The sequence below is a fragment of the Triturus cristatus genome, chromosome 2_1, assembly GCF_964204655.1.
Source record: "Triturus cristatus chromosome 2_1, aTriCri1.1, whole genome shotgun sequence".
Classification (NCBI taxonomy): Eukaryota; Metazoa; Chordata; class Amphibia; order Caudata; family Salamandridae; genus Triturus; species Triturus cristatus.
This window is the reverse complement of record NC_140581.1, coordinates 1,096,213,192-1,096,357,370: the sequence shown is the minus strand read 5'-3', so window position 1 is coordinate 1,096,357,370 and position 144,179 is coordinate 1,096,213,192. Positions and strand designations below refer to the sequence as shown.

Here is a 144,179-nt window from a genome sequence, read left to right as displayed (position 1 = left end):
TTGTCCATCGACTCCTATTGGGGGTTAGATTTAGTCAATGCCCTTAGAGGCTCTGAGATGGTTGCCAGTATTAGCACAAACCATCCATGCCCTAGGAAGCTTCAAACTTCAGTGGCATTACAGGGGTCAGGGGCTTTCTTGATGGCTTCTGCCTTGCAGGGATCTACTCGTAATCCCTTCTAAGAAAAGGTATATCCAAAGAAATAAATTATATCCTTGAAAAAAGAGATTTTTTTCTGATGTAATATTAGGCCATGCTCAGCTAATCTGGTTAGTTTAGCTCTCATTTGGCACAAGTGGTTCTCTAAGGTGGTTCAATAAATCAGGATATCATCGCGGATGGTAAATAGCCCCTCAAGTCCAGAGAGGGTCTCCTTAATAGCGTTCTGAAAGACCTCAGCTCCTGATGATATTCTGAAATTTAACGAACAATATTGTCTCAGCCTCAGTGAGTAGAGAATGTTGTGGTTTTACCTACTCTCTGGATCCAGCATCAGCTCGTGGTACACTGCATTAAGGTCCAACTTGGTGAGCTTTTGCTCTCCATTCAATTTAGCTACTATGTCATCCATCATGGGTGTTATGTGCTGTTCTCTTCGGACTGGCTGATTGGAAAGTCTCATGTAAATGGACTGATTAAGGGGTCCCAGCTGTTTTGGTTTAGACATAATTACCATTGGGGTCACTCAAGGGGTTGGACCTGACACTTTCCTTTTCACCCCATTTGCTCCTATTGCTTGAATCTATCTTCCACCAGCGGTCTGAAGTGGAATGGCACTGTGCGCCTGTGCCAGAGAGCCATAGACCGGATTACCTTATCGATGTGGAGCTGGATCAGACTACTCTCAAGGGACTCCATTCCTTTAAACAGTTGTGAGAAATCTATGAGCATTTAATTTGTCTGGCTGTTCTGTGTACTCCTCGCAAAAAAAAACAACTTTAGGTGCTCCGCAGTGCGACAACTGAGAAGTATCCTCTTCTCCTCCTTGGTAACATGGAACTTGGCCTGCTTCTCAAGATTCCTGATGCGGATTGTTATCTCCATGACTCCAACAATCTACAGCAGCTGTTGGCCTCCATAATAATATATTCAGATGCAGGTCAATTGAGGTCAGAGACTTGCAGTCAGGTACTGTTTGATGTCCATTACGTTTACAGATGCACCCATGTCTAGGAGGACAGCTACCTGTTGGCCTGCAATCTGAATTGAGCATGTGGGCTGTGGCGTGTACCCCTTTAGCTTTGTCCTACATACATGATCAGTAAGCCCTTCTTGTCCTCCTCTTCATATATGTTGAGCTTCTCACTTGATTGGGTAGGAGAGCCCTTGTCACCCTAGAGTCTTCCAACTGCCTTCTCCTCCTTGACAATCCTGTTAGTGTGGTTGGGTTTTCCACACCTCAAGCAGGCGTTGCCCTGTGTAGGGCATTTGTCCATTGCATGGGGTTTTAGCTTGCAATTTCTGTACCAGGACGAGGTATCAGTCGGTGCTCTTTGTGCAAGGGTCCATGCACTACTTTTTTGGATAGCCTCAAATGTTTGTTCCTTCTCTCCTATGTTCTTGGGAGTGCTTGCCTGAGCGCCTCCTTTGGCTGGGGCCACTTTCTTCTCCTTTGCACAGCTCTTTGAGAGCTCAGGAGACCAGGCTAGGATGAGGATGTCCTCAAGGCTTATGTCTGCTTGTTGTAGTAGAATGGGGCGCTGCAGCACCACTGACTAACACCCTTTGATGAGTTTTACCCTCACTTCCTTGACCCAATCATCTTCAGTACAGGTGCTGGCAAATTCTCGTAGATGTGCACAGCACCAGTCCATCATTTTTTTCTTCTTTCTTCCTGGCCTGGCACAGTTAGTACCGTTCAAAATCCGGGTTGAGTTGGGGGCAAAATGCGCATTGACAGCCACAATTGTTGCATCAGTCACGCTCACACCCTGTTTGGGAGGGTTTTGAAAAGCTAGTATATCGTGTCTCCAGATATGTGAACAGAAATGATCTCTAGACAGTGTTGTTCGTTTCACCTGTGGCCTTTAAGTAATTGTTCAGCTAACTCACCAGGTTTTCTATCTGGGTGCAGCGGTAGCCGGGTCTGCCAATTCACTTAAGGGTGGAGGCATGAACATTAGTGGTCCCAGGCGGAAGTGCTGGAGCTTGTGCTTGAGGTGCAGGTAGATCATCTACGATGTTTCCTGTGCAATGGTGCCCTTGAGGTAGGTGTTATGCTCCACTGCGCGTCTGTGTGCCTTTGGTGAGTTCGTTATGGTAATTTCCCCCTTCTGTTTCTTTAGTTGTCCCACTTGCACCCCCATCTTTAACTGTTCTTGATGTACTGGGGGCTTTACATATTGTACTGTGCAATTTCTCTCACTTGCACTTAAGAGGACACTGCTCTCGACCGTGTCCTCTGTATATGTCCACATTTTCAGGAACTGTGTGTTGCTCAGGTACATATGCCCCACAGCTGCCGCCTCTGTATCACCCCTTTTAGCATGCAATAACGAGGAGCAGCTGCCAGAGAGGCACACCAAATTCTCTCTCTTCTCTGAAGGCAGTTCAGCCGTTGAGCTGGTCTGGGGCCCACCCTGCTGTCGCTGCTCTTCACCACCGCACCACAACAGAACCAGCTGCCTTTGGCCTCCACATACCAGTCGGGAGGATGGGGGAAGTGTAGCAGCATGCTGTTGGCCTCTGCGTGGCTGCGGTCATACAGTTCATCTCTTCCCTCTGCACTTGATTCTCTGACCCTCAGCTTTAATGAGAGGCCATGTTGGTGTTTCACTGCATGGGGATACCTCATGTTGCCAATCTTAAACAAGTGCTGCATGAGGAGTTGTTCTACACATTGATGGCAGAGTAGGAGTGATCACCAGTGGTCTCCTTCCTGTTTATTTAATGTTTCAACCACGCCCGGCCCATGGGGTGCACAGTGTGTGCACACAAATCAGAGGAAGAGCAGGGTTGTTCACTATAAATGATTCCAGTCCTGAACCTTTCACCTGCAGATCATAGATTTCAGATGTGTTAGAATAAGTAGCTCATATGAAGCAACACACAATTATAATACCCAGAATGTATTAGCCTATCACAGTGGTTCTTAACCTTTTGACTTCTGGGACCACCAATGAATAACTACTGGACACCAGGGGCCCCCATCTAAATAATTTCTAAGATTTGTACCTCAAAACAATATATAAAACTACAGAAACAAGTATAGATTAAACACACATAAATGATTAAATATTTTAATACACACATGATAGATACAACAAATCTAATTTAGAATTTTGATAGGAAGGTTGCTGCATTTAAAATGTAGGATTTATTTTTAAAAGATAAAGTGATATGACAGACTCTAGCATATTGCTTTGTCTTTATTGCCCCTAATGTACTCTCTTTGTGTTAGGGTGTACTAGTGTTTGATTGAGGTCAACAGTTGTCCATACTACCGTTTGCTGCACTCGAGCTGTCTTCATGAATCCAGCTAAGGATACCAACTCAAATTTTTACTTCCAATTTTAAATTCCTTCACATTTAGAGAATTCTTTTAAATTTTCTTTTACATTTCATCTTTTTTGAATGTATATACTTTATTAATCTGCTAATATTGATTATTTTGTGGTCCACAGACCCCCGGTTAAGAAAAGAACCACTAGCTCAAGGATACTCAAAGTACTGCATGACAGGCTGCATTTGGCCCTCCTGACCTTTAATTGCGGCTCCCTGGTGAACTGCAGCACTGGGCTTCTGTTCACTTGACAGAGCAGGAACATTAAGAAAGCTTTGAAACAAATGGGCATACTTTATTTACATGTTAACTAAAGTAACTGTAAAGTAGAAAAGAAGGTGTCCTAGACAACGTATCTTTACACCCTTAGTTTTAAAGACATCTTGCACTAAACATGTAAAAACATGATAAACTCTTTGCAAACCTTTAAAAAATGTATTTTGTTAACATGCATGAGCGTTTTACCTTAGTAAATCAGATTATATCACTGCATTGTGAGGCATTTATTAGCAGTGATAGTTTTCAGATATGATCTCAGAAACCTTCATGCTGCCCCCATTCTGAAAATGATGCCATAGTGAACCAAGAGGCAAGTCATTTGTCAAGTGCACCTTGTTTGTAGACTTGGTTGTTATATAATTGGAACAACATTATAGTATAATAAATAAAGCACAAGAGAAGGTTTTGTACAGCATACATTTAGAAGTCGAATATTTTACGGGGCTCTTATATGTGGTTAAGAAGAAATTGATGGCAAAGTGAAATTAACCAACTGCCTGGGATCACGCAATTTCGTCATGTGGGTGAAAAAGGGGAAAATGTGATGCATTATTTAAAGACCCACCTGAGGCCTGAGACCCCCATTCAAATCTTTCAGGTTAGATATAGTTTTAGGCCCCTGTAAGTAACAAGGGCCTGTACAGAGCAGCAGCGACGTGATGAAACACAATGGTGCCGATCACGATCCGGTAAAAAATATCCCCGTGCGACTCGTATCCGGTCTTTTTACCGTACGAATCGTACAAGTGCCGTACGAACTGGCAATCACGATTCGCATGGTAAAAAGTCCATACGAACCGCATTCGGAATATTTCCCCACACGTCCTCGGGTCGGAAAATGTGTCCGACACGTCCTCGTACGATTCACCGTACAAACGTGAAAGGTGAAGTCCGACCGGGGAATCACGATCCATCCCGGGCGTCCGAATGCACAACCGTATGGTGAAAAGACCGTCCGCACCGAACTCCCATAACGACCATGGAGACGTCCAAACAGGTGCCCGGTACGTGCCGTACCCCCCCCCCAGCCCCCGTAGGTACGCGCCGACCCCCCCCCCCAGCCCCCGTAGGTACGCGCCGACCCCCCCCCCAGCCCCCGTAGGTACGCGCCGACCCCCCCTGTGTGTACACCCTTGTATGCGCCGAACCCCCCCCAGCCCCCGTAGGTACGCGCCGACCCCCCCCCCAGCCCCCGTAGGTACGCGCCGACCCCCCCCCCGCCCCCGTAGGTACGCGCCGAACCCCCCCCAGCCCCCGTAGGTACGCGCCGACCCCCCCTGTGTGTACACCCTTGTATGCGTCGAACCCCCCGTGTATGTAAGGTGCGTACCCCCCCGTGTACGTTCGAGTCGAACCCCCCGTGTACGTTCGAGTCGAACCCCCCCGTGTACGTTCGAGTCGTACCCCCACCCGTGTATGTACGGTGCGTACCCCCCCGTGTACGTTCGAGTCGAACCCCCCGTGTACGTTCGAGTCGAACCCCCCGTGTACGCTCGAGTCGAACCCCCCGTGTACGTTCGAGTCGTACCCCCACCCGTGTATGTACGGTGCGTACCCCCAGCGCTACGCTGGGTGGGGGTACGACTCGAACGTACACGGGGGTTCGACTCGAACGTACACGGGGGGTACGCACCGTACATACACGGGGGGTTCGGCGCGTACAAGGGTGTACACACAGGGGGGGTCGGCGCGTACCTACGGGGGCTGGGGGGGGGTCGGCGCGTACCTACGGGGGCTGGGGGGGGGGTCGGCGCGTACCTACGGGGGCTGGGGGGGGGTCGGCGCGTACCTACGGGGGCTGGGGGGGGGTCGGCGCGTACCTACGGGGGCTGGGGGGGGGTACGGTGCGTACCGGGCAACCTACTCTGGTCGATTCGCGCCGTACTTCGCTTTTGCGGCACTTTTTGGGTGCCGTGAAAATATTGCCGTCCGGACTGCTGTCGGTTCGAATCGTAATTCCTGGGTCGTGAAACGCTGCCTGACAGCGTCCCGACGTCACGTCGCAGCATTCCCGGGTCACATTCGTATGTATATTTTCGTCGGTCGGTGTTTTGTACGATTCGTACGGAAATGGTGTTTCCGTGCGAATCGTAATTCCATGTTTGTAAAGTTTTACGACCGGGTACGAGTCGGACGGGGAAAACGCTCCGACCGACGGTTCGTACCAGGTTTTTACCGGATCGTGATCGGCACCAATATGTCCTGCAGAAATAAGATAGGTCACATCACACGTCAAAGATCGGGAAATTTCTTGTGGTTAGTTAGCTGAACTGCTGCCCGAAAATAGGTCATATTTCCATCAGTCTCCGGAAACTTGACAGAACATCAGTGGTCAGTGCAGATATCACAAAAATTGGTCACCACAATCTTCATCTGCTAGAGGGACCAGCCAAAATGCACCAATCATGTACGAGCTCACTTCTCCTCTGTGCTCTGCAGTCTCTCACACCACTTGTCTTGACACGTACAAAGTATATAACAAGCCTGGCCTGAAAATATGCACAGGAAGAAATACCAGGTGCACATCCTGCCTTAGCACATATGCTGAGGAAATGTGCACACTTGTACCAAGATCACACCTAGATAGCTGGTCACTTGCTGCTGCAGAAACCACAGCTTCACACCTAATCGGCTAGATGGCTTGGTGAAGGAAACCAATTGCAAAAGGATAGGCGGCTCGGGTCAATCACTATTTAGTAAGACATAACCAACGTGCTGTGTAGTCAGATAAATATATCTTTGATACAGTGTTAATTCCAAGAACCCAAACCCACACGGGGGTTTCCAGCTAATCAGGTGAGGCTAGGGCCCACTACATCTACTGATGTTATTTTGTATATCCTGTGTGAGAATTGCTGACGTAAAAGATAAACTTGCAACATTTCCCTTTGTGGTTTTATGGGTTAAATATCGCTGCATGTTAGCAGCACCTCGGAACTAACCCTGGACGTAGTTTGCGTAGTTGTGCTACGCGAAGTTGTTGAAGCGCTACATGAGCTACGCGAGCGTGTGCAGTTGTTTGTCGTGTCCGTTCGCGATGTGTTTTTCTTGTTTGGGAACTGTTGTGCTTTGCGTGCTCGGGGGATAGTATCTCTCGAACTTGCCCATGTGGTCACCTATGGGCGCAGCCATCTTGTTTTTCAATTGTCCCGCCCGTTCGCGATGCCTTATTTCCTGTTCCGGGTTGCGTATAGCGTGTTCGCGATGCGCATTTCATGTTCGGGAACGCGTTTTACTTGTTCCCGATGCTTTTTGCGTGCTCGGGGGAAAATATAGCGCAAACCTACCGACGCGGTCGCGATGGGCGCGGACATCTTGTTTTTCACTCTATGCTATGGTTCCGGGCCTGCTTTTCTATCCTCTCTCAATCTTTGCAATCCTTCGTTTTTTACACTGTTTTTCTGATTTCTTTTATTTATTATCTATCTCTCTCTGTCCCTAAGTCTATATTTTGCTGTTTTTTTTTACTTTTCTACTGTTTTATATTACTTCCTTCTTTAATCTCCTACTTCTTCCCCTAACTTGATTTTTTCCTTCTAACTTTTCTTTTCCGCCTCCCACGCACCCCAGAACCATGGCTAAGGGTAGCAGCACTACTCACTCCAAGGGCAAGGCGCCTGCGCCTAAGAGCCACCTGCCTTGCGGCAGACTGCGCCCTGCAGGGGTGCAGGCCCGGCAGCTTTTGTGTGAGGTGGAGGTGGCCGCTCGTTTCTGTGTGTGCAGCGCCACCTCCCCTTGACCTTGGCAGCAGGCGGCAGGCCAGGCTCTGGGTACACTACCAAGGAGAGTCACCGCCGGTGGGCGAAGGTGCGCCGGGCAGTGTTTCGCTGCTTAGGGGTCCGGCGCACCCATAACCAGCTGGCCCACCGGTGGTCGGACATCCTGGACCGGGATCAGGACTGTTGGACCTGCTAGGTGTCGAGGTCGTGCGGCTTGGAGTGTAGCTAATATATAGTAGTATAAGTATTGTGTATAATTTTTTTACGAATAACAAGAATACTGCTGCTTACATTGCAGGTAAATTATGTTTCAAAATCTTCTGTGATTGTAGGACACAGGTGCTCGGCTTCTCTTACTTGTTTGCAACATTGCGCTTGCTTGGGCTGATTATTATGTAAGAGTTTACTTTAGAGAACTTAAGTTAGGTAATGCTATTGCTAGAGACACTCTCTAGTCCTTCCTTTGTCCTCCTGTCAAATAGTGGTGGATGGATTGATACTAGGTTTAGTTAGTATTAGTTGATAATTTTTTAGCGGTCTGCGTGACGCATCCTCCGTCACTAGGTACTGCTTACCCCAGTCCTTAGTAGAACCTTTTGTAGTTTGTTTAGTGAATGGTAGGCTTAGTAATGTCAGTCAGTAGCAGAACATCAGACGCAACGAACCAACAATTTGGTGTATGCACAAATGTGTGCCTGTGCATGTGTCCTCCATCTCATCTATGCATTTTTGAGGGCTAAAAAAATGGAAATGCAGACTTAGTGAACAATTGGCCTGTCTGGAATAGGTGGGCTAGGTCAGGTGGTACTTAGACTTAGTTAGTATTCTGGAGTCAGAATGGAACACTGGATTAGTGTTCATAAATAAGTAGACGGTCCATGAATCCCGCAAGCCAGTAGTCGATCTGATTAGATAGGTCAATTTTATTGCAATTGTTGTTTCCTAAAATGTTTTTTGAGCATTTTTAAAAATATTTTATTTGCTTCACAATCACAGCAATCATTAATGTTTATCTCTTTCTTTATTATATCTTACATGAGCAGCACACAGGGGCAAGAAGACGGGGTCCGAGTCGGCTGGACAACCAGAGGACTGCTCCTCTACCGAGGGCCCTGCTGCTGGCCCCAGTAAGTCTGCCAGTGGTTATTATTAACAATTATATTTCTCTAAATGTTACTGCATCTTATTTTTTCCGAACTATTAATTCTGGTACCACTTCCTAATTCTATTTTTTTTAAAAGCTTCTTTGATTTTCTTGACTATCTGTTGCTAAATTCTGGTTATCCCTGCCTCTACGTTCTAACTGCCTCTGCTATGACTTTCTGTACTACTACTATTAGTCTGTCTGTAGCTAAGCTTGCCCAGTTGGCCACTCTTTATTTAAGGTTTTGAATAAAACTCAGATTGACCAATAGCTCTAGCCACTGAGTCCAGTCCTTTGGGCTGTCCTCTTCTAGTCTTCTTAATCTTGAGGCTTTGACAATTCCCACCAACAAAATGCCCAACCAGATATTTGACTATTTTTTTACTACTACTGTTGTGGGGATTCTGCACAGCTACATACAGAACTATGCACAAGAAAATAGGATATTGGTGATGGGAGGTTGGACCTTCCTCACACCTCATTCAGAACCCACAATCCCCTGACCGACTAGCTATAGTGTCTCATTAGGTTCCCGAACCCCCACCCGAAGATACCCAATGATTACACAACCCAGAACATAACACCCTTGTGCTCACTCACTCTTGTAAGTCCACCACCACACCAAATACCACAGAGTCTATGTGTAAGTTCAATAGGTTTATTTTCAACTAACAAGCTCTGTACGTTGTTCTATAAAATTCAGGGTACTACAGCCAGCTCCAACAGCAAAATAAATAAGATTAAAACAATAAACATTGTTACAAGTGCATGATAGAAGACAAAAAATCTGTGTGAATTCTGGGAGACCCCTCACCGTAGAATGTAGAAGTACTGGTTACATGCATCATAAGCTCTGCAAATCTCTGGTTCGTAGAAGGGAATCTTCCGCCTGTTATGAGAAAAATGGTGCGCGTTAGATAGTATAATGAAAGCATTTCTCAGTCATGCCAAGAAGTGTAACATGTACTTGTTATGGCTAAGCAATACGGACTAACAGAACTCCAGAACAAAGTGGCTTGTTTTTCGACCTCTTGTACGCAACGCTCAGACAGTAGCTGTATGAGCTCAAGTGGGCTCAAAGGCATCCACTGCACAACAAGCTGTGAGGTAACATGCGCAAAAGACATGAAGCTAAAATGGTTGCATGGCTCAGGCTAACTTTGCAAAGAGTAGAGTAGACTATAATGACCCTAGGGACCATAACACTACTACTGACTCTGCTCTAGTACCCGATTTGGACTAGTGATGTATGTTGTATATGTATGTATTAACTTTTTTTCCAATCTTGCTAGTGAAAATGAATAAATAGGGGTAGGTGTACAGGCATCTAAAAATGTGTAATGTTTTTTCTAGGCGTACTACCGACCACCCGTGCCGGCGGGGCCAGCGGCGATGCGGCCATTCCGGAGGGGGCAGGACATGCGGCAGCGGCACCTGCAGGAGCTACTACAGGGGGTGAGCCAGCAGCAGCGGGCGGTGGTAAGTTATATTCCTTACTTATTGACATTACACTAGCGGGAAGGGTGCTCTGTACACTCACTGTACTGTTGAGACTTAGTAAGTATGAGTTGTAGTGAACATTAGACAACGGTTGAAGAAGAAACCCTTTACTTAGCAATGGCATTAGCAATAGCATTAGCAGCGTGAGTTGAGTAACCAATGGCCTTTTCTATCTGACTCCAACTCAGCTGTGAAAGTTTTATGGAGAAGACTAAAAGTCAGATCAGATGACCTTGATGGATGTGTAGAACAAAAAAGGGAAGGAAGGGTGAAAGGAGGAAGGACGGGCGAGATGTAATATGACTGGCAGAGATGGATACGTTGGAAGCATGCATAGGTGGCTGATAGGAATCAGATGCATGGGTTGTTAAAGGATGGTTGGAAGGTAAAAGAAGATGCCTGCCTGGGTGGGAGACACAGGGGTGTTTGGGTCAAACTCAAAGCCAAGGCAAGCAAGGAAGGAGTGGACGCATGGGTGGTTGTTGGTGAAACAAACTAAGGTTTGTTGAGAGATTAAGAAGAGTGATAGACATTTACTTTGAATGGATGGATGCATGGATGTATTCATCATAGACAGCATAAGTGGAGACTGTCACTGGATGCAGAGTCTTAGTTTGAAGAGAACGTAAAAGAAACCGCGCCAGAGTAGCAAAGCGGAGGGGAATATAATAACTTGTATTTTCAGAATACAATTGACTCACAGTAGTTTGCAAGCACATCATATATATATATTGGGTATAGTTATCAACCGCTGTCCTCCGACTCCGAGGACCACTCCCTACCTATGTTAATTTATTTTTGACTGTGTCTGCCAGCCTGCAATGGGTGGCCTATCTGTTGCTTACACAATCAATCAAAACAAAGTACCTTATGCAGTAGCGGTCGGTGGTGGGAGTGCTGCCGGGCGGTGATGTGGGGAGGGGGAGGGGAAGGGTGGGGGGTAGTAAACTATGGATTACGGCCAAATACAGGTAAGTAAACATAAAAATAAATAAAACGAATTTCATTTTGTGCACTGCACCGCCAAATGCAATGCAGTGCATGCAACGAAGTTCGTTTTATTTATTTATATGTTTACTTACCTGTAATCAACCGTAATCCATAGTTTACTACCCCCCACCTGGCCCCTCCCCACGTCACCGCCCGGCAGCACTCCCACCACCGACCGCTACTGACCTTATGCCGTCATCCCATATATAAGCAATGATCATTGGATCAGATATATAATCTGCCTTTTTGTAGTAGCCAGGGCAGGGAGAAAGTTAAATTGAGCAATTGGCCTTCATTTAACAGAGAGAGTATGGCCAGTGTCACCCGTAATAGAAAAATATGAGCTTCTCCACCTGCAGACAGTAGTAGTAAATAAAACTAACGTGCGTCTGCGTCATGACTCATATGTTTGTTTTGGGTGCAAGCTTAGCTGACTGAGCTGACATGCTGGCTACAACAAGGTTATGTAATTTCACTAAACTAGAGATAAGAAGAAGACTGGTGTACTGTGTACTGGAGTCCATAGTGCTAGTATAATGCCTGAAACTCCCACAAATGTTAGAGGCCGAGGAAGTGGGAGGATAGATACTTACCACAAATGTTATGTACTGTGCTTACTAGTGCTACTGTGCCACTATGTGTTGAATTAATTTTGTGTTACTGTTTTGCTAAGAGTATCGTTTACAATATTCTTTTTCTTTCTTGATATAGATCCTCCTTTCCAAGAAAGACCAACATGGAAGGAGTTGGTAGCCAGGGCCCGGCGCCGGAAACTGGAGGCCATCTGCGAAGAGTACCGGCGGTTGGTGGCTCAGGCGGAGGAAAAGGAGGCAGCTGCAGCCTCCTCCAATGCCCCGAGCCCCAGCCAGGCCCCGCCTCCAGTGGTACGGCGCCGTCAGGCAGCCACCCGCCGCCGCACTTCTTTAACATCTAGCACTGCTGCCCCCCACCCTGGATGCAACTGCAGGGCATTTCGCCACCAGATGCTCCTCCGGATGGCACGCCTAGAGGAGCACCTAGAGGAGCGGGTCAAGATCCCCGTGGACAAACACCTTAAAGCCCGCCGAATTTAGGACCCCGTTGGAATGCCCCTTTTTTATTCCTTATGTTGGTGGGTGGGAATTGGGCGTTAGGGTTTATGGACATTGTTTGGACTTTTTCGTTTTGGACATTGGTTGGGGTTAAGGAGAGGGGTGGGTAAGGTCACAGTGGGATAGTTTATTTTTGTTATGGTAATAAATTATAATTTATATTTATACTTAACATACGATGTTAATGTTTTGTGGGGGGGGTTACTGTTTTACGAATTTACGTCACATGGTTTCCTTGCTGCTGCAGGGCCGCAGCCAGTGTTTGATTTAAAATATCTGCCGATTTTGTAACACGCAAACAGATAGATGCGGTACCCCTCACTGAGTTATTTGTCCTACTAGTACTGTCAGTCTCTCCTCCTAGTCCATTATACCTCCCACCAAACTTATCTTACCTGTGATTGATGATGATTAAGTTCGGCACAGCGATGGGTGCATGGTTTCCCAAGAAAATGGAGAAGATGCCATGGTTGTGGTGGTAGTAGTAGACACTGGCAGTAGCATTTGCAAAAAAAACAAAAAGAGACAGTCACTTGCCTGAGAGAGACTGTGGGAGGAGTAGTAGAAAGAAGTAAAGTACAGTACAGAAGACAACTGCCAAACAAACAATATTGAAACTGCTAAAGTAAAATAAAACATAATGGTGGCGGGGACAGCCTAGTACAAAAAGTTACAAACTGTAGTTGTGTCGAGTGAGTCACTTAACACAATCAGAATTTGTAACCTTTACTGCTGTGTAGTAGGATGTTGATGATGAATCCAATCAATGCCGGCAATTAATTATGATGTATTAGGTCCCTTTGGAAAAACAATTGGCTTGCACATAGACTGAGCATGGGTAGGCAAGCAGAAGAAGATCCTCGCCCTGCCTTGAAATTGAATTAGTGTTGCTTTCACCACATCAGCCCCAGCAAGCGTGTGATCAATTGTTGGTGTACATTTAATGTAGTCACATCATACCTCAATATAAATCACACAGCCCGGGGGAAGAGGGTTAGAGTTTGATGAATGGATGGGAAGGGGGGTTTGGGGAAAGGTTTGACAAAGAAAAACAGTACGCATGGGCACAACAAAAGCAAAACATAATCTTGGCAGACGACCATGATCTTATCCAATAAATCTATAAAGGAAGAAAAAGGAAATGCATGCATGATGATGAAGATAACTTGATGGTTAATGAGTAGTACTTACTAACTACTACTACACAATTAGACAGTACAGGGCAGCAGTATATTAATATGCAATTTGCCTTGCCTGTATGCCCTCAGAGAGACCCAAATTACATGTTGTACCTGGCTTACTTTTAAGGATAGCAAAGAAAATTAAAAAATAGTTGTAGGGATCAATTGGCAAACAAACAACAACACAACACACAGTTGTAATGATTGAAGAGAAAAAAGGAATCAAATTAATTAAAAGACGAATGATGAATGATACTAAAGTTACTGTATTATCCTGGTCAAATTGTGGAGTTGCATCTCGTCATTCCTCTTGGTCCTCCCTTCCATGGATGCTCCGCACATCAATCTTGGGTGCCACTGCCTGCCTGATGCGGATTAGTAAGGTAAGTGTGAGTTGTTTCTCCCAGTAAATCACAGGGTAAAGGCCGGCCTGTAAGTGTAGATGGAAAAACAAAAGGGGTATTGAAAAATCAATAAATAAAAACAAAGCATCAATTACGGTGGAGTGCGTGCAAGAAGAGAAGAGAGAACAATTTCAGACTGAGGTGGCTTGGATACATCGTGTCTATTCTGTTTACAGCATTAAGCTACAACAGGAGTCAGGACAGAACAGGCCCACGGCACCGGGCCGTGACCCAAACTCCATTTACCTTAAATTTTGACAGAGCCAGACAAAAGGCATATACAGCAACCTAACATTTTAAAAATTAAGGGACTAAATCAATGCGTCGCTGTCAGTCATACCACTACACTCGACTCCACCACTACACGGACATGTAGCCAAGGTCTGCTGTGGTTCTTGTTGAATTGTTGTGTTTACCTTTTATGCCACTTCATGAAACGCAGTTATTCCATCATTCATCTCCGATCCAACTGACTGACTGCGTGCAAAGATAGTATGGTTATCATCATGGTGTGATACGTGTTGTCCAACTCAGTCTGTAGTGACTCCGTTTAAGTCCATATTCCATACTAAAAAATTGCAACGGATATTGGCCTGCACCTGCTATAGTAGGAGTACAATTTGGTTATTAAACAACAAGAAGGGAAACATTGACTGTTACTTTAGTCACTTTTACTTTGTAGATTAACTAGTAGAGTTCGACTTCATGCACAACATCAACACAACAAACAACAGCAATCGCTCAGTCAGCAAGCATCCAATGCATGCCATCATTACCTGTCTTGCTCTTCTCGTTGGCTGTCAGATCAGATGCCTAGTTCTGACAGGTGTGTGTTTTTTTAACGAGGCAGTGGCCTCATTATTACTCCACATTTATTTTGAGTGTTGTTAGTCGCAGTTTCGGTTTTCTTCTTTTTCATCTGTGGCACTTTGTCACAGTTGAAGTTGGTTCACATGGTCAGAGCTGTGATGGGAAGCGGCTTGGGTAGCGGTCACTTGGTCAATTGAGTTTGCAGAAATGTCAGCAAGTTTCTTCGAAGAGTCTTGTCTTTCTCTGCCAAGTACCTTCTGTCCTGACAGTGATGAGCTTTGGATGCCTGCCGAGGCTGTAGCCTTCTGACAGTGATGAGTTTCGACTTGGAAATAAAACGGAGGATAGCTATAGTCACGTTTCAAACGCACTGCCCTCAGGCTCTGAAGTAGAACTTGACTCTGGATGCTCTGTAGTACTTGTTCTGGCCTGGGGCGGGGGCCTCTAATTACCAGCAGTTCGTTTTCAAAGTCAATGGCTTGCTCAGCTATCAAAGTTTCTTACTTGGCAACATCCACTTCTGAAAAAGGAATTACTGCCTTAATGTTCAGAAATACTTTGTACCGTGGATCCAAAATTGTGGCAGTAATGTAATGTGGATGTGACACAATGTTATTTTGAATCCTTGTATTTTCGGATAAGCGAACGGCTAAGGAGTCTGCCAAATGATATGCTCTTGTTTGTCATCCACACCTGCGTACATTTCAGACACCTCATTCAGCTGTTGCTCTAGCATGTGCAACAATGGGATAGCTTGGCCCATAGTACAGTCCTCCCTGCTGACTTCACTTGTGTAGACCTCAAAAGGAAGTAGCATCTCTGTCAGGCATTTAACAAGGTCCCACTGGCCCATCTCAACGGTCATGCCTCTCGCAGTAGGAACCCCTAATCTTTGCATGACATAAGCATTGAGTGGTATGTACTGCTCAAACAGACGATCAAACATGTAATAATTTGAGTTCCAATGTGTTGGCACCTCCTGGATGAGTGCTTTGACTGGCATTTTATGCTCACGTTGAATGACCCTCAGCTGCTTCCGGGCTTTAAAAGAATGGCTGAAATGTGTGCATATTCTTCTGCAGGTGGCCAGTAAGTTGCTGACTTTGTATTCATTTTTCAGAAAGTCTTGAACAACAATGTTAATGCAGTGTGCCAAACACGGGACCCTGAAATAGCCACCATCTTTCATGACCCTAACTACATTACTGTCATTGTTTGTGGATACAAAACCAATGTTAAGCCCTCTTGGGCGCAGCCACTCAAAGACCTTGCTGTTAAACTCATCCAAAGTGTTTGCAGCAGTATGAGATTTCTCCATGGCAAACATGGCTACAGTTGCATGTTTGCGAGTGGCATGAAAAATCTCAGCAGCGTCAACACCAGCAGATATCTGTTCTCTAACCCCCACAAAAGAGATCCAGTGTGCAGTGATGCACATGTAATCAGTGTCTTGACAACTGGTCCACATGTCTGTTGTCAGGTGGATACTCTGGACAGCACTCTACTTCAAGGCTTTTCCAAGCAATTCCAGCACGTCGTGATGTAGTGCTGGAACAGCATCTCTGGCAATATTGTAGTGGCTGGGAACCTGCCATTTTGGGCAGATGTCTGTCACAAATTCCAGTAAACCCACCCCTTCAACAAAAGAAAAAGGGAGAGGGTCCAGTGCTAACATTTTAGCCAGCTTCGCATTGTACAAACGTGCTATTGGGTGGTTGCGTTCGTACTGCCCCTCCCCCCTAAACATGCTGATAATGGTAGGCTACATGGTTTTCTTTTCTCTTAGGCTCAACTACGCACTTTTTTTCATTGCGGTATTCCTTGCTGTCTCAGGCTGACTCTTACTCTTGTGCCACTGAGATGTTGCTGAAGATGTGGGCGACGATAACACTGCACTGCTGGGGACAGGGCTACTTTGTGTACCACTACCAGAGAGAATGTCTCCCTGTCCTTCCTCTTCCACCGTGATCATATCTTCTTCTTCTACTCGTTTATCCCCACCAACACCAATGGTTGCAGTTTTTATGCCGCGAAGGTGGTCTTCCCAGTCGATCAAGTGGTGTTTTTCAGATGGGTTATTTGGCCTCCGGTACCATAGTTTGTACCAAGCTTACCCCGACTAACAAAGGTTTTACAAATGGAGCATATAGCAATGTTCTCCTCCTTTTCGCTAACCGCAAAGAAGTCCCAAACTGGGGAGCTTAACTTTTGCCTCCTGCAGGAGGTGCCACTTCCAATGCCGGATGAACTGGAGGGTGTGCGTTGAATTTGACTCTGTGCTGTACCACTACCTACCTCTACTGAGGTGGTGGTTGTGCTGGATGTAGGTCGCTGCCGGGCTTTTGTTAATGCAAATATGGAAGCTGTAGGTCGTGTTGGTGTTACCTGTATTGGAGGTATGCGTGCTACATCCTTCGCTGCAATTTTAGAGAGGGTAATAATGTTTGTCTCCATCTCCTCGGGCCGAGAGTGATGTTCGTGATCACTGGCTCATCATCATCCTGCTGTTCTACATCACCCTCCATAAGTGTCTCCCTCTCAGACTCAGTTTGGGCTTCCAAGTGGCATCTAGATCATCAGAAGGGGGGCTTGGCGAAGAACTTGATGGACTTACCCTCCTTTTCCTTGCTGGGGATTTAGAAGACAATGGATCTTCTGAATGAGTGGCTTCCTCTTCTCTGCATGAGGCTCAATTTCCTGAACTGCCCCTACTTCAGGAGGAACAACAACTACTATTGTGGGCGGTAGTTGCGGCTGTTGTTGTTGACCACTTATCTGCTGTGTTTCCTCCTGCGTTGATTGGGTACTACTTTGAGATAGCGATAAGTTTAGCTCAGGCTCAGCATCACTGGTTTCCACCGTTAGGCTGGCTACCTCTTCCAATTGGGCCTGGGTTGGTGGGTTGGGCCCACTGAGGTGGAAGTGCTGCCTCCAGCTTGCCCCCGGACACCGCTGCTGCAGGCGTCATTTTTGGTTTCCCAAAAAAGGTTTTGGGCGGCACACCAGACTTAAGTGTCGCTTACTTCTTCTGTTCCTTCTTCTCAATAGCAAGTTTCTTGGTACTGGAGGACCTGGTACCTGCTTTCTTTGGGGCCATCTTCCTCAGATGTCAGCAGCACTCAGTTGCACAAGTTACAGAGATGTCAGGTCACTCACACGTCACATCGTGTATAGCAGCAACACGTCTGTCTGGTAGCGCAACGGGCAATGAGGACACACCTCCTCCTCAGTCTTTGTGCACCTAAAAGCAAAAAAGCCAGAAGAACATCAGTCAAACGATAGTACAATCAAACTAATATAATATATAACTTCTTAGTATGTGGTGGTCACAATTATTTAATTTTAGTAACTCAGTGAACAACAACAGTGCAGCCATTTATGAGACTTTGACAACAAGGCCAGGGTTTTCCTGGTGTACTGTGTACACTCAGGAAGAATAAGAATAGCAAAGAACAAAAACAAAAATGTAGTGGAGCCTGTTTAGCCTAAATTTGTGCATCACGTGGGATGGATGCAGCATCAGGGAGCTGCAGCTGGCAATGGGGATGGATTTGGAAGCAGTAAGGCAAGAGGAACAATGGAAAGACACGCAGGCCTATGTGGCAAAAACAGCACACTACTGACAACCACCACAAAATGGCCCCAGCCACATGGTCACACACAGGCACAAGGCACGGCAAATAATGAACTCAAGCAGACCTATATGGCCAGACAAAGGATGCCTGATAAACAACACAGCTTTAATGCAAAAACGAAAATCCACATGGCTAAAATCAGGTTGGAAAGTTACACAACAACCACAACAACACATACACATGCAAAAAAGGCATTTATTTAACACACCCAAAAAGTGAAATATACCCCAGAAAAAACCCCACATTTTGCAATTCAATCCAATGCCATCCATGCCCTAAATGAAATTCAACAGACACCACAGAAACAGTTGTTTCATGCACCCATGAGTACCTCTGGGCCTACTGGCTAAAAAGGCCTAACACACACCCAAAAAGTGAACCCCCCCAAAAAAACACATTTTACAATTCAATCCAATGACGTCCATGCCCTAAATGATGTTTAAATTCAACAGACAACACAAAAACAGTTGTTTCATGCACCCATGATGATTGATGAGTACCTCTGGGCCTACTGGCAGACTAGGCCACAAGCTTGGAGGCCTATGGCAAAAGCACAGTGGCTGGTCCCACAAAATGGCCACCACCACATGGCCAGGCCACCCACAACAACAAGAAAAGGAAGACAAGACAGACAATGCAGGCCTATGGCAAAAGCACAATGCCTGGCTTCACAAAATGGCCGCCACCCACATGGTCAGGCCATCCACAATAACAAGAAAGTGAAGACAAAGGACAGGACCAGGAAGTTCGAGACTCTGGGAAAAAAATTGCAAAAAAAGAACAAGCATTGGCATAGCCAATAGGTCTCACCTTTGGGACCTTATAAGTGTTTAGCCATGCAACAGTTGCATAACTAAATACTTATAAGGTCCCAAAAGCGAGACCTATTGGCTATGCCAAGTGGCCGCGAAAGTGAAAGTAATTGCGGTCAAAGCGCTGCACGCGCACCCGCGCACATGCACTGTAGCTCTAGGCTGGCCTGGTAGCACTTTTTGGAGCCCTCTCAAAAAGTCTCGCCAGACCAGCGCATGCGCTGGGTCAGGTGAGACCTAAAAAGGGATGGTGTGTACCTTTACTATATACAGTCAGTAGTAATCATAGTATAGGGAATTACTGTTCTGGCTTCTAAATGTCCAAGACCAGTAGCTGGACCTTTGATGTCCACGTTGGTGCTAGTACACAATAGAGAAGAAAGGAATTATGTTATAGTGACTAATTTATGGTGGTTTATCCATAGGTCACTTGTTTTAATTGTAATTAAGACCGGAGGTTTTAAGGACATATATACCTGTGTGGCAGTTTAGTAAGGACCATGCCAGTGTTTATGTGAACTCCATTTCATCAAATGGTTTCAATCTGTAAAGAAAAGTAATTTCATATTTTATCTAAGCAATGTTTGGAGCAAAATGTTAGGCTATTAATCATGTCCTACTTGTCAAGAGAATGTACTTACATATTGTTCAGTCACCAATTTTCTTTGTGTCTACGTAGCAATTTATATTGAAAGGCTGGTTTCCGGTTCTGAAGTTTGAGGGTATATTAAACTGCAAGATTAAATTCAAAGTTGGTTTGAAAAAAATGGAAGGGAACATATGAAGAGGCCCCTATTTATTAAATGGTTTAGTGCATATGTACTTACTTGGAGTTTATTTAAAGAAGATATGTAGTGTGATGACAAGATGTTGACTCAACGAAAACTCAAATTCGTGATTCCACATAAGAGAAGAGTATCCTGAAATATTAAAATAAATTGGTGCCCTGTTAGATGTCTGATATATTTGTTGGAGAGGAGTTTATAGGAGTTTATAATTCCTAATATTATTCTAACGTGGCAATATGATCAATCATGCTGTCATTAGATATAATCATGCTCAATCACTTATGTTGTTTGTGCTGTTGGGTCCCACCGACATCGGATCTATTTTTAAAGAAAGCCAGTTTAACAGGCGTCCATAGATGCCGGACGCCGATAACTATGGACATATATATGCTCATGGGGCTCTAAGTCCTACATAGATAGTAATTATGCCGAGTGCCAATGTTGAGATGGTTGTATGGCGACCTGAATAATATATAAAGGGCTCCAATATATAATTTGTACGGTGGTCGGATGTATCTTAAATCAAATCAATGGGTAAACTTGCATAAAGCAGTAAACCTACTGATGTTATGCACATTAACTATGCCTGGCACAAATGACATTTTGAGAGGATCTAATAATACCCGGCGTTGATGATGTTTAAAAGGAATCCAAATCCTATGTCACGTTTTAATAATCCTGTCTTTATTGAATTTAGCGTGCAAATTTGCACAAAACAAATACGATGCTGGCAATGCACGCGTGCGTTTAAACTGCCGCTTTTAGTGTGTTGCAGGTAAGATTTATAGCAAGTTCTGACTCAATGAGAGTACTTACTGGTCTCGACAATATAGCGATTCCCTCAGTAGTGTGTTCGGTTAGCGAAGAAGATGGACTATGGTGAACTCGTCTATTTTATGTGTTTCCGTTGTTAAATGCTTCGCGTCTGACGTCCCTCTAGTGAGAAGACATTGCAAGATTATACTACGCGTCACTTTGGGGAATTCATAGACATAGAAGAATGATTGGGAGAAATAATTAAAGACTACCAGATTTTGCAATGCATGTGGCTGAGTGATACATGTATATCATCCAGTGTTTTACCACAATATCTTTCTGAGTGTCATGGCCATCAGTGGCTCAGCAGACACAAAGCGGAGTCACGTGTGGATGACGAGGTGCTAACAACACACGTTAACCAAATGTCCAGGACTTAGTGCCTAGAACTACAAGAGACACTGGTGATTGTTGTTAAAGGATAGGTACCAGCAGCTTTTCACTAATTGTAAACCCCCAAGCCAAAGACATGAACTCGGCACCCACCTAGAAGGCATCATATCAACAACTGAGCACTTTACTGGCCAGTGCACGAATTGCAACGTAGAGCCTAGAAGCTAGAGCACTAGAAACAGTGTGCCTGCATGTCGCGGCCCCAATCGCACAGGGTTACCCTCATGCAAACAGCAACGAACATCAACAAGCAAGAGGACGCAGATTGAGAACAGGCAGTTTAAAGAGAAGAAAAAAACAAAAATACAGGAGAAAAAAGAAGGAGAGGAGAACGCGGAGAAGGAGGAAGAGGAGTAGTGAATCAAATAATTAAATTGAGAAAGTGACGAATAGAAGAGAATTTAAGAGCGAAAAAGATATTTCGCAAACGCTTTCACTTTCGCACGGCGGACACGAGGGAGCGCCCGCCGCGCGAAACTGAAAGCAAATTTGTCACGGCGAGACGCAGTGGAGCGTGGCGCGCACGCTTGGCGGGGGCGGGGGAGCGCATTCCAGGCAGGGGAGCGGACCCTTTGAAGTATGATGCCGAGGGCGCCAGTGGGCTGAAGCGCTTCCCCAAACGGATTGCATGGCGGCACGATGCACGTGATTGTGCGCATGCTCGCCATGCAATCCACTTTTGGGAGCACTTTGAAATGCCCCTTACTAGAGTCTCGCATAGCGATTGCGTAAACGCAATAGCTAGGCGAGACCTAAAAATGACTCCTTGCTCAAAAAACTACAGCCAAATGACAACCTGAGGAGTTTTTTTTGCAAAATTAACAAAATCATCATTTTTAGGTCTCGCCTTGCTATCGCGTAAGCGATAGCAAAGCGAGACTATAGAAAACGGGTAAGAAAAGTGCTCCCAAAAAGCGTATTGCATGGCTAGCACGCGCACAATCACGCGCATCGTGCAGCCATGCAATTCGCTTTTTAGGAGCACTTCAAAGGGTCCGCTCCCCCGCCCCCAAGCGTGCGCGCGCCACGCTCCGCCGAGCTTGTCTTTTTTTTTTTTAACTTAAAGTGCAAGGCGCACATGCGGCCAATGCTTGTTATTGTTGCCTCGAAAACTTCAGGACTGATAAGAAACAGGTGTTTTTGTTCTAAACACGGCTCCCGCTCCCCCCACCCCCAAGCTGAGCATGGGCCGGTGTTGCACAGAATTTAGACTGCGCGTGTGGGTGGGCGCGGTTTGGTCTCAGGTGTAGGTAATTGAAAGCCTTAAGTGCTGTGGGGGCTGGGGCCGCAACGGACGATGTGTTATAAACACCGGGTTTGCTCAATTCTGTCTTTTCTGACACCATCTCTCAGATCTCGGTCGCCCCACGGAGCTCCGCAGAGAAAGGTACCGTGTCTAGATTTCCTTTACAAGCACTTGTCCGCACTCTCATTAGCCATAAGGATTGCTGGGGCTGTCTGTCTGTATGCCGAGCAGACACACAGCCAGTGACGCGCTTTGCTCGCATAGTGTACCCCACGGTGCTCGCTCCCCGTTCACGCGCTGCAAGCTTCTTGCACCTCGGTTCCTTCGGACCCTCGCGTGAAATTATCAGGCCCCCCAAGGTATTCACAGCGTCTCCAAATCTACCGAGTTCACCCGTGCCACATTTGAAGAGCTCGCCCAGTCCGTGTGCCGTTTGTTTTTGATCTCTGGTTTGTTTAGTTGTGGTGTTAAATGGCAAAAAAAACACTGCTTTGTGTATGCGCAGTATATTTTTATCAGTAAAAGCAGCGGTCTAAGAGCATTAAAAAGAAAATCTGAGAACCGTGATGCTGCATGCAAGGGGGCGGGGTCAGTGTGTTTGGGGAAAGTCACAGGTTTGGCTAAAACAACCAAAATATTCTATAAATGTTCTTTGTCTTTCACCGTCGGGTAGCTACGTATAAAATATGGCGCAGCTTAAATAAAACAAAATAAACTCAAAATTATGTTTCTCAGTGGGAAATGCACAATAGTACATCAAGAAACCTCTATTAATTAGTGCACTGCAGAGGTCTGTGTGTAACCAGAAAGCCACAGAATTAAAATCTTGGTTGGTGCAATGGATAAGTTACTCATGTATTTTTAGTGCTACGAGGTCCCATCCTGTGACAGAAAGCACTCTGTATATAGAAGTCAAACGTGCATTACACATAGTACAAGATAGACCGCTACAAAATGCGCTAAAAAAAGTTTAAAATAAAATGGTGCTTCTAAAATAAAGGGGCCGATTTACAAGGAACTCTCGCATCTGCATAGATGCGTCCGTTTCATTGCACCGGCGCCAAATGTCCTTGCGCCACCATGGATGCGCTGTATTTACAATACAGTGCCCCCTGGTGCAAGGATTAACAGAAGCGTCAGAAGTTCTGATGCATCTGGTGGCCCAAAAGTGACTTATTACTGAAGTTGCTCATGAAAGTGACGCAACTCCAGCACTGCGCCACAACCGATAGGTGAGTCCCATACAAAAAGCCCTCATTCCTTGCGCCTGTTCTTGGCAGGCGTAGGGATTTTGACGCAGTGAAGGTATAGAGTGAAGCAGTGAAATGTTGTTAATTTCACTGCATTAGTTCTACATGGCTTTTTTTCATGGGAACACCTAGCCTGCATAAATTATACTTGGCGCAGGTATAACGTGACACAGGGCTTTATAAGGTCACCCGTCTCTACATGTGCCAAGTTGTATATTGGCCGAATAGTTTGCGCCGCAGTTGCATTAAAAAAAGTGATGCAATGCCGGCGCAAAGGGCTTGTAAATCTGCCCCATAGATTTCAGTAATACCCGGCCTGATTCAGTGGTTGCCTCTCGGTGAAACATCTGGTCTAATGTGACCATCACTTTACAATTGGGAATTGCGGAGGAAGTAAACCATCTCTAAACCAAAGATAAATAATGGGAGCATAGATCTTATTACAGATCTATTTCTGTGTGTGAAAACTGTACAATGTGGTTGTACGTTATTTTATGGATCTAAATGTACTATTTTTGTTATTGTTATATGGTTGCATCAGATTCCGAGGTCTTTAAAGTCCAAAATTCACAAACAGCCGCCACCAGTGGTAAAGCCGGACCTTTGTCCACTGTGATGCCAAGTCTGCTGCTAATTTTCTGGTCTGTGAGGTAATACCCCGTGGGGTGTACCTGAGGGGATCAGATTCGACAATGACAAACAAACTCGTGTCAGCTTACCACCCTCAAAGCATTGACAGAGTGGAGTGTCACACCAGCTTCCTAAAAACAAAATAAGTAAACTCTATATAACATTAGAAAAGAAATGGTTGTACTGTCTGTTTACTTGTTTCAGCTAACATAAGCTTCAAAGTTCGTCGCTAAACAGAGTACAGGTGTAGCTGACATGAGCGTCAACGCCCCTCCAGTTGACACCCCTCCACTTTATGACCAATAGACACCCTTGCCAATGGGAACTCTAATTTACATCTGGAACTTTTGTTCACCAGTGGAGAGATCCTAAGTCCCAAGGACCCGTCCCTGTCAAAGACAGCACAGTTACTGCAGTGAAAAATACATGCTTACAAGTCATGGATCTATCCAACATCTGCCAGGCCCTACCTGTGCCATCCATCCCTTCGGACACCGAGCAAAAAAGGAGGGAGAACAGGAGAAGAAACCGTTGTAAAGCCTCCCTCTGTCACCCCAACAAGAGACAATACGCATTTCAAGTTATGTATTTCATTTTTGTTTTTCCTCCTTGGTGTACTAATGCTTTTTGTCCTTCTGTATTTCTATTTCTTTTATCCTACATCAACTATTATACGCACGCACAGAGCCACTGATAATGATACTGACCTTCACGCTCTACACACTGCTTGTTTGAGAATATGTGGTACCAGCACATGTATTGTATTGGCAAATCCACGTCTAACACCAGCTGTTATGCATACTCTCTCACCCCCAATGCCTCCATAGTAGACAAATTGAATTACCCTAAAGAGGTATCCCCAAACATTACACAATGTCTCTTGCACCTTTTATACGTAGACTAAGAGCACAGCAGCAACCAACATGTTAGTCCCATTACTGCGTGAGTTAATACAACTAGATTTGATAGCATCTCTGAAGTACCAAAGATCCCGACAGGTAGACGAGAGATAAGAGATCAGACATCAAGAATGAAGAAAGCAGGTCATAAGAGAGATTGGCCAAAGAGGGAAAAGGGGATATTAGGCTGGGACATCTTAGTGAGTACTCACCCGCTACCAGAATGTAATAACTGGAAGGCAAAGCCCCTACTCCATGATTGCGCGGGCAGGCCAGGACTTAGCATCAAAGGATCAGAATTTGGTTAGGAAAAGCGCTAACGATGTAAAGGGACAGAGTAGTGAGTATGAGGAGATCCCCCTAGAAGAGGGGAGGTTAGGAGAGGTATTTAAAAAAATAAACTAGAGGAAGGAATGATACAGGGATTGGGATGCATTATATAAAGACCCACATGGATCTGAGGCCTGAGACCCCCATGAGAATCTTTCAGGTTAGAGATAGTTTTTGACCCCTTTACGTAACACAGGCCCATACACAGAGGCAGTCACATTATGAAACACAATGTTTCAGTTGAAATAAGATAGGTCACATCACACATTAAAGTTCAGGAAGTTTCTAGTGATTAATTAGCAGAGCTGCTGCCCCAAAATAGGTCATATTTCCCGTCAGTCCCTGGAAACTTGACAGAACATCGGTGGTTAGTGCAGATTTCACAAAAATAGGTCACCACAATCTCCATCTGCTAGAGGGACCAGCTGAGATGCACCAATCATGTAAGAGCTATGTTCGCCTCTGTGCTTTGCTGTCCCTCAAAACACCTGTCTTAGCACATATGCAAAAGGATATGGCAAGCCTGGCCCAAACACATACACACAAAGAAATACCAGGTGCACATCCTGCCTTAGAACATATGCTGACAAGATGTGCATGCTTCTGCCGAGATCACACCTAAAGGTTAGAGACCTGGTCACTTGCTTCTGCAGATACCACAGCTTCATACCTAAACGGCTAGATAGCTTGGTGAAAGAAACCACATGCAAAAGGCCAGGCGGCTTGGGCCAATCACCATTTAGCAAGACAACCATGCGAAGTGCAGTTAGATAAATATATCTTTGATACTGCATTAATTCCAAGAACTCAAACCCACACGGGGGTTTCATGCTCATCAGGTGAGGCTTGGCCAACCTACAAGTGCTTTTGATTCTACGAAATTGCGACATCTACTGATGTTATTTTGTATACCCTGTGTGAGCACTGCTGACGATGAACTTTTAACATTTCCTTCTGTGGTTTTATGGCTTAAATATCGCTGCATGTTAGCAGCACCTCAGAACATCAGCTTTTCTTCTGTAACTAGAGGACTGATCTTCCACAGCTGTTGCAATTGATTTAACTCATATTACTTTGTCAACTCGGCTCTTCCTGTTTGTGCAACAGATTTTCTACCAACATAGGAAAGCCAGTACTGATACAAGATTTTCTGGTTTCACATTTTGCAATTCAGTCACCAGGTGAGTATCTATTTCCCTCTCATGTTTTACATTAGAAGTTAATGCTTTGACTGTCATTCTTGGTGCATGAAAATAGAGTTGGTAGCAGGCAGAAGTCACGTGAAGGCTAGTTTATTATCCACACCATGCATCTGCTTTGCGTTCCCCTACACACACCTTTCATCAACCCAATCCTCGAATTGCTGGCATCGGTGCAGGCCTCGGACCAGGGCCGGCTTTAGCACTGGTGGCGCCCATTGCGACAATGTTTTTTGGCGCCCCCAATGACCACCTCAGTCACGGATACCCTCACTACCACACTTTAACAGTCTCCATAACCTCTCTCTCAGATGCATTTTATTAATTTTATACAGTCACCCATAAAAGTGAAGGGTGTCAAAGCATTTTAGATAACACACACATTACACAGAGACAATCAATCGTAGGTCTGTAAATCAGTGTATAGTAAATGTTGCAGAGTACTTGGTCTGGAGAAGCACAAAGTCTGAAATTAAAATGTAACACAATGGATTGGGGCTCTCTTTAATAGCAAGAACCGTTTGTACCCTAAATAAACCCTTTTTGCAACATTACAATAATGAAAGTCTGGGGAAAAAATCCATAGCTCTAATTTATACCTTGAAGTCTGCACGCAGTTCTTTAATGACAGTTAATAGCTAACTGTAAACTGAAACTAACAAAAGGAAGTCTCTGACAAAAGTAGTAACCCACTGACCTGCTTACATTATATTCAATTTGTTATCTGCATGGTACATGTTATTTGCAGCAGGCATATTAACCCTCTGCGCTACCTTCAAAACTTCCAGGAGTCAAAACTTATACTAAGACAAAAAACTCCGATCTTGCCTGGAAGAACATTAATCACTGGAGTTTTCTTGACATTTTAATTGTTGACTGAAAATTGCTTGAGGCCAGGAACGCGGCAGCAGGTGCTTTTAAGCAAACAGGCGCCCCCATGTGAAGTCAGCATGCGGTGCGGCACCGGTCGCACCGCGCTGAAGCCGGCCCTGCCTCGGACATGCCACACAGACAGTACTGTTAGCGAGTTTCCATGCACTAACCCAGGGGGTCTCCAACCTTTTCAGTATTGAGAGCTACTCATGTTCAATGAAACGCATAAACAGCTACTAATGTTATTAGTGCTGAATAATTTCAAATGTTTTTATGTATCATACTTCAACCTAGCTAAAACGTTCGACCTGCACTAGCCTATCCCACAAAGTTCAAGACTGAAGACAGTGTCCGAAGAGAACAGGTGGGGTGGTGGGCACCCACGTTCTAGGTTTACTTTTAACTATTAATTTTAAGAAAGAGAAACACATTGAGATTTCTCTACCATTTGTAACCGACCACGACCACCGTAACACATCCCTCGTTACAACTCAATGGACAAATGACGTATATACTACTCGCCGCAAATCCTCCCATTAAACAGTTCGGCCAGTGTTTGAGTGAACGGTTACTGCCACCTAGTGGCAGAATATAAAAATGCAGGTTTCTAAGCCACAGAGTAGCATTCCCATTGCTTAATAGAAAATGCACTATGATCTGCAACATGTAAAAAAACTTAGAGCCCGTTCAGCATGAAATGAGCGGCTAAATGAGCTGTATACAAATCAACGCAACTCTCAGCTATAGCACCCGTTCCGCCTAGAAAGTGAATAGGAGGAGCTGAGCTGCTGTCCTCGAGCATCTGACGTGACAAACGGAAACTCGAGAACGTCACGTCCGGTTCCGGAAAAAGGGACGTACAGAATGGCGGCGCCGGCAGACATCGCTGAAGGGAAGCGTGAAGGGTGCGAGCACTATAGGCGAGGCTGCCTACTGAAAGTGAGTTCCCGCACGTGCTACCAACTCCTTTTGCGAGGTGGTAACAATGCGTCCTTCATTGTACACAGAACAAGATGGCAATATTTTAAACGTCAGTTTAAGAATGACCCAGTTTCGTGCTGCCTGACTTTAGCATGGCCGCCATCAACTTGAATATGGATAAGGGATAGGTTAATGGTAACGGGCGCCCCCTTATGACGAGCTCTTGTTCCAGCACAGTACGTAACTGGTATTAGTTAATCCTCAGACAAGCACAAGGTATTTCTCCGTTATTTAAGTGATTCGAGGCGAGCCGTAACTGGGTAAACGGCTTTGAAAATACCGTTTTTTAAATCTTAAATAACGTGACCTTTTGTATGCAGAGAAGATCTCGGTGCCTTCAGACGCTCCTTAGTGCCTTCATCAGCATCTCAAAGAGCAGTGTAAAATGATCTGGAAAAAGCAATGGTTTGCGAAGCGCTGCGGCGTCGCTTTGGTCGCTCAGTGCGTGTGGTGTGCAACACGCGTAAAACAGCACACACCCACACCAGTGCTCATGTGGGTGCCTACTGCCCCCTAGTGGGCACCAGTGTTGCCAGATTTTTAGACCCGTCCCAAGCCCAAAGCAGCTCAAATATAAGCCCAAACTAAGCCCAACCAGACCAGTTCAGCCCAAAAACCAGCCCAAACTCGCAACTCTCACATTATGCAGAAATAGTAATCAAAAACCACTTGAAGGATAAATCTAAATTCTATTCATTTTACAGATAGTGGAAGGGGGTTAACTGGACACCTGTGTTAATGCTACTCATCTTCATGACCCGTCACCACTGAGACATTGCAACTTGTAACAAGCACTGCTAAAGCTACAATAGTAGTAAACACAGAGATTGAGAAAGGCAGAAATAGTATTATGTGCTAATTACTGCTCCCTCTAATTTGTATTTTAAGCAACTCCCAAAGGTAATGCCTAGTAGCCCCCGTTTACCCCATCGCCCTGAAGTCCCGTCCCTCCTTCCCGAATGGAGTCAGACAACCTCCACTTCTATTTCATCCACAGCATATTTGTCATCATTTGGAAACAAATAAGAGGGAGATTCAGAGACAAACCCATGTTAAAATAATTACTCCTTTAACTTGTATTTTGTTTGGGGGGTACTTTAAGAGGTAATTATGTTAAATAGTACACTTTTTAGCTTCCAAAATGTGCAGTCTTCTGCCTAAATTGGATAATAGTACCACCTATGGGAGAGGATGTGGCGCTACGGCCACAGCCATGTGTTGGAGGCTAAACGAAATTTTCTTTAAGAACACAGGCTCGCAAAATTCAATAGGTAATTCAATCCAACAAAGGACAACATCCAAAACACTGAGAGCTGTTATACATACGTTTATTTTTAGCAATTTTTTGCAATATTCATAGGACAGAACAAGGTTGCTCCAAGAGGAAACGTGCATCAAGGAAAGGTGATTGAAAAGTGCGTGAATAGGACAAGGAATGAAAGATACATAGTAGTAGGAGTATTTAATCAATTACAGGCAATGTGGATCGGTTGTAATTCACCGTCCAGAAGCCAAATAACCTGGTCACATTCATTGGATACAAAATTAGTATAGTTCAGAAAATGACCCCATTGGTGGTCTTGCACGAGAGACTGAAAATGTGTCCCAGGTAGTAAAGGGTGGGCGTCGACGTTTCGACCCGTCTTGATGGCCTTGGGGGATTTTAAGCCATGGCCTTGCGGGTCTTCATCAGGACCAATAAGGGGGCAACCTGACTGGAAGGTGATCTTAACTGAACCACCTAGTGGGACACATTTTCAGTCTCTCGTGCAAGACCACCAATGGGGTCATTTTCTGAACTATACTAATTTTGTATCCAATGAATGTGACCAGGTTATTTGGCTTCTGGACGGTGAATTACAACCGATCCACATTGCCTGTAATTGATTAAATACTCCTACTACTATGTATCTTTCATTCCTTGTCCTATTCACGCACTTTTCAATCACCTTTCCTTGATGCACGTTTCCTCTTGGAGCAACCTTGTTCTGTCCTATGAATATTGCAAAAAATTGCTAAAAATAAACGTATGTATAACAGCTCTCAGTGTTTTGGATGTTGTCCTTTGTTGGATTGAATTACCTATTGAATTTTGCGAGCCTGTGTTCTTAAAGAAAATTTCGTTTAGGCTCATGATTAGCTAATTTATTGACTAAGCAAAATATATGTCTCAGACTTATTAATCACTGGATAAGGACCACTGTTTTTGGTACCATTAATCCACCCAGGTCCTTCTTCCTTGGGTTACCCCATTTTTGTAATGGCCATGTGTTGGAGGCAGCAGCAGTGTGCGCTTCCCTCACACAGAACAGGTAACACACAGACAGTAGCACAGCAACCTTCACTTATTTATTTGAGATTATTATATAGCAATAGCTAGATCCAAAGTTATAAGAACACTTTACAATAGCGTTCACATGAAAGATAACACGTCTATACAAAACATCTGATTCAGAGTGCTTTACTTATCATATAGCACTCGTTCCTACTCTTACTATAAATGAACTTTCTTCAATTTGTGCTTGCTTCTACATACTGCGGCCAGGTCCCACGAGTCAACGGCCACAGCAGCACAGGGCTGCACCATCAGGCCGGGTCTGACAGTCTGAGACCCAAGAGAAAAGTGACACAGTGCATAGCTGCCAAGGTTTCAGATTGCTTATGTGTGACATTTTCATCATTTCAGTGTAATTATGAGTGACATTCAACGACTATGAGTGACACTGTCTCGCAAGCAAAAATCAAGATACGAAGATGAGGGAAACATTTATAACAAATTACAAGCATTTCAGCAACGAGAAACTCTACGAAGATCTTAAAACTATTGCAAAGTACCAGATATGGAAGGGCACTATTCAACATGAAAACAGACTGCATAGTTGCCACGTTTTAAGAGTGCTTATGTGTGACATTTTCAAGGTTTCAGAGTACTTATGAATGACATTCAACTGTTAAATGTAGGACACTAAGAGTGACACGTTTTTGCAATGACACTCATTTAAGCAAGGACAAGCTATGAAAAGAAAATGAAACTGATGCAAATCACCTGATCCTACTGACAAACGATTGTATACCCACAATCTAATCCTACATTATTTTACACTTGTGATCACCACTGCTGCTTTCAGAACCTCTGAGAATTTGCACTGACAGTGTAAAATTGCCAGACAATGACTGGGTCACAAAGGGCAAATGCTAGCAGCAGTAGAACTTAAGTTTACACAGTGCACTATGTGTGTCTTTTAAAAACAGCCTCCCCGTGATAGGAAACCAGTCGATTAGTTTATTTTGCCTATGCCCTCCCTAAAAGGATCGCTGCAATGATATCCTAGGACCCGGCAGGACTTGTAAAAAGAAAATGCCTGATCCTGTCTGGTGTTAGACACGTGCAGATTCATGAGAACACTGAAAGGAGCTTGCCCTGCCAACAATTACCGGCCGCATAACAATGACTGATGTACAAAACAAAAGCAGAGAATATATTACTTCACTTACTGTTTGCTGCAATTCAAAGCTGGCGAGCGTGGCAATTCATAACAGGCTTCTTATGGCAGCAATGAGGACTCGGAGTGAAGTCACAGGCTGGCCCCTGTCTGGAGTGGGACCCTTGAAGTCCGTTGCTGCATTGATGGTCACACTCAGTCACTCACTTTGTCTCAGTCTTTTCCATGACGACGAGACAGTGACAGTATGACTGTGACACGATTGTGCAATCCGGATGCCAGTCGTCACCCTGAGTGCGCTGCGCGTGCCGAGACTGCCTGCAGCCGCTTGATAGAAGGTAGAGGGTGAGTGGGGTCATGTGTCCACAGGCAAACCCGGGTGGGTCCTCCTCCAATGAAAGGCACTGATGTTAGCGTGCGCTGCGCGCTCATTTGCCAACAGACCTTCTGCGCCACTGTGATAGGCTGAAGCCACGCACTCATCGTGGTCGGCGTCCGCTCAAGCCAGTAAATTGCGCACACCGACGTAATACTAGCCCAAAAAGTAACCCCCCGCCAGGCATGGGTTTTACCCGCACAACTGAGTAAAATTTCGCCCAATTGTGCGGGAAATAGCCCAATCTGGCAACATAGGTGGGCACGTCACTTTCCTTTATTGTGCGTGCCCTGCCCGCCGGTGGGAGCGCGTGGGTGTGACATATCCGGCAGCGGCCGGTGACAACTAGACCGCACTGTTCATTACATCCCATCCCAACCTTTCTTTGAGCCGTAGGTTGGTTCCTTCACCACCTGACAGGTGTAGTCTCATAGCTGGTAGTTTGGTCTGGGGTTCTCCCTCAACCGGTACCTGGGGTGGTCGTTCCGGATGGCAGCGCTGGACTCTGGTTGCTCAGGTATTATTGCCGCCGGGCCACAGGTGCCATTAGTTGGTGATTCCAGTCCTGGATTCTCCTCACTGGGTGCCATTGGGGTTGACAGTGGCATGGTGTCCATAAGAGGATCGCGTTGCTCTGTTCCGTCGTGCTCCCTGGGGCTTTGGGTACCGCCAGCTTCCTGGGCGGAGTGAGGTTCAGGTACTCTTTTAATCCAGAAGATGTTTCTTGTCACTCTCTCGTCTCCTCTCGCAACAGTGACCATAGTCCCCTCCATGTTAACCACCGTCCAGTGGCCCGCTTCGTATCTGGTTCGGAACTTGCCTCCTGTCTTTCATGAGTGCGGAGTCTCCTCTTCATAGTTCTCTGGGCACTTCTCTCCTGTTCTTGCTAGCAGCGAGATTTTGCCTTTTCCTCCGCTCCATGACATCTTCCTCGTGGTAAGGGGGCGGGGTCCACCCTGGGCAGACAGGGAGTGTGTCCTGGCGAATTCCATTGAACATTAGCGCCCACGGTGTGCATTTGGTAGTACTGTGGGGGGGTGCCTCTGTAATCCCGGAGGAATGATTGCAGGTGGCGTTCAGGGTCGACTTTCTCCATTACAGCAATCTGCAATGCCTTTTTGAGGGTCCTCATGAACCTCTCAACCTCCCCGTTGGTTGAGGCTATTGGGGGGTGATGCGGCGATGTCGTATGCTGTGCTTCTGCATGAAGTCATGGAACTCGCTTCCTTGGAAAGGGGGGCCCATTGTCGCTTTTGATTTTCTCCGGGCACCCGAACATTGCAAACACTTTTTCCAGTATTGGGGCAATGTGGGAGAACGCAGAAGAGCTGACTACTTCTACCAGGGGATATTTGGACTGACTGTCGATCATCACCACGGTCGCCCGACCATCAGGGAAGCTCCCGAAGTTGATGCTCACCTTCTACCACAGGGTTTTTCCATGTTCTTCTGTCTGTATGGTTTCTGGTCTCACCGCGGCCCTTGTCAGCTGGCATGCTGTCACCTCTTCACCACTTCCTCTACTTGGGCTTCCAATCCTGGAAACCACACCTTTTCTCGCATCCGGGCCTTCATTCTCTCGACTCCCTGATACCCTCCATGAGCTAACTGGGTCGCTTGGTGTTGTAGAGAAGACAGTATCACTATCCTGGACCCTCTTAGCAGAATCCCTCCTTGTGTTACACTCAGCTCGTTCCTGATTCTCCACATCTCCAGGAGACATTCCTTCTCTGGCCCCGCCCAGTCGTTGGCTAATTGCAGGAACTGATGCCAGTGGCCTCCTTGGACGGCTGTTCCAACTTTGGACAGTATGGAGTCTCTTTCTGCAGCCGCAGCGATGTCTTCCAATGTCAAGGCTTTCGAGCATGTTATCGTGGAAAGCATGCTTGTGTGCCTCCAAGGCGCCGACAACTGCTTCATACTCTCGTTCGTCTAGTGGTGCTGGGTGTCTTAAGAGGGAGTCAGCGGGGTTCTTGGCGCTGGGGCGGTGGACTACTACCATCTCGTACTGTTGGAGCCCGATGGCCCACCGTTCAATCCTCGGGGGAGGATGCGGTGCCGATCCTCAGAATAATGCAAAAACAACAGTTGATGGACAGAATGCAGAACAATGTCATACATTCACCCCAGTACAGAGATCTGGGCCTAAATCCATCGTTTTTTTGCTCACCATACCATTCCAGTTTGAACCCAGCCATATGCAAATCAGTCTTAACCCTGTGCCTCATGGGAACAGTCCAGCCCGAACTACCAAGCCAGGTCCTCCCTGGACTGGAAACAAGCATCCTAGGACCGGTTTCGGGGTTTCACCCCTCTTCAGCCAGGATAGCTTGATTCCAGTGGCATGTAGAGCATGGGACTCACGTCTGAGCATACCCGTCCCACTCGGGGTGACAAATGCAAAAACAACAGTTGGTTGGTGGTCGGTAACAACCTTGAACGGTTGGCCACAGATGTATAAATGGAAGTGACGGCACGCCCAAGTGATGGCCCGGGCCTCCTTCTCAATTTGTGCTTGGCGCCTCTCCGTGTGTGATAGGGCCTTGCTGGCATAGGCCAAGGCCGCCCACCTGCCGGGTTCTTGCTCCCTAGGTAAGTACGGCCCCTAAGCAGACAGGGCTGGCGTCAATGTGTATCTCCGTTTGTTTGGCCGGGTCGAAGTACACTAGAGTGATGTGGTCCAGGAGGGCTATTTTGATTCTCTGAAATGCTGTCTCTTCCAGGGCTCCCCACTTCCACGTGGTGTCGGCCCGGGTGAGATTGCGAAGTGGCTCAGAGATAGGGGCAAAATCGGGGATGAATCGGCCACAGTATGTGGCCATCTCCAGGGAGCTTCTTACTTCGGATACTGTCGCTAGGGCTGGGGCGTCCTTGATCGCTTGGGACTTCCTTGGGTCCACTTGGATGCCCTCCTGGTTGAACAAGTATCCGAAGAATTCTATCTGCTTCTGAAAAAGAAGGCACTTTTCTTTGTGTAAAGTAACCCCATGGTCTTGGAGCCGCTTCAGGGTTGCCCTCAGGTGGCGGTAGTGTTCGTCCGCAGTCTCTGAGTGGATGAGAATATCATCACTCACGTTCAGCACTCCTGGTAAGCCTGTCAGGGTTTCTCTCACTGCGTCTTGAAACACCTCTGCTGCGGACGATATCCCGAAGTTGAGGCGTTTGTATCTCCTTAGACCAAGGTGGGTACTGAACATGGTTATATAGCGGCTCTCCTTGGCCAGGACCAGCTGGTGATAGCCTGCATTCAAGTTCAGTTTAGAAAACCAGCAAAACCCCTTGACATTGCCCATTATGTCATCCATTGTTGGTGTGATGTGACTTTCACGCTTTATGGCCTTGTTGGGGACGCACATATCTATGCATAGCCTGATCTTCCCTGGCTGTCTGGGCTTCTCGGCTATCACCATAGGGGATACCCATGGTGTGGATCCAGAGACCTTTTCCATGACCCCTTGATCTTCCAGCTTTTGCAGTTCTTGTTCCACTAAGGGTCTGAGGTGGAAAGGGATCCTCCTGTGTCGTAGTGCCGTCGTTGGGACTGACGGGTCGTTGTGCAGCTTGACGGGTGCTCTTTTAATTCGACCTAGTCTTTGGAATAAGTCTGCAAATTGTTCTAGCAGTTGTTTGGTTCACTTGTACACTTCTTGCAAACATGACTAATCCTAAGTCCTCCGTTGTGTGGCTGCTTAGCAGGGTGTCAGCCTCTTGGTTGATGATGTGAATGTTGGCCGTGATTTCACTGTCTTCTGACCGTATTGGTACCGTCATTTTGCCCCTGATTGGTAGGTGTGAGTTGCTACCATATGCAAATATTCTTGTTTTAGATGGTTCGAGCTCAGGTTTGGGCCTCATCCGATTATACTGTTGAATGCCCATGACGTTTACCGACGCGCCTGTGTCAATCACCGCGCTTACTCCTGACCCGGCGATCTTCACTGTGCACGTTGACTCAAGCCTTCTATGTTTCTTCAGTGCCTGTGTGAATGACACGAGGTACGTCTCGCCTTCATCTTCCTCGGTGGAGGAGTCTTTGACTTGGTACGTGGCTCGTTCGTTGTTCCTTCCCCCTTGAGACGACTCCAGGGACATGCTCGACAGTTGCCTTACGAGTTTACGCACACTTCTGGCTCCCCTGTTTTCCTTTTTTGGGCCTTACCTCTGTCACACCGACGCAAAATGGTTCAGCATCCCGCAATTGGTGCACGACTTCCCTTGTGCAGGGCACTTGTGTGGTGGGTGTTCCTTGTGCCCACAGTACCCACACTGGCCTCTCGGAGTCTGGGGCGGGTGGTCTTGTGGTCTGCTTCTCTTGTTTCGCGTCGTGATGGCGTCGGCTCTCTCTGTCTTGACGGTCGCGCTCTTTTTAGGCATGCGCGTCAGCGCCAGGTCCATTCCTTCTGCTCGCGCAGCCGACAGGTCATGCGAGCGGGCCATGACTAGGATGTCATTGAGGGGAATGTTGGGCTGCCTCAGGATGAGTCCCCATAGGACTTTGCTGCGTAATCCCTATATCAATTGGGCTCAAATCTTCTCCACGGCCCTCTCGTCAGCTAGGTGTGTGCTCGCCAGCTCCCTCAACCTTGTGTGAAAAGTGTCGATCGACCCCCCCCCCCCCTATCCCGTTGTCTCGGCTGCCGTAGTTTGTATCTCTCATAGTCCAGGTTCAGTTGGGGGTCGAAGTGCGCATTGAGCGCGGCGAGTGCTGCGTCATAGTCAGTTGTGCCCATAGTGCCCGGGAGGTGCTTGAAGAGTAAGTACACTTCTTCCCCAGCGTAGTGGAGTAGGAGGTACCGCTTGATGGCTCCATCCGTCTCCCTGGTGGCTATGAAGTAATTCTCTAGGCGGCCTAGCCACGTTTTGCACCGTGGGGACGCCGTCGTGGGGTCAGCTGCTTCGCTGAATGGGGGTAGGACCCCAGTGGGCGCGTGCTGGGTGACGAAGCAGACCTGCGCCTGCTGGCCACCCGAATTATCCCCCATGTCCACCTCGACACGGGTCACGTGGCTGGTAGGCCGTGCTCACCCCTGTTATAACTGGTGCGGCTTGACTTCACACCCCTGGGGGTCTGCTGCTGGAGTGGAGGCGTGTAGGTGAGCCCTGTGATCTTGGACGTGGTTGCCCTGTACTACTCTCTTCTGAGCTCATGCGGCGCTGTGGAGCGGTTCGGCCTGAGCCTGGGCTGTGCGCACAGGTATGCAGGGCCCACGTGGGCAGGCCAGGAATTGGGGGCTGCTGCCCATGTGTTTCCTCGTTTGGCCAGGAGGGCGCGCCTTATCGGCAGTCTGGAGATGTGGGGTGATTGTCCTGCTGTGGGCCTGGTGCTGGAGAGCCTTGTTGGGTCAGGCACGTTGTGGGCGATGACCGCGTAGCAGCAAACAGCGTGGTGCCGGTGGCTGTCTGGGCTGGGTGATGCTATCGGCCGGCCCGCGACGATGCACTGGGATGGGAGCGTGAGTCCTGCTCTCCCTCATGGCCAGTGTAGTGCTGCGGCGTCACTTTGGTCGTGCAGTGGGTGTGGTGCACGGCGTGCGTAAAACAGCACAAACACACACTAGTGCTCATGTGGGTGCCCCGAGCGGGCACGCCCCTTTCCTTTATTGTGCGCCCACCGGCGGGAGTGCGTGGGTGCGACTTATTTGGCGGCGGCCAGTGACAACTAGACCGCACTGTTCATTACAGTTTGTATGTCGCTTAGCTATCCTCTTGTTGTGGGACACACTACCCACGTGATTAGCAAACTGCACTATATTAGGTGTGATTGGTAGGATGTTGTTTTAGTTTTGAGGTGTTTTAGGTGGAGGCCCCTCAAAACAATCTGGAGCCAAGGAGAATAACTCCTTTACTGCAACTATCAGGATGTTGAAGCGCTTATGTGGCAATTAGGTTGGCCAACCTTCCAATATAACTTAGCAATGGCACTTTGCACATGTGGAGGCACATGACACGGCCTGAGGCATTTTGCGCATGTGGAGAAATCCAAAGACGTTTTTTGTGAACTAGAAACCATGTAACATGTTTTTGGGCTTCATTTCTAAACACACCCTCCCCTAGATCAGGCAGGCTATCCTTAACCTATAATTTTTGGATCATACCGCAGGTCGAGAAACTTCGGATTGTACAGTCTCCACCTTAAATCTAGTTTTCAACAGTCGTTACAGTAGAACGTTTAACAGCATTGTAGATCTCAAACTACAGTACCTGTAATAACAAGAGAAACTGCAAGTTCCTTTAGACCCAACAGTCTGTAACCAATCAGCACTTAAAAGTGCCTATAAACATCCGTGACCACATAAGAACCACCTCTTCTTTGCTGCTTTGTGGCCATGTTAAATACACTTTTACATTATACTTGTATTATGTGAATGATCAAACCTTTGTCTTAAAAACTATTTTCTTGCAGGTTTTCTAATTATATTTTGGCGCATTGTATTACTATTTCTCCTTGTCCTCACTGGTCAGGTCACACCAGGCTTTTTTTCCACCGGGCTCTCACACCGCTGCCATTTTGATCTTCTGAGGTACAAGCATGGATACCAGGTCTTCAGCAGCATGCTTCTATCAGTGCCATCCCATTTCTCCTCCTGTGCTTGCATGTATTGGCTTTTTATTTGCCTAGCCTCACAAGCTTTGGCGTTGACAGAGTAGTTGCGTGAGTGCCCTTATAAGAGTACGCATTTATCCCCCTTTGACTCACCTTCTGCCTACCTTTGGCCTTCTTCGCGCAGCCCACAGAAAAGGGCTTTGGGCCAATTTCGTTGTTTAAAGTAACCCTGCCTCCTGGAAGAGAATTTGGCTGTTCTTGTCTCTCATTAACCCTTTACTCAATGTTCCAATATTCAACACACAGATGCCCATGTTTAAAAGAGATCATGATTGGAAAAAATATAATTTTACAGCAGTGGCTATAGGAGCAAGCACATTTGACCTTTACCAGCTTCTATCTCGCCGCAAGGTGCTCCCTTTCATTTTATATTTTTTTTCTGTGGGAGTGGCAAGTTGGCTCTGTATGTATATATTATAGGGGGAACTGAGTAATTATTTTACTACAATTGGGACGTAAATTGATACTGCCTGAACAGATGCTGACTATCTAAAGAAAATGTCAACCTCTAATGTTGTGGTCAATTTGAAAAGTGGCAACATTGACATTTTTAAGTCGAGCCTGAGCAGCGCATGCGATGCTCTGCGAGCCATGCTGTATTGCAGTATGTACATGAAGCCCCGCCCATTCTCCGCCCATATTTGTCATTGCCCTTCGTAAATGCTTGCTTCTGATTCGTGATTAGACTGATTAGTCCCTCCTTAGTACCGCCATGTCTTCATTTGTAACCTCCCATGAGGACTGGCCCTTTTATTTCGCTTGTTACACAGTACGTGTTATTTACTCTGTAAGCATTATTTTCTTTAATGAGTTTCTCTTACTACAGGCACTACATGCGTGCCTGCAACATTCTGCGCATTCAGTGCGCCATGTGGGCTTTCACAGGGCGCTTTTACAAAAAGAAGCATTAGTTTGTCAATTTGACAAATCATTGCTTTTTTTGGTAAAAGCGCCCCATATCGCAATTCCACTTGCTCGTATTTTACGAATTCAAACTCTAATACTAGTCAAGTCAAGTCAAAGAATCTTTATTCGGTGATTAAAAAACACCATAAAAGCACACTCATATTTACATGTTAAAAAGTCATTAAACATTTCAGGGTTCTTTGTACAGTGAATTAACAAAACATAAATACAACAATATAGCCATATTTAACACTTAAAAGTTAAAGTAAAAACATTTCAGTCTTCTCCTCTAGTAAGCCTTAAACGAAGTGCTACCTTGATAAAGTTCATAATACTACACAGTGTTAGGGGTTCCTCAGCTTTCTGTAAGAATACAAGTGCCTCCCTAGCGTGGACCAAATTAGCATTTTTCAAAATATTTACAAGATATCTGCGTCTGGGCATTGAGTAAAAGGGGCAGAGTAGAACAAAATGAAGGGAGTCTTGCGGAGACCTGTTGTCGCAGCCGCAGGGCCCCTTCTGTTCTATTGATGTAGCAAACCCCGCTGGTGATGCCAACATAAATTCAGTGCGCCATGTGGGCTTTCACAGGGCGCTTTTACAAAAAGAAGCATTAGTTTGTCAATTTGACAAATCATTGCTTTTTTTGGTAAAAGCGCCCCATATCGCAATTCCACTTGCTCGTATTTTACGAATTCAAACTCTAATACTAAATTAATTGGTAAGCAGGGAACGACGGCTGATCCTTGTATACGAGAGCTTCTGTACACCACAAACACCTTTTACTTTTGCGAGCTTTTATAAACACCTGGGAAAGCGGCACAACGATCATGCTTACTGGTGACACTGAAAAATGACTAAAGTAAACACTTCAAGGCTGCCGAACTTGCATGCCTGACATTTCTTTTGCCCGGCTGTTGGTGTTCTTTCAGCGAACCTGGCTGGTCTTATGGACCTTGGAGAGAGCCCAGTGTGTGGGGAAGAAGCCGTGGCTGATGGGCTTAGCACAGAGCAGAAGCGCTGAATACACGTTTTTTTAATGGTAATGGAAAACAAACTCCATTTCTTAGCCCAAAATGTTAATACTAAGTTATCCACTTTTGCCCGTTTCCTATTAGAGCACAATCATCCATCATTTCAATGACATGAAAATATTTGGAAATTACTTCCGACAGGATTTTGCTGATAATTTATAGAGCCTGACGAGCCAAAAAATTAACAGAAAGCCAAGCCAGGGCCAAGCAAAATGTCGAACTTGGCAGAGTAACAAGTAGAGTAAATCATACAGCAACCCTCATTTAAAACTATGATAAAGGCTGTCTCTTCAAATTTGTAAAAAAGTGTATTGCTTTAACATGCGAAACCGTTTCATTTTAGTACATCAGATTGTCATTGAATTGAGAGGCAATTATAGTTTGCTCCATAGGGAGCAGGGTCAAGACTGATTTGCATCTGCAAATGACGATGCCTTTTATTATTGCAGGTTTTTTATTTCAAACTTTTTTTTTTTAATTTTCAGAAAGTAAGCATTGTATGAAAAGAAAATAACATATAATATAGAGATTTGCTTATAATTGGAAATAAAGACACAACCATCTTGAAGTACAGAAAGGTAACTTCGATGCAGATCAGTAAACATATGATACTACTACAAAGCAAATCAAAATATTACAAAATTAAAACAATAATAATAAGTGGCCTGAGGATATGTATGCTTGTTAAGATTCGATTATACATACAAAAGTAAAGAGGGGTAGAACTAAGTCAGAGCCTGTACTCGGTGCCTTCCCAAGTGAGAACTAAGATAAACATTAGTTCCTCATGACACGTAGCAAGACAAAGGAGATGGAATCACCTACTTGTGTAAGTAAGTGTAATGGAAGTATTGTGAAGGGGATACACTAAGAAAGAGTGTGTCTATGACCATGTTGGGGAGGTTTGTTTGTGGCAAAGTAGTTATCTAGTCTGTCCCAGATATGTCTGGTTGGCGTTTTCCAGGTGGATTGTTGGAGAGCGATATTGTCTACGCCTCTAATATGTATGATCCAGTTGATCCAGCAATTGTATGTATCTTTCCAATTGTTCAAGACAATTTTGATTGTGGATGTGAAACTGGAAATCCAATAATGCACGGTCTGAGTGGTTTACTATGTCGATGTTAAGGAAGCCAGCAGTAAAGGAGGCTATTTCTTTTTTAAATTCGCAGCCGAATAGGTTGGATAAAAACGTGGATACCTTGTCCCAGAAAACTATTAGTGCTTTGCAATGAAGAATGAGATGAGCTAAGTCGCCTACTTCTTCCTTACAGTTCCAGCAGATCAGGTCTGGCTGGAGATGTGAATGTAATCGCGCTGGAGTCCAGTAAGTTTTGTTAATAAGCCAAAGTTTTGTTTGGTATAAAACAGGGGATAATTTGTGTTTGGTAACCGACTTCCATATTTGGGTCCACTGCTCTTCAGACAGGGGGCTTTAAGAATGGTGATCTCAGAATGTGATTAGATTACTATTTCAGCTTGATGATTTAGGTCGTAGGAGTTTGTAGATGTGGGAGACTTGATGACCCAACTTAATCTTAGAGATGAAGCTAGGTAGTGGCAGGGTAGCTTTAAGTATCTTAGATTTCGACATGGCCGCTTTGATTTTAAGAAAGGTAAAGAATTCTATATTATCGAAACCATAGGTACTTTGGATTTCTGTAAACGTTAAAGGATCTGATGCATGTTCCAGTTGATGGGGGAAGGAGATGCCCTTACTTATCCAAGACTCAAAGTGTAAGGGTTTACCTTTGAATTTAATGTTCCGATTATGCCATAAAGATTCAATTTTTGAGAATCTTATTTTTGAAGGGAGTTTCTTATCTAGTTTTAGGAGTGAAGATTTTGTGTTTTTGAATATAGATTTAGATCCAACTAGTTTTGTGTAGTTGGTGGTTAGCAAGGCAAGCGGGTTCAGATTATTTAATATGGCCTTTTCTATTTCCAACCATACAGGGATGTAGTTGCTAGCAATGGAAAACCAATAGGAGCCCTGTTTTGCTAGGTAAGCAGTTTGGTATGTTTTAAAATAGGCCAGGTTAACACCCCCCTGAGATTTATCAAGCCTGAGTTTTTTGAGCGCTATTCTAGCCTTCTTACCTTGCCAGATGAATTTTGAGATGAGGTTATCTAGTTTGTGGTGGAAGTCTTCTGGTAAAACGAGGGGTAGCATGTTGATGAGATAATTGACTAATGGGGTGATCATCATCTTTATCCTTTCAATTCTTCCCCACCAAGTAATGAATTTGGGGGACCATGTGTCTAGTAGTTTTTTGATTTTGTCTAGAGTAGTGTTTTCATTGTTTTGTTTAATGTCCTGCAGAAGGGGTTCTAGCGCTAACAGAAAGAGGGAAGGTGGAAGTGGGCAACCCTGCCTTGTGCCTTGTTGAAGAGTTAGGGACTCACAGAGGGAACCATCAATCGCAATCCGCGCTGCAGGTTTCTAATATAGTGCCATAACCATTTTTATAAAAGAATTACCGAAGTCAAACCAATGCATGCATTGGTTTGAAAATGACAGGATACTCTATCAAGCGATTTCTCTGCATCTAGATTTATCGCTATAGATGGAGCGGTGTTATAGAGCGCGTTTTCGAGAACATGGAATAAAAGACGGGTATTATCATTTGAGATACAGTGTTTATCAAAGCCTACTTGGGAGTTGCTTATTAGTTGCTTGAGAAAATCGTTAAGTCTAGTGGACAATATTTTTGCATACATTTTACAGTCTACATTAATGAGGGATATCGGTGTATAAATTTTGGTGAGTAAGGGGTCTTCCCTTCTTTGGGGATAACTATAATGCTGGCCTCAGCCATTGAGTCTGTTGTATATCCTAAGTCCGCTATATTATTGAAAACTTTTAAGATGGGTGGTTTTAGTAGAGCTGCAAATGTTTTGTAGAATTTGGCTGTAAAGCTGTCTGGTCCCGGTGCCTTGTTATCCTTCAGTTATTTAATGGACTTGGACTCTTCCGGATCACTTATTGGTTTTCCAAGCGCTCGTCTATTGGATTTGGTTAGTTTGGGGATATTCAATCTTCCCAGGTATTGTGAACACTTATGCAGATTAAAATCCTGATTGTTATGAAAGAGGGCTTCATAATTTTTTTTAAAACATCCGTAGGTTTAGTATGGGTTTGGATGTTTGCACCTTTGATTGACGTGATTCTATGTTGGTTTTGTTTGTGTTTGAGATAAGAAACAAGCAGCTTACTCGCTTTGTTAGCTTCGCAGAATTTGAGGGCCATAAATTTGTTTATCCAAACCCCAGCACGTTCACTTAGCATTTTATTGTACTCCTACTTCTTTTGTGTGAGTTGGTTGAGAGTACTATTGTTTAGCGAGTTGGTATCCAATAATTCCAGTTGTTTAGTCTCTTGTTCTAGTCTAATTAGTCCTGCATTATAACCTTTATTGATTTTTGTTTTGATTTCAATGAGAACCTCACTCAGAGTCGCTTTCAATGCATTCCAGAGTGTGTTCACATTTGTTTCGGGAGATCATTATTTTTGAGATAATCCTTAATCGCGTCTTTGATTTTCTTTTTGTCATTGGGATCAGTTAAAATGTTATTGAAATGCCATTTCTTAAGTGGAGTCTTAGCATGGCTGCCAGTTAACATGGTGTTAATGCATGAGTGATCGGACACAAGTTTAGGCGAAATGCTAGTCTGGTCAATTAGGTGAGTGAATGAGCCCGATATAAGTATATCATTAATTCACATATACAAGTTATGGGATGCTGAATAAAATGTGTAGTCCCTGGAGACGGGATGCTTAAGGTGCCAAGAGTCCTTGAGGTTAAATTTCTAGCACATTTTTTTTACAACGCCATGAGATTTTGTTGGGTGGTACTTGCAAGTAGATTAGCGATCAATTATAGGATCTAGAGGGAATTTAAAGTCTTCGCCTACTTTGAGTATGTCGTCTTGGGATATGCACTCTATTTTTTTGGATATGTTTTCCCTGAAAACGGGCTCGTCATTGTTTGGGCCATATATGTTTACGACATGTATGCGATCATCACCTCTGCACTGGTGGGTAATTAAGAGTCTGCTCTCCTCATCGTGAGAATATGTTTCTAGGGTTATGTTAGATTATTTTGCTATTAGGGTGATTACCCCTTTCTTTTTGTGTTCTGCTGGTGAGCATGAAACATGCGATATCCAGTTATTTTGATGAATTCTGAATCTTTGCAAGATAATTTTCCGAAAGTTCTTATGTTGCCTCTCCTATTCCCGTCTTCCAGCTCTGTTGTTTGTCTTTAAAGACTGTTGGTGATGGCAATAAGGGACTTGTATATTTGCTGGAACGAATTGGAGAGTTCTCTATGTCACTGATCCCCTGCTCCGCGGCATCGATTTTAGAGCCGATAGTGTTCATGTCAGCGCGAATGGTGGTCAATTCAAGCTGCATGACGTCCGTGTTTTGTTTGGTCGATTTCGCTAGGTCGTGAACACCCCCCAGCTTTATGAGAATCGTCTCTATTTTGCTATTCATATCCGCCTTTTGTTTGATGGGAGAGTCAGATGGCGACGGTTCTGCTTTGGAACATTTATAGTGGGCTTTAGAGTCTTTGTCCGCCATGATGGTGTAGATGTTGGTTGTGTAAGTCACAGATGGAGTGGCAGCTGGGTCACAGAGATTGAGAGGTTTGGTATCTTTGCGTAGGTAGCACCTTAAAATGCACACTTTTGTTGGGTTTTAGTTGCACTACACAGTGACGATTATACATTAGGTTGCAAGAAGTTGTGGTTGTTAGCAGACGATAGATACAGCGAACACTGCTATGTGTGGCAGACTTTGTAGCCTCACAGTGAGTATTTCCATTTAGCGTTGTGCTACTGGGACATGTGCCGACCTTAAAGAGCTTCTCAATAGACGAGAATTAACCCATTGCCCACTGTACACAGTAACCAGTCGTGAGATAATAAACCCTTGAACGTGGGGTCTGAGTTGAAATAGTACACAGTAGAGGCAATGGTATTTTGATTAGGTAGCACCTCTATTGAGGCAGACAGATGCAGGTGATCAGAACTTACTTCAAGACATTAATTAGACAGAAGGCATTGGTCTCACAGGTGCCAGATGAACTGCTGGTTTGAATGAATGAGGATCCGCTAGCATGATGGAGCAAATGCTGTGAGGAGCTACAGCTTAGGTAAGGACAGAACTTCACAAGTGCTAGTCGCCATATTGATTGCAGTCTGCATTCAGTTGCATGCAGTTGAGTGTGTCAGTATGGGTCACAAATGAGATATTGGGCAGATTTAGACACATTTATATCAGGACAGGGGCCACCAAAGCAGAGTGCTGATAAATTGATGCTCTGACTTACACCTGGCACATATTGCGGCGAAATGCGTTTGAACGAGTCATGATCTGGGAAATTATAGCCACCATTTTGAAGTCAGGCATGGACAGGCAGATTCCCGGAGCCGACCGCCATGTGTAAAGGTGATAAACAGCAGACCAAAACATGGTGTACCTTGATTAGAGGTGTGTAGCTGATTTCCTTCATAGGTAGCAGCCACTCGGTGAGGCAATAAAGGTACTCCTAGGCTGGAGGTGCCACGATCAGTGCGTCCACCATTTTGAAGCCGATGCTGTGAAACAAACCAGTAGGCTTTGTCCCGTATCACTGCCACAATTGTGCTATCTTAAAGACTTTTGGCAATAGAATCAAAAGCCAGACATCGTGCGGTGTCCAAAACTCGTGTCCGAACAGCATTTCACAACGTTTAGATAGAGAGGGTTGCAATTTCATCTCCACGTCGAGCAGGGAGACAGGATCAGGCAGCCATTAGCTCTGCCATCCAAGCCACGTCCCCCCTTATTCCAGGTTTTTAAACACATAAATTAAAGGCATTGCCATTTACAATGCCTATAGCTCAAAATCTCGCAATTGCGAGACCTATTTCATTGCATATGCCTGTTGTTATTGGTCCCGATAGATCTGCTTTGGACAAAGTTTTACAGAATGATGTCCAAAAAACCATGTCAGCCTCCTTGGGTAATGAAAACATTACTCTCTCTACTTTCTGACTCCTCTCCCCATTTACCTGCTGAGAATTCAGAGAGTGTGCCATAAATGTAAAAACAAAAAAAAGCACCTAAGACAAGCTGTAGATAATTTAAAGAAGGTATATTTGGACGTTTTACCTAATGTCCTTGGGGACTATGAGGCAGACATGAGAACAGACAGTGTTTTTTCTCTCTTCCCCAGAAAACCCTGAGGAAGACTTAGATTTGGACTCCTCAGAGGAAGATGAAGATTGGAGTCTGATGCCACAAAAGGGAAGGAACAAAGATCAATGCTGCGGAGGGAACTTCCAGTGCCCCTCCTAGCCCCTCTCTGCTTCATAATACTTTTTGACCCAGAAGAAATCAACCATTCAGTTCTTCTAAGTGGACTCTAACAATGGGAACAGTCCAGCCCGAACTGCCAGGCCAGGTCCTCCCTGGACTGGAAACAAGCATCAAAGGACCGGTTTCGGCTTCCAGCATTCATCAGCCAGGATAGCTTGACTCCAGTGGCATGGAGAGCATAGCCAGGTCTAAACTGGGGTGGCATGGTGAGCAAAATAATGATGGATTTAACCCAGATCTCTTGACTGGGGGTGAATGTATTGATTGGTTCTGCATTCCGTCCATCAATTGTGTGTCTTTTGCTTTCACAACAAACAAGGCAGTTTCTTTTATGGGGGAGAGGTGAGAGAGGTGGCTTCATTCTTTAGTACATTTATGTCCCTTGATAAAGCCCAAACTGCCCAAAAAAAGGTTTTTTCACCTCACAATTTCACTATGGTCGGCAGTGGCAAGGGCAGCTCCGCCAGCCGTTTAGTTTACGAGGCTCCTTGTCGAGGAGACCCTTGACGCAAAGGTTTGTCGAACACCACCCAAAGGGGTACTTCTTTCTTTCAAATTAAACGTCCTGGCTACAAGGGTCTATTCCAGCGTGGTGGCTTCAGCGTTAAGTTCCACTGATCCTTCCTTTCATGGCAAGCCGTTCATCTTCTTCCCCAGTAGGGGTGCAGGGGAAGGATTCTACTCTACTTTTCCAATTGCCAACAGATCATGCAACATAAGTGGAATCTACAGAGAGTTCTGGGAGTTTACCTCAAATCCTGCTCCACTCCCTTCCAGACCTACCAAACAAATCCATTTTCACCCCCATAAATGATTTTTAGGTCTCGCCTTGCTATCGCATAAGCGATCGCAAAGCGAGACTATAGAATACGGGTTTCAAAAGTGCTCCCAAAAAGCAGATTGCATGGCTAGCACGCGCACAATCACGCGCATCGTGCCGCCATGCAATCCGCCTTTTGGGAGCACTTCAAAGGGTCCGCTCCCCCGCCCCCAAGCGCGCGTGCGCGCCACGCTCCGCCGGGCTTGTTTTTCTTTTTTTTTTAAACTTCATGCGCGAGGCGCGCGTGCGTCCAATGCTTGTTCTTTTAAAAACCAAAATTTTTGGGCAATAGATGGATTGTCTTTGGCATAACCCTAATTGGACTACAAATCAATACATTCCATGTGATCGGTGCTTCTCAAGTCGCCACGCATTGAGGGTAATAGGTTTCTCCGCCACTGGGCTCCAGTACACCCGGACCAGCTAATTAGCCCACAGGTGCTAATCGTGCATTACTAATTAAGTGCCTGCCTTGTTATCACGTGCAGCTCCTAAATACCCGCCTCCCCCTAGGGCGCTCGCGTTTCATTCAGAGAGCCGCGCCGAGAGAGGAAAGACGCGTTAGCACCCACTGTGCATTCTTTTTGATTCAATCCCTTTGCTGTCTGTGCATGTGATCCCTCACATATGGTTGTGAACTCATCTCTGCTGCTGCATAGGTTTTCCGGGGTCTGGTCTACAAGCGTTTCTCCCAGCGCGATTTTCCCGCTGCTGAATTCTTTCACATCGCACATTTTATTTTGGTGGCCTACAGGTGCCTGGAGTCACTCTTTACACTCTGGCAGCCTGTCTCTAATGTTGTTTACTCGCTGCGCCCAATTAACAATGGGGCGTCCAAACATCTGTTGACTTTCAGGTGGCAGGAGTTACTCTACGCTCCGGCACTATTTCTACGTGCTTTTTTCTCTGTAAGATGAGCGCAGAATGTATTATCTAATGTATTACCTCCTGCTTCTCTCCCAACTCCTCCATGCATACAAGCGACCCAGGTACCCTATCAACACTCGCCCATCTCTGCCGGGGTTCTTTCCTTTCCCCGGTGTGTTCCCTACGTCCTGCGGACAATATGTCGAAAAGAGACGGCAACCTAGAGGAACCATAGAAAGCCAATGCGGGAACTTCTCCGAAGTAAGCCGAACGTTTCCGATATATTTGGCATCTCATTCAGTTCGGGATATCCGTTAATCTATTTCTTTTACCCGCGACTCCCCGCTCTCTTTTCTTTTCGCCCCGTCTTCCCCACCTTGACGCCCCCCTTAATCTGCCTTCCTTTCTATCGTTCTACATAAAGGTAACCATTTCCTTCTTCTAAGGCTATATTCCGCATTCACTCACTCTCCTTTTCCCTGTCGTGCTCCCGGTTTGTCACACTCCATCGCTTTTCTTCTCTTTTCTTTCTATCTTATTTTCCTTACTTTCCCTCTACTCATTTATGCACCCATTCTGTGTTCTTATCTATCGCTCCATCTCTGTCCCTTCATCTGTCTTCTTTCGAAGCGCTCTTTTTCTCTCCCCTCTCCTGCAATTCGCCCTTCGTATCTCTCAGGTTTTTTTCACTCGTTCTATTTCCCATTTTCTCACACTCTTCTCTCGAACTTTCTCTATTTTCCTAGATATATCTTGTATCAATCTCTTGCTTTCTGTAGCCCTCTCTCAGCCTTCATGTCTCTATTTATTTGTTCATTTTGGGATGTGAATTGGCGTGACCCAAGTGTGCATCAAAGTGCTAAGCCATATCAGTAATAAACAGCTGTGAAAGAAAACTTAAAGAAACGTTGCTACTAAGGGGTATTTTAGGTTAATATAAGATAGAAAAGTTACGTTTTTCAGGATTCAAGATGAAATTACAACCGCTTTCAGCTTCCTTCCTCTGAGTGTGGCCCGGGCTGCAGTGGGAGCGGAAACCGCCTCCCTGTTTATCTTCCTAATCTCTCTTTCTCTGGAAATCCAAGTGCTGTTCTAGGTAGCAGTGTGTGCTAGACTTATAACCTCATGCAGGGCGCAATTAACAACAAACAATCATTGGCATAGCCAATAGGTCACGCCTTTGGGACCTTATACGTATTTAGCCATGCAACAGTTGTTGTTGCACAAAGGATACTGTGCTGCATAACTAAATACTTAGAAGGTCCCAAAAGCGAGACCTATTGGCTATGCCAATGCTTGTTTTTTAGATCATTACATTTCATCATTAATGCAGAAACAAGGCATCAGGCCATGTACTCCGCTCCCAGTGGTTGCATCAGCAACATAAATATCAAGTCATCAACACATATTGTAGGAAGCTGGCTCTGTATATACTATTGCAACTGGGTAGTAATACCGTGCACAGATTCCAGGGGTTCTCCAAAAGTGTACAGGGCTCGATGTAAAACCCAAAGTGCTCTATTAGTGGTAGTGTGGGTGAGCAGCCTTAGTCCTAACACAGAGAAGTGTAAGGCATTTATTGCAAAACAGTGAACAATAACGGACACACAACTCCAGAAGCAGATCCAAACACATTTAAAAAATTTACTTTGTGTGTATTTTATTTTAAGACTAAAATCTTCGCAATATGGTAAGTATGTTTTAATAAAAAATACTTTGCTCTGTGAAATACCGACACTTAGAATATTTTAAGAATAGTTCAGTGTTATTGTGTGGTGAAAACAGTTTTATGGTTAATCGGGTAAGTACGCAACTTACAGTTCCAGTCTTAAGGACTAAAGGCCAACAGTGGGCAAGGAGGAGGTAAGTACCAATACTGCACCACCAGCGGACCTGGGGCGGCCGGGTGCCGAGGTCAAAATCGGAGTTCGGAGCAATGTGTTTCATTGGAGACTGGGGGTCCTTGGAGCCACACTGCTTGCGGGTAAGAGGAAAGGTTGCAGGGGCCAAGCTTTGGGTGTTAAAACCAGCACAGGAGGTGACACAAAGCAGCACCAAACATACACTACCAGTGGCACAGGGGCAGCCAGGTGCAGGGTACAAACACAGCGTTGGGCTCCCAATGCAATCCTATGGAGTTTCTTCTTTTTGGAATCGGGCTGTAGGCATCTAACTGGAGGGTCCAGGCAGAACACCAGCGACAGCACAGGTAAATTGAGGTGTTGGGGGTCATGGGGGCACCGCTGGTCAAGCTCACCAAAGCCCGGGGGTGGCGGATGCAGGAGTGCCTTTAGATGTCGGAAATCTTCTTACCGGGCCGGCCGCAGTAGGGAACCCTTAAGATTGACTCTGCAGGTGCCATTGTGGGGGTCTGGAAAGGTCGGCCAAGGCTGGATTCAGAGTCCTGGTCGCAGGGGTGACTTCACTGGGCAGTTTGGCCTCTCAGACTTGTACTGTGAACATCGCGTGCAGAGTGGGCACGAGTCAATAATCTGCCTGGATCCGGAGTCTTTGTTGTTGGATCCTTCTGGGCAGGTCCGCTGTCCACAGGAGATTAGAGTCTTTATTGAAGGCAGCAGTCCTCCCAGGGGTTTCAGAGGTCACTGGCTGCAAGACAGGTCGTAGGTTCGTCGAAGCTGGAGACAGGCCGTTAAGGCTGGCGGCCAAGGCAGTGGTGGTCGTCTTCAGTCTTCTGTGCAGGGTTGTCTTCTTTCTTCGTAGGAGATCTAGTTTTCCACATCTGGGGGAGCCACCTAAATACTAGATTTAGGGGCGTTTTAGGAGAGTAGCAGGTAGGGCCAATGGGCACCTTACCTGAGGTGACTTCACCCTCTATTATGCCAACCTCCTATGGGAGGGGGCATAGATTGTGCCCCTGATTGGAGGAGTCACCCATTTTCAAGATGGCAGGGACTGAAAGATGAGCTTCACCTCCCCTCTCCCCACCTTAGAGATGGAGTTGGCAGAGGTGGTCACACCTCCTATTCTCCTAAGTTTTCCTGCCGGTTTTCCAGCCCATAGTGGAAGTATAAACCAAGGGCTGCTATCTGCTGCTAGCAGAAGATGCTGGGGGTTCCATTACAAAGGTGGCATGCCTTTGAAGCTTCCCTTTTCGAGCACTGGCCCATCCTGGGGGAGGAGGTGCGCATTGTTTCTGGTTGCAGAGAGCAGGGGCTCACTACCCAGGTGTCTAGAAACATGTCTGGGGGTGGCTGGCTGCCTAAAGCCAGTCAGGTGTCCACACTAGGGGCGATAGGTTTTCAGGGGGCACCGCTGAGGTGCCCTCTGAGTACATGTTTTAATAAATCTCACACTGGCATTAGTGTGAATTTATTACAAGGAGTTGTTTGGCACAAAACACTCCTGGGTTCAATTAAGCCAGCATGGTGCTGTGTAACTCGAGTTGTGAAGTTCCCAGCCCATATGCTCTCTGTTTTCCTGGCACTTACAATATTAAGGAATAGACCGTAATACTGTAGGGGCATAGCTGTTCATGTAGACATGCCCACACCTGGGATATAGTGCACCCTGTCTAAGGGCTGATAAGGCCTTCTAGAGGGGTGACTTACCTATATCTTAGGCAGGGCTAGCTGGCATGGCACACAGGCAGTGTGTCATGTCGACTTAGTCATTTTTTCACCTCACAGGGACATGCCAGCCTAAGGGGCAGTGGCATGGTCTCAGTTAGGAGTGCAAGGGGGAACCCTCTTCAGCCTCCTGGGCCTAGGTATCCAGGGTACCACTTACTAGCGACTTACAGGCGGGCAGAAGTCCCAATTGTGGAAATATTTTGAGGGAACGAACACTGGTACTGGGATCCTGGACAGCTGGGACCCAGTACTCTACAGTCAAAGTTGCATCAAAAGCCAGGCAAAAAGTGTATGGGTACTGCAAAAGAACCCAATTTTCTCACATACGCCCCATCCCAGCCAACAGGCCAGGAAGCTCAGCCACCATCTTGGAGAACCTACCTAGTATGTCAAGCGAGGACAAGTAGTGAAAATGGCTGGATTCTGGCGGAGCCTACTTTCCCTTACATCCTTCTGTCCAGGTCAGTCCCTTTGGGGAGCTGGCCTACCTCAAACTTTCAGGACTTAACCCACAATCCTCCTTTCCTAACTCTTTAGTGCTTTAACCCAGTCTTTTTAGTTTGGGATCAGAGATGTCCACCTCTGCAAATTCAATCTTAGCCAGTGTGAGAAAGTGCCATCTTTCTTGCATGGTATGACCCCACTTTTTGCTGAATTGCTGAATGTACTTTGACTGAGTGTGCCCTGGACTCCTGCCAATCAGGTGCCCAGGGCCTATGTTCTTTCCTTAAAAACCTCAAACCCAAATTGGCAAACCCTGGCCACATGTCAGCCCCTGGTAAATGGTACCCTAGGTACCCAGGGCCTTGTGACCAGGGAAGGCCTCTAAGGGCTGCAGCACTTATTGTGCCCCCCTTGGAGGCCCTGTACCCTAACACAAACACACTGCCCTTGCAGGCTGAGTGTCGTGGTACATGACAAAACAAAGAGTCGACATGGCACACGTGCCTGTGTGCCATGCCCACACCCTACACTGCCCTGGCATACATCAGCCACCCCTCTAGCTGGGTGCCCTATGTCAGTGGTGTGGGCACAGGAGCATGAGCCCTGTGCCCCTACAGTACCCAGGTCTATTCCTGGGCACTGTAAATGCAGTGCTGCCATTTAAGAGTATATGGTACTGAGAGCTCTTCAAACACGAACTCCACAGCACCATAATGGCAACACTGAAGACTGAGAAGTTTGGTATCAAACTTCTCAGCACATTAAACCCGCACTGATGCCAGTGTGGGATTTAATGCACAAAGCACCACAGAGAAACCTAACCTACAATCCACGTCTGGTCTGAGAGGCTGCCTAGGCTGCCACACAGCAAACATGTTGCTGGGCCCCTGGGTAGGAGAGCCCCCGCTCTCCTGGGCCTGCAACAATGCACATCCTGGGGGAGGTGCTAGGTCTCCTTCCCCAGGATGGACAGGGGACAGCTTCAAAGGCATGCCGCCTCTGTGAGCTTCCCCAGGCCACTTGCTGTACCCAGTACAATGAAAAATGTGGTCATGGTAATAAGTTTGTTATATGAATCAATGAAAAATGGCATTCACCTCTCATTTTTCTTAAATGTTTTAGTCCTATTTAATTAGAAAATCTCCAATAAGCATTATATGCAAAATCGAATATTCAGGTGGCAACGCAGTTGCTCTTGAGAATGATAACAATATTAATGAGTGCTCTCGAAGAAAGGAGACAAGAGTGGGATAGGGAGTGTTGAATCAGTGAGTGAGGGACAAGAAAAAGGTAAGGTGACATATATACATTTTAGCGCATGAAATGGAACCTTTTTCAGCCTGATAATGGTCAATAGTCCGTAGTATCCCAACAATACTCAATTGTACATGTTAATTGTCACATTTAGTTCATTGAGCTTGTGTAGAGGTTTGTAGGTAGTCTACGTTTCGACCCCAGATAGAGAGGGTGGCTGTTGTCCTCACGTGGGTGTCTTCTTCAGGACCGTGTGATTGAGAGCACCTAAATGTAAGGGAAAGCATGTGAGGAGCAGAGCTATTTGTAGGAAAAAGGGTGAATGCTAAAGTAAGTGCGGTACCTACTTGAGGAAGAGAACACGTTGAGTGTGTAATCCGAAAGGGACAGCGCTTGAGTGCGGCAGAATGTCCAAAAGTGAGGTGGTCAGTCTCTCACGAGTGGGAATGAATCCACAATCAATCTAATGGCAAAAGAGAACAAGTTCTACAAACTAGTTGAGAAACTGGGGAGGGGAGGTCGCGTTAAAAAGGCTGATGTGCCTGAATGTTATAGGAACATTGTTAACTAAATGGGGGTGGTATTAACCGAACCGGTTAAGATTCCTGTGGATCAAGGCAGGATGTGACCAGGTAATTGTGAGTGGCCCCGGGGGTGAGGACTCGCGGTATTGGACTACACAATGAGTTGGAGCGACTGAAGTTATGGCAGTGATCATAGCCCGGGTGCAGGAGCGGGGGCTTCGATCCGAGGAAGAAGTCACTAAATAACCCTCGTGCAGAAGGAAAACTTGGGATTGATTAATAAGGGAGTGAGAGGAAGCGGCAATATTTTTTAAAATAGTAGCAAACTAGCCCCCACCGGTTCTAACCCCCACTCCGGCGGGAAAGACTGTTCGGAACCCCAAATAAGGACAGGGGATGTGCCAGCCTGCCAACCCCACCCCTCAGGTGAGGGAGGCGAGGGGAAGCACATCTCCGGGCACTCGCCATCTTGAAGATGGGAGGCCCTGCCCAATCAGGACTAGGCTACTGCCCCCCTCCCACAGGAGAGTGGCAGGATAGGGGGTGTACCCACCCCAGGACAGGGACCAATTGGTCCCTGCCCTTTACCTACCTGTAACACCTCTAAATCTAGTATTTAGGGGCACCCTGAACCTTCCTTCCTCCCTCAGATTCCAGATTCCGAAAAACAAAGAAGAGCAAGAAGAAAGAAGACCTGCCGTGCAGCTGCTAAGAAGAGGAAGACACCAACTGCTTTGGCCCCAGCCCTACCGGCCTGTCGACCCTCGAACCTGCTCCTGCTACATCCCGGCACTTCTTGTGGCCAGCAGCCTCACAAACCCCGGAGGACCTGGCTACCTTTTGACTCTGAGCACCTGGGACTCCCATGAGCAGTGGCTCTGCGCAAAACCAGCTTCTAACCCCTGGCATCAGCACGGAACCGCTTACCCTGCACACTCTGCACCCGCCAAGCCTGGCCTGTGCTGGAGTGAACAAAGACCTCGAGGACGTTCCCCTGGCGACTGTGACCCCAAATCCGGCACCCAAGGACTCTCCTCGACGCTCCTGACGACGCCTGCAACCTCAGAACCAGGTATTCCCCCCCCCCCAACCGCGATCAACAGAGGGTAAGATTTCCCAACACCAAAAGGCACCCCTGCACCTGGCGCCCTGCGGCCCCCTGTGCCCAACTCCTGGGTACCTACCTATCCTGCAACTACCCAACTTACCTCTCGAAGTGGTGGTGGCACCTGAAGAATCGCCGTCCCCAAGCTTGCAGCCTTTGTTCATCTTGGAGCTTTCCCATTGAAATCCATTGAGCGCCCGAAGGCTCAAAAGCACCCTGCACCCAGCCGCCTTAGTGGCCCTGGCAGTGCAACTTCTACTCCTACTTACTTCCCCATTTGCCCTGAGCAAGTGACCAGGAGCCCAGCTCCCACAGCCACGTGGCCTGCTAGTCAGCAGCCACCAACCAAGGCTCCCCTGCCTCCCATAGGATAACATTGGGTCTAACTTACTCTGCACCCGGCTGCCCCTGTGCCGCTGAGGGTGTAACAACTGTACTTACCTGACCCTGGGAGACTCCTGAGTCTGTACCCAGAACCTTAATTCTGCCAGTCGAGTACTTACCCAAAAGCCGATAACTCAATTTTCTTCCATTGGATAACATTGACTGGTTTTCTCTGAAATTTCTTCAAGTGTGGAGTTTCTAAAACTTAAAATATTCACCTAAAATCAACCGGGTAACGAAAATACTCACCTGCTATTAGGAGAGATCCCAGTGCTGGATCTTGGTGCCCGGCACTGACCCTGAAAAGTACTCACAACCGTACTTGCCATTAACCCAATTTTTTTCCATAGGAAATCATTGACTGTTTTTCTGTGACATTTTTTATAAGTGTCGATTTTTGCAAACTCCAAATATTCTTTAAAAATCGTACCAACTGTGAAAACTTAATTACTTACCTGTTTTAGATCGAGGTCCCAGTACTGAGTCTAGGTGCCCAGTACTGGATTACAAAAGTAACGAAAACATACTATACCTGCAACTTGAATTTTCTCCCATAGGGAACCATTGACTGTTTTCTATGAAATTTCTTCTAAGTGTCAACTTTTAAAATAGCAAAATATTGCCTAAAAATCACAACAGTAACTACGTCGACTTTAATCACTTGTTTCTAAGAACTGTCCCAGGACTGAATCTAGGATCCAGTCCTGGAGTTAGAAAAGTAATCCTGAAAGTAATCTATTGCAAATAACTTAAAACTTCCATTGAGCTCAATGCATTATTGTGTTTGAAATTGTGTTGCCTATTGCAACAACCTGTAACTACTTCCTACAAAAGTCTATTGCATATTACAAAAGTATTTAACTTCAGCATCTCATTCTGAGAAAGTATAGTTTAATACCTATTGTTGGTTCTAAAATAAAACAAGCATATATTTTTTTATATAAACCATTGGCCTAGAGTTCAGTTATTGAGTGTGTGAGACCATTTGCTGACTGAGTGTGTACAACAAATGCTTTACACTGTCCTCTGATACTGCCTTACTGCTCGACCAAGCTACCACTTTAGAGAGTAAGGTTATATCTAACTTTAGCCTCTGCCAAACCTCTGGGGACTGTGGACTCTGTACACGCTGTACCTATTTTGGAACAGTATATTCAGAGCCACTTTCTCACAGCCAGGGCAACACCTAGCTTACCTTAAGAGGTTACCCACAGCTTGAGCAGCCCCACCATGACCAATGGGGTCATGCGGCCTAGTTTGCTATTTGGCATGGGATCAGACCACCATGCCAAGAACAGTGCAGCCAGAGAGGCTAACACCCAGCAGAGGCTTAAGAGTCTGTGAAGCTGTCTCTTCTGAACTCAGATCAGCGTCTACTGATTAACTACTTTTTTCCTTTATTTGGCCTTATGGCCCTTTTTCCTGTTCTAACTTTCCTTTATGGTTCAGGTGAATTTTGTCTGAAGCAGGTGTTGATATGTCTGTTTTTGGTGCTCATTCAGTTAGAAGTGTAGCGGTTTCCAAATCGTTTTATGTTGATTCTCTGGTTTAGTAATTCTGTTACAAACCAGTAAGTACTCCCTATTGTATGATGACTGATGAGCTTTCAGTTGCATAGTCTGACGCCCCTAGGACTGCCATTACATTTTAAATCATAGTAAACTCAAAAACATTTTTAAAATTTTATTAAGGACATTTTATACCTGTCTTGTAAATGATGATGACCAAATAGCAAATTGGTATGTAGTATCACATGATGACATGGAGAATATATTGGTTTTAAACAAAGGGGTGTTGGAATGACTTGAGTTACTGTAATTCTCATGTGGTTGGAAATAGGAAGTAGGCATTATTTAATATTGTAGGGACTATGGTTTAGAGTCCTCTGTATCAGATTTTAGGTATCAAATATTAGCGAGTGCATCTAATGTTAGGTAGTTAGGCATAACCTGTGGGTGAGCAAACTAAGTTACAGAAATCGTGAGATAGAGTAAAACAAACAATGACCACTCCAGTTTTTTAGTTTTGTACTGTGAAGAAATGATACCAAACTTCATTAGGGCACAAATAACATAATTCTGAGTGTCTCTCTTTCTTTCCTCCCATAAAAGAAGGTAAAAGGTAGAACTACACTCTGAACATTTAGCTTCAAACAGGCTGAAAGTGCTTCCAGCAACCCGAGATCTATCTGTGCTCTAAAATCTTTGATGCATACAATCTAAGGTGAATAGATTTTCAGAACAAAAACTGTGACAAACCTACAAATAGGACTAGATGTTGCCACTGATCGTGGTTGCTGAAAGACTACACCGGATATTCCCAGAAGACTATTAAAAAAAAAAAAACATATAGGAAAAATAAAAAAGAACCGTGTTTCAAAGGTTGCCCTCGTTCCATTTTTAATGAAGTACTAAGGATTTTCCACATTCCCTCACCACTGCCCTAGTGTCAGCCTCCTTTTAGGAATGGCTGCGCAATGTTTTTAATATGTTTTGTAAAGCGTGAAATTCAGGAATTGGTGCCAGCTTAGGAGTTTCAAGAAAGCAGGGAAAAAACTATTTTCAGCACTCGTCCACCCCAAATAGTAATCCACTTTCCTACAGTCACATTTTCAAATTTTAAGACCAGGTGATCTGGTGGATAAGTGTCCACCTCAAAGGAGAAGGCCACCACCGGAAAGAAGTCACACAAGTTAAATAAAGTAAACCTGTGCTCCATCCTATATAATGTAGCACAAAGTAGTCTGACTTAAATCAAAGTATTTGGTAAAGTATTTCAGAAGTGTATGCTCAGTAGAAAATCGTACAAACCGCAATAAAACTCCACAACCAATTTGAAGACATAGAGAAAAGTTTTATTAGAAGAATAAGATAAAAAGTTAAATAAGTGGAATTGCAGATATAAACGTTTAAAGATTTAAGTAAAATAGGCACCAAAATGCCCAAAGTGCTAATGATAGTCTATGGGAGCGGTAGACCAGGACATAAGTTTAATTTTAGGCTGACCGCGATGGAGGCCTAGTTGGATAAAGCAAGTTGATTGGTCCCAGTGAAAGTCTGGAAGTCAAAAAGTTAAAAAGTGTTTCCAAGTCCCAACACAGAAAGGGACTTTGTCACTTTTTGATAAGAAAATCCTTCCTGAACAGGCTGCTTCTGAAATTGTTGAAGCCACCATATAACTGAAGGCTGGACTCTTGAAGGAGGTTGGGTGCTTTGGAGGTTTCTTGCTGAACAATTCCCAAGTCCTAATGCAGAATGTAACATTGTCGTTATTTTGGAGGTGCTTGGAGCCTTGACCGGGATGAAGCTGTAATCGGCCTGTCACTGTGGAACTGCCGGTCTGATCCTATTCCCTGCGGGTCCCCTTAAGATTCTGGAGAAAAAATTGACAAACTTTCTCCTGGTACCCAAACAACCAAAGAAATACTCTTCAAGGTCCCCCAGGACCTAATGGGAGGGCACTTGGAGACAGACAGAGGCCAACGCCAAAGTCCATTCCAGATCCAGGTGCTACTGATCAGCTTGGCATTTGCAGGAAAAGGTCTCTTGCAGCGTGTTGTGTCCATGTTGCAGCACAAGATGTCAGTCAGCTGACCCCTTGAATCCATTTCTTTGTACTGGGTAATAGAGGGAGCAGTCCCAGTCCTTCAGGGCTCCGCTCAAATCAAATCAAGTCCTGTTCTCTTCTGAAGGGCTCAGTAAGTGTTCTGAGGATGGTTCATGGGGATGACCTATTTATGCCTGGCACCCACTAGAGGGTGAGGTGACTCATGGGCACTCCTTGGCCAGTGGGTTATAAGTTCATGAGGGCAACCCTACCCTACTGTAAACAATTCAATAATGTCCCTCAGTCTCAAAATTGACAATGGGGAACCCCTCTTTCCTTATGCAGAGCCTATGTGCCCACCCCGAACTGTGGCCAGGTTAATGAGCTGTCCCCTCCTCTGTGGTTACGCAAAACCAGCTCTGGGGGTTGCTTTTCCCCGACTTGGTTTGACACATACCTCACTTTGGGGACAAAAGCAGGGGGGCTTTTCAAGTGTCTCCTGACATTTGTTTGTCACATGGCAGGCCACTTTAAATGTAAGTTCCTAGGCCCACTCCATTTGTCTTCCTGCCATAGGAAGAAACACCTCGCCACTTCCAGACCATTGTCTACTCCCTGTTAGCAGTTTTCACACCTAGTTCAGGGTAAATAGAGGCTGGGCAGTTGCTGGAGAGCTAATACAAATTACCCGCTAGCAGCTTCAGGCAGCGTAAAGCTAACTTTCTAGAAGTTATGTTTTCCATATATTTATTAGAAGTCAAATGTTATAGATTAAAGTGTATAAACTAACTTCAAATTTTCCTATGTACCAGTTTCAGCCTGACCTGTGACAATGTCATTTTGGGCCTAGTCACTGGGGAAACATACAAGTTCTTATGTTGCATGTTCCACTCTTAAGGATTAAGTACCCTACCTTGTTGTACCCTACCTTGTTGGCAGCAACGTGTGCTTAGGGGTAACATATTTAATATTTAAATTCAATTTTCCTACCTGTCAAAACAGTGATTTTGACAGGTCTGGGAAGCGGGGTTCAATCTGCTGCTGTCAATCTGCACAGGGCATGTCTGAATTTGTGCTTCCATGAGTTACTATAGGGTGTACTCTGCTGTGCACCTTGAAATCAAACATTGGTGATTGCAGAGGAGGTATCCTTCATCACTGTACTAGATTGGTGCTGAAAGACTGTGAAGTAGCATTGTTCTGCGGTGGCTGTGTATGTGAGTGGTGATGTTGGTTAACCATGGGTATACATCTAGGAGTGTTTATCTTACTGGTCCTATTCATAGCATAATATCGGTGCTCCAGTGAATTGGGATTGAGAGGGCTGATGGATCCACTCGGAGCAGTGCTACTCCTGTGTTAGTGGTGTGATTTGTTGTGCTGCAGTGTCCTGTTGGCTGCAGTGTGGTATTGTGTCAATGGTAATGTTCATGGTGGCTTTTAGTGTGTAGTGAGGCTAACTTTGAGTTAATGCAAACTATTTTAGCTTGGTGATGTGTTTGTACATTGGTGTTAGTTGCAGTGTCAGTAATTATCAAATGAGGGAACTAGAAGCACCTGGTGACCCCACTCAGCTTCCAAGTATTTAGCAAAAAAAGATCAAGAGGGGAGTGGGGCCATATGGTCTAGTGGGATCTCAAAAAAATCTGTAGGACTCTCAACAACTATTTCTGCCAGTGTGTATGCTTTGCCATCGGCGGAATCATGGTTGGTAGCATCATCATTGGGTCTTGTTTCCTCCACCAGGAGGTATTCTCTGTACATCCAGGATGGGAGGGACCAGATTGCTGTGAACAAGCTGCACCGACAAGAGGACAGCCACACCGCTCCCCCGGCATTCTCTAGGTCCCCGCTAAGTGCAAGACGAGCTGAGAACAGTGCTTTCTCTAAATCCGGAATGATTGCTACCTGAACTAAAAGCAAACCCAGAGGGCAGCGTCCCGCATGACATGAGTAACACAGGGGGCCGTATTCCGCCTGCTGTGAGTAACAAAGGGGTCCCCCATACATTGGTCCTGATGAAAGCCATCGACTCAGTGAGGGGGCATGTGGGCTGAAACATGTAGACCATTTTTTCACTGCTTGATGTGAGGGATACATTATACATCCCTTTTTCACATGTCCTTTTATTTTAATCTTACCCTTATCTTTTCCTTTATTAAATTAATTTTTAGATATGAGGTAATTTTTAATTCACTCTCCTAGTTGTGGATCCCAACTATTCTCTCGTGTCAGAGGGAATAACTCCTGGTGGAGGAAACAAGACCCACTGATGATGCTACCAACCATGAGTACGTCGATGGCAAAGCATATACCACTGGCAAAAAATAATTGTTGAGGGTCCTACAGATGTTTTTGAGATCCCTCTAGACCTGATGGCCTCACTGCCCTCCTAATCTTTTTTTGTTAGTTGCAGTGTTTCAGATGTTGTGGATTTTGATGCCTTGTGTGATGCAGAGCATTGTTAGACACTGTGTTGGTGGATATTGGCGTTGTGTTGGTTGTTTGTGTTGCAATGTATTATGTGTGTATTCCGAGTGGTGTTTGTGTATGTCACGGGTACTCATAGTACGGCCCGCGGGCCGCTGGCGGCCTGCCCGGCCTTCGTTGGCGGCCCGCCCGGCCTTCGTTGGCGGCCCGCGGTCCGTTGTCCTTGAAGGATTCTTTACCAGACGCCATTTGTCCGTAATTTTAACCGGGCACCGATCGCGCCGGCACAACTTCCACTCACCTCCCTGCTTGACTCCGATGCTGTTGAGGTCGGGTGTAACAGACTCCATGCAGTGCCAAAGCTCAGATTCTCAGCAGCATTGGAGAGGCACAGCGGGATGGCAGCCCTCGCACCTTCCGCCCTTGATGAGCTGTTAAGTGGTGCTTGAAGGTGACTGAGCGGGAGGGGCTGACGCTCCAGGAGCAAGGACATCTATTCAGCCCTGAATGCGTAATGTGTCTGCAATTTAGAGGGGCCTCACACATTCCTTTTCTGCCCAGGGCCCCAAACATCCTAGAGCAGGCCCGAATTACCCCGAGGCAGCACGTGTTTATCTTCACAGAGCTTAATTACTGTCACTAAATTGTAAGCAAACCTCGGTTCTTCCAACATGCAGTCTATAATGTAATTTAAAAAAAGAAATGGCACAATCACACCCACACTGATTAACAAACAATGGCGGACAATCAGTTAAATCGGTTCTCTTGAAGTATCTCCTTTAAGTACTGTACATCACAGTGGGGGATGGCAAAACTAACATTTTAGAAAGAGAGCCTGTCTTCTCGTTGTTTTGTCCAGGTGTGGGTGGGGAGCCCTACCCCACCCTGGAAGAGACCAAGATACTAGAATACTGCATGCCCACCCTGGTGGATCCTGTTCCCCCTCCTGTGATGGCTCCTGCCCTTCCGCCCCCCCAGTGATGGCTCCTGCCCCCCCCCCCATGTGGTGGCTCCTGTAACCCCACCCCCCGCCTGTGATGGCTCCTGTCCCCCCTGTTGTGGATCCTGTCTCCGCCCTGGGTGGCTTCTGCCCCAGTCCTGGAATGGCTCCTGCATCGAGGGTGAAGTTCTTGATGGGCCTCTTCTCAAAAGCCTCAGCTCAAAATTAATATGAAAAGTTGAGCAAGTGAGTAAGTGAAGGGATGGGTGGATGGCTGGATGAATTAGTGAAAGGGTGAATGGATGAATGAACGATTGAATAGATGGATAATGAGAGGATGGATGGATTGATGAGTGAGTGGAAGGATGGATGAGAGGAAAGGTAAATAGCTGGATGAATGGGTGAAAGGGTAGCTGGATGGGTAAAAGGGTGGATGGATGAGTGAAAGGATGGATGAGTGAAAGGATGGATGAGTGAAAAGGTGGATGAGTGAGTGGGTGGATGAGTGAAATGATGGATGGATTGATGAATTGATAAGTGCAAGGGTGAATGGATGGATGTATGAGTGAAAGGGTGGATGTAAGGATGGATGAGTGAGTGAAAGGGTAGGTGGACAAAAGGATGAATGGATGAGTGAAGGAGTGAAAAGATAAATGGATGAGAGAAAGGATGGATGAGTGATAGGGTCAATGGATGGATTCATGAGTGGATGAGAAGATGGGTGGGTGGAAGGAAGGATGGCTAAGTGAAAGGGTCGATAGAGAGAGAAAGGGAGGATGGATGGATGACTGAAAGGGTGGATGGGTGGAAGAAAACTAATCGGTGACATGAAATGTAAAATAAGTTTGTAGTGTTTGTCTTTAACATATCTATTTTTGGGACTCTGAAGCCTGTGCTGCACTGGGCATGTGCTGAATATCCGGTTACTGCAAATTGCCATGCAATCCCACTTAAGATTGCTATTGTCTGCTAATAAAAAAATTATAAACATGTTCTCCATGTAGTTACATCTGCTTTGGAAATACAGCATTGTCTAGTAATGTTTTGAAACGGCAGTGATATTTTCCCCCCCTATAGCCCCGCCCCACTGACTCCGCCCCTACTGACCCTGCCCCCAATGACCCCGCCCCCACCAGTGCGGCTCTCGGCCAGAAACCACACTGTAAATTTGGCCCCTGAGAGAAAGTTTGTGAGTACCCATGGTGTATGTGAAACATCATGCAATTTGTGGTGAGCAGGTGGATGAATTTGTGGCTGGTTCGTTGTGGGGAGATGCATTTTGTGGGTTGAGATCTCTTGGGTCTGGTTAGCCAGGTGTTTGCATTTTGTTAGACATGCTATTTTGACTTTCCTTGATTGTTGTATGTATTATATGTTGCGTGATTGGATGTCTTGAAGTCAATGAAGCGTGTTGTTGGGATGTTATGATGTTTCAAATTATAACGTTATACCTAGGTGTCTTCCAAATGCCGTTTAACATAGATGAAGCATGTAGGAACTTCAATTTACATTCTCCGTAGTTGTGATGAGAGGGTGTGAGAGTATGGGTGTGACCGGGAAACTAAGGGGTGTTGAACTGGACAGCATGTAGGATGAATGGTCTGAGGAGAGCGCAAAATGTGAGTAGGGAGAGCCCTGTTTATTCAGTCAGTGTATGCTGTCAAAGCAGCCCGTGCAGAATCAAGACATTGTGGAGACAGGTATCTGTTTTCGTAGTCCATTTGTACTTTTTGTTACCTTTTTTATACTTCATAACTCAACAACCACTTATGCCCACTCTGGATCTAATCCACTAATCTGTTTATTATGAGGGGATCCAATGCTTACACATGAATGGGAGAGCACAGCACTTGCTTTTTTTTTTTTACAGACTGTTTTGGGGTGTGCTGCCTTCTGCATATTTGTAAGCCTGCACCATTTTGTCTTGCAGGCCCCATGCTGTGGTAAATTCTATGTCTGTCGCCTGTGCCATGATAATAACGAAAACCACCAGTTGGACCGCTTTAAAGTGAAAGAAGTGCAATGTGCAAAATGCAAACAGCTGCAGCAGGTGAGACAATGACTTTGGTGTATTATTTTATAGTTTGGTTATGACTAGAGAGAGACAGAGAAAGTGGAGCACATGCAGTGGTCTAATGCAAAATGGGGTGGGTCTACTGCAAGATGGGGTGATGTCCCCTGACATTTCATACATATTTGCATTTTTTACTTTTTTATTTGAACAGGAACATCTATACTTTGAACACAGTGCATAGCAACAAATTATGAGTGCATGGCTATGCATTCTGGAATTTGGCAATTGCACTAAAAGCTATGCCGCATGTAAGTCTGAAATGGCAGACGCCGAAATCGCACTCACTCTGAACAATTGCTAACTCTTGCTGGATCTAATTTTTTCACCCAGTGCTAAACCAGCGTGACTTCTACTGCTCTATGTGTAAGGCTTGTTTCTTACTTCCTGCCTGGGGGCCTTGTAAAGCATAAATATCTGATGTACGCTGCTTGTGAAGGCAGTATCTTTGATCTGAAGTGTAACAATTTAAGGAAGAAAGCAGAGAGACTGGGGTCGTGATTAGCAGGATCCCAATCAGACTAGTCAAATAACAGCTTAGTACCAGGCAAAAGTGGGGATAACCATAAAAGCAGATCCTACTTTTTATCTGAAGTGCGTGGCCAATACCTTCGATCTGAAGTGCATTGCCAGTATGCCCATCTCCCTCATTAGTCCCAGCATGCATGCATTAGATGCTTGTGGATTCCTCCAGACAGAAGTGGACGGGATGCTAAGCGCAGCATTGGAAACGTGTTCATACCAGTCTCATATTAGGGTAGTTAGTGGATCAGACTGTCTGAAGAAAATTTGGTCTCAGCAATTATATATGTGTGTGAGACGTTGGCCAGGTATATGCTGTCCACTAATGTAAGTGGGCACCTTGCACCAGTCCAAACAACCATTATGGTGATTTAAGAGAGGTCTTAGACAACCTTAGAAGCTCTCTAAGTGGTAGCTGTAGAAAGCAGCATTCAGGCTTAGTCCAGAAGCAGTGAAAAAGCACCACACAAGGTATTTATAAAAATGTGTTTATTATATAATACTCTCTAAGAGGTTCAGATGTCTCTTACCTGGAGATAAACACAATTCACACAATACTTTGCAAAGAAATACAGTAAATAGCACAGAATACACAGTGTTGCGGGGGGGAGGGGAAAACCATATACTAAGAAATTGGTATCAGAACCACGACTCTGTTCAAAACAAGGTCTAGAGGACGTAGAAGTGCTTGGGACCCAAGGAACTACCCACGGTGAGTAGATGGGGACCCCACGGGGAGCGTGTGCTGTGTGGGAAGACAACCGCGTGCTTCATACCACTCTACATGTAAGTCGCAGTTCGATTTTTAAAGATTAAGGACCCTTCCCAGCGGACCCTGCAGAAACCCTGTAGAAGACAGGAGGTTGGAAAGCCACTCCACCTATGGATACCCTAGTACCCACGTTACCTACACCAGGGAAGCCGGGTGCATAGGTGTGAAGTGGTGTTGGAAACCGCAGTCGAACCCGATGGAGGACTTCAGGTTAGTGCCGCTACTGGAAGAGGAGAAAGTGTTTGGTGGAAGCGAAGGTGGATTCTAGTTGAGAGGTACCTGCAAGCAGAGGGGACAGAGTCTGTCACTCAGGAGTGACCAGGAGGTCTGGAAGACAAATGCCCACCAATGTCTGGTGATGCAGAAGAGTTGATGAGGACCATGACTGTGCAGCTGTGAGGACCAGGTGACGCTCAGGAGCCATGCTCGAGCTGTCCCACGTCGGATGTCGAATGCTGAAGGGTCGGTGTCCGGCGGGAGCTCCAACAAGCCGCAGCAAATGCAAACCATGCAGAAGTCAAAGAAGGTGCATTGCCGGGACCAGCAAGGTTGAGGGGACTCACCACAAGTAGGGGAGTCGGGGCAGGCCCGAGCAATCATAGGTTCCCAAAAGAAAAAAGGTGACCCTGGCGACTCCCAGTTTCACTACGTTCCTCTGCAAGTCCAGCGCCAAGACGCCTCGGCATTCGTGCGCTTTACAAGCTCTTTACTTACTTAGTTACTTACTTACTCAAATGGACCTACAGGCCAGAGGCACTGGAGTCGCAAGAGGACCTCAAGCAGCTCACCAAAAGATGCAGGCCACAATGCAAAACGATGCAGTTGGGACGAACATTCTGTCACTGGATGTGCTCGAGGTTGGGGCTACTTGGAGCCCGAAGATCTTCTTGGAAGGAAGCCAACAAGACTTTGCAACTGCAAGTTGACGCAGTGCACAGGGATTCCATTATTGCAACCACTGCGAGGGATACTGGCCTCAAATTTGGAGAGATGGCAGGGCAGGCCTTGGGAGCTGGGAAAAAAAAAACACCAACTGTGTTACAGAACCTTTCTGAGTCCAGAAGAGCTCAGGATCAGCAGACCTGTCGACTTGGTTGCAGTGTCTGCAAATGCTGGGGAGTGACTCCTTCACTCCAAGGTAGATTACTTCAAATGTCTTTGATGCTTTACAGGCCTTGGAAGGTTCCTGTTTGGTGCACAGGCACATACGATGCAACAGACTGGAAGGGAGACGAAGTTGAGCCCACACGAAGTCCAGAAAAGTCCAGAGCGCCCAGACTGTAGAAGAAGTGGTGTCTGATCTGAATCTTGTCCCACGGAGAATCTAGGGACCCACCCACAGGTAAGTCCTTAAGTACCCTAAGGAAAGGGTTTGGACGATTCAGGGGAGGGTCTGGACAGAGGGGAGGTTACTCCCATGCCCTTCGTCCAGTTTTGCGCCCGAGCAGGAGCCAACTGCTCCCAGAACTGGTTTGAGCTGGACTATGCATGGGGACACCAAATGTGCCCCTCATGCAGACTGAGTGGCTCTGGCAAGCACACCCACCCTGCCCCAATACACTAAAACCTGTCTGGGAGGTGGGCACACCTCCCTGTGACAGCATGTCTATTGTTCTGCCTTCCCCTCCTCGAGCTTGGCTCAGCAGCAGGAGGGCAGAATCATGTCTCTGGTCGGCAGCAACCATTTTGTGCTTGGAATCATATCTCCGACACTGTTTACTGTGTGGGGGTATGATTCCAACATGTTTGATAACCAAACATGATAGGGTTCGTTGCAGCCGTTTTTGAGATGGTCATCACGTAAATGTGCGGTGCCCCTCTATATGGTATATGGCTGCTTTACTTACAACTCGGGAGAATGGACTCAGTAGGCTGTAGGGGTGTCTTCTTCATGCACGGGCACCCCAACACTTGGAACCAAGCACCCTGCCTTCAGGATTGCAAAGGCCTGCTATAGGGGTGACTTATGGTTTTTAAGTGCAGTGACCCTAGATATAGAAAACCTTTATCTTTAGTAAGTGGTGCTAGTACCAACTTACACAGGCTGCAATGGCAGGCCTGTGGATCCATTTTGAATGGTCTCCCATGGGTGGCATAATGCATGCTTCAGCCCATGGGGGACCTCTTGGGTACCTATGCCTGGGTACCTTAGTACCATATACTAGGGACTGATAAGGGTACCCCAGTATCCAATCTGGGATGTACCCAAGTACTGAACCCAACAATTAGTAGGATCCCAGTCAGAAGAGTCAATAACAGCTTAGCACCAGGCAAAAAGTGGGGATAACCATAAAAGCAGATCCTACTTGTCTACGTTGTGTCAACGGGGAAATTGTATATTTTTTAATTGGGGCTATATTCTGGATTGTATAGCTTTTGATAACTCCATCCATCGAAACTTAAAATCAGCCCCCTGGTCCACAGCATACCTGGGGTTTCCTTGTGTCCCAAATGGCGAGCCCATCTCTGCTGCAAGGTGTATGTTTGTATGCATGCAGGACTTCCAGCCTTTTAAAGCAGCTGCCCATCTGAACAATTGTCTATTTTCTTTGGTGAAGCCTTAAACACCAATGGGCTTTAAGATATAGCGGACAAGAATCCTCCCTATGCAGGTAATGGTTATAGATAAGATATCTCCACAATAGATTGCATATAGGAGTTGGTTCACGTCTAATCAGCCTCTGACCTACTCCTAGATTCAAGTGCTACCTGCCCACATTCCTCTCTCAAAACTGAACTGCTTTACCCATTATGTCAATGTCAGATATTTTTATATAGCGTGCATATCACCAAACGGTCTCAGGGCAATTATCATCTTTATCCATTACATACACTGCTTGCACAATTACGCCCATACCTTGCTGTACATCTCCAAACATCTCTAGGCTGGCTCTAACCTGTCTATGCTCTCAGTACACCAATCAACCTTCATCTTAATCAACAACCACTCTCTGAATGTGACCCATCATCAAAACTCACCCTACTATACCGATCTCCCTCTTTTCTTTCTCCACATTAAACTAACAATGCTACTGACCGTTCAGATATGTTTTCTCCCATATGCTTATTTGCCCACAGAGTTGTAATAAATGATACTCACTCTAATGCATTCGAATGCCATGTACCTGTTCCTTAACTCTATAAAAATATATATATTTTTTTAAATAAAATGTTAATAAAATTATTTTGAAAACTGAACTGCTTTGTAATGGTACACTTGAAGAAACGTTTATGTGAATCTTCATTCCCCCAATAAGTCATATGCTATGACTGAGAATCTACTTAGAAGGGACGGGGCAAAAAATACACAAATCTCCTATTCTCGTGGATATATTCTGCCTTCATTACTCCTCTAGCACATCTCACACCCTGGATGCCGGTAATGCATTATCACGATAAAGCAAGAATGATCCCAGAAGTGCATGTCATCATACCACAGAAACACTAAATATACCCCTAATTATCACCAAAATACCAGGGCCAAGATCTATTAAGAGACATCAACTTGCTAGGGATTCTAAGAATTTTCACTATTATGCCGGGGCCAGTATGACTCCACTTCTTGTTTGATGTACGCTAAACTGTTGCTCCCATCCTGAAACCACAGGCCTGTACCCACCACATGATGGGTACGTGTCACACTTGTGGGGCGGTTACGATCCTGTTTGGAACGGCTTCAAATCGGATTCGGGTTTGTCTAATCCAGTTCGGAACCCTTGTTTCCGACCCAATCGTACCTAGTTCCGAACGACCAATTACGATGCCCGGAAACCGCTAGGGCTGTCCAAATCGGTTCCGAAGGGCATTCGGACAGGTCGAGTCTTTCAGAGCCGAATGGTACAGCTCTATGGGCACGGTTTCTGAGCGATTATGATGAACGTTTCAGACAGCCATTTCGGTTTGCCCAAAACAAAATGGCTGTTGGAATCTGTCTTTGGGGCCCGTAGCAGTACCCTGTTCACACGAGGCCTTCCGAGTCAGGCCCGTGGCAGTACCCATGTCTCCCCTCTTCCCAAGCATGCACAATGTGGCAGGCACCAAGGGGTGCCCGCCACAGGGTGCACTGTTTTCACCAGCCACCCCTTTCTTCATTGGGAGCCTGTGTTCTCGTTCGGAACACATGCTCCCATTGAAGTCAATGAGAGTCTGACCGAATCGTATCCAGAAGCATCTGCAATCCAGTCGGACTCCCACGATCCAAGTAATTCGGAAAGCATTCTGGAACCGATTCGGTCTGAATGCTTTCAGGACCAGATCGTAATCGGCCCCTAAGTGTGACTGACAAGGGAGAGCCTGATTGAAGACCCAGAACTGTTAATCATGGTGTGCGTTATAACGCATGCCATTGCTTTCTGAACGCTGATGCATAACGCTCTGATAGAGACCTTTGAGCAACAATTTCAAGCCCCACTTAACAGAATGCTGTGCTCTCATTAACTCAAACTGTGCATGTCTGAGTGGCAGAGCATGGACCTACCATCCACTATGCATCCTGTTTGTGTTTTATTTCTCCTGCCTCTCTGAGGGTCTGGAGCTGCACTTGCATCCCTCACCTGCTGCATTCCTCATTTTCCTGTATTTTTTTCTCTTGCTCTCTCTCTTATTTCATCCTAATCCCAGTCTCTTTTCCGCTCTCCTGTTATCACCTCTTCTCTCCACCATGTCGGCTACCTCTACTAATATTTCTTCTCTCCCTTTTCTGTTTCACCTCCCTCAAAAGCGACTGTGCTGCTTCAGTCTGATCAAAAATGCCATTACTGCTTGTGCGTTACTTTTTTTTTGCAGGATGCCATAATAATATCTTGAATTCTCTCAAAATAATTTCCGTCTTGAAGGTTTGTATTTCTTACCTCTTTCTCTTCATACTGTATACACTTTGCGAACTTCAACATAAGAGTATTTTGGTGAAAATATTCAATTTCCAAAATCCTCTGGTTTATCATGTTGATATTTTCCCCATCGGCAGTTTGGGCAGGTACTGCAGAAGTATTGGTGTTTGCAGTTCTAAAGGAGTTTTCCAAGTATTCTTGTTAGAATTCAGTTTGAATCATTGCACACACAGCACAATTTAAACATTCCTGGTTCTGTTTCCCAACCTTTTCCAAGTCTTTTGCAGAGGACTCCAAATATGAAACGCAATTGACTGTAGCCTGGAGGTCTCCTGCTGTTTTGGTCAGCAACTTACCTACAAAGACAAAGGTGGTTTAAGTCGATGTTTCCTTCCTCTTTATGTTGTGGGTGGTGAATTTGCACATTCTGCAGAAACAGTGACTCTTGAACGGCTCTCTACGCTTTCACTGCTAATCAATTTGCCTAGCAAGTCTCTAATAGGTCTCCTCTAGCCATGCCAAACCTACCCAATGACTGTGAGGGCACCATTCAGTGGTTCTGGCTATTCTATAAGTATCTCTGGAGTGTAGACAAGACTCCAGAGGTATCAGACCACCTAGACATCTAGCTACCCATCTAAGACTGGGCCTCTTACCGCAAATTCCTTGAAGCTTGGTTGGTTCCATCTTGGATCACCATAGGCGTCCTATATGCCACATCATCGCGGTCTCTGCAACGAGCAGTAGCCAAGTGGATCCTAAATGCCAGGGCACAAATGTTTTTCCTCCTGTTTCACTGCTGTTCAATTATTACCACATGCAAATTTACAGGTCCCTAAATATTGGAGGGGCACTAGGAACTCTGAAATGGTGCGTCCTCAGAGAAGCCCAACTATCTCCGCCTCACTAAGGTAAAAGTTCAAATGGTTTTCTGTGGTAATCCACAACAATTTTATATATAATTTGAAAACGTATATACTAGATAATCCTATTCAAATATCGATGCCATGTCTGGTTCGTGTTTACAACTTTGCCCTGCAGGGAATATTGGGAACTGAGAGCAAGCCTTCATCAATGTGTTTGTTTATGCTAAACCAAATAATCATTTACGCTGTTTCACAGTAACACGTCTGCTTACTTGTAGACTCGTCAAGTGTGTGAGGGATGCAGCAATGTGTTCGGGGAATACTACTGTGACATCTGTCATCTGTTTGACAAGGATAAGAAGCAGTACCACTGTGAAAACTGTGGCATTTGCAGGTATGACTAAAATGAGCATTTTGTGAGCTGTGTGAATAAGGAATTCTACATAACAAAAAAATACAGGGAATAGGCTGAGTGCATCCTCTAAAGCTGATTTATAACCCGAACAAGCACCCAGCAATTCTGAAGAGTCTAACTCTATCTTTGGAAAAAACAAAGTTTTTCGTAAAACCCTCACCCACCAGGGTTACCCCTTGGTGGCATGCTTCATCATTGGGTCCATCCCATTCCGCTGCAGAACAGGGCGTGCCGCTACCTATGGATTGCAAGTTAGCACTTTGAGTGACCATGATAAAAGATGAGATGGATTTAGAGGAAGAAATGGGTTGGGGGGGGGGGGGGGGGATGGTGAAGTCTTTTTATAAAAACTTGGCTAGTAGGTTTGGTTCTTTATTCTGACCCATAGTCAGTATGGTTAAAAGCAGGAGGGATATTTTTAGGAGAGAAGGGGTAAAGTTCCTACTTCCTAAAAGATCGACATGTTTCTAGCCATACCCCTTTTGGCTCTTCTTCAGGACCTAGAGAAATCACTACTATAATCACTACTATTATGATTGCCTGGTTCCACTCCGAATGTCGTATATTAAACACTTATTTTAATGCATGCTTAGTAGAATGTATATATACTTATACCCGCTGCCTTGCAATCATTTATCGAGTTCTGTAGTGGAAGAATTAAACATTTCTGGATCCGGGCTATTTTAAGCTTCAATGCCTTATTTCACCCACTTTCACTAGTGAGCACCTTCAGAGTGAAAAAAACTTGACTTATATTTAAAATCGTGTGATTACTATTGGCACATCTAGTGTAATCACATTGGAAATATCTCCAAAATGATTGTAACATACTTGTATAAATAGACAGACAAAAAACATTACAGACGGTTTAAGGAACACCACATACAATAATGAATTTCTGCCATTGCTTCTTGGTTCCTCCTGTAGAGAGTGAAGCCTGTAGTGTCACACTGTGGGATAAAACGTACTGTGAGGCTGTCGCCACATTTGCATTGTATTTTATGTTAGGTTAGTCTTAAAGATAGATCTAGGGTTTACAAGACAGAGCCTCTGTAAGTTCTTTTCCATAGTATATGTCCTGTGGGAAATGAGGGTGGCATACGCCACGCTTACCTTGTAAAGACTTCCACTCTGCCCGGTTACCTATTAGGGAACTGCCAGAGACCACATATTGTCAGTGTCTCATCTGCCGGCATATTAAATTGAAATGAGGGCACTCGCTTGTTGCATCCTCGCGCTGCTGTAAAGGCTAGACTGCATGAAAACAAAATGGCAGTCACAAAATCGAAGGGTCAAAGGGTTCCAGTGGCAAACTAGAGAATCGATTTAGAAGGGGGAGGGTTTCCGAGATCAACTTCTACAAAAACCTTCTAACAGTGATTCGAAATTAAAGGTGGTGGATTACTCAGCAAGTGATTTATTAGGAAAGGGTACATGGTTTGGTAAAACACAGAAGAACCCAAAGCACAATGGTATCTGTACATGACTACACAAATACCAGATGTGTGGATGATTAACAATTATGAAATTACAACCAGTCACCACCCACTGCAGAATTAAATATAATCTCCATGTGATCTGGTATACTGACACCCACGTATGTTTTTCACCTTCCCTCTACTTCATCATGTATCATTTCCTAATAAATCACTTGCTAAGAGTAAATCTACCACCTTTAATTGGGAATCGCTTTTTTAGAAAGTTTTTGCATAATCCCCGTCTAAATCTATTCTCTAGTTCCCCAATGGAACCCATTGACCGTTACATTTTGTGATCGCTATTTTTTGTTCATGCTGTCTAGCTTTTGAGAAACGGCCTTTACAACGACTTCTTGACAACAAGGGACCTGAACCACGACTCCTTAACAACGACCTGAACCCAAATCACGAGTCTTTTAACCCCTTCCTTGCTCATGACGGAACCACTCCGTCATGAGCCACGGGTGCCGTGTGCTCATGACGGAGTGGTTCCGTCATGCCGCGGCCGTTGGCGGCCGCTCCTCCCACGCGGCGCTAATTCCCCGCCTGTGCGGGCGATTAGCGCAGTGGGCGGAGTCGTGACGGAACCACTCCGTCATGAGCACAGCTCAACCGTGACTCATGACGGAGTGGCTCCGTCATGAGCACAGCGCCACCGCGCTGCCCCCAAACCCCCCCCCCCCCAGCGCTGCGGCGGAATTCTTGCCGCAGCCAAGGGGTTAACAACGAATGCATTTACGACTACCAAGTCTTAACTTCGACCTATAATATTATTAAGTTTAAAAGTACCTCATAAGGCCAGTAGATGGCAATCTTGGATTGTATATGACAGATGTATAAAAAAGACAATAGTAAAAAAAAAATCGGAAAAATGTAAGTATTTTGTTAAGTATTAATGGTAAGTATTACATGTATTATATATATGGTTACAAGTGTATTTTTAAGGGTCATGGTGAGTATGGGTTTTTGGGTCGCAAGGGTATTTTTAGGGTTTACTGTGGGTATTGGTTTTTGGGTGGCAAGAGTAATTTTATTGTTTTGGGTGGGTATGGGTTATTGGGTGGCAAGGGTAATTTTAGGGTTTTGGGTGGCAAGGGTATTTTTAGGGTTTTGGATGGGTATGGATTTTTGAGTGGCAAGGCTAATTTTAGGGTGGGTATGGGTTATTGGGTGGCAAGGGTAATTTTAGGGTTTTGGGTGGCAAGGGTATTTTTAGGGTTTTGGATGGGTATGGATTTTTGAGTGGCAAGGCTAATTTTAGGGTGGGCATAGGTTTTTGGGTGGCAAGGGTAATTTTAGGGTTTACGGTAGGTATGGGTTTTTGGGTGGAAAGGGATTTTTTTTAGGGTTTAGAGTGGGTATGTTTTTTGGGTGGCAATGGTATTTTTTAAGTTTTAGGTGGGCATGGGTTTTTGGGTGGCAAGGGTAATTTTAGGGTCAAGGGTGGGTATGGGTTTTCAGGTGGAAAGGGATTTTTTTTAGGGTTTAGAGTGGGTATGTTTTTTGGGTGGCAATGGTATTTTTTAAGTTTTAGGTGGGTATGGGTTTTTGGGTGGAAAGTGATTTTTTTAGAGTTTAGGGTGGGTATGGGCTTTTGGGTGGCAAGGGTAATTTTAAGATGGGTATGGGTTTTTGGGTGGCAAGGGACATTTTAGGGTGGGTGGGGGTTTTTGGGTGGCAAGGGTAATTTTAGGGTTTAGGGTAGTTATGGGTTTTTGGGATTGCAAGAGTATTTTTAAGGGTTTAGATTAGGTGTAGGTTTTTGGGTGGAAAGGGATTTTATGACTAATAGTGAGTATAGGGTGTGTGTGTGTGTGTGTATATGTGTGTGTGTGTGTGTGTGTGTGTGTGTGTGTGTGTGTGTATGTATATTATATATATATATATAATCTACTGGCGGTCACCAGTAGATAGTTATAGTTAGGACCATGTTTCCATAGGAAATCCGCAACATTCTATTTGGAATAACTTTGGCGTCGGTTGACGAATCCTCGCGAATTTTTCAAAACTAATGGGGCGCTACGCTCCGCTCCTACCCTGAATATATATATATATATATACACACATATATATATATATATATATATATATATATATATATATATATATATATATAGTGTTAATACTTACCAATATTAATTTTACAACACACATGTCTTTAGCATGCATGCCTTTACCACGAAATGTAAGTGTTTTACAGGTACATACAAACCCATTACACACACACATATATATATGTATCTTTATACTTACCTGTAAAATAGATACATTAATGGGGTAAAGGCAATCATGTTAAAGCCATAGTAATTTTAAAAAATAGTTGTTGAAACTTTAGTGGTTTAGACTAAGTAGTGGTTAATGATTAGTTGTTTAGACTGTAGTTGTTCGGGGGTCATTGTTCCATAATACAACCCTAGCCTTTACAGCAGCATGAGGACGCAATGGGTGAGCGTCCTTATTTCAATTTAACATGCTGGCAGACGAGACACCGACAATATGCGGTCTCCGGCGGCTCCCCAATAGGTAACCGGGCAGAGTCGAAGTCTTGACAAGGTAAGTGCGGCGTATGCTGCCCTAATTTTCCCAAGGAAATATACTATGGAAAATAACCTACAGAGGCTCTGTCTGGTAACCCCTAGACCTATTTTTAAGAATAACCTACCTTAAAATACAACGCAAATGTGTCAACCGCCGCACAGTATGTTTTCTCCCACAGAGTGTGATTACAGACTTCCCACTCCACCGGAGGAACCATGAAGCAATAGCAGAAACTCATTAATGTATGTGGTGTTGCTTGTACCGTCTGTAAATTATTTTGTGTGTCTAATTATACAGATATGTTCCGATCATTTTGGAGATATTTCCAATGTGATTACATACACTAGATGCGCCACTAGTAATCACATGATTATAAAAATATCACTTGTTTTCACTCTGAAGGAGCTCACTGTTGAAAGCGGGTGAAATAAGGCATTGAAGCTTAAAATAGCTCAGATGCAGAAATGTTGAACACATCCACTTTTATTTCCACAGAACTCAATAGATGATCGCAAGGCAGGTGGTATAAGTATATACACCTTCTACTAAGCATGCATTAAAATAAGTGTTTAATATATGACATTAGGAGTGGAACCAGGCCTTCACAATATGTGTTCTTTCCCTAAGCCCTGAAGAATAGCCAATAAGAGTATGGCTAGAAACATGTCTACCTTTTAGGAAGTAGGAATATTACCCCTTCTCTCCTAAAAACTCCCCCCTGCTTTTAACCATTACGACTAGGGGTCAGAACAAAGAACCAAACCTACAACCCAGGTATTTATAAAAAGACTTCACCATCCACCCCCCCACTCTGCCCTCCAAATCCATCTTCTCTTTTGCCATTGTATAGTCACTCAAAGTGCCCCTGCGTAATCCGTAGGTCGCAGCCCCCCCTGTTCCACAGCGGAACGGGATGGACCCAATGATGAAGCCTGCCACCAAGGGATAACCCTAGTTGGTGAGGGTTTTACGAAAAACTTTGTTTTTTCCTAAGGTAGAGTTAGACTCTTAAGAATTGCTGGGTGTTTGTTTTGTGTTATAAAGAATTCTACAGTCATCAGAGGGTACTTTTCTTTGGAAATAGTAATTTAAAAAAATGTCACATAATAATTTTGGGTTCATTTTTGGGCATTTGCACATTTTGTAATGCTGAATAAGACCTCTCATAAATTTGTTTTTAGGTCTCATTCTGAATGAAGGATTCTCCCAATGCACTTTCTCAACGTATTGTCTGTAGATTAAGTAGCATTTGTTGGGTTTCTAACTTAAGCAGCACAGAATTTCTCAAGTTGAGTTGTTCATACTAAACAGTTTTAAAAAAAATACTTTTAAATTGAATTAGAAATGTTGTCTCTGGCTCCTTTCTCTTAAAAATGAAGGTGCTGCAACTGCATGGATTGTTGTATTGTTTACATGTTGCATTATATTTCTAGTCTAATTCTGTTAATCTTTCCTGATTACTACAACAGCTGTGGAAACCTCAATGATTTTCCTGCATGTGGGTGCATTTCGTGGCATTGTTTTTGTAAATGCAAAGATAGATCATACTATGCGCAGTGTACAGCAATGGTGAATTACAGAAGCAGGTACCTTTTGGTAGACATTGCCAGGTAGAAGCTGAAGTGGAAAGCTCATTGGGTGTTGTATAATCCTTTTGCTTGTCAGAGTGAAGGAGGTCGAATGAAAACGCATTTCTTCCTGAATTTTGCAAAACCGTTTCTTTTTGACCATCATGCATATGATTTACTAGTCAGCCACATATCAATGCTTTCCTTGGGCGTGCAGAAATCTAAATTCTAAAATCTCACCATTTACTCTTGTTGTACAAAATAGTTATTACAGTGTATGAATGTCAAATGAAGATATAGATATGTACTAGTAATATTTAAACCCTTTACAAACACCTCAGACCTTGTGTATACATCTACATATGGGTTACCCAAAAGATTATAATTTGAGGTGCATCTGGCTGGCTGACATTAGTGTGAAGGAGGAAAATAGAAGGGTTAAGTTTTGCCTATTTATATAGCTGACATGAAGATATCAATGTTCAGTTGTGTGGGATGTCTGAAACCACTGATGAAAACACCGCAAGGAACATTTACAGTTTTGTTACAAGTAATTAGTGTCCTGGTTTCGTGCTAACACACAGAGTTTGATGAAGTACTTAGTCTGACCATTTTATGCGGATTGGAACACTGTTTACTTGTCGTGGGCACACCAGCTATACCTGTGCCCTTTAAATATAAATACTTTTTTTTTTATTTCAGCAAAGACGGCTGCTCTGTGGTGATCATTATGTGATAATCTACCTGCAGGCTGTATTCCTAACATCCTTGCATGCTCCTCTTGCTCCCTTTGGCTAGAGATATTCTACTATCAGTCCAGTAATATGGCTCTGTGAAAAGAGTGTTATTTGTATACTCCACACGGAACCTCTTTGTTTTACATGGCAAAACTCGCCTTGAGTTCCCGTTTTACCATTGTGTGGAATCTCCACCTGAAAAAGTTCTGCATGACAACCTAAAGACCCATCAATTGACTGTAGCATATTCCTTGGGGGATTCCTCAAGTGCAAACCTCTGCTCCAATTCAGGAGACTCCCGACTCCGTTCGTACCCCTCTTTAATTGCATGCTGTCCTCGGAATGAGTGACAGACAGCCTTTTTCGTGCTACTGTTCTGGACCGTTCCAAATTTGGAGAAGAACTCTGCAGCCTTCATTAAGCGCACAGCCATTGTCATCAGATCATGAGAAATCTTAATGTTGGGAGATCTGTGCGTTCATCAACTTAAAGTATTCAGTTGATCTTGAGTACTGCGCTTTATCCTTGAAGTGGATGCAATGTTTTTGTTTAATTTACGACACACATATAAAAGTGGTCTGTATTTGACCTATTATACTATTTTTTTTTTTTTTTTTTGCTACTGTCGGAGTGCTCTACTGAAGCAGCAGTTATTTCATGCTTAACTCTGGCCACTGATAAAGGCCCACACATGAAAATCAGATCACAAACAGGATTTTATTTTCACACCAGCTCCCATCTAGCCTTTAAGTCCTTTCAGAATATCGAAGAAACGGATGTCCAGAAATATATCTCACTATGCAACACTGCAACAGCTGAACATGGGTGTTTAGGCCTAGCAGCGATCAACAATCCTCACATAAAGCTTCAGGCTGCAGGTGATTTGTTTCTCAGTCCTCATAACATGCTGTTATTAGATGTTTCATGATATTCAGCATTTCTGCTTGGGGATGCTCAGAGGATTAGCCACTATTTGATCTTGTGCCAATAACATTGCTGTGACTCAACTTCAAGAGAAACATCTTTTATCAGTCTTTCCATGCATGCCTTTTTCACACAGCTTTGCCCCTTCCCCAGGGCCCGGCTGCAGTTAGAAAGGGATAGGGGGCTGGGCGGCCCACCTCCCGGAGCCATCTATGGCCCTGGGACCCCAATCCTGGTGGCTAGTCCCAGCTATGTCGCAGGGTGCCCACACTAGAGACATAGCGGTTTCCCTACCCATACTGCCCCCAGTAGGGAAACTCTTGTGAGAGCAAACACGAAGTTCGCTCTCATCTGGCAGGAGCTTTAGAAATGCTCCTGCCAGCTGGGCACAGACTTCAGATCTGTTTCCCTGCCCGCAGTGATGCAGTCAGGGAAACATAACTGAATTTTGATCCTGTCCGCAGGGAGCAGCATTTTTAGTTGCTCCTTGTGGGCGGGAGCAAAGCTGGCCTCCCCTAGATGCAGGGAGCATACTGGGGCCGCAGGTGTCTTGGGGCTACCCCCGCTGCCCTCAACAAGAACACCAGGGCACCCAACCTTAGTTGGCTGGACCCCAGGGGATTGGGTCCCCAGGACTGAAATCGGCCTGGGGAGTGGGCTGTGTGCCTCCTTTAAAGATTGACCGGGGGATGGAGTCCCCTAGGTCATTATCTGTCTGGGGAGTGGGGGTCCATTCCCTATAATGATTGGCCAGGCACCGGGGTTGGGGTCCACGGTGCTGAAATCTGCCTTAGGAGGGGTGCCATGTGGCCCCTGTCTTCTTTAATGATTGGCCGGGTCCCAGAGGATGGGGTCCCAGGGCCGATATGGGCCCAGAAAGGGGGGCTGCATGACTCCTTTAATGATTGACTGGGTCCTCGGGGGATGTGGACCCCGGGACTATTATTGTCCGGGAGGGGGGGGGGGGTGCATGGGCCCCTCTTCCCCTGTAGTCATTTGCTGGACCCTGGAGGATGGGTTTTCCGGGCCCAATATTGACCCGGGGAGCGTGACTGCGCGGCATTCATCCTCCTTTAGTAATTAGCGGGTGTACGGGGTCCACAAGGCAGATATTGGCCAAGGGAGGGGGGCTGGGTGACCCGTCCCCATTTACAATGTGGCCGGGCCCCAGGTGATAGGGTCCCCGGTGCCGAAATTGGCCCGGGGAAGGAGTCTGCTTGTCTCCCGCCCCCATAATTTTTATTTATTTTTTTATTTAGGTTTTTATAGAGCGCGTAGTCACCCTCGAGTATCCCAGCGCTGAAACCTCGAACTCCTAAAGGGGGGGGCAAGGGAGATTTCAGGTAAATCAGGGAAAGAGGAGGGTTTTGAGGGATTTCCTGAATCTTAGAAGGTTTGGTTCCGCTCTAAGGTTCGGGGGAGGTGCGTTCCATTTTCTGGCCGTGTTTACCGAGAATCTGCGGCCGCCAAAGCGGGTTTTCTTCACCCTAGGGACCATGATAAGGTTTCCCTGTTCAGACCGGAGCGCTCTCGGTGGTCTGTATGGGGTGATCCATGTGCTCAGAATGGGGGGGCCAGCGTTGTGCAGGATCTTGTGGGCCAGGCAGAGGGCCTTGAATGCGACTCTTTCCCTCACGGGGAGCCAATGAAGTTTTCTCAGCGCTGGTTTGGCCGATGTTCTTGATGGGGTGTTTGTGAGCAGGCGGGCTGCGGCATTTTGGGTTTTTTGTAAGATCTGGTAGGTGGCTTCCGGTGCGCCGAGGTAAATGGCGTTGCTGTAGTCTAGCCTTGCTAGCACTAGACCTTGAATTAGCAGGAGGCGAGACTGGAATGGTAGTAGGGGAAGTACCTTTCTGCATGATCTCAGAAGCCCATAGCAGATGCCGGCAGTTTTCCTAGCCTGAGTCCTAAAGGTGAGATCTGTCTCAAGCCACACTCCTAGACTCTTGACCTCTGTTTTGGGGGAGGGGGGGTCACCCATACGGGCGGGCCAGATGTCAGGTGGAAGACTCGAGGATTTGTGGCCGAGGAGCAGGATCTCTGTTTTTGACCCGTTGAGCTTTAGGTCAGAGTCGCTCATCCATTGGTGGACGGTGGAGAGACAGTCACGCAGGTTGGAGGGTTTTAGCTTGGGGTGTGAGAGAGTCACCACTAGCTGGGTGTCGTCAGCGTAGCTGACGATCGTGACTCCGAATGGGGCGACCAACTCCTCCAGTGGGGCCATATACACGTTGAAAAGCGTGGGGCTCAGTGAGGAGCCCTGAGGCACTCCACACCGGAGGGGAATTGGGGGGGAGCGGCTTTCTCCTTCCCAGACTTGGAAGGAGCGTTGGGAGAGGAAGGATGTGAGCCATCTCAGCGCACTGTCTTGTATGCCTGTGTTGTCTAGGCGCTGGGCTAGGACCTGATGGTTGACAGTGTCGAAAGCCGCGCTGAGGTCCAGGAGGACCACTGCCACTGATCCTCCCGTGTCGATGATTTCCCTCGCTTTTTCTACGGCCGCCAGGAGGGCGGTGTCTGTCCCCTGACCTGGTCTGAAGCCGGTTTGGGAGTTTTTCAAGAGAAGGTTAGCCTCCAAGAAGTGGGACAGCTGTTTATTTGCAAGCTTCTCTGCAACCTTCCCCATCCAGGGGAGGAGCGAGATGGGTCGATAGTTGGACAAGTCCGTGGGGTCTAGTGATGGCTTCTTCAATAAGCCTTTGACCACGGCCTCCTTCCAGCTTTGAGGGACTTCTCCTTGGGTAAACGAGGTGTTAATGAGGGCCGTGAGTCTAGCTACAATAGTCCGAGCGATGTTTTTTGTGAACCGTACGGGCACTGAGTCGCTGGGAGCGCCACTTTTCGTGGCTGCTAGGGTGGTTGCCACTTCTTCTTCCGTAAATGGTCCGAATGAGGCTAAACGAGGGAGTTCGGAAGAGTCCGTGGGATTTCTTGATGTGAGGATACAATCCTTGGCTGATCCGGGGGGGGCCTGATTGGTGGTGGGTAGGGAGGAAAGGATTTTCTTTATTTTATTATCAAAGAAATTAGCCAGGTTGGCACATTTTTCCTCGGCTGCTTTGGGGTCCAGGGCTATCTGCGGGGGGGCTGGGACATGGAGAAGCTCTTTAAGGATGGAAAAAGTCTCCTTAGCAGAGCACGCTGAGCTCTTTATTCTTTCCTCAAAGAAGGAGCTTTTTGCGCTGTGGAGGGCTTGTTTGTATGCCTTCATGGTCGTTTGGTAGGCGTTTTTGTTCGTTACCGATTTATTTTTTCTCCAAGTCCGCTCCGTCTTTTTGCACTCCTTCCTGAGGATGTTCAGGGCCGGAGTGTACCAAGGGGCATGGTTAATTCTTTTTACATGCTTGAGGGCGCATGTTAGTGGGACGAGGCTGTCTAGGGGGTTGGTGAGCCAGCTGTTAAACTCCCTATCGGCGGTGTTGGGGTCAGTGGAGAGGGGGCCGTCGGATTCCCTCAGCTTCATTTCCCATTCTTCTGGTCTTAGCTTGTTCCAACGTCTGGTTAGAATCTTGGTTTTCTGTTTAGGAGCCGTGGCGGGCTGATAGGACCAGAGCATGGGGACCAGAAAGTGGTCGGTCCATGGAAGAGGGGTGGGGTCTTGTGTTTGAAGATTTTTGATGTTAGAGAAAACTGGGTCTAGGAGGTGCCCTTTCTCGTGCGTGGGTTTCGAGTTCAGGAGCAGGAGGTCAGCTGACAAGAGGTCTGCTTGGAGATTGGCGGCTGTGTTATCTGCTTTGTCTAGAAAGTGCAGATTCAAGTCCCCTAGAAGGAGGAAGTTGGGCGTTTCTAATGTTTTTAAAAGGATGTGGTCCATCAGCGTGCTTGGGAAATCACCTATCGCGCCTGGTGGTCGGTATACCAGCAGACCCGATAGTGAAGTGGTGGGGGAGATCTGGAGGGTGAAGTTCCCGTTTTCACAGTCCTTGACCGTGCCCTCGCTGATCCTGCAGCTGAAATTACTTTTATAGAGAATGGCGAGCCCGCCACCCCTTCCAACTGGTCTATCAAGGCAGCAGACTTGATAGCCGGGGGGGGGTTGCATTGACCAGGTCCGAGCCGTTGCTGGGGGTCAGCCAGGTTTCGGTCAAAAATAAGGCATCTAACGAGAGGGTTTGAGTGAGAAGGTTGATCTCATGCGAGTGTTTTGCTAGCGACCTGCAATTCAGGAGGCCCAGTCGAAGCATATGGCAGGGTTCCGTAGCTTTGTGGGTGTCGCACAGGGGACATCCTATGAACGGGGTGTCATCCTTGAGAATGAAGTCGCACTGAGGACTTTTCTTAGTGTTCCAGAGACGGAGGGTATCCGGGGAGTAGGATAGGTGGGGCTGTGATTTGGGCATAGTGTCTGGTCCTGGGGCCGGCTGGGCCCGGACGGGCCCAGACGGGCTTGCCTTTGGCGCGCCTTCGGCGCGCTGACGGCGCGCCCGCTGCGCCCGTCCGCTGCGCGTCCGGTGATTGCACATTTTTAATGGGTGGAGAAGGTGCGGGTGGGCGTGGCCTCGGGGTAGGCGTGGCCTGTTTACCTCGCCGTCAATGGCGGCACAATTGTTAGTATGCCGGTTCCTACGTTGCAGCGAAGGGTCGCTGTTCGGCGCTTCTATCGCCTGTTTTTCGTGATGGCAGGGGGTAAGTGCAATTTTAAAATGCAAATAATGCACAATGTGAAAAATACGAGGATACAATTTAAAACAAGATGTCTCCCGGCTTCCGCCTCAGGAGAATTACAAGGTCTGATTTGGTGGCGCTGAAGGCAGCGTATTTATACTGTGGAGGGCGGGTGGGCGTGGCCTCGGGGTAGGCGTGGCCTGTTTACCTCGCCGTCAATGGCGGCACAATTGTTAGTATGCCGGTTCCTACGTTGCAGCGAAGGGTCGCTGTTCGGCGCTTCAATCGCCTGTTTTTCGTGATGGCAGGGGGTAAGTGCAGTTTTAAAATGCAAATAATGCACAATGTGAAAAATACGAGGATACAATTTAAAACAAGATGTCTCCCGGCTTCCGCCTCAGGAGAATTACAAGGTCTGATTTGGTGGCGCTGAAGGCAGCGTATTTATACTGTGGAGGGCGGGTGGGCGTGGCCTCGGGGTAGGCGTGGCCTGTTTACCTCGCCGTCAATGGCGGCACAATTGTTAGTATGCCGGTTCCTACGTTGCAGCGAAGGGTCGCTGTTCGGCGCTTCTATCGCCTGTTTTTCGTGATGGCAGGGGGTAAGTGCAATTTTAAAATGCAAATAATGCACAATGTGAAAAATACGAGGATACAATTTAAAACAAGATGTCTCCCGGCTTCCGCCTCAGGAGAATTACAAGGTCTGATTTGGTGGCGCTGAAGGCAGCGTATTTATACTGTGGAGGGCGGGTGGGCGTGGCCTCGGGGTAGGCGTGGCCTGTTTACCTCGCCGTCAATGGCGGCACAATTGTTAGTATGCCGGTTCCTACGTTGCAGCGAAGGGTCGCTGTTCGGCGCTTCTATCGCCTGTTTTTCGTGATGGCAGGGGGTAAGTGCAGTTTTAAAATGCAAATAATGCACAATGTGAAAAATACGAGGATACAATTTAAAACAAGATGTCTCCCGGCTTCCGCCTCAGGAGAATTACAAGGTCTGATTTGGTGGCGCTGAAGGCAGCGTATTTATACTGTGGAGGGCGGGTGGGCGTGGCCTCGGGGTAGGCGTGGCCTGTTTACCTCGCCGTCAATGGCGGCACAATTGTTAGTATGCCGGTTCCTACGTTGCAGCGAAGGGTCGCTGTTCGGCGCTTCTATCGCCTGTTTTTCGTGATGGCAGGGGGTAAGTGCAATTTTAAAATGCAAATAATGCACAATGTGAAAAATACGAGGATACAATTTAAAACAAGATGTCTCCCGGCTTCCGCCTCAGGAGAATTACAAGGTCTGATTTGGTGGCGCTGAAGGCAGCGTATTTATACTGTGGAGGGCGGGTGGGCGTGGCCTCAGGGTAGGCGTGGCCTGTTTACCTCGCCGTCAATGGCGGCACAATTGTTAGTATGCCGGTTCCTACGTTGCAGCGAAGGGTCGCTGTTCGGCGCTTCTATCGCCTGTTTTTCGTGATGGCAGGGGGTAAGTGCAATTTTAAAATGCAAATAATGCACAATGTGAAAAATACGAGGATACAATTTAAAACAAGATGTCTCCCGGCTTCCGCCTCAGGAGAATTACAAGGTCTGATTTGGTGGCGCTGAAGGCAGCGTATTTATACTGTGGAGGGCGGGTGGGCGTGGCCTCGGGGTAGGCGTGGCCTGTTTACCTCGCCGTCAATGGCGGCACAATTGTTAGTATGCCGGTTCCTACGTTGCAGCGAAGGGTCGCTGTTCGGCGCTTCTATCGCCTGTTTTTCGTGATGGCAGGGGGTAAGTGCAGTTTTAAAATGCAAATGCAAATAATGCACAATGTGAAAAATACGAGGATACAATTTAAAACAAGATGTCTCCCGGTGGTAGGCCCCAGGGGATGGGGTCCCTGGGGCCAAAAATGTCCCAGGGAGGGGGTTGCATGCCTCACTCCCCCACAAAATGTGCTGGGCCCCAGAGGAGGCGGGTTCTGGGAAAAAAATTGGTGCAGGAAGGAGTGGCTGCTGGTCGCCTCCCGGGTTGGTTGCCTTTGGAGGTAGGCGTGCAGGCTCTGAGCGCCAACCCACCACCGCGCAGCCTGTGGAGTTAGCTGCATGCGGGCGGTTAGCCGCAGTCCCTGGCCTGCAGCCAACCCCTTGCCTCACACAGCCAAAGGTAATATGCGGCAGCACTTGGATTAACATATTGTAATTAAATATTACTTGTCCTTAAAAACACATAGAAATTCACAGAAAAAAGCCAAGGGTTACACTTTATAGTTTGGAAATAGCATTTAAAATCTTAGAAATTCACACAAAAAAAACCAAAGGTTACAGGTACGTTGCAGTTAGGAAATAGAATTTAAAAACCTAGAAATACACTTTAAAAACAAAGTTTACAGGGACGTTATAGTTAGGTTGTGATTTTACATACACAAACCCATAGAAATTCAGCAGTTCTAGTTATCTCAATTTACTATTAACTCGTGCCGTAAGGTAACTACATCTCGCACCCTCGCCATGCACTACTGATTACCCCACTTCACTCATGTAATCTTCTGCTTTAGAAATAGCAAAAGACTCTGTCCTTTTCTAGCTCAACGTGGATAGCACTGTGCTATTCTAATACTTAAATACCACCTTAACTATAACTGGCGTCTTCCCCATGCACTGCATATACCCTTTTAGATGACATTAAATATAGCATGGTAAATTATAGCATTCATAACAAGACTCTTTATCTGAAACTACATCCTTATGAGAGCAGTGTGCATGATTGGGGGACAACCTAACTGTGTGATAGGTTTTCTATTTAACAATTTGTAAAGAGGTAATTTTAGGGTTTATGGGTGGGCAGTGGTAAAGAGAGGTAAGGTTAATTTAGGGATTTTGAGTGGGTAGTGGTAAAGAGGTGAGGGTCATTTGGGGGTTTAGTGGTGGGCAGGGGTAAAGAAGTGAGGGTAATTTGGGAGTTTAGTGGTGGGCAGGGGCAAAGGGGGGGGGTAAGGGCTAGGATTCAGGGTTTGGTCGTGGTAAACAGAGGTAAGGGTAATTTTAGGGTTTAGCGATGGGTAGTTGTAAAGGGAGGTAAGGATAATTTTAGGATTCAGGGATGGGTGGAGGTAAAGACAGATCAGGGACATTTTATTGGTTTAGGTGTGAATAGTGGTAAAGGGAATTTAGGAGTAAATTAAAAACAAAGTGGGTTTGGGGGAGTGCATTTCATGTTCAATGGGTGCATTCCTTCAGGCATATGGCTTAAAATGTCCCCTGTCCGGCTTGCAGTGGCAAGAAGGATTTATAGTGGTCGATCAGTCAGAAAATGTATTTGCCAGTCACACCACTCCTTTGAATTTATAGAAATTCTGCAGGCCTGTAACCTTGAGAGCCAGTGATTTAGTTCTGACTTCCTCATGGTGTGTTTGTTTTTCATGTAGTGGGAAGCAATTGAATTGTTCTCTGGATCTAAGCATGGATATACCATGCTCCCAGGTGGGATTTCAGTATACTCTTAGAAATCCTTGTTTTTACTCGGGCAGTATTTGTTTGATGTGTCTTACTATTATCATAATTTATATTTTATTGCAAGTATTACTGCCTCTTTCTAACCATCCTCTGACAGGTTGGTAGGGGTAGGGCAGTCGGGCACATATCTACTTAGTAGCACTTTGTCAATTGTTAAATTCATTACCAGCTCTGACTTTAGCAAATAACAATTCACAATGACCACCCTTTAAAAGTTATTTTAAAAAAGCAAATATACAAGTACCAGAATGCTGTGTGTTGCAGATCACAAAGCCCGGACTCGTTAGAGATGTGACTCAACATGTGACAACTTGGTAGCACAGCAGTCTCCTATCAAGATCGTCTCTGAAGGGCAAGCAAAGTTAGGGGCCGATTACGATGTTGTTCGGAAACTCTTCCCACGGATTTGTTTCCGAATGACTCTGGTTCTGCGAGTCCGAACGACCGATTACGATGCTTCCCAGCATTGTTAGGTCAGACTCGCATTGACTTCAATGGGAGCCTGTGTTCCGAACGAGACCACTGGCTCCTATTGAAAAAAGGGGTGGTTGGGGAAAACCTTGCACCCTGTGGTGGGTACCCCATGGTGCCTGCCACACTGTGCATGGTGGAACAGGGACCCCCATGGACCCCAACCTGAGACCTCGGGGTGAAGATTGGGCTGCTATGGGCCCCCAAAGTCAGGGTTCGACAGCTGTTTTGTGTCGGGCAGACCGAATCGGAACAGCTGTCTGAATCGGTCAGCGTAATCGCTCTCTCGGAAACCGTGTCCATAGAGCTATAAGAATTGTCTCCGAAAGACTCTGGATGTCCGAATGCCTTTCAGAACAGATTCAACAGCCCGAACGGTTCCCATGCATCGTAATTGGTCGGTTGGAAATGTGTATGATTCGGTCGGAAAGATAGGTTCCCAATCAGATTCTGAGATTCCTAATCCCATTCGGAGCCTTTACGAACGACATCGTAATCGACCCCTTAGAGTGAGTCTTTTACATAGTAGCATTACCATTGGTGGGCAGGCAGGATTGGGAAACAATTGGTCACATGCCAAAATAACTTGTAAAAGGGTAGTAGGGTAAGTAAGGATCAGTAGTAAATACATATTTGCTTCTGAAAGGCTTGTTGAATTGGTTTAGAGCCAGTCACATGACAGTGAAAGATTAGTAGAAATAGCACAGTCAGCCATATGCCAGAATCCCTCTGAAAGCCCACCTAGGCTTTCAGAGGAGGAAGAATCCGCCAGATATCAGTTTGCATCGGATGTGGAGTAAGGTCAATCACATCTTTGCATCTTCATATACATACTGCCTCGCATATTGAAAATGAAATAACATAACACATGCACCTAACGGGTGTATGTGTAAAGTGCACATTCATCTAAACAGTTATTTCGGCACCGTTAACAGATAAAGGATGGTTACTAATCAACTCAGTGCTACTCATTTTACTAACCTTGGAAATTAAAAAAAATAAAAGCTGAGTGGGACCACCAGGATTTGAAGTTGTAAACATTGGTTCAAACACAGATCACTGCTGTGAACGCATTATTCCACTGAGCTACCAAGCTGGCTTGATACAATTAGTTTGACACATGAAAAAATCTTTACTTCAGATATACTAAACAAAACCTTAAATGAAACACGGCTGACTGGTGACCTGGTGTCTAGTCATTTATTAAATGACTTGGCTTATAAATCCTGTGAAAATGTGTTCATTTTTGGTCCCTGACTGCGATATTTAACAACGTTCATGTTGCTTTCCCATATTTCCAAAATTATTGCATGCAGGGATTCTGAAGCAAATGCAATGTGGTGCATAAATGTTCCCCTCTATACCTTCTTTTGTGTTAGTAGCCCTACAGGTGCTCTTAGCCATACCCTCCAGCACCAGACAGTCTGAGGACGCACCATCGAAGAAGTAGAGGGCAGAACCACTATGGACAACATCTCCACCCCTCCCCCCCCGCACTCATCCCATGATTTTGTCTTGCAATGTGGTCAACATAGTTGGTACTACAAATAGTTCTTAGGAGTTTTCTCCTGTTCCACCTCACCTTGCACAGACCACAGTCAATAAAGATACAGGTCGGTAGTAGGACGAAGACGTCACAGAAGTCCCCCTGACGCCCGTGGCAATTTACTGCCCCTATTAGATGCAAATGATCTTGCCCGTCCGTCTCTCTCACTCTGTTCCCCTTCACATGCCTGTACATTTTAATATTAGCCTACGTACCAACATTAAACTCTACACAAAGTGAATTTATGTATGCAACATGAACTACATTATTTCAGGTAGGAGGGTCCCCTGGATTGGTCAGTCTACAAAGCTGTTGGATGGAGACTGTAATGTTATAAATTGTAGCCACCCTATTTATGTACGAAATCTGCTAGTCTTCAAACCACCTGTCAAAGTCCATCATAGTTGCATTACTGTTCTACCGCTTGGCTTCCTTCATAGACCACCAGAGCCATTGCCACACATGGTTTCTAAGATCCCTCCTTCTATTACCTATCCTATGGCCTTTAACATCACTAATTATATTTCATCAAGTTTTGATATTAATCTACAGAAAAGATTATCTGCCCTGGAGAATGACTGTAGTGGACTGACTCGACCCACTTTTGATTTCGACATGTCCTACTCCAGCTTCGGTTTGCCTATCAATATTAGTAGCTCCAACGGTGGTCTGTTGCAGTAAGCTCCAGCCTTTGTCACATCATTAACAAACATTGCGGGAATACATTTAAGTTAAAACCAACCTGAGTGGCTAGCATTGATTTAATAATTTTGATATAATTCTTTTACAGGAAAGATGGGCTATTGCTCCCTAGATGACCTTGTCTGCTCTTACAATTTGGCCGTTCCATCAAATTCTGCAAAACGTTGTTCTCACTTGCCCTGAACTTAAATATTGTACCGATTGATTTTAATAGTAAAACAGTTTAGCCCGTGATTGTGAGAATTTCAAATGAATTTTAATGTTACATAATACGTTTTTATGATAACGTTTTTGCGATTTAAAAAAATTCTGTTTCCTACGTTTATTTTTGTGAAAAATCTGCTTTCAAGTAATAACTCTACCAACTTGTTATGTTGTGGTGATTATAACACCAAAGTTTGTGTTCATTTGATTTGATGCTTGCAAATTACTCATACGTTCGGTTGTCTAGTGTACGTGCAGATCCCAGGGACAAAATACTAGGTAATTTTATGCTGAATCATGATGTAAATAATGCACACAAAATGGATTCCATCACAACCACCATTTTAACCAATCTATTTCGGATGAGGGTTGTACCTGAAAAATGTTTCACTTTTTTATATTGGGCGGCTTAATAAATTAATTAATTGATTGATTGATCAGTCAGCACCATTTTTCCAAGTAGGAAGAAAAGAGGTTGCAAATTAGGAAGTAAGTAAGGTGTACGACTTCGGTCTTTGACGAGTGCAGTATAATGTTGGCCCATTAGTGACATATGGTATCAGGATGTGTTTGGTTTGAGTTTTGTGACTAACTTGCACATGCATCAACAAAGACTTTTGCGATTCCTTAATTGCGATTTTTAAGAAATCGCAATTAAGGAATTGCAAAAGCCTATGCATGTAGGACTTGCTATAAAAATAGCAATTCCTACAAATTCCTTAATTGCGACTCGCAAATTGCGAGTCGCAATTAAGGAATGCCGTCCCATTTATTCCTATGGGCCTCCAGGCCCATAGGAATGAATTGGAGATTGCATGAGCAATTTGCGAGTACCAGTAGGTACTCACAAATTGCTCATGCAATTTCAAGGGTGACAAAATGACACCCTAATGCACCCCTGAAATTGATCTGTGCACATATGTTGCACACACACATGCTCTAAGGGCATGTGTGTGCGCAACATGAAACTTTGAAAAATGCACAAAAGTGCATTTTTCAAAGTTTTTGCAAATTACCATGAAGTTCAACTTCATGGTAATTTGCTCCCCCTATTAGCGAAATCGCTAATTTTTTAACTTTAATGCATTGCATTTAAGGAATCTCAATTTGGCATTCCTTAAATGCAATCGCAATTTAAGGAATCGCAATTTAGAGAATCCTTAAATTGCGATTTTTGCATTTGGGATGATGCATCCCAAATGCAAAAATACCGTTCGCAAAGGGGCAGATTTCTGAGAATCTGCCCGTTTGCGACCGGTTTTTACTTTGATGCATGTGCCTATAAATTAACTTTTGATAAAGGTGAAGTAGGTCTTTCAGTTAAAGCATGTGGTGGTACTCAATCTCCTCTTTAATTGTGTTTTTATATTTCCCATTTTTTTTTAAATAAATAAATCACTAGTCCATTACCTCAATACCTATGGTACTCTGCTGACTGCATTGGATAATAATGTGTATGAAATATATATATCCTGTCAGACCTAAACACGTTATTTTCTCTCCCTAGGATCGGACCGAAAGAGGACTTTTTCCATTGTACAAAATGCAACTTATGCCTAGCTCTTTCACTCCAGGGGAAACATAAGGTATTCAATAGTTACTCCCTTTTTGCAATTTGTAATTTTCCTATTGGCTATATTTTCGTGTTTCACATCGGATTGTCTCCTTTACAGAAAGTAAAGCTGCCTTGAATAGGCAGAAACTGTGTTAATCAAGAGCAGGAACAACACTGATTAATTTGTTCCTTCAGTCTAGCAGGGATGTGGGTATTTGCAGTTCCAAACTCCGATATTTGAGCTGTGATGTAATATCCGTGGATTTGTTAAGTAATCCATTGAGACTGACTTATGTAGACTTTCCAATCTGAGCCTCTTGTCTAAAGTGCTCTACAGTTACGCAAAACTGGTCTTCGCTATGGAAAAATATTAAGAAGCCTTAACTATGCGTAGCATTCAGCACAGTAGAAAACATCCTGTTGCTACCATTGCTCACAATAGGAACTCGCTTTCTAATGAATAAATACATTTAAATGTGTTTCAGTCTAAATGTGAAACCCCTAGGGCTGTACATTGAGGATAGTTTTGTTTGGTAGCTCAGTGGTGCGCACCCATCATTTCACTCTGCTGCATCTGTGGTCCCTGGACTGTCTTGATTTCCCTGATATGTGGTGCCCTTTCCATGTAGCAGGGGGAAGTAGATTTAAACTATTCTTTGACCTTCATTTAGATGCGTGTGAAAGTGAAAGAAATGTGTTATATCCATATATGTTTGTCTATGATTTCTGCAGATTTTGAGCAATGCCGTGATTAAGCATTATTGGTTGCATTTGTGGGCAATAAATGCTGTTAATTATCCACCCTTGACATTATGGGCCAGAACCTCAGGCAAAGGCTCCTAGAGAAAGGGTGAGTAATTGACACACAACCGCATGTTGTACGCCAGGATCTTTTGAGACACTTACCATGCATTGTGCCATGGAAGTGATCAATCCGTCATTGTGTGCCAGCTGCTGTAACATAAAATATATATTATGATTATACTTTTTGGAGTGGTTACACTCGTTACGTGGTACCTTTGTTTCAGGGTTGACAGTCCTACTAAGTGAGAAATCTCCTGCATAAATGACAAGACTCTGGAATTTAATATAGCCTTGTAGCCCGCCGTAGAGTGCTATACGGCTATGAAAGGCCAGCTCCATCGTTAACAAGGGAGCGGGACTTTAATAGCCGTATAGCTCAGCTAGAAGGGCTATAAGGCTATTAGAACATTCTGCCACTAGAGTGCAGAATGTTCCAACAAATAAAACAAAGGCCTCTCGGAGTTCGAGGGGTTACATTCCCTCGGACTCTGAGAGGCCTTTGAAAAAAACATTGGAATCTTGCTTTGCGGGCCTTTACCGGCTCGTAAAAGCATGGAGCACTCCATTGTCTACAATGGAGCACCCAACATTTCAATGTTCTAATAACAAGTAGGTCTGCTAATACAGAGTTAGTGAAATTCATAATTTGTTGGTAAACAAGCTGTTCACTGTTTAAGCTTCAATAATTTCAGTTTCAGGAGGTGTTTTGATTCTCATGTTAATTAAGCAATTTTTTAAACTTCTTTACAAATTACATCATACTAGCAGAATAGACTAATTTGCACACACCGTGTCCTAACTGAGCCATCCAGTAGTATATATACAGACCTCTCTTTCAAAATAAAAGGACAGGTTTTTAGCCTGTTAATTGGAAGTGGTTCTGTTAAAATGATTAAATAACACATTCCCAGAACACTTTCCCCAAGTATTAAATTGGTCATAAGTGCTATCTTGCTGGTATTCCTTGATGTATATTTGCAAAGCTGAGACTTCTAGGTCTGTTTATTGTTCCACAACATTACTGACTACTCTGATGGCAAAACAGATAATTAAGCTGGGCGACTCAACCTCAGGATGTCATTAGGAGATGTATCTACTGCATCTAGTCTCCCTCAAGTTAGACACAACTTGATATCTCATACAAGGTGTCATTCTTTTTCCCCTACCCTTGAAGTGCCTTTGAAAATCTAACAATATCTATGATAAGTGTTCCCAGCTAACAAAGCCACTGAGAGCTGTCTCTGTCTGAAAGTTGGCTTGCCAAGCTGCCTTAACTGTCTGGGTATCTTTGGTACACACTCATGGCCAAATTAAAATCATGCTGTGTGAAGTGGAGTTGAGGCACCTTACTAGCCAGTTATCGAAGTTTAAAAAAAGATGAGACTACACGGGCAGAGCTCTTATTTTACATACAAGAGGAACAATAATATCTCAAAATGTATATAGTAAAAATAATTTCTTAATGAAGAAACGCACACAAAAACAGCAAATGCCGTTGTAAAAGTGGGCATCCAAGATGCACAGAGGATGCAATGTTCAGTCACTGAAGAGGAAGGGGTTCCTGGATTCTGTTAATGAGCCCTCATTGAGTTTTTAAGAGGCAGGCTTTGCCATTTCCCCAACCCTGGTGCGGATGGCTTGGTCAGTGCTTTAGCCTTCACCCTAGTCTGCTTTGTGCTGCTGCCACAGTAAACCTGCAGTTGTCTAGACCCAACATGGATCGTTTGACTGTTGGAATAAAATCAAAGACCCCAAGCGTAGGTCCAAGCCCATTTGAGTTTTCAGAGATGACACGGATACTACGAAGAGTAATGTGCTGGGGCCATAAAAACACATATGCAAGCAGGCATACATGCCCACATGTCTGACCTCTTATCCGGCCTCACCACTAAGGCCAGTGTTAAACAAATCATGAGTCTGTTCTGCTTATGTCTTGGTTTGGGGGGAGACCTGAAGCAAGAATGGCATCACATATCAAGTACTTGTGTAGAAAATGCTGTAACAGGAGGTTATTTGTTGCAGATAAAATGTTTCTTCTTTAGCCATAGTGTAGGCTTTCAAAGCGTAGTTTCAGATTATGTAATTAAGTGTCTGTGGAAAAGGTTAATTGAAGTGTAAAACTAGTTCTCTTTTTAAAAAAAAAAAGAAAAAATCAGCTGTATAGCTAATTTTGATTAGTTATCTGCATACATGTTTTGCGTTTTTGCTAGTACGTTGAATACAGTGTTTATCATTGCCAATTTTAGTAATTTGCATTTAAATTTTGTTTTCTTCTCGTCATGAAGTGCATTGAAAATGTCTCAAGACAGAACTGCCCAATATGTATGGAGGTACGTCAGAATTGCTAGTTAAATTGATTGATGACAATTGAGTGATAATGATGCTAGAAAAAAATATTTTTACAAGGAGTTGGTACAGGTGTGGAGGGGCAATCTGCCAAATGAACTTCTAATAATGAGGCTGGAATAAATTATTTTTACGAGGGGTTAGCGCAGTTGTGCATGGGAATTGTGTCAATTTAACTGCACATGGTGAGTATTTGCCCAAATTTTAAGGCGTAATTTACGTTTCATGTGTTTAGCTTATTATATAATTGGTATGATTTTTAATATATGCATTATTGCTTTATACATTTGTCTAATCGTGTATTTGTCCGGATATCATAGAAATAAACAAGGTTTTGGGAAAAGATTCCTATTTGGATTGCCAATAGCTAAATGTATCCGGTTTCCTATTTTAAAACAGGACATTCACACGTCAAGAGTGGGAGCACATGTTCTTCCATGCGGGCACCTTCTCCATAGGTAAGGATCTTTTTGAAGAATACTACTTGAAAGTATTGCAGGAAGTATATATTTTGAAATTGTTATACGTGTCCTAATGCTCTCTCAATTTTCTTCTAGAACGTGCTATGAAGAGATGTTAAAAGGGTGAGTGTTCCGGCTGCCATCTACTTGGCTGTTTCTTGTGTTAACCAGCACACTCTTATTACTCGGTCAGACGAACATCTAAATCTACCATTTTATGTCTAGGGTTACGTGGTATGAAAAGACCAAGTTAAAAGTACTTTGCAGTTAGGCTCTCACAGTGACTGAAGGGAATGATTTGATTAAAAGGGCGGCTTAACATGGTTATCTCAATCGTTTATGCTCCATAAACAACACTTCTGTGACTAACAGAATAAAGCAAACCAGTTATTGGCACAAGAATTAAAAGCTAAGTCTAAAGGGAGCAGATCAAGTTTAAGGTGTTAACTGTAGTGATGGGACATTGCTGAGCAAATAATCCCTCAATGCTGATGATTTTCTGGAATATTGTCAGAATCATTAGACCTGGGTTGATTACAAGACCAGAGGAATTCTCCTGCAACTGTCGGGGTGGAACAGTGTATTACTCTAGACATGGAGATCGAATATGAGGGAGTCCATTTAAACACAGAACTACTGAAACATAATAACATATCTGGACCATACAGTCTATATGAACAAAGGTGCTCATCCTACAGGACCATAGCTCCTCCACCTTTAATTGTGATGCTAAATACAAAATCTTAGTAAAGCCGCTTGGAGGGGCTAATGCTAGAACTATTTTGCCAAAACGTATTAGTATTTGTCCTGGGTAGGTTGACGTAATAACAGCGAGAGGTTCTCACATTAAAGAGAAGACCAACAGGTTAAATATCTGAACTCTCCATTTATCCCTAAATCCTGAGGAGGCTGCTGACAGGGTCAGGTGGCCTTTTGAGAAGAAAGCTATAGAGAATTTCAGCCTGAGAGCGCGTGCTTCTTTGAAGCGGTCCTTCTTAGCTCAACACTACAAGACTAGTACAGCAATGGTGGTAATTAACATAAACAACTGGGTATTGGGCACTAATCACGGCTATTTGCTCTCAGTCATGCTTTTTTGTTGTGGCCTTCGACTCAGTTGCAAGTGCAATTAGTGCAATTAGTGCTAACAGTAACATAACATGAAGGCGCCCTTTTAGAGAAACACGACATAAGATCTCAGTATACGCAAGCAATGTAACGGTCTTTATGACAAAATCTGTGGTTGGCATGCCAAAACCTGTAGCATCCGTTCAAGCAGTGCCTTTGAAGAAATGGCAGCACTAAAACATAGCGGATATCAACAGATATATCTACTACCAATGCCAGAATTGAATACATCTCTTGGCCTGTTGGTGTGGTAGCAATCCACCTGAATGATACTCCAGAAGCTTAATACTTTCCTCCCCAAGATTAGCAGTAAGATTCCTTCTGAATGAAGTAGCTGGAGTAGCAAAGATAGTGAAAGGAACAAAGCATATATTTTCCAGAGTATCCCCCCCCTACTATACAGCAACATAAATTGGTGCAGACACTTGGCGACAAGGACTAAGCAATAGTCCCTCTGAAGGTGTTCTCTCATGGCCCAAAAAATATGGCACAGAACCGCTATTATTTTTAGATTCCTAGCTCGTTGTTGAACACTTAGGACACAATGTGATACTGGAATTCTGTGAAGAGATCCTAGCATTCAGTAAAAACGTACTGAGGTTTACCATCTCGGAGACTCCAAGCTTTGTAGTCTTGGGATTGAGATCTGATTTGTTAGGAGCTGTGTGAAGAGCAGAAGGGACACTTGTCTTCCAGCTATTGCAGACAACCCAGATGATTATACGAAGCAATGGCGGCTCGTCATCCGAGATGTTTGAGTATTATTTGGGGTGGGTGAGTGTCCACCTCAAGGAATAATTGCAACCCTTGTCAGAGTGAAGAAACAAAATCACTAAATTAATCTGAGCTCAACCCCCTGAAAGATACAGTACAGAGAGACAGGCTTAACTTAATCAATTTGTAAAATATTTATTCAGTACCAAAACAGTTATTATGCAAAACAAAAACCTCACAAACCAAATTAGTACAATGGTGTAAAATGTTATGAAGGACATCAAAATAGGGGGAACTTGTAATATGAATTTTTAAAGTTTGATGTTTCAAGTAGGGATAGCGCAAAGAAGCACAAAGCATCAATGATATCCAATGGTCGCGTAAGACTAGGACCTAGGTGCAATTTGAGGCTGACCGTAATTGAGCGCAGGCCGGATGCACCAGTGAGGTTTATCCTGGTCAAAGATTTTACGTTCTGATGCAGCCCTTTAAGTCCCATTCCATTGAAGAAGTACACGTCTAAAGGTCCTGAGGACATCAGAAGAGGCACAAGACATCAGAAGATTCACAAGGTGTCAAACAGAGGCCAACAAGTGGGGTCCGGTCCAGGTCCAGTTATCAGAATAAGAGATCATTTTTCTATTTTGAACATGCACATATAGGACAGAGTGGTATCCTGTAAGCATTCTATTGTTCATTTCCGGGAGTGGCGTAGTAATGGCAACCTATATGTGATTGCCCTAAATACAAGATTAATCGCATATTGTGATACTTGCTCTCATTTGAGAGCAAGTCAATTGCATATACATGGACACGTCATACTACCCACTTCACCATGATGCAACTGCTTTATAGCCCTTTTTCCAGGATTTTGTAGATTAGTTTTTGATGATTGGTCATACCACTAGCGCAAAATGCCCTGATATACTCATTGGTTATTTCCATGTGACAAAACACGAGTTGGTTGGCTAGACACTGATATTAGAAAAATAAGAAATTGTCTTTAAAGAAGAACCGTTTTTACAAGAATTTCAAGATTTTCAGGTGATCTCTTCTGGAGTGCTTGCAATTGGTATTGAATATCTTTTTTTTTTTTTTCTATTTTTGCCAGCGAATAGCTTCTTCAAAATCATTGTCAAAGATAATAGGTCTTAATTGGAAGCCAAAAGGCAAGACCTATTTGCTACTGCTTGCCTTATTTATGAGGATGATTGCATTTTTATTCTCTCCCTTAGACTCAGTTCCTAATTCGCGTCTCTATGTTTACTTTTGCTAAGTGTATGTGTTTTTAGCCATTTTCTTTGTAGGGAATTTTCTTCCTTCCTTGTTTTATTACAGTAATGGGTTCTCCATATATGCTGCAGAAATCTAGTTTTGAAGACCCTTTCACTAATGTATCTCATCCATGTAGGCTGTGCCTGATGTGTGTGGATTGGAATCTAGTCTGTGGGCCTCTCTGTCAGTCGCAGATCTGTGAGCTCAACACCATACCGTGGAAGGTGCTGTTCTATGAGGCATTTTCAATTAATTTCAGCATTTTCTGTTTACCTGCCAAAAAAGAAGGCACCCTTTAATTACACCAGCTGCCACATTAGTCTGTTATGGGATGAAAACTAGGGGTGTGCAAAATTTGCGACATGATACCGGGTTTTGTGCTAAAAAATATATTGCAAAACAAAAGCACAGCAAAAAGCTGCTTGTGTTCTTTTGTTCCTGGGTGTTTGTGATAATTTTTTTACCATGAATGGCGTGTTTGCAGTAAATATTTACCACGCATGACGCGTAATTGTGCAATGTAGCATAATGTCTGGAATTTCACGCAACACAAAAGTCCTAAAGTTACAACGGCATCATTTAAATTTGTCCTAGGACTAACTGAAACCTGGAGTAACCCCCAAAGTGCCTTATGGGCATAACATTCAGGCAAACTTTAAGGTGCAGATTGTACCTAACGTCAAGATGATCTATACATGGTTGTGGCCCAACAGTGCAATAGTTGTTGTGTGCCCTCATAGAACTGTTGACCTTTAAGGTCTTAGCTTTGCAGTACATACATGTCTGTCCCTTACTCTTCCTCTACAAGACTATAGTTGTACTGAAGGTACCAAAAAATTTATCAGTACATCTGCTGTGACATGCACATGTAAACTGCTTCAAGAAGTCTGAATATGCTAGAGAGAGTAACCTCTGTTATATTTAATATTATATTAGGAGTACATCTAACTGGTTTATTAACCAGGATTCTAATACCACATATATCACAAAACTGGATTCCTCTATTCGACATAGGAGAAGACTGGGTGAGGACTTATCGTCAATCCAGGGAATTCCTATGATCACAGTGTTTAGCGGACTCAGATATTCTGTTGTGTCTGATCTTCAGGTGGGCCTAATTCTGTCTTCTACGCAATGAGCCAGGGGTTGCCGGTGAGGGGCACCAGAACTTATTTTTGGGGACCGGCACTTATTTCTCGCATCAGCTGTTTACCGAGCACAAGTCGAGCGCTATATAAGAACACACATACATACAAGAGGGAAAAACGCACAGATTGGAAAGATGAAGAAAGAGAAAGACGGAAAAATTGTCACACAGAGAAGAAGCAGCAAGAGCGAGAAAAAGGAACAGAGTGTCTGTAATGGATTAAAGACTACCAGCCGTGGTATTTGGCACGCTGATGTGTAATCGCACCGGCTGCCGACTTCTGATCAGAGGTTCGGGCACTAGGACTCCTTTCACACATTAAGCACTGCTTCTAGGTGTCATTAGAGTAGACTGGTCTGTCAGCACTCCTTCCTAAGATGCAATTGGTGGGTTAGCATCAGGACTGTTGCTGTGTGAGCATTTCACATGTTTTTTGTCTTCCCTCTGTTTGTTCCCTTTAGCACAGGGCCTCTTCTGTCTTGACAAACTGCTTCTTTTTATATATATATATATATGTGCTCACATGTGCAACAATACATCATAGGAAATCAGCTTGCCTGTTAGATTGGGGAAACACAATCTTTGTTGATGCATGCTGTGTTACATAATAAACCATATGACGCAAAAGAAATGCATTAACAACTATAAGATCTAAATATTTATATTATAATCACTTATTAATTGATTCTTAATGTATATGTAATCACTTCCCTGTGTGGTATTTCACCTTGCCTAACTTGTCTGTTCTCATCTTTCCTTGTAGTGGATACAGGTGTCCATTGTGTATGCATTCCGCCCTTGATATGACAAGTTACTGGAAAGAGTTAGATGATGAAGTGGCCCAAACTCCTATGCCACCAGAATATCAGAACATGCTGGTTGAGGCAAGTAGGAATTCAATCCACCTTCATTGATGTATCCAGTTAGCACAAGAGCATTATCAGAACCCATTGTTACTAAAGATGCAAACTCAGCCGCCCTCTTTCTGAGTGCGATGTTAATTATTGTGCCTGGAATTTATGAAATTGGGCTGGTCACTTTCCTTTCAAACTGCAAATGCAACACCTCATGCATAGTATTCCATGTATGCCTCCTGTGATGTTGCTTTGGTACATGCATTTTAATTTGAGTAAAACCTGTTCTACCAGATGATTCCCTGATACAAGTGTGAAATGCTTGTATACTGCTGGCGGATGTATGATGTTACAACGCATACTTTTACAACGCATGCACTTACAACGCAATTTTTACAACGCAACATCCACTACAACGCATTCCATTACATCGCATGACACTACAACACATTTTTAAAAACTACCTTTACAACGCATTCCATTACATCGCATACTACCTTTACAACGCATACCATTACAACGCATAATGTTAAATTGCATTTAAGGTATACTCCAGGGGGTGCAACAGTAGGGTAAGTGTTGGATAGTATAGGGCTAAAAATTACTATTCTTACTCCAGGGGGTGCAACAGTAGGGTAAGTGTTGGATAGTATGGGGTAAAAATAACTATTCTAACTCCAGGGGGTGCAACAGTAGGGTAAGTGTTGGATACTATAGGGGTAAAAATTACTATTCTAACTCCAGGGGGTGCAACAGTAGGGTAAGTGTTGAATAGTATAGGGGTAAAAATTACTATTCTAACTCCAGGGGGTGCAACAGTAGGGTAAGTGTTGGATAGTATAGGGGTAAAAATTACTATTCTAACTCCAGGGGGTGCAACAGTAGGGTAAGTGTTGGATAGTATAGGGGTAAAAATTACTATTCTAACTCCAGGGGGTGCAACAGTAGGGTAAGTGTTGGATAGTGTAGGGGTTAAAAATTACTATTCTAACTCCAGGGGGTGCAACAGTAGGGTAAGTGTTGGATAGTGTAGGGGTTAAAAATTAATATTCTAACTCCAATGGTATGCATTGTAATGGTATGCGTTGTAATGCCTGCGTTGTAGTGACATGCGATGTAGTGTCTGCGTTGTAATGGTATGCGTTGTAATGGTATGCGTTGTAGTGTCATGCGTTGTAGTGTCATGCGTTGTAAAGGATGTTCCGTTGTAATGCCTGCGTTGTAAGTGTAGTGCTATGTAATAGTTGCATTGTAAAGGTTGTTTCCCACTGCTGGCGTTCATCGAAGTCCCCTATCTGCTGGACTGACAAAAGTAGTTGAACTCTAAATTTGACCTTGAATTGGATATGAGTGATTTGCAGCATCATGTAATCTCAGTTCAAACTGTTATTTTTACATGGTACAGTCATTTCTATCGTTAAGTTATTGAAAAAAATAGGTAAGTAATTTACTTGGCCTCGTAGCTTTTTATTCTCTTTCCATCTCTTAGCAACGGGACCACTCTGCTAGACGTCCTGAAACTTGTTCTAGGATTTAATTTTTTTAACTAATGCACAGTGTTAATTGTTCACATGCATCCATGTGCAAGTTATTCTTTCAATTTGGATCCCAATGTTGTTAGTTACATGAATTGGTTTTCTAATTTGCAGGGGCGTGAATCATGTATACTTCTATATCTTTGAACTACTTCAGAACTTTGGCTCGTTACCCCGGGTAACAGAGGCGCTGGAGCACTTTCATTTAACATAAGAATTTTCTTCCAAAAATGTAATCCTGGACATGATTTCCCCTCTCTTTATGAGCAGTGGCATCAAACTGCAACATTTGTGTCTGTTTACCCCAGATTGCATTCTTCTCTCTGCAATAATTATGTTTGACCTCCACTTTTAACCTATTGTTATTAGTTCACACCTCAGGTGATAGGAATTTAGGTTCTTAATGAAAACGTTTCTGATCAACTGTAGGCACAACTGCTCTCCGGCTTCCAACTTTACCTCTAACTTTCAACATTCTATTGTGATTACTGAAGAGTGAAAAGCACCGATAATTTCTCAAAGCATTCAAGTAACCAAATAGTCTCTGATTCTTAGACCTTCAAAAGTTGGCACAGTCCCCAGCCCGTGTTCTTTCTTCCATTTCACAAGATGTATTTTCTCTCTCCGGACTGAAGCCTAGTCCTTCCTCCCTTTCATCCCTGAGACTGGCAGCCTGATTTCTGAGGTTGCAGCCTTTGGGCATTTAAGGTTGCCTCAGGGAACTATTAAGGTTCTTTGTGTGGTTAGACAAAATATCTACTTTGAACCCATACAAGAGTTATCAAATGGTTCTTCAACTGGGACCGTAAAAAATGAAGCAATTCCTTCATATTGGACTGGAAGTACAAAGTATTAAGACTGGTCTGGGGTATTTAATTGATTCAATGTGATTGCTTTTTTTATGTTTATTTAAATCACTTTATTTGAATCTACTGTTGGTTTAATTTCTCTCTTCCTTTTGAAATTGTGACAGGGTACCACATTACTCCTATTCCCTTCTGCTTTCAGTGGTCCTATTATAATTGTGCTTCTATTTTCTATGTCTTCTTGCCTGGGTCTCTGCTTTCTCATTTTCTTTCTCATGATCATGGTGGTGACCATTTTTTCACATTTGCACCCTGCACACAGTGTTAGACTGGCCCTTCAGCAACTTGACGTGTTCCTTGGTAGGTTGCAGGCACAGGGATGATTTCAGAATAACTAGGGCTGTCGCGACCCCATTCTAGTCGAGGTAACTTTCAGTTGTGGGTTGATCCAAAATGTTTGTCAGGACAGATTGTGGTTTCCTTTCAAGCCCTGCTTGCATTCACCCCTGCTCGTCCTATTCCCATAATCTTTACAGCGTATCCTGTTTCTATAATGCTCCAATAATGTTCCTTTTCTCAGTTTAGTATTTCATTCAATAGTTTTCAAATTGTGGTTCAAAACAAATGTTATTCTAACCGAATTATATAATTTAGTCACTGGCCACCATCCCTACTGAGCAGCTCTCTGAAGACCTTCTAATTTCCCTTCATGATTCATTAAGATTCTTGATTCTCCTTGACACATCTGCCGTCCATGATATGGCAGATTAAGGGATTCTTTGAAAACACCTTTGATAGTGTCACAGCTCTTAACTAGACCAACCCTTTGCCAAAGTTATTGAACAATACCAGAGTCATCTCCTTTTCACATGGATCGGTCACCTAGAGCAATGGTTCTCACAATTCCTGGAACACTTCACCGTTGTTTGAAGGAAAGGAGCTTTGTTAAGTGGAGGCAAACAAAGGTCTTGATATAGGCAACAGTGCAAAATGACACCTATCTTTCACTAATGATGAGAAAGTGTGCGGTCCCAGTAAAAAAGCTGCAAATCTGCATTTGATTTTGATGAAATGTTTTCGTTCCTCGTATGTATGGGGCCGTTAAAGGAGTCCACTGCAATCTGGACATGCTGGAAAAACATGATCATATCTCATCAGTCCTCACATGGCAGCAGAGGCTCCAGATTGAGTAAGGGATACAATTCGTATGTGCCATGCATTGAGTAAGGGATACAATTCTTATGTGAGATGCAGTGTTCATATGCATGGACCTGAATGAACACTCCACCCATAATCTTCCATTCAGTGAAGCCTACCCAATCTGTCCATCGAAGTTCAAAAGACAGATACATGGAGAATGATCCCTGAATTTTGTGCGTCTTGCTGCTATAGTAAAACTTAATTCTTGAGGTCCCCTGTCTCTTCAGACAATCCTAGTGTAGGAGGGGAATGAGAACCTGCTACACCGCAAATTCCTTTCCAATGAGTTTTCTACAATTTTCCCCAATTCAGCTAGCTGTATAATAGGGAACTGCTGTTCCGCTCCCAAAGACTGTTTTATGTTGTTTTTAGAGCACTGTACCCACTTTGTTTACTGTCTTTACGTGCTTGATGGTTTCCATTTAGTATTGATTAATTATAGCATTCATGCAACAGTTTGCAGTTCTTTGTTCTAATTGCTTTATTTGAAAAAAAAGGATTTGTTTTTTAAAAATTGTTGTCATCACTAGCTTATGACACACTGATAATGCCATAAGAAACTTTTCATGTATTAGTCTTTTTAATGAGAGTATCTCAGATAAAAAATGTTGTCCTAAACAACTGTATGCTATCTCTTGTTCTTTTATTTGAAGCTATGGCATAATTGACTAGGGTCCACTGATTTCATTTTAGTGCTGAGCCAGTGCAACATCTGAGTACCCACTTAATAAGATTTAAAGTGATGTAGCATCCATCCATTTACATTTTATTAAAGGATGACTGTGCATGCAAATTTGTTTATTTTGTCGTGGACCCCATCGCCCCGCTTGTCTTTTATCCCCTGAAAATTTTTAGAGTTTTCACCCAGTTTGTACAATTAGCTTTAGTGATTGCTGTTTTTTTGTGTGTCTTCTCATATTGTTTTGGTTTGAATTACAGATTCTCTGCAACGACTGTAGTGCACGATCCATGGTGCCCTTCCATATTCTAGGAATGAAGTGTTTAAGTTGTGCATCTTACAACACTGCCCAAGACGGAAAGACAAACGTGCAGAGTCCGCCTCAGTGATGATTTTGCCTGTTGTTGAAAAAGATAGACCTATTTTGTGAAACAGCTGTTTAAAGGACCTCATCCCTTGTGGTGGGGCAAGAGCTCTAAAAATACTGTAAGATAACCAGACACCTGTTCCTAGTTAAATCTTTTTGAAATAGCACTGGTTGTACAAAGTATAATCACTGAATGTTGCTGAATTTTTACTCGTCTACAATGCAGATAAGAAGTAAACGGCTACTACAGATATTATTTCAAGTGTGATCTGATAATTGTTTTTAAAACAGTCATTTTCACCTGGAAATTGATACCGTGTGATTGGTTGCTAAATAGCAGATAACATGAAATTGGAGTTATGGAAGCCACTGGAATTATATGGCAAAAGATGACCAAATTAATATGGTAGGTATGACTGTATTATGCACAAAGGAAAGTCAAATTGTGCAGCAGGGTAAAGCAAATCATAGAGAGCCCTTTATGCAATTAAAGACAACTTATGCATCACATCCTGAGACATGATTAAGTGGTTAAATTGATATTTAACACACTGTAAAGTATGCATACTTAGCAGATCCCTATTAAATATGGATTTTATCTTGCATTTAAGTGCATGTCTGCAGTTTTATTAAACATTTTATTTTTATCTCCCAGAATAAAATATTTTGTTTAAACCATATGCAGTGTTGAACTCTGCAGCAAACAAGACTACATATACACATGTTTTGTTAAGGGAGATGTGCCCGGTTATGTTACATATACAAATGTTTTGTTAAGGGAGATGTGCCCGGTTATATTACATATACATACGTTTTGTTAAGGGAGATGTGCCAGGTCATGCTCTAAAACCTGCCTTCAGTTTGCGGTTCCCTCTGTATTTATCAATTAGGGCCCCTTGAAGAACCTCTTTTCAGTGGTAACTGCCTGTAAACTACTATAGTAAATGTCCTACTTTTCCATACGTGTCTTATTAGGAGGTGTTTAAGAAGAACGCCAAATGTGATGCATCTATTTTTAAGGTCTAATGTCCTGAATCCTAGCGAGCGAGGGCCCTATTAAAACAACTGCTGCTTTTAGAACCGTGCCTATGATGTAAACATGAATTTGTGTGAACAGTGAAACAAAGACAACATTTTCATGGCAACGATGGAATCGTTCGTGTCCTGTTCTGATTGAATTTAAGTATTTTGTGGTTTTGTTTCCTGCTGCTCGCAATATCCCTCCATCAATTAGCTATGTTTACAGTTTAAGGGAAACCTTGTCATCTCTAGAGATCAGTAGTTGAAAGGTAACTAGCTGATTCATGCAAAATGTCAAGCGTGGTATCATTCTCTTCAGCAGTTGTAATAACTTTTGATAAAACATTTTTTTGATATCATCTGATAATTGTGCTGGAGATGTTGCGTTGTGTGGCAATTGAGGCAAAACAGTATTCACGTAGTAAAAACTGACTGCGGAATCACCATTTCCAAGTGGCCTTGCATGCAAGTTGTTCCCTGATTGCAAGTCAAATTTTAACAAGTGGTTTTTTTCTGCTTAAAATCAACTATCATACCAGCTTTTTATTTCTTAATATTTCAAGGCACAGGATGAGCGTTTTTAGGGAAAAGCATTAGTCAGAAGCACTTACACTTACTGAGAGAAGTAGAAATGGGACTAGCACAAACGTAATTGTGTTCGCAAAGTAAATGCAATGCTGAAAATGTACTGAAGATTAACGTGAAGAATATGAAGGTTAAGACCAGTTCAGCCCCTATTTGAGACCTAATCCTCTACTCCAAATCAGAGGCGCAACTGGTTTTGACAAGTGTCTGCAAGATGACTAAAGACAGCTTGTCTTGTATAGTCATTCCACGCAGCCTTTCAAAGTGAGTGTGACATGAGGATGCCACGCGGTTTGTCTGCGTATATGTGACATACTTCTCGAACTTTCTAAGGATCCAGGATGTTACAGGTGCTGTTGTTAAGGCATCACAATCGCTGGTGTCCTGCCAAGCGCTGCTTGGAGGCAGATAAATGTAGACAGGTAATGTAGGGAAATTGTGCAGCATGGCTAAAGAGATGGCTAATTAAAAGAAAAATTGCCTTTGGCACATTTTTTTGTAAGCCTTTGATCCAGTGGCTTTTTCTTCCCTTTTTAGTAACCAATCTAAAGTCGGATCGGTAATTAAAAAGAATATAAACATATGAAAGTATTTTTTTCTTTTTCAAGCAGCTGTAGGCAGCAACACAGGGTGGAAGCAACATGGTTCATGGTTGGGGTGTGGAAGCAATATGGGGGGCACAGGTGGGGGGAAAGGAGACAACACAGGAAGAGCAAAGTGGATCTATGGGTGGGAACAAATGGGCGAAAGAGCAACATGGAGCAGGCAGGGTAGAAGCACATGAGTGAGAAAGCAATGAGGAATTAAACAAGAGTTAAAGCAACAAGGAGGGGGCAGGTAGAAGCACACAAGAGAACATAGCAACACGGAGAAAAAGGGGAGAATGAAGTACCTAAGGGAGACAGCAGGAAAACACATGCACTCCCATGGAGTGCTAACTAAAAGTAGTGCTTGAAAAGCTAGTAATGGAAGCATAGAAGCCACCCTTTCACAAGAGATGGTAAAGAGGCTATGCTCCATTGGAGGGACAAACACAAGATTGACAAGCTGAGACACAAATATGAAGCAGGCAAATGAGCGACTAGAAAGCCAACCAATAGTAAGCAATGGACGGGCTTCATGCCCTTGTATATTCCTAGTATACACATAATAAATGTCGGAACAGACAGTGCGTGCTCTGCCTAGTGGGCGAGACCTAACAAGGGGCTGACCCATTGCCCCATGCTGAATGCTGTTGTGCATGGAAACAGAAAGTGAATGGCACTCACACCAATGGCTCAACAGGATTGACCCCAAGTCCCTTTAGGTATGTATATGTACATGCATTTTTATGAACTTTTTGATTACAAGAGAGAGGCATATACCCATGGCAGTCAGGCCAGATCAAACCAGGTCTTTAATATACACACATCCCACTAAATGCTGTACATAACATTATAAACATATATAAAACTACAGTTGGCAAAACAATGTACACGCCCCCCCTCCCCCCAGAAGCCTAACAAGGTTTCTCAAATGTTAATTTTCTTCCTTCAGCGCTTGTCGGAGTGGGTAATAAACACTAAAAGCTTTTCCTACTTAAATAATCTGTCAAATTTCATATAACAAATTTCCCATATGTTTTTTTAAACAGTGTAATATATGCCCATCCTTAAAGGCCTGTTGCCTTTAACATATGTTTTTCACTCTGAATAAGTCAGGCCTGCTGCCTTTGTTGTAAGTTTCATGCTGAACAAATTAGATCTATGGCATCTGACCTTTTTCCCCAATGAACAAATCAAGCCTATATACTTTTCCACTGGCTTGTCACCATAACCAACTCGGATTGACTGTATCGGGCATAAACCTATCCCACAAGTTGGTCTTCAGACATATATTCCAAATATGTAAAATAGTTACATTTGACAAAAATATTTACAGTTACTCCTAAGAGGGAAAAACAAAGAATATCACAGTGCAAATGTACTCCCAAATTTTGTCAGAGAGGGTAATCATCACTGGACACCGTGCCTACTATGGTGATTTGTGAGGTTCCTTGTAATTAAATAACTCTATTGGCTTTAACACAGCATTAAACATAACTCATCTGTAAAGCCCTATTGGCTTTAACATGTTTTCCCCTATAAGTAAGTCAACCCCAATACCCTATGCTGTAACATATCATAATTAACAGATTTGATCGCTGTATCTGACAACTTTTTCAATGAGCTATTTAGGCCCATAGCCTTGATCATTGCCATAACCAACTCAGGCCTACAGTGAGAAGTTGGTCTGGTATATGATATCCACTAATTAAAGTGCAACAATTGATGGACAGAATGCAGAACAATGTCATACATTCACCCCTGTACAGAGATGTGGGACTGAATTCATTTTTTTTGTGCTCACCATGCCTTTACAGTTTGGACCCAGCCAAATGCAAATCAGTCTTGACCCTGCGCCCAATGGGAACAGTCCAGCCCGAAATGCCAGGCCAGGTCATCCCTGGACTGGAAACAAGCATCCTAGCGCCGGTTTCGGGGTTTCACCCCTCATCAGCCAGGATAGCTTGACTACAGTGGCATGGAGAACACGGGACCCACATCTGGGCATACCCTGGCTAATGAGAGCTGTTAACCCGAACCCGGTCCCAGGATACTTGTTTCTGGTCCAGAGAAGATTTTGCTTGGCAGTTCGGGCTGGACTGTTCCCATGAGGCACAGAGTCAAGACTGATTTGCATATAGCTGTGTCTGAACTGGGGTGGCGAAGTGAGCTAAAGAACGATGATGGATTCAACCCAGATCTGTGACTGAGGGTCAGTTTCCAAAAGTTTCTGCGCTCCGTCCATTATCTCCTTGTGTTTGCTTTGTTCGCCCTTAGTTGGCAGGGTATGCCCAGACGTGGGTCCCTTGGTCACTTTGCCACTGGATTCAAGCTAATCTGGCGGAGGAGGGCTGTAAGCCCGAAACCCGTCCCAGGATGCTTGTTTCCGGTCCAGGGAAGACATTGTGTCGCAGTTTGGGCTGGACTGTTCCCATGAATCACAGAGTCAAGACTGATTTGTATATAGCTGTGTCTGAACTGGGGTGGCGAATTGAGCTAAAGAAAGATGATGGATTCAACCCAATCTGTGACTGGGGATGAGTGTCTGAAAAGTTTTAGCGCTCCGCCCATCATTTCCTTGTGTTTACTAATTAAAGTGGGCTCCTTGTACTTGTCCAAACAACCCTTATGATGATTTAAGAGGTCAAAGATAACCTTATGAAAGCTATCCATGTGGTAGCTGTAGAGAGCCGCTTCAGGCTTAGTCTTGAAGGAATGTTAAGCAGCTTGTTTTACCAGGATGCAATCTTATTGTATTGGTTAAATGAAAGGAGAACCACACAGTAGTTATAAGAATATATATTTATTATTAGAACATTGGAATGTGGAGCACTCCATTGCAGACAATGGAGTGCTTTTTGCTTCTACGGGCCGGTAAAGACCTGCAAAGCAACAGTCTAATGTTGTTTAAACAAAGGCCACTCGGAGCCCTAGGGGATTTTAATCCCCTCGTACTCCCAGAGGCCTTTGTTTAATTTGTTAGACCATTCTGCCACTAGAAGGCAGAATGTTCTAACAGCCTTATAGCCCTTCGTAGCTGGGCTATACCGGCTATTAAAGTCCCACTCCCTTGTTAAAGGCCCTCGCCTTTGGCTCGGGCCTTTAACGCTGAAGCGGGCCTTTAATAGCCGGTATAAGCTGCTACAGCGGGCTATAGGGCGATATTATAACACCTTACATACTCAAGTATCTGCTATACACAGATGAAAAACAAAGCACACAATACTTTAGCACAGAAACAATCGTAAGTAGCATTAATACAGAGTGGGCTCCAGGGGAAGCCCAAACCATATACTAAAATAGCGCTATAAGAACCACGACTCAAGTCAAGATAGTGTCTAAAATGTGCAGAATCACTAGGAAACCAAGGAACCACCCAAGGTGAGTGAGCAAAAGAACTATGGATTTAACCCAGATCTCTTGACTGGGGGTGAATGTATGATTTATTTCAGCATTCCGTCCATTTGTTTGCGTAGCACTTTTCACCTTAAGTGGCATGCGTATGCCCAGACGTGGGTCCCTTTCTTACTGTGCCACTGGATTCAACCTGGCCTGGCCTGGCCTGGCTGATGAAGGGTAGTTCTCAGAAACCAGTCCCAGGATGGTTGTTTCTGGTCCAGTTTGGACCTGGCTTGGCAGTTCAGCCTGGACTGTTCCCATGAGGCACAGAGTCAAGATTGATTTGCATATGGCTGGGTCTAAACTGGGGTGGTAGGGTTAGGAAAAGTACGATGGATTTAACCCAGATCTCGTGACTGGTGGTGAATGTATGATTTATTTCAGCATTCCGTCCATCATTTGTTTGCATAGCACTTTTCAACCGAAGTGGGACGGGTATGCCCATACGTGGGTCCCTTGCTCACTGTGCCACAGGATTCAAGTTAGCCTGGCTGATGAAGGGTAATACCCAGAAATGGGTCCCAAGATGCTTGTTTCCGGTCCAGGGAGGACCTGGCTTGGCAGTTCGGTCTGGACTGTTCCCAAGAGGCACAGGGTCAAGACAGATTTGCATATGACTGGGTCTAAACTGGGGTGGCATTGTGAGCAAAAGAACAATGGATTTAACCCAGAGCTCTTGATTGGGGGTGAATGTGTGATTTATTTCAGCATTCTGTCCATTTGTTTGCATAGTACTTTTTGCCCTAAATGGGATTGGTATGCACAGGCGTAGGTCCCTTGCTCATTGTCCCGCTGACTTCAAGCTAGCCAGGCTGATAAAGGGTAATTCCCAGAAACAGGTCCCAGGATGCTTGTTTCCGGTCCAAGGAGGACCTGGCTTGGCAGTTCGGTCTGGAGAGTTCCCATGAGGCACAGGGTCAAGGCTGATTTGCATATTGCTGCGTCTAAACTGGGGTGGTATGGTGAGCAAAAGAACAATGGATTTAATCCAGATCTCTTGGCTGGGGGTGAATGTGTGATTTATTTCAGCATTCCGTTCATCATTTGTTTGCCTACCACTTTTCACCCTAAGTGGGATGGGTATGCCAAGATGTGGGTCCCTTGTTCACTGTGCCACAGGATTCAAGTTAGCCTGGCTGATGAAGGGTAAAACACAGGAATTGTACCCAGGATGCTTGTTTAAGGTACAGGGAGGACCTGGCTTGGCAGTTCGGTCTTGACAGTTCCCAAGAGGCACAGGGTCAAGACTGATTTGCATATGGCTGGGAAAAGAACGATGGATTTAACCCAGATCTTTTGACTGGGGGCTAATGTATGATTTATTTCGGCATTCTGTCCATCATTTGTTTGCTTAGCACTTTTCACCCTAAGTGGGATGGGCATGCCCAGACGTGGGTCCCTTCCTCAGTGTGCCGCTGGATTCAAGCTAGCCAGGCTGATAAAGGGTAATTCCCAGAAACCAGTCCCAGGATGCTTGTTTCGTTTCCAACAATGACTTGGCTTGGCTGTTCAGTCTGGACTGTTCCCATGAGGCACAGGGTCAAGACTGATTTGCATATGGCTGGGTCTAAACTGGGCTGGCATTATGAGCAAAAGAACAATGCATTTAACCCTAATCTCTTGACTGGGGTTGAATGTATGATTTATTTCAGCATTCTGTCCATTATTTGTTTGTATAACACTTTTCATCCTAAGTGGGATGGGTATACCCGGACGTGGGTCCCTTGCTCACGATGCCACTGGATTCAAGCTAGCCTGGCTGATGATGGGTAATACCCAGAAACTAGTCCCAGGATGCTTGTTTCCAGTCCAGGGAAGACCTGGGTTGGCAGTTCGGACTGGACTGTTCCCATGAGGCACAGGGTCAAGACTGATTTGAATATGGCTGGGTCTAAACTGGGGTGTCATGGTGAGCAAAAGAACGATGAATTTAACCCAGATCTCTTACTGGGGATGAATGTATTATTTATTTCAGCATTCCGTCCATCATTTGTTTGCATAGCACTTTTCACCACAAGTGGGATGGATCTGCCCAGACGTGGGTCCCTTGCTCACTGTGCTGCTGGATTCAAGCATGCCAGGCTGACGAAGGGTAATTCCCAGAAAACGGTCCCAGGATGCTTGTTTCCGGTCCAGGGAGGACCTGGCTTGCCAGTTCGGTCTGGACTGTTCCCATGAGCCACAGGGTCAAGACTGATTTACATATGGCTGGGTCTAAACTGGGGTGGCATGGTTAGGAAAAGAACAATGGATTTAACCCAGATCTCTTGACTGGGGGTGAATGTATGATTTATTGCAGCATTCCGTCCATCATTTGTTTGCGTATCACTTTTCACCCTAAGTGGGATGGGTATGCCCTGATGTGGGTTCCATCCTCACTGTGCCACTGGATTCAAGCTAGTCTGGCTGATGAAGGGTAATACACAGAAACCGTTCCCAGGACGCTTATGTCCGGTCCAGGGAGGGCCTGGCTGCTTGGCAGTTCGGTTTGGACTTTTCCCATGAGGCACAGGGTCAAGACTGATTTGCATATGGCTGGGTCTAAAGTGGGCTGGCATGGTGAGCAATTGAACAATGGATGTAGCCCAGATCTCTTGAATGGGGGTGAATGTATGATTTATTTAATCATTCCGTCCATCATTTGTTTGCGTAGCATTTTTCACCCTAAGTGGGATGGGGATGGCCAAATGTGGCTCACTGTGCCACAGGATTTAAGCTAGCCTGGCTGATGAAGTACAATACCCAGAAAACAGTCCCCGGATGCTTTTTTCTGGTCCAGGGTGGACCTGGCTTGCCAGTTCGGTCTGGACTGTTCCCATGAGGCACAGGATCAAGACTGATTATGCATGTGGCTGGGTCGAAACTGGGGTGGAATGGTGAGCAAAAGAATGTTGGATTTAAACCAGATCTCTTGACTGGGGGTGAGTGTATGATTTTTTTATAGCATTCTGTCCATCATTTGTTTGCGTAGTACTTTTGGGATGGGTATGCACAGACGTAGGTCTCTTGCTCATTGTGCCACTGGATTCAAGCTAGCCTGGCTGATGAAGGGTAATACACAGAAACCGGTCCCAGGATGCTTTTTTCCGGTCCAATGAGGAGGACCTGGCTTGGCAGTTCGGTCTGGACTTTTCCTATGAGGCACAGGGTCAAGACTGTTTTGCATATGGCTGAGTCTAAATTGGGCTGGCATGGTGAGCATTCTGTCCAGCAATTGTTTGCGTAGCATTTTTCACCCTAAGTGGGATGGGTATGTCAAAACGTGGGTACCTTGCTCACTGTGCCACAGGATTCAAGCTAGCCTGGCTGATGAAGGGTAACACCCAGAAACCGGTCCCAGGATGCTTGTTTCCAGTCCAGGGAGGACCTGGCTTGGCAGTTCGGTCTGGACTGTTCCCATGCGGCACAGGATCAAGACTGATTATGCACGTGGCTGGGTCTAAACTAGGGTGCATGGTGAGCAAAAGATCGATGGATTTAACCCAGATCTCTTGACTGGGGGTGAGTGTATCATTTATTTCACCATTCCTTCCATCATTTGTTTGCGTAGCACTTTTCACCCTAAGTGGGATGGGTATGACCAGACGTGGGTCCGTTGCTCACTGTGCCGCTAGATTCAAGCTAGCCAGGCTGATGAAGGGTAAATCCCAAAAACCGGTCTCAGGATGCTTATTTCTGGTCCAGGGAGGACCTGACTTGGCAGTTCATTCTGGACTATTCCCATGAGGCACAGGATCAAGGCTGATTTGCATATGACTGGGTCTAAACTGGGGTGGCATGGTGAGAAAAAGAACAATGGATTCAACCAAGATCTCTTGACTGGGGCTGATTGTATGATTTATTTCAGCATTCTGTCTATCATTTGTTTGCGTAGCACTTTTCACCCTAAGTGGGATGGGTATTTCCAGACGTGGGTCCCTAGCTCATTCTGCCACTGGATTCAAGATAGCCTGACTGATGAGGGTTATGAACCCGAAACCAGTCCCAGGATGCTTGTTTCCGATCCAGGGAAGACATGGCTTGGCAGTTCGGGCTGGACTGTTCCCATGAGGCACAGGGTCAGACTGATTTGAATATGGCCATGTCTGAACTGGGGTGGCGGAGTGAGCTAAAGAATGTTGATGGATTAAACCCAGATCAGTTGACTGGGGGTGAGTGCTTGTAATGTTCAACACTCCGTCCATCATCCCCTTTGGTTTTGCACTGGATTCAAGCTAGCCTGGCTGATATAGGGTAATACCCAGAAACCGGTCCCAGGGTGCTTTTTTCCAGTGCAGGGAGGACCTGGCTTGGTAGTTCAGTCTGGACTGTTCCCATGAGGCACAGGGTCAAGAAGACTGATTTGCATATGGATGGTTCTAAACTGGGATGGCATGTTGAGCAAAAGAACAATGGATTTAACCCAGATCTCTTGACTGGGGTGAATGTATGATTTATTTCAGCATTCCGTCTATCATTTGTTTTCGTAGCACCAAATCTTTTTGGGAGCTAGTTTTTACCAAAAACGAAAAATTCATAACTCCGGTTCTACTGATTATATTTTTGTCATTTTTGGTATCAAACTTATTAAAATTGTTCTCTTTTGTATCTAAATTGGTGTGATGTTTCTGGTGTTGTGTTTTCACTTTATTGCTGTGTGTGTGCTTCATAAATACTTAACACAATGCCTTGAACTTGAGCCTGACTGCTTTTGTGCCAAGCTCGTCGGTTATGCACAGGTTAATTTAAGCACTTTTGTAGATAACCGTGACAAGGGTTGTGGTTGTTGCTTGACAACAGTTTTCATCCAATCGATCAAAACCCCAATTTCTATCATCGCGTGACCTTTATTAGTGGCTGTATGAATTCTATACGAATCGGTCTGTAGCTACCTCCATCTATCTTTAGCTAAGAGCCACTGCCCCATCTATCCATGGCTATTTGCAGCTATCTGTATCTATATGAGGGTGTCATACATATAAATCTATTACCCATAGCCCACAGCTGCCAGTGTCTATATGCAGATATTTCTATGTACTCTCTATCTCTGTTACTTTCTGTGCCTACCAGTACTTATCTGCAGCTACCTCTCAGTTACCTCTATCAGCTACCTCTCAGTTACCTCTATCTATGGAGAAGTGTGGCTCAATGATTAGAGCGGCAGACCCTGATGCAGAGGTCTAGCCCGGGACCAGGGTTCAATTCCCCGCCTTGGCGGGTCTTGGGCTCAAAAATTCCACGGACCTGATAATTCTCGCCTCGGTGCCATTCCAATCATGGAGTCCCACTCTGCAACTCTAGGCAATAGCTTTCTTAATCTCCACAACGGCCCCCACAACGCTAAGGATGCCTGGCCTCCACCTTGGGGGTGCCCAGGAGTGGACGCCTCACAGGGAAAGCCAGGATGGGTTCCACAGCGGTATTCGTACATGCGCCTTGAGACCCTTGCGGGTGAGTAGTGCGCTATGCAAGTATCAATTTACATTTTATCTGCAGCTATCTATCTATAGGTGGGTACCTCTTTCAATCTGCTGTTACCTTTATCTATCTGTGGCTATTTTCATCTTTCTGCTGCATTCTCCATTTATCAATGCCTACCTCCATCGATCTACAGGGACCACTATATATTTGCAGCTACCTCCCAGTTATATGTAGTTACCTTCATTTACCTGTGGCTATATCCATCTATCTGCTGCAATTTGTATGTAGCTGTATATAACTGTACCTTCCTCCATCTTACTGCACCTGCCTCCAGGTGTATGCGGCTACCCCAATCTACCTACGGCTATCTGTATCTGTCTACAGCAACTGCCATCTATCTGCATTTATAAGGGGCTATCTGTGGCTACCTCCATCCATATGAATCTACCGGTATCAATCTGCATCTAACAATATCCATCTGCAGCTATCTGTATCTTGGGGAGATATTTGTATTTATTTGCAGCTCTCTGTAACTATGTGGGCCAACCAGTATCTATCTCTGGCCACCTCCATTTGTCTGTGGCTACCAGCAGCTACCTCCACATCTCTGTGACTATCTGCATTTGTCTGTATCTTTAAGAGGTTATCTGTATCTATCTGTGATGACTAGTATCTAGTTGTGGCTACCTCCATCTATCTGAAGTCATCTGTATTGCCAACTACCTCCATCTAACACCAACTATATCAATCTGAAGCTACATCCATCTATATGCAGCTACTTCCTTATATCTGTGTCTACCTCTATCTATCTGCAGGTATCTCTATCTGTGGCTATCTCCAGCTATGGGTGACTACATGCATCTAACTGTGCATACTTCCATCTTACTGCACCTACTTCAGGGCGTTTTTGGTTTCTTCAGTCTATCTGTATCTATATGCAGCTGCCTCCATCTATCTGCAGCAATCTGCATCTGTCTTCAGCTCTCTGTGCCTAGCTGCAGCTACATCCATCTATCGGAGGTCACCTCCACCTGTCTCTGGATGTCTGTTTCTAGCTTCAGCTATGTGTATGTACCTACCTCAAACATACTGCATCAACCTCCGGGTGTATGCTGCTACCTCAATTTATCAGTGGCTGCATCAATGTATCTTCAGCTCTGTGTTTGAGAGTCTGTTTATGTGATTTGAGCAACAGTATCTATATATCTGGAGTACAACAACTGCAAAATGAAAATAGTCAATCGTGACACTGTCACATTGCCCAGGTACTGAGTCAATTAGCTTTGTATTGTATTCTCTTTTTAGGTTTGGCTTGAGAGAGCAGCTGTGGTCGGACATAAGTGATCAACAGAAAAAGAGCTTTAAGAAGCACCATTGAAAAGGAGCTTTGGTTCCTCTTACCTGTTGATTCCCTCAAGCAGAGCATTTGATTGGGCAGAAGGTGTGTGCTTCTACTGAAAAAGGTTGCTAGTATTTCAATGAATGCATTGTTTAAAGGCTTAAGCTCAGTACGGTAGGCCTGACTTGATTATGGTGACAAACCAATGATATCAATTGTCAGATGCCATTGGTCTTATATATTAATATGAAATGTTATGACAAAGGAAGTAGGTTGTACTTATTTATTGTGAAAAGCACATGTTAAAGTCTGTAGGCCTGTAAGTGTGTGTGTGTGTGTGTTTTTAAAAACCCTGGCAAACCTTGAACACTGGAATTTTGTTACATGGAGTCTCACAGATTACCTTAGTAGAAAATGATTTTCTTGATGTTATCCTGTGTTGGGTTAGACGATTTGCACTGTGAGAATGCTTGGTATATACCCACTTAGAAGGGGAATGTATTGTAGATATTTTTCATTTTATGAGTGCGGCATGCATTCCCTCAAGGTAGCCATTGGCATAATGGCTACCTTGAGGGAAATATTACGTTCAATACAGTAGGTGTAGAAAAGTGGGATCTACTTCTTATGGTTACCTCCCACGTTTTGCTTGATGTTACTGTTTTTGACTAGTCTGACTGGGATCCTGCTAATCAGGACCCCAGTTCATCTGCTTTCTCCCTAAAATGTATTGAGATGTACGTAGGTACACTCCAGATTGGATACTATGGTACCCTTATAAGTCCCTACTATATGGTACCCATGTACCCAGGGCACAGTTACCCTAGAGGCCTCCCCTGGGCTGAAGCATGTATTATGCCACCCAGGGGAGACCATGCAAAATGGAACTACAGGCCTACCATTGAAGCCTGTGTAAGCTGATGCATGAACCACTTACGATAGATATAGGTTTACTATATTTATAGGTCACTACACTTAAAACCTTTAAGTCACCCTATAGCAGGCCTTGACAATCCTGAAGGCAGGGTGCTGGGTTTTACGTGATAGGGTGCCCCTGCATGAACAGAGCACCTCTGCAGGCTTCGGAGACCATTCTCCGGGGTTGTCTGTGACACAGCCAGACATATAGGTAGAGGTGCATTATAACCTTGCGGTAAATGCTATCTCGAAAACGGCTGAAATAAAACGTCATGTTTGGTGTCAAACACCTTGGAATCATACCTCCACACCGGTAACAGGTGTGGGAGGTATGGTTCCACTCCTCAGAAGCAAGCTTCGTGGGTCCCTGGTCTTCACGGTACCAGCCTTCTCGACCCAGACAGCACAAAATGGATGCTGCCGCCCAGGGACGCATTTCTGCCCTCCTGCTGCTGAGCCAAGCTCGAGCAGAGGAAGGCAGCACAATAGGCATCCTTTCTCAGGGAGGTGTGACCACCTCCCAGACAGGATTTAGTGTATTGGAACAGGGTGGGTGCACTTCCAAAGTGCCTGAAAGTCTGCATGAGGGGCACATTTGGTGTCCCTGTGCATAGTCCAGTTCAAACCGGTTCTGGGAGCCGTTGGCTCCTGCTCTGGCACGAAACTGGACAAAGGACATGGATGTAACCACCCCCATGTCCTGACCCTCCCTTAGGAGGGTCCCCTGAATCTGTCCAACCCTCTCCCATGGGTACAAAAGGGCTTACCTGGCTGTAGGACCTTAGATTCGACATGGACAAGATTCTGAACAAGAAACCACTGACCTTCGACCGTCTGGACACTCTGGACTTCGATGGACTCCGACTGGGCCCGACTTTGTCTCCCTCTCTGTCCAAAGCATTGTCTGTGCCCCCTGCAGCATACAGGCTCTGTGCAGGATCTGTGGAGCATCAAGGACAACTGAGGTAGCTACCTTGGGGTGAAGGAGTCACTCCCCTGCATTCACAGGCATCGTAACGCAACTGACCAGTCTGCTGATCCTGAGCTCCTGCGGACTCAGAAGGCTCCAGCAACATGTTCTTTGAGGTCGAGCTGCCCTCTCATTAAGTTTGAGGCCAGTATCCCTCGTGGGGACCACATAACCCGAACCCATATGCACCGCGTACTTTTGCAATTGCATATGCTTGTTGGTGTTACCCAACTTCGTGCATTCGGTTGTCAATAGCTCCAACCTCTGCGCACATTTTGTACCAAGAACTTTGGCCCTCTCGCACTCTGTGCCCTGCTAGCTGTTGTTTGGTGAAACTGCTAGAGGTCCCCTCACGACTCCTGTGCCTTTGGCTGGTGGGTCCATTTGAGGGATAATCCTGATTTTCTTGGGCTCCCCTGGTTGCTCTAGGCCTGCCCTGACTCCCCTTGCTGTGGGAGTCCTCTGGTCTTTGCTGGGCCGGACCCTAACCTTTCTTGACCTTCTTCGTGGGTTGCCGTTGCCAAGGCTTGTTGGTGCTCGCGCCAGACACTGACCCCTCAGCACTCAACATCCTTTGTAGTACAGCTCGTATCCAGCTCCTGGTCGTCTTCAACGTCTCCTGGTCCCTGCAGCTGTAGAGTCAAGGTTTCTTTCTTCGCACCTGAATCACCCAACATCGGTGGCAATCGTCTACCGAGCCCCTGTTCACTCCTGAGTGACCCAGACTGTCCCCTCTGGTTTCAGGTTCCTTCCATCAAGAATCCACCAGCGGATCCCACCGGACACTCTTCTTCTTTCCAGCAGTGGCATTTCGTTGAAGACTCCCATTGAAAACGATGCCGGTTTCCGAGGCCACTTCAGACCTATGCACCCTGCTTCCCTGGGATAGGTAACTCTGGTACTTCAGTATCCACGGGTGGGGTGGCTCTCCAACCTTCTATGTTCCAAAGGCTTTCCTTGTAATCCACTGGGAAGAGTCCTTTAACTTTAAAATTGCACCCGCGACTCTCCCATTGAATTGTACGTAGCACACGGTCGTGTTCGCACACAGCATCTCTCCTCCGTGGGGTCCCTACTCACTCACCATGGGTAGTTTCTTGGGGTCCGAGCTATTCTGCACATTCTAGACACTGTCTTGACTCGAGTCGTGGTTCTTATACCACTATTTTAGTATATGGTTTGGTCTCCCCTTGGAGCCCACTCTGTATTAGTGCTACGTACGATTGTTTCTGTGCTAAAGTATTGTGTGCTGCCACTAGAGGGCAGCATTTTCTAACAAATTAAACAAAGGCCTCTCAGAGTACGAGGGGATTGAAATCCCCTAGGGTTCCGGGAGGCCTTTGTTTAAACAACATTGGAATGTTGCTTTGCAGGCCTTTATCGGCCCGTAGAAGCACGGAGCACTCCATTGTCTTCAATGGAGTGCCCCACATTCCAATGTTCTAATAATAAATATATATTCTTATAACTACAGTGTGGTTCTCCATTCATTTAACCAATACAATAAGATTGCATTCTGGTAAAACAAGCTGCTTAACATTCCTTCAAGACTAAGCCTAAACGCTGCTCTTTACAGCTACCACTTGGATAGCATTCATATGGTTATCTTTGACCTCTTAAATCATCATAAGGGTTGTTTGGACTGGTGCAAGGCGCACACTTTAATTAGTGAACACCTGGAAATGATGGATGGAGCGCTGAAACTTTTCAGACACTCACCCCCAGTCACAGATGTGGGTTGAATCCATCATCGTTCTTTAGTTCACTTCGCCTCCCCACTTCAGACACATCTATATGCAAATCCGTCTTGACCCTGTGCCTCATGGGAGCAGTCCAGCCCGGACTGCCAAGCCATGTCTTCCCTGGACCGGATAAGAGCATCCTGTGACCGGTTTTGGACTAACAGCCCTCCTCAGCCTGGCTAGCTTGAATCCAGTGGCAAAGTGAGCAAGGGACCCACGTCTGGGCATACCCTGCCAACTAAGGGCGAAGAAAGCAAACACAAGGAGATGATGGACGGAGCGCTGAAACTTTCAGACACTCACCCCCAGTCACAGACCTGGGTTGAATCCATCATCGTTCTTTAGCTCACTTCGCCTCCCCACTTCAGACACAGCTATATGCAAATCAGTCTTGACCCTGTGCCTCATGGGAACAGTCCAGCCCGAACTGCCAAGCCATGTCTTCTCTGGACCGGAAACAAGCATCCTGGGACTAGTTTCGGGCTAACAGCCCTCATCGGCCAGGGTATGCCCAGACGTGAGTCCGGTGCATTCCATGCCACTGGAGTCCAGCTTTCCTGACTGATGAGGGCTGTAAGCCCAAAACCGGTCCTAGGATGCTTGGTTCCATTCCAGGGAGGACCTAGCCTGGCAGTTCGGGCTGGGCTGTTCCCATTGGATGCAGGGTCAAGACTGATTTGCATATGGCTGGGTCCAAACTGGAATGGCATGGTGAGCAAAAAAATTATGGATTTAGGACCAGATCTCTGTACTGGGGTAAATGTATGACATTGTTCTGCATTCTGTCCATCAATTGTTCTTTTTACATTTGTCACCCCGAGTGGGACGGGTATGCCCAGACGTGGGTCCTGTGCTCCCCATCCCACTGAAGTCAAGCAATCCTTGCTGATGAGGGCTGAAAGCCCGAAACTGGTCCTAGGATGCTTGGTTTCAGTCTAGGGAGGACCCGGCCTGGCAGTTCGTGCTGGGCTGTTCCCATTGGGTGCAGGCTCAAGACTGATTTGCATATGGCTGGGTCCAAACTGGAATGGCATGGTGAGCAAAAAAACGATGGATTTAGGCTCAAAGCTCTGTATTGGCGTGAATGTATGATATTGTTCTGCATTCTGTCCATCAATTGTTCTTTTTACAAAAAGATCTGGTCACGCAAGACTAGAGCAAAGTCTGAAGTTGTGGACAACTGCGATGGAGCATGGTTCATATACACAAGGTGGATTGGGCTTACCTTCAGACTTAGCAGAAAATTTGAAGAAAAAAGTCCGAGACAGTAAAGTTCTCTGTTGGAAGGCATTCGGCAGTGTCTGAGGAGGAGGCTTTGTCGTTGGGAAGACGATCAATGAAGTCACAGTGAAGATTTCTACAATCGGACTTTGCCACTGTTGTTGAAGTTGACCATGTCACTGTTTTTGAAGTTAAAAATCTCCAGTGGGACAAAGCTGCAGCCTGTAGCAACAAGGGCTACACGAGGCTGGATAAGCCTTCTGTGAGGAGCTGCTCAAAAAAATATTTAAGGCACAAGTTTTGCCTGTTTGGGCACTTTTAACACCACCTCCAAGGGTCCAGGACTGGGTGAGCACCCCTTGGATGACAGGAATCACTTCAGTCAGGGTCCAGGAGCAGGGTTCAAGTTGTTGGAGTCCCTGTTGCTCAGAACAGGAGTCCAGCCAACTAGCTCTTGGAGTCAACCTTATAGTCCTTGGTTCAAGCAGCAAGGTGGCATTCAAGCAGCAGGGCAGTCTTTTTACTTGGTGTACTGGAGGAGGGGCATCGTTATACGCTCAGCCTTTTCTGTTTGTTGCCATGACTGCATTTTGGTTGTGTATTGGGGCAGCTTTGTTGGATGATAATCCCCCTGCTTTCCATCAATGGCTTGGCCGACTTTTAGCAATTCACAATCTTGAAAATGCACTGTATTCGTGTAAAGGCAAAAATAGCTCGAGCAAGGCTGACAAAACTATTGCAAGGCTGGCAATCCTATTGGCTAACATGGAGTTACAATCTCAACTACACTAACTTCCACTTGGACCACCAAGATGTTACTCCAAAGTATCATATTGTTATATTAAACCCGATTAATTGCTGAGATCACATTTAAAGTAACTTTTAATTGAAATGTGACTGTAGAAAGTACCATTTTGTCACACTTTCTATCTGCATTAGTTGTCCCTCGTGCTAGGCCTGTGAAGCGCTCCCAGGAACAGGGAACATGGAGAACTGCTGGTGAGCGGAGGTTTGACCTACCGGGCGGTGGTCACAGATTTCTCAACTTTAATGGGGCTGCCATCTCTGTGAAGCAAATGCTGATCACACTCTAGTCTTCCCACATCTTTGTGTAAGTAGATAGGCTGACCTATCCTCAAAAAGGGGAAAGCCCGTTGCAGAACTGTTTTTCCAGGAGACGTGGCTCATTATGCTGGGTACACCTTATGGGTGTGCCCAGATTGTCCCGTAAGGGATTGAGTGACTGACTGAAGACTTGCGACTGGAGACTGGAGCAGAACTGTTGGCCCAGGTGGTGGCAGGGGCAGGGGTTTCTGTTCCACAAGAATACTTTCTTGCATAATTTATTGAGAGCAGACAGCAGCATGCCCATATTAGCATTTAGGGCAGAAACCAAAGTGGCTGGCATCAAGTATGAAACACAGCTAAAGTTTTCCACCTTTTGGAAAAGCCTCTGGCAGAATCTTAATGTTAAGATTTATAGACGGGTGATCCTATTACTATATTGCATTAAAAAAAGCTGTTCAACCAATCTCCAAGAACCTCCCTTTGGACTAGCGGCTCTAGTCCCGGCACCTGCCGGCACAAAAAATGTAGTAGCTGAGGACCGACACTTGTGTCGACACGACTCTGCCATGCAAGAAGAAAGCACCGCAGCTCGACTGCCTCCACATACCAGAGGGATCCTCTCGGCTAATCCATCCAAGCTGTTCACAGTCCCATTCCCGAGAGCCTGCACCCACCTCCAAGTGAACTGCCCGTCTGCTCGACCACAGCCACTCTGAGATTGTCCACCATCGGCAGAACTCCTCCATCCCCTGCGCATCTCCATCCCCACGACGATGACTGGCGGGCTGGTAGTGCCTCCCTTTGATTAACAGTGATCCACCGACGACGACCGCAACGGTACCAGTGTTGGTGGCATATTGAATCTCATTCACCTCCATTGCTTTCCGCTGACCGCAAGAGGGATGATCATAGCCGGTATTGACCACCGTGGCTTAGATACTGAACCCTGCACCTCTTCAGATTTCCCCAGTCTTTATTGACTAGCCTTGCGCTCTGCGATCCCTGCACCTAGGTGCCCCAGTGCTGCTGGTGGTGCAGTACCTACCTTAAACTGGCTCTTGCCTAAGGCTGGTCTAAACCCATGAAGACGGGAAGAGAAAGTCATGTACACACCTGCTGATGCATAACACTGTTTTTCCTTCCTTAGGATTGCATTGCATTCTATCTGTTGCGTCCGACTGTCTACCTGTTCCAAGTACCCATTGTTACTGTTTCAAATTGACAAGCACAAACGTATTTCCAAGACTATAAAGCATTTCTATTATGTGTTGAAAGTATTGCATAAAAGTCTACTTACTTGTGACTGAGTTCAACTTGGTTCCTAGAAATAAAAGTAACAAAAGTGATATTTTTCTACAAACACTGGCCTGGAGCCAGTCATTGAGTGTGTTCCTGTCTTGTATGAGTATGTAGATTAAATACATTCACACTACCCTCCGATAAGCCTAACTGCTCAGCCCAGCTACCACTAAATTGATAGTAAGTTATTATCTACTTTACCCTCTGCCATACCTTTGGGGACTCACTGGACTCTGCACACTATACCTCTTTTTGGTATAGTATATAGAGATCCAGTCTCCTACACCTGGAATAAGGCCTCAGGCAATCACCAGTGGCTGAGATTAATAACTTTGGAAATTCACAACCATTGGCAGTGGTAGGCTTTGAAAGTTGCACTAATCTCATGTTTCCAGGCACACTACAGGCATTCAAATAACCAAAAGGTGATGGGTTGAATGGTTGCAAATAGTCTAACCACTGGCAATCGCTAGGGATAGCATCCAAATCCGTTGTTTTTTGCCTTTTTTGCTGCTGTAGACCAAGGCCCACCTTAATCAAATCAGTACTGATCTTGTTCTTCATGAAAACAGTCCATCCCAAACCTTGGTAATCTTATTCATCTACTCTGCAGCCCACTGCTTTTTCGGAAATATGAGATTCACACCCCCTAGTCTCACTGGCTCAGCTATGCCCATGCTGCTGCCATCACAAGGCTACCCTTGTCTTTAAGGCAGGAATATGTTTACAATAAACTTGATTTGAAACACAATAAGTTTCATTTTGACAGTGCAGGGTTTTTTAATCCTAATCTTTGTGAGTAATCATAAATAACCCCATCCACCGGTCGTAAGGCCCTTTGTTCGTCACCAAAATTTTAAAAGAGCAATTATGTACTTCAATCCTTTTGACATTTGTAAAGTCAATAAAGAGAATTTGAGTTAAAGGGTTTTATTAATGATTCTAATAATTTCAAATTATTTTATTCAGAAGGTAATAGCCTTCAGTCATTATTACAAATTCAAACAATCCATTAGTCGATGAATCAAAACAAGGTAGAATACAATATTAGTAAAAATGATAGTCAAAATAGAGATAATACAACCAGCCTGTCTCATAAAGGGATTTGCTAATCAAAATTAAATTAAGAATGGAGCGAGGTGTCTGCTCCGAAACCCAATAAAGAGTTCTGATGAGAGAACACATGCATAAGCATAAAGCCACAGCACCTTAAATGATATAGAAATGATTAAGCTGGAAAGTATTCTCAGCTTTGAATCAGCTGACGGTTGTATGATCGGACAACGACCCCTTGAACAACTACAGTCTAAACAACTACCCCTTAACAACTTCTTAGTCTAAACCACTAAAGTTTTAACAACAACAATTTTTTTACAACTACTATGCCTTTATCATGATTGCCTTTACCACATTAGTGTATCTATTTAACAGGTAAGTATAAACCCATAAATATTATTGGATGGACTTTTGTGTGTGTGTATGTATATATCTATATACTCACTATTAATGTTATAAAATCCCTTTACACCCGCAAACCTACACTCATCCCAAACCTTAAAAATTCCCTTTCCACCCAAAAGCCTATACCCACCCTAAGCCCTATGAATTACCTTTCCACCCAAAAACCCAAACCCACCCTAAAAATACCCTTGCAATCCCAAAAACACATACCTACCCTAAACCCTAAAATGACCTTTGCAACCCAAAAACCCACACCCATTCTAAAATTACCCTTGCTACCCAAAACCCCATACCCATCCTTAACCCTAAAAATACCCTTGCCCCCCAAAACCCCTACTCACCCTAAACCCTTACAATACACTTGCAACCCTATATATATATATATATATATATATATATATATATATATATTACCTACTGGCGGTCGCCATTAGGTAGTTATAGTTAGGACCTATTTTCCATAGGAAATCCGCAACATTCTATTCCCAATAACTTTGGCGCCGATTGACGAATCTTCGCGAAATTTTTAGAACTTTTGGCCAGCTCCGGTCCGCTCCTATCCTGAAAGTCTCGGGATGATTTGTGTAGCAGGGGCCGAAAAAAAAGGGGGGCCCCAAAACGTGTTTTCCCCATGCAATTTCCCATAGGACCTTTAGACGCAGCTACAGCCCGAACTGCTGAACGGAATTACACCAGATTTGGCAGAAAGGTAGTCCTCAGTTCAGACTCGTGACTTTTGCTTAAATGGTGTAAATCCGTTCAGTAGTTCCTGAGAAAATCAAAAGTACAATCACATACATATCTGGGCGGAGCCTAACCACACATCTCATCGTGAGATCTGATTGGCTGTCAGCACTTCATCCAAGAAGTGTTGGCAGCCATCTTGGGACCAATATACATGATAGCACCTCATTAAAAAAGCATTGCAGTTAATAGATGTTTTTAAGACTTTAGTTACATTATAAATCATTTGTTGAAGGTACCATACTCATTTTAGGTATGTTCTAAGGTGATTTTACCATGTGAAAAAGCCTTCTGCTGGGATATCATGAATCATGTTTGAGAGAAAACTATTTTCTCATGTTTTTCCCACAGAGGTTTGGAAGGTGATCTATAAGCTAAACTGAGAGCATATTTTCTGTAAATTCACATTATATTTCTCAGTCATGTGAGAATGAAGTCTGATATTCTCAGAAAAACATGTACATCCAACAAGGGCAGAGACTGTCAGTTGATTCCTTTGTGTTCTACTGCAGCTTCCCAGAGTGTTCCAAAGAACAACTAGAGCGCTAACAGTCCTACTTATGATAAACGGATGGCACACCTGAAGCCATCTTGATTGGAATAAAGTGGTAACTCTTAAAACATTTAATTTAAAAAGGAACAAAATGAGGGGGTTCATTTTGCCATAGATAGTATGATTAGTGCTGCAGAAAGAAAAATTAGGGCCCATTTTGAGTGACTTCTCAAATCCTCTTCTATTTCATAAAAAAAAGTCTGACATGCAGACTGAAACATGCACTTTCAATACCAGCAGCAGACTTCCCTGGTGAGCAGTACCTTTACTACAGTGATCTAATGAGCAACTAGAGTGCTAACATTCTGAATTTATGGCAAATGTGTGGCACATCTGAATGCCTTCTTGATGGAATCAAATTAAAAAACTGAAAGTATTCCTACTGAGGAGACTGTAGTAAATGAGGAAATTAGGAAACTTCATAACAAATAAGTCTCCCAAGATGGCCACCAGAGACATTAGAGCCCAAATGTAGCACAAATATCACCCAGATGTAGCCTAAGTATAGCCCAATGACAGAATGTCCCGGAGTGTTCTAAAGAACAACTAGAGCGCTAACAGTCTTACTTATGACAAAAGTATGGCACACCTGAAGCCATCTTGATTGGAATAAAGTGGTAACACTTAAAACATTTAATTTGCAAAGGAACAAAATGAGGGGGTTCATTTTGCCATAGAAATTATGATAAGTGCTGCAGAAAGAAAAATGAGGGCACATTTTGACTTCTCAAATCCTCTTCTAGGTACTTTAACTTTAACTAGGTACTTGGGACCAATCTGGTTGAAAGCCCGGAAGGCCACGGTTAGGATCTTGAACAGGATCCTTTTGTGCAAAGGTAGCCAGTGGAGGCTCCTCCGCCCTGAGAACCCTCTACTGGCTACCTTTGCACAAAAGGATCCTGTTCAAGATCCTAACCGTGGCCTTCCGGGCTTTCAACCAGATTGGTCCCAAGTACCTAGTTAAACGTTATCGCCACTATAACCCACACAGGTCGCTGAGGTCCTCCAACAACAACCTTCTTACAATAGGAAAGTTCAACCTAAAAACCAAAGGGGGAAAAACTCTCACCCACCTATCCTCCAAAGCATGGAACGCCATGCCCCAGCATCTGAGATTCCTGACAAAGGAATATACATTCAGGAAACAACTGAAAACATGGATTTTTAGCTTATCAGATGAGTATGTGCGCGATACCATCTAGTCCCGCCCTAATCCTTCCCCTCCACTCACCTTCCAGTCAGCGCCAGGATGCTTCTTCCGAAGTGACAGTCGCGCTTTATAAATATCGCTTCCATTCCATTCCATTAAAAAATTCTGACATGCAGACTGAAACATGCACTTTCAATACCAGTCCAGCAGCAGACTTCCCTGGTGAGCAGTAGCTTTACTACAGCGATCTAATGAGCAACTAGAGTGCTACCATTCAGAATTTATGGCAAATGTGTGACACATCTGAATGCCTTCTTGATGGAACCGAGGTAAACAAGCATTGAAAATGCAATAGGTCTCGCCCTCGTTTAAGTTAAAGCAATTCTGTATGTAATTAGGTGGCTTCTTAGCTTTGCTTTTATATTTGATATTTATATAGATATGCAGATTATATATGTTTATATATGTATGTATATATATATTCACTTAAAAAAACCATAGGTTTCACACATGTTATAGTTAGGTGGATATTTCACTCGTAAAAAAACAATGAAATTCCCCCGTTATAGTTAGTTCAGATAACTATAACTCGCGCGACCGCCACTCTATCACAAGGATGATGTCATCAGTGATGTCATGAGTGATGCCACTGGCCATGTCATGAGTGATGTAATATGTGACGTCATGAGCAGGATTGCGGGCGCGCAAGTTATAGTTATCTGAACTAACTATAACGGGGGAATTTCATTGTTTTTTTACGAGTGAAATATCCACCTAACTATAACATGTGTGAAACCTATGGTATTTTAAGTGAATTTGCAAGGTTTTTTAAATGCTAATTCCTAACTATAACGTGTGTGAAACCTATGGTTTTTTCAGTGAATTTGTACGGTTTTTTAAATGCTAAGTCATGTATGTATTATTTTTGTTTAATATATTTATTTTACAATAAACAACGTATTAAAAATTTTTGAATTTTTTTTTATGGTTTTTCACGGTGCGCGCACCCCGCGATTTATTTTAAAAAAAATTTAAATGTTTTTTTCTGCCTTTGGGGTCCTTCAGGGACCCCCTAACAAAGGCTAGGGGGTCAGGAACTCTCTACCCTGCCCCCTTTTCACGTTCGCCACCTTCCTTTTTCACTCTCGCACTGAAAACAAACAAAATGGCGTCCGACACTTCCTGATTTCGACCGATTCGAACGTTGACTGACATGTAACCACCAATCAGAATTACGCTCGCGCACGTTAGGGTGCGCGCACGGTGCGTGGCTATATATATGTATGTGTTTTTAACTGCAATTTTCTCAGGAACTACTGAACAGATTGACACCATATATCCAAAAGGCACATGCCTGACCTGAGGACTACCTCTCTGCCAAATTTCAAGTAATTCTGTTCAGCCGTTCGGGCTGTACCTTTGACTAAAGGTCCTATGGGAAAATGCATGGGGAAAACGCGTTTTGGGACCCCCCTTTTTTCTCGGCCCCCGCTTGACGAACCCCCCCGAGACTTTCAGGGTAGGAGCTGAGCGGAGCGCCCCATTAGTTTTTAAAATTTCGCGAAGATTCGTCAACCAGCGCCAAAGTTGTTCAAAATAGAATTTTGAGATTTCCTATGGAAACACGATCCTAACTATAACTATCTACTGGCGACTGCCAGTAGATAATATATATATATATACACATACATACATATGTATATATATGTGCATATGTGTGCATGTAGAGAGGGGTAGAGAGAGGTACAAAGGTAGAGAGTAGTGGAGAGAGGTAGAGAGGTAGAGAGGTAGAGAGTGAGTAATAGAGTGGAGTGAGTAGTAGAGTGGAGTGAGTAGTAGAGAGCGTAGCAGAGAGGAAGTAGTAGAGAGTAGTAGAGAGTGAGTAGTAGAGAGGGAATAGTAGAGAGAGAGTAGTAGAGAGGGAATAGTAGAGAGAGAGTAGTAGAGAGTGAGTAGTAGAGAGTAGTAGAGAGTGAGTAGTAGAGAGTGAGTAGTAGATGGAGTAGTAGAGAGTGAGAAGTAGAGAGAGTAAGAGAAAGTAGTAGAGTAGTAGAGAGTGAGTAGTAGAGTAGTAGAGAGTGAGTGGTAGAGAGTAGTAGAGAGTAGTAGAGAATAGGAGAGAGTGAGTATTAGAGAGAGTAGTAGAGTAGTAGAGAGTGAGTAGTAGAGAGAGTAGTAGAGAGTAGTAGAGTAGTGGAGAGTAAGTAGTAGAGAGTGAGTAGTAGAGAGTAGTAGAGAGCAAGTAGTAGAGAGTGAGTAGTAGAGAGTGAGTAGTAGAGTGAAGAGTAGAGAGTGAGTTGTAGAGAGAGAATAGTAGAGCGTGAGCAGTAGCGAGTAGTAGAGAGAGAGTAGAGTGGAGAGGAGAGTAGTAGAGAGTGAGTGGTAGAGAGTAGTAGAGAGTAGTAGAGTGAGTAGTAGAGAGTAGTAGAGAGTGAGTAGTAGAGTGTGAATAGTATAGAGTAGTAGAAAGAGAGTAGTAGAGAGTGAGTAGTAGAGAGTAGTAGCGAGTGAATAGTAGAGAGTGAGTAGTAGAGTAGTAGAGAGTGAGTAGAGAGTGAGTAGTAGAGTAGTAGAGAGTGAGTGGTAGAGAGTAGCAGATAGTGAATAGTAGAGAGTGAATAGTAGAGAGTGAATAGTAGAGAGAGAGTAGTAGAGAGTGAGTAGTAGAGAGTAGTAGAGAGAGAGTAGTAGAGCGTGAGTAGTACAGAGTAGTAGAGTGAGTAGTAGAGAGTGAGTAGTAGAGAGGGAGTAGTAGAGAGTGAGTAGTAGAGTAGTAGAGAGTGAGTGGTAGAGAGTAGTAGAGTGAGTAGTAGAACATAGTAGAGAGTGAGTAGTAGAGAGAGTAGTAGAGAGTAGTAGAGTAGTAGAAAGTGAGTAGTAGAGAGTGAGTAATAGAGTAGTAGAGAGTAAGTAGTAGAGAGTAGCAGAGAGCGAGTAGTAGAGAGTGAGTAGTAGAGAGTGAGTAGTAGAGTGAGTAGTAGAGAGAAAATAGTAGAGAGTGAGCAGTAGAGAGTAGTAGAGTGAGTAGTAGAGAGTGAGCAGTAGAGAGAGAGTAGTAGAGAGTAGTAGAGAATGAGTAGTAGAGAGTAGTAGAGAGAGTAGTAGAGAGTGAGTTGTACAGCATAGTAGAGTGAGTAGTGGAGTGAATAGTAGAGAGTGAGCAGTAGAGAGTAGGAGAGTGAGTAGTAGAGAGTGAGTAGTAGAGAGAGAGTAGTAGAGAGTAGTAGCGAGAGAGTAGTAGAGAGTAGTAGAGAATGAGTAGTAGAGTAGTAGAGAGTGAGTGGTTGAGAGTAGTCGAGAGTGAGTAGTAGAGAGTGAATAGTATAGAGAATAAAGAGAGTAGTAGAGAGTGAGTAGTAGAGAGAGAGTAGTAGCGAGTGAGAGGTAGAGAGTGAGTAGTAGAGAGTGAGTAGAGAGTGAGTAGTAGAGTAGTAGAGAGTGAGTGGTAGAGAGTAGTAGAGAGTAGTAGAGAGTGAATAGTAGAGAGTAGTAGATAGTGAGTAGTAGAGAGTGAATAGTAGAGAGAGTAGTAGAGAGTGAGTAGTAGAGAATAGTAGAGAGTAGTAGAGAGAGAGTAGTAGAGAGAGTAGTACAGAGATAGTAGAGTGAGTAGTAAAGAGGGAGTAGTAGAGAGTGAGTAGTAGAGTAGTAGAGAGTGAGTGGTAGAGAGTAGTAGAGTGAGTAGTAGAAAATAGTAGAGAGTGAGTTGTAGAGAGAGTAGTAGAGAGTAGTAGAGTAGTAGAGAGTGAGTGGTAGAGAGTAGTAGAGAGTAGTAGAGTGAGTAGTAGAGAGTAGTAGAGAGTGAGTAGTAGAGTAGTAGAGAGTGAGTGGTAGAGAGTAGTAGAGAGTAGTAGAGTGAGTAGTAGAGAGTAGTAGAGAGTGAGTAGTAGAGAGTGAATAGTATAGAGTAGTAGAAAGAGAGTAGTAGAGAGTGAGTAGTAGAGAGTAGTAGCGAGTGAATAGTAGAGAGTGAGTAGTAGAGAGTAGTAGAGTAGTAGAGAGTGAGTAGAGAGTGATTAGTAGAGTAGTAGAGAGTGAGTGGTAGAGAGTAGTAGAGAGTAATAGAGTGAGTAGTAGAGAGTAGCAGATAGTGAATAGTAGAGAGTGAATAGTAGAGAGTGAATAGTAGAGAGAGAGTAGTAGAGAGTGAGTAGTAGAGAGTAGTAGAGAGAGAGTAGTAGAGAGTGAGTAGTACAGAGTAGTAGAGAGTGAGTAGTAGAGAGTGAGTAGTAGAGAGTGAGTAGTAGAGTAGTAGAGAGTGAGTGGTAGAGAGTAGTAGAGTGAGTAGTAGAAAATAGTAGAGAGTGAGTAGTAGATAGAGTAGTAAAGAGTGAGTAGTAGAGAGTGAGTAGTAGAGTAGTAGAGAGTAAGTAGTAGAGAGTAGCAGAGAGCGAGTAGTAGAGAGTGAGCAGTAGAGAGTGAGTAGTAGAGTGAGTAGTAGAGAGAGAATAGTAGAGAGTGAGCGGTAGAGAGTAGTAGAGTGAGTAGTAGAGAGAGAGTAGTAGAGAGTAGTACAGAATGAGTAGTAGAGAGTAGTAGAGAGAGAGTAGTAGAGAGTGAGTTGTACAGCGTAGTAGAGTGAGTAGTAGAGTGAATAGTAGAGAGTGAGCAGTAGAGAGTAGTAGAGTGAGTAGTAGAGAGTGAGTAGTAGAGAGAGAGTAGTAGAGAGTAGTAGAGAGTAGTAGAGAGTGAGTAGTAGAGAGTGAGTGGTAGAGAGTAGTAGAGTGAGTTGTAGAGAGTAGTAGAGAGTGAGTAGTAGAGAGTGAATAGTATAGAGTATAAAGAGAGTAGTAGAGAGAGAGTAGTAGCGAGTGAGAAGTAGAGAGTGAGTAGTCGAGAGTAGTAGAGTAGTAGAGAGTGAGTAGTAGAGAGTGAGTAGTAGAGAGTAGTAGAGAGTAGTAGAGTGAGTAGTAGAGAGTAGTAGAGAGTAGTAGAGAGTGAATAGTAGAGAGTAGTAGAGAGTGAGTAGTAGAGAGTAGTAGAGAGTGAGTAGTAGAGAGTAGTAGAGAGTGAGTAGTAGAGAGAGAATAGTAGAGAGTGAGCAGTAGAGAGTAGTAGAGTGAGTAGTAAACAGTGAATAGTAGAGAGAGAGTAGTAGAGAGTAGTAGAGAGTGAGTAGTAGAGTAGTAGAGAGTGAGTGGTAGAGAGTAGTAGAGAGTAGTAGAGTGAGTAGTAGAGTGAATAGTATAGAGTAGTAGAAAGAGAGTAGTAGAGAGTGAGTAGTAGAGAGTAGTAGCGAGTGAGTAGTAGAATAGTAGAGAGTGAGTAGTAGAGTAGTAGAGAGTGAGTAGTAGAGTAGTAGAGAGTGAGTGGTAGAGAGTAGTAGAGTGAGTAGTAGAGAGTAGCAGAGAGTGAATGGTAGAGAGTGAATAGTAGAGAGTAGTAGAGAGTGAATAGTAGAGAGAGAGTAGTAGAGAGTGTGTAGTAGAGAGAGTAGTAGAGAGTAGTAGAGTAGTAGAGAGTGAGTAGAAGAGAGTGAGTAGTAGAGTAGTAGAGAGTAGTAGAGTAGTAGAGAGTAAGTAGTAGAGAGTGAGTAGTAGAGTAGTACAGAGTAAGTAGTAGAGAGTGAATAGTAGAGAGTAGCAGAGAGCGAGTAGTAGAGAGTGAGTAGTAGAGTGAGTAGTAGAGAGAGAATAGTAGAGTGTGAGCAGTAGAGATTAGTAGAGTGAGTAGTAGAGAGTGAGTAGTAGAGAGAGTAGTAGAGAGTAGTGGAGAGTGAGTAGTAGAGAGTAGTAGCGAGTGAATAGTAGAGAGTGAGTAGTAGAGAGTAGTAGAGTAGTTGAGAGTGAGTAGAGAGTGAGTAGTAGAGTAGAAGAGAGTGAGTGGTAGAGAGTAGTAGAGAGTAATAGAGTGAGTAGTAGAGAGTAGCAGATAGTGAATAGTAGAGAGTGAATAGTAGAGAGTGAATAGTAGAGAGAGTAGTAGAGAGTGAGTAGTAGAGAGTAGTAGAGAGAGAGCAGTAGAGATTAGTAGAGTGAGTAGTAGAGAGTGAGTAGAAGAGAGAGAGTAGTAGAGAGTGAGTAGTACAGAGTAGTAGAGTGAGTAGTAGAGAGTGAGTAGTAGAGAGGGAGTAGTAGAGAGTGAGTAGTACAGAGTAGTAGAGTGAGTAGTAGAGAGTGAGTAGTAGAGAGGGAGTAGTAGAGAGTGAGTAGTAGAGTAGTAGAGAGTGAGTGGTAGAGAGTAGTAGAGTGAGTAGTAGAGAATAGTAGACAGTGAGTAATAGAGAGAGTAGTAGAGAGTAGTAGAGTAGTAGAGAGTGAGTAGTAGAGTAGTAGAGAAGTAGAGAGTAAGAAGTAGAGAGTGAGTAGTAGAGAGTAGCAGAGAGCGAGTAGTAGAGAGTGAGTAGTAGAGAGTGAGTAGTAGAGAGAGAATAGTAGAGAGTGAGCAGTAGAGAGTAGTAGAGTGAGTAGTAGAGAGTGAGTAGTAGAGAGTGAGTAGTAGAGAGTAGTAGAGAATGAGTAGTAGAGAGTAGTAGAGAGTGAGTAGTAGAGATAGAGTAGTAGAGAGTGAGTTGTACATCGTAGTAGAGTGAGTAGTAGAGTGAATAGTAGACAGTGAGTAGTAGAGAGAGAATAGTAAAGAGTGAGCAGTAGAGAGTAGTAGAGTGAGTAGTAGAGAGTAGCAGAGAGTGAATAGTAGACAGTGAATAGTAGAGAGTGAATAGTAGAGAGAGAGTAGTAGAGAGTGAGTAGTAGAGTGAATAGTAGAGAGTGAGTTGTAGAGAGAGAATAGTAGAGCGTGAGCAGTAGCGAGTAGTAGAGAGAGAGTAGAGTGGAGAGGAGAGTAGTAGAGAGTGAGTGGTAGAGAGTAGTAGAGAGTAGTAGAGTGAGTAGTAGAGAGTAGTAGAGAGTGAGTAGTAGAGCGTGAATAGTATAGAGTAGTAGAAAGAGAGTAGTAGAGAGTGAGTAGTAGAGAGTAGTAGCGAGTGAATAGTAGAGAGTGAGTAGTAGAGTAGTAGAGAGTGAGTAGAGAGTGAGTAGTAGAGTAGTAGAGAGTGAGTGGTAGAGAGTAGCAGATAGTGAATAGTAGAGAGTGAATAGTAGAGAGTGAATAGTAGAGAGAGAGTAGTAGAGAGTGAGTAGTAGAGAGTAGTAGAGAGAGAGTAGTAGAGCGTGAGTAGTACAGAGTAGTAGAGTGAGTAGTAGAGAGTGAGTAGTAGAGAGGGAGTAGTAGAGAGTGAGTAGTAGAGTAGTAGAGAGTGAGTGGTAGAGAGTAGTAGAGTGAGCAGTAGAACATAGTAGAGAGTGAGTAGTAGAGAGAGTAGTAGAGAGTAGTAGAGTAGTAGAGAGTGAGTAGTAGAGAGTGAGTAATAGAGTAGTAGAGAGTAAGTAGTAGAGAGTAGCAGAGAGCGAGTAGTAGAGAGTGAGTAGTAGAGAGTGAGTAGTAGAGTGAGTAGTAGAGAGAAAATAGTAGAGAGTGAGCAGTAGAGAGTAGTAGAGTGAGTAGTAGAGAGTGAGCAGTAGAGAGAGAGTAGTAGAGAGTAGTAGAGAATGAGTAGTAGAGAGTAGTAGAGAGAGTAGTAGAGAGTGAGTTGTACAGCATAGTAGAGTGAGTAGTGGAGTGAATAGTAGAGAGTGAGCAGTAGAGAGTAGGAGAGTGAGTAGTAGAGAGTGAGTAGTAGAGAGAGAGTAGTAGAGAGTAGTAGCGAGAGAGTAGTAGAGAGTAGTAGAGAATGAGTAGTAGAGTAGTAGAGAGTGAGTGGTAGAGAGTAGTAGAGTGAGTTGTAGAGAGTAGTCGAGAGTGAGTAGTAGAGAGTGAATAGTATAGAGAATAAAGAGAGTAGTAGAGAGTGAGTAGTAGAGAGAGAGTAGTAGCGAGTGAGAGGTAGAGAGTGAGTAGTAGAGAGTGAGTAGAGAGTGAGTAGTAGAGTAGTAGAGAGTGAGTGGTAGAGAGTAGTAGAGAGTAGTAGAGAGTGAATAGTAGAGAGTAGTAGATAGTGAGTAGTAGAGAGTGAATAGTAGAGAGAGTAGTAGAGAGTGAGTAGTAGAGAATAGTAGAGAGTAGTAGAGAGAGAGTAGTAGAGAGAGTAGTACAGAGATAGTAGAGGGAGTAGTAAAGAGGGAGTAGTAGAGAGTGAGTAGTAGAGTAGTAGAGAGTGAGTGGTAGAGAGTAGTAGAGTGAGTAGTAGAAAATAGTAGAGAGTGAGTTGTAGAGAGAGTAGTAGAGAGTAGTAGAGTAGTAGAGAGTAAGTAGTAGAGAGTAGCAGAGAGCGAGTAGTAGAGAGTGAGTAGTAGAGTAGTAGAGAGTGAGTGGTAGAGAGTAGTAGAGAGTAGTAGAGTGAGTAGTAGAGAGTAGTAGAGAGTGAGTAGTAGAGAGTGAATAGTATAGAGTAGTAGAAAGAGAGTAGTAGAGAGTGAGTAGTAGAGAGTAGTAGCGAGTGAATAGTAGAGAGTGAGTAGTAGAGAGTAGTAGAGTAGTAGAGAGTGAGTAGAGAGTGATTAGTAGAGTAGTAGAGAGTGAGTGGTAGAGAGTAGTAGAGAGTAATAGAGTGAGTAGTAGAGAGTAGCAGATAGTGAATAGTAGAGAGTGAATAGTAGAGAGTGAATAGTAGAGAGAGAGTAGTAGAGAGTGAGTAGTAGAGAGTAGTAGAGAGTGAGTAGTAGAGAGTGAGTAGTACAGAGTAGTAGAGTGAGTAGTAGAGAGTGAGTAGTAGAGAGTGAGTAGTAGAGTAGTAGAGAGTGAGTGGTAGAGAGTAGTAGAGTGAGTAGTAGAAAATAGTAGAGAGTGAGTAGTAGAGAGAGTAGTAGAGAGTAGTAGAGTAGTAAAGAGTGAGTAGTAGAGAGTGAGTAGTAGAGTAGTAGAGAGTAAGTAGTAGAGAGTAGCAGAGAGCGAGTAGTAGAGAGTGAGCAGTAGAGAGTGAGTAGTAGAGTGAGTAGTAGAGAGAGAATAGTAGAGAGTGAGCGGTAGAGAGTAGTAGAGTGAGTAGTAGAGAGAGAGTAGTAGAGAGTAGTACAGAATGAGTAGTAGAGAGTAGTAGAGACAGAGTAGTAGAGAGTGAGTTGTACAGCGTAGTAGAGTGAGTAGTAGAGTGAATAGTAGAGAGTGAGCAGTAGAGAGTAGTAGAGTGAGTAGTAGAGAGTGAGTAGTAGAGAGAGAGTAGTAGAGAGTAGTAGAGAGTGAGTAGTAGAGAGTGAGTGGTAGAGAGTAGTAGAGTGAGTTGTAGAGAGTAGTAGAGAGTGAGTAGTAGAGAGTGAATAGTATAGAGTATAAAGAGAGTAGTAGAGAGAGAGTAGTAGCGAGTGAGAAGTAGAGAGTGAGTAGTCGAGAGTAGTAGAGTAGTAGAGAGTGAGTAGTAGAGAGTGAGTAGTAGAGAGTAGTAGAGTGAGTAGTAGAGAGTAGTAGAGAGTAGTAGAGAGTGAATAGTAGAGAGTAGTAGAGAGTGAGTAGTAGAGAGTAGTAGAGAGTGAGTAGTAGAGAGTAGTAGAGAGTGAGTAGTAGAGAGAGAATAGTAGAGAGTGAGCAGTAGAGAGTAGTAGAGTGAGTAGTAAAGAGTGAATAGTAGAGAGAGAGTAGTAGAGAGTAGTAGAGAGTGAGTAGTAGAGTAGTAGAGAGTGAGTGGTAGAGAGTAGTAGAGAGTAGTAGAGTGAGTAGTAGAGTGAATAGTATAGAGTAGTAGAAAGAGAGTAGTAGAGAGTGAGTAGTAGAGAGTAGTAGCGAGTGAGTAGTAGAATAGTAGAGAGTGAGTAGTAGAGTAGTAGAGAGTGAGTAGTAGAGTAGTAGAGAGTGAGTGGTAGAGAGTAGTAGAGTGAGTAGTAGAGAGTAGCAGAGAGTGAATGGTAGAGAGTGAATAGTAGAGAGTAGTAGAGAGTGAATAGTAGAGAGAGAGTAGTAGAGAGTGTGTAGTAGAGAGAGTAGTAGAGAGTAGTAGAGTAGTAGAGAGTGAGTAGAAGAGAGTGAGTAGTAGAGTAGTAGAGAGTAGTAGAGTAGTAGAGAGTAAGTAGTAGAGAGTGAGTAGTAGAGTAGTACAGAGTAAGTAGTAGAGAGTGAGTAGTAGAGAGTAGCAGAGAGCGAGTAGTAGAGAGTGAGTAGTAGAGTGAGTAGTAGAGAGAGAATAGTAGAGAGTGAGCAGTAGAGATTAGTAGAGTGAGTAGTAGAGAGTGAGTAGTAGAGAGAGTAGTAGAGAGTAGTGGAGAGTGAGTAGTAGAGAGTAGTAGCGAGTGAATAGTAGAGAGTGAGTAGTAGAGAGTAGTAGAGTAGTTGAGAGTGAGTAGAGAGTGAGTAGTAGAGTAGAAGAGAGTGAGTGGTAGAGAGTAGTAGAGAGTAATAGAGTGAGTAGTAGAGAGTAGCAGATAGTGAATAGTAGAGAGTGAATAGTAGAGAGTGAATAGTAGAGAGAGTAGTAGAGAGTGAGTAGTAGAGAGTAGTAGAGAGAGAGCAGTAGAGATTAGTAGAGTGAGTAGTAGAGAGTGAGTAGAAGAGAGAGAGTAGTAGAGAGTGAGTAGTACAGAGTAGTAGAGTGAGTAGTAGAGAGTGAGTAGTAGAGAGGGAGTAGTAGAGAGTGAGTAGTACAGAGTAGTAGAGTGAGTAGTAGAGAGTGAGTAGTAGAGAGGGAGTAGTAGAGAGTGAGTAGTAGAGTAGTAGAGAGTGAGTGGTAGAGAGTAGTAGAGTGAGTAGTAGAGAATAGTAGACAGTGAGTAATAGAGAGAGTAGTAGAGAGTAGTAGAGTAGTAGAGAGTGAGTAGTAGAGTAGTAGAGAAGTAGAGAGTAAGAAGTAGAGAGTGAGTAGTAGAGAGTAGCAGAGAGCGAGTAGTAGAGAGTGAGTAGTAGAGAGTGAGTAGTAGAGAGAGAATAGTAGAGAGTGAGCAGTAGAGAGTAGTAGAGTGAGTAGTAGAGAGTGAGTAGTAGAGAGTGAGTAGTAGAGAGTAGTAGAGAATGAGTAGTAGAGAGTAGTAGAGAGTGAGTAGTAGAGATAGAGTAGTAGAGAGTGAGTTGTACATCGTAGTAGAGTGAGTAGTAGAGTGAATAGTAGACAGTGAGTAGTAGAGAGAGAATAGTAAAGAGTGAGCAGTAGAGAGTAGTAGAGTGAGTAGTAGAGAGTAGCAGAGAGTGAATAGTAGACAGTGAATAGTAGCGAGTGAATAGTAGAGAGAGAGTAGTAGAGAGTGAGTAGTAGAGAGTAGTAGAGAGTGAGTAGTAGAGAGTAGTAGAGAGTGAGTAGTAGAGAGTAGTAGAGAGTGAGTAGTAGAGAGAGTAGTAGAGAGTGAGTAGTACAGAGTAGTAGAGTGAGTAGTAGAGAGTGAGTAGTAGAGAGGGAGTAGTAGAGTAGTAGAGAGGGAGTAGTAGAGCAGTAGAGAGTGAGTGGTAGAGAGTAGTAGAGAATAGTAGAGAGTGAGTAGTAGAGAGAGTAGTAGAGGGTAGTAGAGTAGTAGAGAGTGAGTAGAAGAGAGTGAGTAGTAGAGTAGCAGAGAGTAAGTAGTAGAGAGTGAGTAGTAGAGAGTGGCAGAGAGCGAGTAGTAGAGAGTGAGTAGTAGAGAGAGTAGTAGAGAGTAGTAGAGAATGAGTAGTAGAGAGTAGTAGAGAGTGAGTAGTAGAGACAGAGTAGTAGAGAGATAGTAGTAGTGAGTGAGTTGTACAACGTAGTAGAGTGAGTAGTAGAGTGAATAGTAGAGAGTGAGTAGTAGAGAGAGAATAGTAGAGGGTGAGCAGTAGAGAGTAGTAGAGTGAGTAATAGAGAGTGAGTAGTAGAGACAGAGTAGTAGAGAGTAGTAGAGTAGTAGAGAGTGAGTAGAGAGTGAGTAGTAGAGTAGTAGAGAGTGAGTGGTGGAGAGTAGTAGAGAGTAATAGAGTGAGTAGTAGAGAGTAGCAGATAGTGAATAGTAGAGAGTGAATAGTAGAGAGTGAATAGTAGAGAGAGAGTAGTAGAGAGTGAGTAGTAGAGAGTAGTAGAGAGTGAGTAGTAGAGAGTGAGTAGTAGAGAGTGAGTAGTAGAGAGGGAGTAGTAGAGAGTGAGTGGTAGAGAGTAGTAGAGTGAGTAGTAGAAAATAGTAGAGAGTGAGTAGTAGAGAGTGAGTAGTAGAGAGAGTAGTAGAGAGTAGTGGAGAGTGAGTAGTAGAGAGTAGTAGCGAGTGAATAGTAGAGAGTGAGTAGTAGAGAGTAGTAGAGTAGTTGAGAGTGAGTAGAGAGTGAGTAGTAGAGTAGAAGAGAGTGAGTGGTAGAGAGTAGTAGAGAGTAATAGAGTGAGTAGTAGAGAGTAGCAGATAGTGAATAGTAGAGAGTGAATAGTAGAGAGTGAATAGTAGAGAGAGTAGTAGAGAGTGAGTAGTAGAGAGTAGTAGAGAGAGAGCAGTAGAGATTAGTAGAGTGAGTAGTAGAGAGTGAGTAGAAGAGAGAGAGTAGTAGAGAGTGAGTAGTACAGAGTAGTAGAGTGAGTAGTAGAGAGTGAGTAGTAGAGAGGGAGTAGTAGAGAGTGAGTAGTACAGAGTAGTAGAGTGAGTAGTAGAGAGTGAGTAGTAGAGAGGGAGTAGTAGAGAGTGAGTAGTAGAGTAGTAGAGAGTGAGTGGTAGAGAGTAGTAGAGTGAGTAGTAGAGAATAGTAGACAGTGAGTAATAGAGAGAGTAGTAGAGAGTAGTAGAGTAGTAGAGAGTGAGTAGTAGAGTAGTAGAGAAGTAGAGAGTAAGAAGTAGAGAGTGAGTAGTAGAGAGTAGCAGAGAGCGAGTAGTAGAGAGTGAGTAGTAGAGAGTGAGTAGTAGAGAGAGAATAGTAGAGAGTGAGCAGTAGAGAGTAGTAGAGTGAGTAGTAGAGAGTGAGTAGTAGAGAGTGAGTAGTAGAGAGTAGTAGAGAATGAGTAGTAGAGAGTAGTAGAGAGTGAGTAGTAGAGATAGAGTAGTAGAGAGTGAGTTGTACATCGTAGTAGAGTGAGTAGTAGAGTGAATAGTAGACAGTGAGTAGTAGAGAGAGAATAGTAAAGAGTGAGCAGTAGAGAGTAGTAGAGTGAGTAGTAGAGAGTAGCAGAGAGTGAATAGTAGACAGTGAATAGTAGAGAGTGAATAGTAGAGAGAGAGTAGTAGAGAGTGAGTAGTAGAGTGAATAGTAGAGAGTGAGTTGTAGAGAGAGAATAGTAGAGCGTGAGCAGTAGCGAGTAGTAGAGAGAGAGTAGAGTGGAGAGGAGAGTAGTAGAGAGTGAGTGGTAGAGAGTAGTAGAGAGTAGTAGAGTGAGTAGTAGAGAGTAGTAGAGAGTGAGTAGTAGAGCGTGAATAGTATAGAGTAGTAGAAAGAGAGTAGTAGAGAGTGAGTAGTAGAGAGTAGTAGCGAGTGAATAGTAGAGAGTGAGTAGTAGAGTAGTAGAGAGTGAGTAGAGAGTGAGTAGTAGAGTAGTAGAGAGTGAGTGGTAGAGAGTAGCAGATAGTGAATAGTAGAGAGTGAATAGTAGAGAGTGAATAGTAGAGAGAGAGTAGTAGAGAGTGAGTAGTAGAGAGTAGTAGAGAGAGAGTAGTAGAGCGTGAGTAGTACAGAGTAGTAGAGTGAGTAGTAGAGAGTGAGTAGTAGAGAGGGAGTAGTAGAGAGTGAGTAGTAGAGTAGTAGAGAGTGAGTGGTAGAGAGTAGTAGAGTGAGCAGTAGAACATAGTAGAGAGTGAGTAGTAGAGAGAGTAGTAGAGAGTAGTAGAGTAGTAGAGAGTGAGTAGTAGAGAGTGAGTAATAGAGTAGTAGAGAGTAAGTAGTAGAGAGTAGCAGAGAGCGAGTAGTAGAGAGTGAGTAGTAGAGAGTGAGTAGTAGAGTGAGTAGTAGAGAGAAAATAGTAGAGAGTGAGCAGTAGAGAGTAGTAGAGTGAGTAGTAGAGAGTGAGCAGTAGAGAGAGAGTAGTAGAGAGTAGTAGAGAATGAGTAGTAGAGAGTAGTAGAGAGAGTAGTAGAGAGTGAGTTGTACAGCATAGTAGAGTGAGTAGTGGAGTGAATAGTAGAGAGTGAGCAGTAGAGAGTAGGAGAGTGAGTAGTAGAGAGTGAGTAGTAGAGAGAGAGTAGTAGAGAGTAGTAGCGAGAGAGTAGTAGAGAGTAGTAGAGAATGAGTAGTAGAGTAGTAGAGAGTGAGTGGTAGAGAGTAGTAGAGTGAGTTGTAGAGAGTAGTCGAGAGTGAGTAGTAGAGAGTGAATAGTATAGAGAATAAAGAGAGTAGTAGAGAGTGAGTAGTAGAGAGAGAGTAGTAGCGAGTGAGAGGTAGAGAGTGAGTAGTAGAGAGTGAGTAGAGAGTGAGTAGTAGAGTAGTAGAGAGTGAGTGGTAGAGAGTAGTAGAGAGTAGTAGAGAGTGAATAGTAGAGAGTAGTAGATAGTGAGTAGTAGAGAGTGAATAGTAGAGAGAGTAGTAGAGAGTGAGTAGTAGAGAATAGTAGAGAGTAGTAGAGAGAGAGTAGTAGAGAGAGTAGTACAGAGATAGTAGAGGGAGTAGTAAAGAGGGAGTAGTAGAGAGTGAGTAGTAGAGTAGTAGAGAGTGAGTGGTAGAGAGTAGTAGAGTGAGTAGTAGAAAATAGTAGAGAGTGAGTTGTAGAGAGAGTAGTAGAGAGTAGTAGAGTAGTAGAGAGTAAGTAGTAGAGAGTAGCAGAGAGCGAGTAGTAGAGAGTGAGTAGTAGAGTAGTAGAGAGTGAGTGGTAGAGAGTAGTAGAGAGTAGTAGAGTGAGTAGTAGAGAGTAGTAGAGAGTGAGTAGTAGAGAGTGAATAGTATAGAGTAGTAGAAAGAGAGTAGTAGAGAGTGAGTAGTAGAGAGTAGTAGCGAGTGAATAGTAGAGAGTGAGTAGTAGAGAGTAGTAGAGTAGTAGAGAGTGAGTAGAGAGTGATTAGTAGAGTAGTAGAGAGTGAGTGGTAGAGAGTAGTAGAGAGTAATAGAGTGAGTAGTAGAGAGTAGCAGATAGTGAATAGTAGAGAGTGAATAGTAGAGAGTGAATAGTAGAGAGAGAGTAGTAGAGAGTGAGTAGTAGAGAGTAGTAGAGAGTGAGTAGTAGAGAGTGAGTAGTACAGAGTAGTAGAGTGAGTAGTAGAGAGTGAGTAGTAGAGAGTGAGTAGTAGAGTAGTAGAGAGTGAGTGG

At 44.4% G+C, this 144,179-nt stretch overlaps 1 protein-coding gene across 1 annotated transcript; it reads left to right on the top strand.

Moving 5' to 3' along the window:
• Positions 1–28,292: 28,292 nt before the first annotated feature.
• Positions 28,293–106,392, top strand: RCHY1 (ring finger and CHY zinc finger domain containing 1). Its single transcript, XM_085636488.1, has 9 exons — positions 28,293–28,431; positions 65,041–65,160; positions 72,449–72,564; positions 92,351–92,429; positions 95,488–95,532; positions 95,948–96,006; positions 96,106–96,132; positions 101,037–101,157; positions 105,608–106,392. Exons 1-9 carry the CDS (start codon positions 28,357–28,359, stop codon positions 105,734–105,736), a joined length of 771 nt encoding a protein of 256 aa, XP_085492614.1. The 5' UTR covers positions 28,293–28,356; the 3' UTR covers positions 105,737–106,392.
• The last annotated feature ends 37,787 nt before the right edge of the window (positions 106,393–144,179 follow it).

Excerpts from the sequence above, each read along its gene's own strand:
- RCHY1 (XM_085636488.1), top strand. The coding sequence starts at position 28,357 with ATGGCGGCGCCGGCAGACATCGCTGAAGGGAAGCGTGAAGGGTGCGAG. Across the intron at positions 65,161-72,448 it reads AATGCAAACAGCTGCAGCAG|ACTCGTCAAGTGTGTGAGGG; the intron begins GTGAGACAATGA and ends GCTTACTTGTAG. Across the intron at positions 95,533-95,947 it reads ACTGCCCAATATGTATGGAG|GACATTCACACGTCAAGAGT; the intron begins GTACGTCAGAAT and ends ATTTTAAAACAG.